Below are 141,816 nucleotides of genomic sequence, written 5' to 3'. Positions count from 1 at the left end.
TTTGTTCCAAAACCGCAGGGCCCCTGAATCATTTATGTGGTGGCCTTAAATACTTTGCAGGCTTTATTTAAAAGCTATATAAATTCTCTCCCTTTTTGTGGCTTTTTTTTTTTTTTGCTTTTTTTTTTTTTTTTTTTTTGCCTGGCACATCCTAAACTGAGGAATATTTCTGTCTCTGTCTACACTGGGCCACTGAAAAAAAAACAGCAAAACATTCCCTCCTCATAAATCACCTGCATGATTTCAAAGAGAGAACAAAGGACATGGCTTGCACAGCAAATATCTGTCCCACTCCATCTTTACCTCATGGGAGACCACAGAAAGCCTCTTGGCCTGCTACCCTACACACTCAATAGTTTTTTTTCCACCATACTGCTGCTTTCCTTTACTTGAGTGGATGCAGTAACCTTAAAGGGATGGTTTTCATTTTATAGGCCAATAGGAGTCTGTACCCACCAACAAGAGATTTAATGAAATGTTCAAACCTTATGGTTTAGGGCTTTCTTCTGTTAGTGAATTTGGATACCTTTGTGCACAGGATGAGGCTTGTGTGACAGCCCCTTACCATTTACTTTAATCTATGTGAAACAATGCTTTAAGGGTGCTGAGAGCTCAGTACGCTGCAGGTAGTAGGTCTGAATGAAGGAGGGATTGAGCAAGGCCATCTGTCTGTGTGTAATTACAGCTTTGGGCCTCAGTTGGATCCCACTCTCCTCAGTCTGAATGCTAGGCAGCCTGGCCAACCTGTAGCCTGGCTGAGAGGTAATGCTGGCTTTGTCCACTTAACTACAGCTTACATGGCTGCAGGTCAGGAGGCAGCTCTCTAGCTCACCTGATATGAGCATGAGGTTTATAATTTAAGACAAGCCAAGTGTCACAACAAGTTGATTTATGTGCCTTTTCCCCATGACAAATTAGTTATTTATGCTTGTTCTCCACCCATGATTTTTTATAATGTATAATCCCACAAACATTTGTGTAGCATTAGGGCCTGGCATGTGAAATGGATATAGCATGCTACTTGTATGCATGTCCTGCCTAACAAATCCACCATCAGTGTGACATAGCTTCGTAGAGTTGAGCATAATCTTATATGCAAGCAGCCTTAGCTGCTATACAGTGACAGTTTTGGTATTAATCATAATCACTTGAACAGCACCACCTTTGACACTACACACTCTGTTGTATTTGCCAATTTGCCAAGTGACACATGTGAAATGTCTATGTATATTTATGTACAGGGTTAAATGTGTATTCATAATTGTATCTTTTTGCATGTGTGTGTGTGTGTGTGTGTGTGTGTGTGTGTGTGTGACATTTGGGATTTGGGCAAGTTGTCAGACTTGCTAATATCAGCAGTGACAGAATTTAAGATGGACAGCTCTGAAGATCAATAACCAGGGAGTGTTGCACTTCACAGTTGGAAGGCAGCTATGTTTCAATTTCAACATTAGGTCACCACAGTCTGGCCCTGTTTTTGTCCAGACTGCAGAGGGTGGAGGAAAGCCCTCTGGCAGATGGTCAGAGAGAGGGGTTTCATCCCTTTCCACCAAACTGCTTAAGTGTCTGTGCTTCTCTAAATGGACATGTGGCATTACTGCATCCCAGGCCATTCATTATACTCTACAACGTGTTTATTTCCACATGACAAAAACTAGCACCCTGAAGCAAAGTAGAAGCAACTGACAAGTTTGATTCTGTACAAAATTTTGTATGGTGTTTTTCTGCAAGTGTCCCATAAGAAAGTGTTTTTAAGTGTTTTACATGAATAGAATTAAACCACATATAAAAATATTTAGCTTGTTTTGTATTTGTAGCTGATGACTGGTTGCTCTGATTCTAATCGGTATAAATGGCATTTAACACCCTTATGAATGATTCACTCCCAATGGTAATTGCTCAATTTACAAGCTTAACTCGGGATCTGAGTTAAACACACAGTCCCATAGTCACGCCTGCTATTATGGAAGTAGAGACTGGGGAGGAGGTGATGACTTGCCCATCACTGGGGGTGATGTCACAGATGTGCTTAAACAACAGCACAGTGGCAGGGCCCCTGAGGTGGATGAGATTGACCCTGAGTCCCTGAAGACTCAGGGCCAACCTCATCTACCAATTGCACGTGTTTTAATGTCATGAAGAAGGTATTTGACCAGGTCCCTTCCTGTGGAAGGTGCCAGTACATCCCGGTACAAGCATAGCAAGTTGGTTCGTATTGTTAGCAATAGGTCTGGCTCATTTCTGGTGGGTGTTTCACTTGAAGGGCTGCCCTTTGTCACTGATTCTATTAATAGTTTTTATAGATATAATATCTAGGTGTAGGCAAATATAGAGGGTCTCCACTTTGGAAGCCTCAGGATTTCATCTATCTTTTTTGCAGATGATGTGGTTCTGCTGTTGTCAAGCAGCAGGTATGAAAATAACCTCCAAGTCTGAGACCATGATTTGCAGCCAGAAAGGAATGGAGTGCCCACTCCAGCTATGGGACAAGTTATTACCCCAAGTGGAAGAGTTGAAGTATCTTTTAGTTTCCTAAGCAGGTGAGGGGAGAGTGGAACGCAAGATTGACAGACAGATTGGGGTGGTGTCTGCAATGACGCAGAAGCTGTACCGATCTGTTGTAGTGAAGAGAGAGTTAAGCATAAAACCGAAGCTGTCAGTTTACCGGTTATCCTATGTCCCTACCCTCACTAAGTCAAGAGCTCTGGGTAGTGACCGAAAGAATGGGATTGCATATACAGGTGGTAGACATGAGTTTCCTTCAGAAGGACTTGGAGCAGAGCCGTTGTTAATCCATATTGAAAGGAGACGATGGTTTGGGCATCTGACTATGATGCTTCCTGGATGCTAGATGAGGTATTCTGGGCATTTCCTTCCAGGAGGAGGCCCCAGGACAGTCCCAGGACTTTCTGGAGTGATTATATCTCTTGGCTGGCTTGGATATGTTTGGTGTCCCTCCCGGATGAGCTGGAGGAAGTTGCTGGGGAGAAGGAAGTCTGGGCTTCTTTGCAGACTGCTGTCCCCGTGACCCAAACCGGGATTAGTGGCAAAAATCAATGACTGCATTGATGGATGGAAGCAAATCAGGACCAGTCACCTTTGCATTGGTAACTCTTATTTGCTTTTCATCTCTAGAAATTCATGGTTTCTGAATACCACTATGCAACTGCTCTCTGTGTACGTCTATGGGAAACATAAAGTCAAAACGCATTCAATACAATTTTATTCATATAACAAACTTTTACACTTGTGTTGAAAAGCACATAAATTTCATAAAGTCGGAAACAGCAAGAGGTCAAGCTGGGTAAAGTTTACCAAGAATAAATATATGGAATCTACCAGCAGCTTTTACCCTGAAGAGACAAAAATGCAAACATAAATACATGTAACAGTATGTGAGGCATTTCTAGGTGAACTGAGAGGCACTATAATAAAAAGAAGGTATGAGTTAATGGAACTATCCATCCATTAGGTGCGACAATGATACTCACTTATTGACTTTCTGCTCTTGCTGCACTGTCAGTGATACACAGGTGCATAGCCTGAAGTCACACGCAGATAAGCACATGCAATCTGACTCTTTTTTCCTTTATTGTCACTCTAGGCAACACACAGAAATCTATCTGCCATACACATAATGTTAGGCAAAGCATGGGTATTCCAATTCCCTCCGATTGCCTAGGTAACCTTCTATTATATTTACTACCAGATCATGTGTTAATCAACAGTACGCTCTCATTGATAGGCACTTTAGTTGAGAAAAGTTTTTCTCTGGTCCCACCCTATTCCCCTTATCTGCAGTTGTTTTGTCTGTGCTTGAATATCATTTAATTTCATTATGTTGTTATTATGTTGCTTCTAGTGTGGACTCAGCTTTAGGCTCCTTTTATTGCAGCTTGCAATTTAATTGAATATCTGCGTGAAGTTTCATGATTTGTGTGCTTAATGTTTAAATATGAAGATAATTATTTGACAGATTATGCTAAATCTGTATCTAATTTTCTGTCATTAGCTACTGACATTAGTTAACTATGCAGACTGATTTGTTTTAAAGTTTGCCCAAAAATGCTCAATGTGGTTTTCAGATCGCAACCGTGTGCAGCACTGTGCATGAATCTTGAATCTTAAAATTGTACATGGACAAAGTTAGTGTAAGCCATTTAATGAGCAGGAGTATTGACATTTTATCATTAAAGAAGTAACCCAGATGGATCAGCTGGTATTAGCTATACCTGGCATTGTTTAACATGAAGTGGTGCTAGATATTATGGTGCAACATGGTTGAGAGAGAAATTGGGCAGTTTTCTAATATGTGGAAATTGTCTGAGCTGTGGAGAGCATGTGCTGCAGACAGATGGATGCTTAAACTGTAATGCCACTGGCCTGCATTGACAGCATTACTATTGATACCGCACATGTTGATGTTAGTATCAATACTTTAAAATAAGGGGATAAAGTGTCTGAATTCCTACCAGGAGCATGCAACACAGTTTCTCTAAAACAGTGCAGTTATGATTAAATAGATATACCATATCAATACTACAAACTAAAATAGTTTATAAAATGATAAAACCAATAATGAAAACCATAAGTGTGTTCTAACATTTATGAATTGTACTTAAGACAATAAGATAGTTACAGTTAACCCAGTGCCCTTCAATCTCAAAACACAAGCCTGGAAATTAATATTCTTATGTGGATTTAAGTGGACCTTTCAAATTAGAAAACAAAACTGAAAATGAAATTTTTAGTTAAGAAAATAAACTGATAAAAATGCAATTGAATATTTTTAGAAAAAATCTTCAATTACCTTTTTTAATCTGAATTTCTACAGAACTAATGCATTCATTTCAGCCTGCAAATTTGCAGATTAGCAGGGAGAAATTAAGGATCTGGATCATTAATCTTTATAAGAAGAAGAGAGTGCAAGGGAACACAGGCCATGATAAGAAGCTTTTCTCCTGGGATGATGCATCACTATCCACAACTTTCCACTTCTTTACTCACTCATTTTGTTTCTACCTCTGACAGAAAGCCAGAGACCATTTTAATCACTATCACTCTATGGCTGGATAATCAACTCTTGTTATCACAGATGTTATAATCAAAGTTTCTCTACAGAAACGTTAGCGACAAAGACAAAGTCTGTCATGCTGGACAGATGACTCAAAGACTGACATGATATAAAACATAACAAGACAGAAAACTCATCTCTCGTCTCATGAGCTGTTTTTGGTCAGCTTCTGGTAGTAGCTTCATATTTAGTATAGAGACACTAGAGTGCTAACAGCTAAGTATGAAACAGGCTACTTAAGTCAGCAAGTGCTCTCACTAGCTCGGTTGAGCCATTTGATGCAGCTGCCAGTATCTCCCATCCTTTCCATCAAAGTATTCATCCCATCATCAAGCTATACTTGATTTTGTGTTTTTTGCCTCAGGTGTTCAGTTTGTGGTTTTCATCTTTAGTGGGATGGATGGATGGATGAATAGATAGTTTTGCTGGAGGGCAAAATTCAGGACACTTTACAAAATTGCAGTACAAGCTAAATGTCAACTAAATACTAGTGTTGACTGCTTTTGTGTGGCAGTTGTTCAGCAAAGTAGGACAGTAATATTTTATTCAACACAGCATGTTATGACATGAATGTAATCTAAGCATATTTTCAATGTCAGGAAAATGACTGCTAAAATTAAAACGCCCACCACTGAAAACCTTTCTGTGGACAAGAAAGGTTGCGTGCAATTTGGCCGATGTATTAGAACTGCATACAAGCACACCCTGAATAAAAATCTGGGAAAACAAACCTGGTGAAATAACTTGTAGACAGTGAAAGACAGCTTAGCCCTCCTAATGGGTGTCCCTGAAGGTTGTGACATTTAAAACCAACGCAAAGACCTACATAAAAAAAAAGAGTCAGTGAAGTCTTATAGATAAAACAGATAAACAGCAGTATACTCTAGGAAGGCTGCTTTGATATTAAGGGAAAAAACTATCTCATGGCAGCTAAGACTTGACACACTGCAGCTCACTCAGTCTTAACAGATGGTAGTAATTATCTTTCCTTGTTAAAGGGCCTCTGAAACATTGTGACCAAAATGAGGGTGCTAATAGCCAACAACCTTAACTGTTTCTGGTGCAGTAACGGGCAACCAGGGAAGTTAGCTCTGGTCCAGTTGTTAAACTCGCTACTATACCTAGTGCTTATCAATTCTGTAAATATATAAACAGCTTGGGCAATAAAGGGAGTAAACCTTCACCATTTGTGTTTATAGTATCTAGCTGAATTACATATCAGATGAACTACACACACAAATATCTATTTTAAGGCATAAAGAAATGATCTTTAATTCACAGTGAAAATGAAGTAGAGCAGGCCTCATTTCCATATACAGCTTACCCAACAGGAAATGTTCTGGTGAATGGTTAATGACGACAAGGCTGGTTTGTTTGTTTCAGCTGGTGAAATGATGGCACATTAGAAGGTCGTTAGAGATATTGGTTGTATTCAGCCTAGGCTGCTGCTGCTGCAGACTAATAAAATGCTTTGGAATGAAGCCATAATGTGTTGAAAAAGGGTAGCCAGAGGCAGGACAGCTGTAATATCTCACACTATTGTTGTATTTTTGGAAGAGCAGCTGTGAAAATAAATCTCGCTGATGGCCGCCTAGCTATTGATTATCCACCACAGTTATCGGTAATGTATTGATCTAGCAATACGGGATATTCTAGACTGAAAAGGATTTGTCTGCAGTGATTTATTCTTTTTTTCCATAGTCATATATTTCTCTTTTAAGTCAATTTTAATAATGGGATAAAAGGTAAAAGGGAAAAAGTATCAGATTCTTACAGTGAAGAACTGAGAAAAAATCTTGAACCCTCTATCTTGTGTGTTCCCTTTAAGTAGATAAATGGAGCACATACAGTAATCATACAGGATTAATAACATGATACAGGATTTTCTTTTGATTGTCTGATCATTTTACGTATTGTAGAAAATATTGACAAATGTTAGCTTCACTAAATTTTTCAGTAAAATGCTCAGACAAAAACAAGCCATTGGGTATACCTTTAGCAATCTCATTTATGCTGATCCACCTTCCTAGTAAATATCCTCGGTTCCCAAAAAACGTACATGGTGAAGAAACTGACTGCATACATACTGCATTAAGCACAAACAAATATTGCCAGCACCATATTGATTTTTCTTCACTCCAGGGGTGATGGAAACAGTCCTTTAGAAAGCGTTGGTTCTAGGTTCATGGTGGGAACCACTTGGCTGCACTGTGCAGTGAAAAGCACAAGCTCAACTTTAGATTTAAAACTTGTCTAAAAGAAAGAGAAATTGTTTGTTCTGTGTTGAATTCTGCTGACCAGCTGTATAGAAGTGATCTCAAATTGCTTTGAGGGATTAGATCCACAATGCAGCAGTTAAAGGTTCATCCTGTCCATGGTCTCTCCATATGGCTCCATAGATGTAGAGTAGGGGAGCACCTCTATAACCTTTATGATGTTTCTCAGGACCCAGAGAGCTGGTTGCATAATAGAATAGAAAAGAATAGAATAATCTTTTAATTTTCCCACAAGGGGAAATTTGGTTGTAAAAGCAGCCAGAAAAACACATATACAAACAAACAGTACATAGGACACAGAACAGAAACATACACAATTTTTCTTACATATTTACACAAGGACCATGGTTACTATAAACAGAGTACTGTACAGTTATTAAATTAAATAAATATAACTACAGATAAGAGGCAAACCAGGTTGCAGTTTGAATCGGTTGATTAACTTATTGCAGTTACAGTGCAGATGTAAACATCTATGTTTGTTGGGAGCAGTTCTGATTGTACAGTCTGACAGCTGCAGGGAGGAAGGACCTGCAGAAACGCTCCCTCATGCATCTAGGATGCAGCAGTGTCTCACTGAAGGAGCTCTGCAGTTCAGCAACATTCCAGGCAGTGCTGAAACCATAAATCAGCCGAGCATGCACAGAATGGGCTAGTGTCATCATGGCCTCGTGGCACAAGGTATCTGCTTGTCATGAAGGATCTCAGAGTCATCTGCAGGACTGTGGTACTCTTAATGTCCCCTCTTGAAAAATCAGTCTGACATGTGATGCAAAACGATTAGAGCCTTTCAATATGTACTGTGTCCTTATTGTGTCAACTGACCTTAAATTATGCTAAAGTCACTCGAGAGGTTTATTTATAAACTATGTTATTCATATTCTATAGGCAAGATCATCATTATCATCATCATTAATGAGCTCACAACGACTCACAACAAGATCACCAATCAACTTCAAATTGCATCAGTTTGGGCAACCACCAATACACAAATCCTGTCTGGAGTGGATTTGATTAGCCCTTCCGAAGGAAAAAGGAAGGACTGAGACATGAGCACTTACACAAAGATGAATTTATGCAAGATTGTTGAAATACAGAAATAATTAAGTAACATCTACTTCTGGGGATCCTGATTCGACATTCACACTGGATATGCAATCGTTAGTGACACCAATTTGTATGATAAAAAAATCTGCATTGTTTGCCTTTTCAAAAAAAACCCCCAAACAAACAAACACATTAAAAAAAACCAAGATTATATGATTGTGTTTGAGTACAAACTAAATACCTTCATTGTTCATCCACTCTAACCTAGGATGGACTGAATTTTTCACACTGCCTCCCTGGAAAATTTGTTGAAAACAAGGAGTAGTATATTTCTCCAGGGTGTTGGGGGGGAGCCAGATCTTAGCTTTAGGATAGCTACAGAAAATGAGGGCCGGGCCTTTGCCAATTCTGCCTCAAGTCTCAGTGAGATTGCCAGCAGATGAAAACTGATTAATAGAAAACCACTGCCAACATTCATGATTCAGATCATCCAGCTTTTCAGCTCTTTTGTTTTAATTGTCTTGCATTGCAGATGCCCAGTAGCAGTCCTCCCTCTGAATTAGAATGAAGCAAAGGAACTGACATAATTCAGAATGCCCTCATTTGCTGACTCTCCTGAAAATTCTTTGAGATCACTTAATTCAAAACCAAAATCAGAGTGTTGAATGAATAATGCAGAACAGGCAGTACATCTAAAATATATCATTAGATGTCAACAGTTCTATTTTTTATTTTTCAAGCATGTGAAAAGAATCGTCTCATTTTCAGTATTTAAAGCTTTTTATGAATATCTGTTTTTTATTTTTGGTATCTCAATGCTGAGACATGTACCTATTCTATAGGTCTCCTTATCTATTGAGCATACTGCAGTGGTGTCAAAATCTAAGCTCTGCTGTTGAAATGTAGCACCTATGGTGCTCAGCAGTGTTGGTCAAGTTACTTGAAAAAGTAATCAGTAACTAATTACTGATTACTTCCCCAAAAAAGTAATCCCATTACTTTACTGATTACTTATTTTCAAAAGTAATTAATTAATTACTTAGTTACTTAGTTACTTTTTAAAAACACGATTTACAACCTGAAGAGGTGATAAAGCGATAGATCTTTCAGCCCAATTCTACTTTTTCTACATAATCCATCATACAAAATGTAATCAAATGGAAAAGTCTCTTTTTTTAACTTGTTTTATCAGTTTTAATCTTTTAACTTTATGCATCAAGCAAAAAATTTAATTATATGCAACATTCTCTGACTTGAATAAATTTGTTTAACATTTAAACCTATTTTCTGCACATTCCAGCACATAAAATAAAATATTTTGTGTGTTTACACTCACTCTTTCAAATAGATGCAAGAAAAAAAACACAGCAGAAAATAAATAAAGTCAAAGACTCAGCGGTCCTGTTGCTCTATTTTCACCTGTAAAGCAGGACTGGGGGTAGGCGGAGGTTTACCCTGGTGCAGGTGTGCCGCGGTCAGTTGAAGAATCCGGGAGTTTCTCTGAGTTTCCCATTACGTCATTGCGCACTCGGTGCTTGCTTGGAAGTTTAGGGGGTTTTTTCGCTGTAAAAAGTTTTCTTCCCACGCACAACGGACGCTAATGTTTTTGTCACTTTTTATGGAATCAAACTCAAAATAAGGTCAGTACTTCCAAGCTTTAAACGCTGCACGCTCATACTCTCTCCCACAATCGATATATGATCCATTGTTGATCTGCACACAGCTGTTGTCACCAACGGCGCACTCGCTTAAGTCACTGTCATGAGACGTTCTCGCAAAAAAATCACGGTTTTAGTAACGCAGTAACGCAGCGTTCCTACGGGAAAGTAACGTAATCTAATTACCGTTTTTGCAATAGTAATCCCTTACTTTACTCGTTACTTGAAAAAAGTAATCAGATTACAGATGGGAAGTAACGCGTAACGCGTTACTGCCCATCTCTGGTGCTCAGAGGGTAAAACAATGTAAAGCATCTAATCGCTGTCATTTTGAGATAGTTGTGTAAACTACCTAAGGCAGGGGCTAAGCTTGGATAGCCTTTAGAATAAATAACCTTCTACGTTGACAGTCCTTTTGCAGTAGCATTTAAATACCAGATTACATAGACACACTGTTTATTGTACTAAGGATATTTCTCCACAGCACCGCTTTATATCTCATACATTAAATAGGGAACTAAGCTTTTTTTTTTAAGTCATGGCATTCATATTTGCCATTATCCCTAATGACTACAATGACACATAAAGGTTGCCAAATAACACCACCATTATTCCTATCACTCCAATCTCCACACTTTATCACCTATGTGTGAATGATATGTCTATAATAATAATAATAAAAGGGTAGATACTGCTGCAATTCCATAACACATGTTACGAACACGTGGCCCTAGAAGCATCTCATGAGCATCTACAGCAAATACACCCAGCAATAAACAAGCCATGCATAAACTGCTTAGCCCTTGGGCCATTTTTTCCCCTGCTAGTTCAGCGTAGCTTGAAAAAACTCATGTAAATCCAAGATTTATTGTGTTTTCGTATTGTCCACTATAGCCTGAGAAACGGTACCTAGCGTGAATTCTTCCAACTGATTTCTTCATTCTCAGCTGACTGCAGGTTTCCTCAGTCTTATAAACAGTACATTTGCATAAGTGGGCTGGTTTCAGTCGTTATGCAAATATACTGTTTATAAGATTGAGGAAACCTGCAGTCAGCTGAGACTGAAGAAGTCACTTGGATGAGTGACGAAACGTTTCTCCCACAAAACGCTACGTCCAGATGAACAGAATCAACTTTTGGAGATTTACTTTCCTGGATGATTGAGAATGCATCAAGACAATATAAAAGGTTTTGTTTTGGTGCACATTTGCAGGGACCATGAGTTAAGTGTTACAGAGCAAAAAACTCCCTGTGTTTAAGGAAGCTTAAAAGCAGTATTGGCACTGTCACTGCACTGCCCATACACAACAGTATACTGCACATCCTGTGTCATGCAGGATGTAATGTGAATATTTGTATGGTGCCATTTCTTAAATATCTTCAGACTGCTGATTCTGACAAGTGAGATCTATGATTGCTTTAAGTTGAAGTGATACAGCGTATTCTTCTACAGAGCAGATATAATATATAGCTGTACTGTTTTTGTGTCTTGCGCATGCATGTATGAAAATATACGTATATGGAGAAATAACACCATCCATCCATCCATCTTCATCCGCTTTATCCGGGGCCGGGTCGCGGGGGCAGCAGCCTAAGCAAAGAGGCTCAGACCTCCCTCTCCCCAGCCACCTCCTCCAGCTTATCCGGGGGAATACCAAGGCGTTCCCAGGCAAGCCGAGAGATATAATCTCTCCAGCGTGTCCTGGGTCTGCCCCGGGGCCTCCTCCTGGTGGGACATGCCTGGAACACCTCACCCAGGAGGCGCCCAGGGGGCATCCTTGTCAGATGCCCGAACCACCTCAGCTGGCTCCTTTCGATGTGGAGCAGCAGATGCTCTACTCTGAGCCCCTCCCGGATGGCCAAACTTCTCACCCTATCTCTAAGGGAGAGGCCAGCCACCCTTCGGAGGAAGCTCATTTCTGCCGCTTGTATCCGCGATCTTGTTCTTTCGGTCACTACCCACAGCTCGTGGCCATAGGTGAGGGTAGGGACGTAGATCGACCGGTAAATTGAGAGCTTCGCTTTTACACTCAGCTCCCTCTTCACCACGACGGACCGGTGCAGCGTCTGCATTACTGCAGTTGCAGCCCCAATCCGTCTGTCGATCTCCGGCTCCCTTCTCCCATCACTCGCGAACAAGACCCCGAGATACTTGAACCCCTCCACTTGGGGCAGGAACTCATCCCCGACCCGGAAATAACACAGTTCTGAAAAAAGAACCATTCATCGATGGACAGTGTCCGTCCTAATAAAGGTGTGCTCCATTATTGTTGGAGCATGTTGGCACATGCATACATTTTTGGTAGCTGTTACGTGTTGCAAAACAGCAGTAACCAAACAGCTTGCTCAGTGACATCGGTGGCTCTAATCTTCTTGCTCACTGTCCTGATTCTAAATTCTAATTCTGTATTCTTTGAGAACTAGTATATTTTATCAAAATCAGACACAAATCCAGGACACTGGAAGCAGTCTGTTATGCTGAAAACCAAAAGAGTGTCTTTAACAGTTGCTGAGCTGTAATTTCTGTCCTGACAACAAAACAGGCCAAACAAAGGAATCCAGATTCTTTGAATGGCATTAGAAAAAGGAGAAAAAACTAGACACATCCATGTGGGCAGCTAGGACAGGACCTACACAGGCAAACAGATGGACCAATTCTTGGACATGCTGTTTTATTATTATTATTATTATTATTATTATTATTATTATTATTATTATTATACATTGTCATGTTCCTCAAATACAAGTTTGCAGTATTGCACCAAATCACAATGACTATCACCTCTAGGAACTTTACAGTGTATTGTAAGTTTTGTATTGTAAGTATTGTAAGAAGACCCACTCCACAGTAAATCTGCAGGACCAGATGGGGTAAGTCTTCAAGGCCTGTGCCCCCCAGCTTTGTGGAGTCTTCCTTACACTCTTCATGATGAGCCTGAGCCTGTAAAGGTCCCAGTGCTGTGGAAGACATCATGTTTTGTTCCTGCACCAAAGATGCCACGTCTCAGTGGGCCTCAGGATTACAGAGCTGTGGCACTGATTTACTGACTGAATGACACTGACCGCATCACGAAGACCCTGAAAAGACTCATCATATTGAGGGTCGTGGATGCCAACAGACTCAATAAACTAATCTGCAAGGCCAGTAATGTTTCGGGGTCAAGCTGGAGCTACAGTGTTAAATAGATGAACTCCCGCATTCAGACAATTACCTAAGCCACTTCCCACCAATAGTCGATGGTGGGAAAGGAAAAACTCCCTTTCAAAAGGAAGAAACCGTTGGTAGAGCCAGGCTCAGTGAGGGGCTGTCATCCACCACAACCATTTGGGGGTTTGGACAAACTTTATTTTCATGTCCCTGAACATGGATTTTTTTCATGTTTTTCAAAGTGTCTACTTCCATTTTAAGCTTTAAAAGCCTCAATGGGTTAGTGGTAATAAGGTGAAATGATTTATGCCAACTAAATCATTTTTACCGCTTATACCAGAGACCACAGTTTGAGATGAAAGTTTAATTTAGGCAATAAAGGCTAGTTGGTCAGATTAAGGCTTCAAAAACTTCTCTTTTAGGTTTCAGTTTCCACTGTCTTCCATAGTGTAAATGCTGAAGACTATTGTGCTTATAAGTGTTCAACTTGTTAACTTTTTTTCTCTTTCCACTGAACTCTTGTGTCTGCTTTTGTAAATTGCCACAAAGTAACAGTCCCCTTTGCCAGTTTTGTTTTCTGTCACAGGGAGGTCATGTTGGATACATGGGAGGCCTTATTTTTTCCACCAATGTTTCTTGTATTGACACGCGGTGCTTTTTCTTCAGCAGAAGCTGCCAAACAGAAGTCCATCTTTTTTAAAGCTTTCTCTATCTCTGCTGCAGAAGGAACTGGTATTGGAGGCGCATCATTTTTTGTCATCCACTTCTTGCTTCAGAAAAAAATGAACTCTTTAAAAAACTATTTGAGAAAACACAACACTCACACACCTTATTGTGTATAGCAGTATTCACAAAGTTTCACTTGTTCCACATTTTGTCATGTTTCGGCTTTATTCCTAAATTGATCTAATTCATTTTTAGTCTTAAGATTCTGCACATAATACCCTAAAATAAAAGTGAAAAGAATTAGATTGAAATTGCTTCAAATTTTGCTTTTTTTATTCTAAAATTAAAAAAGCAAATATCATATCATATATCGTGTAAATTATGACTCAGTACTTTGTTGCAGCATCTTTGGCAGTAACCATAGCCTCAAGTCTTTTTGAGTTTGGTGTTACAAGCATGGCCCACTTATTTTTTTTGGCAGTGTCTCTCATTCTTCTTTCTTCATAGGTGCATGGCCATTTTCAGATCTCTCGAGATGTTCTGTCGAGTTTAAGTATGGTCTCTAGCGGAGCCACTCAAGGACATTCACAGAGTGGTCCCAGGGTCTCTGCTTGTTATCATGGCTGTCTGGTTAGGGTCATTATCCTGGTGAAAGATGAACCTTTGCCCCAGTCCAAGATCCAGAGCAGGAGCAGGTTATTATCAAAGATGTCTCTTTACATTGCTGCATTCATTTTCCCCTCTACCCTGACTAGTCTCCCAATTCCTGCTGCCAAAATACATCCTCACAGCATGATGCTGCCACCACCATGCTTTACCGTAGGGATGGTATTGGCAAGGTGTTAAATGGTGCCTGGATTCCACCATACATAAAATTTGGCATTTAGGCCAAAGAGTTCAGGTTTTTGTTTTGTTTCTTATGGTCTAAGGTGGTGTGTTTTGGCAAATTCTAGGTGGGATGTCATGTGCCTTTTACTGAGGAATTGCTTCCATCTGGCCACTCTATGATACAGACTTGTTTATTAATGTTTGTCCATCTAGAAGGCTCCCCTTTCTCCCACAGAGCAAAACTGGAGCTTTGTGAGAGTGACTTTTGGGTTCTGGGTCACCTCCTTGACTAAGGTCCTTCTACCCCAATAGCTCAGATTTGTCATGAAACTGTCAAAGTGTATATTTTTTGCCACAACCAATTTGGCAGTGACTGAGGATACACTTTCTGGACATGAACTTCATTCAATTTTTTTTTTTATGTGTGTATGTATGTTCCTTAACATGGCATGTATTTAGACCACTTACAGCAAAGACCACAGTTTGAGTCAATCAATTAAAGTTTTGTCATTAGAAATTTGCTTATGCACCTTGTAAAAACGTAATTTCAATTTGAAAATGACAAATTTTCACATTTTTAGTTTAGTATTTTTGATAGCTCAAAATTGATTGTAAGTTTTGCAGGTTTGTAGTATATTAAAATATGTAGTGACACATTAATGTATAAAGTCAGGTTTACTGTATTTAGGGTCTATATCAACAGTTGAATGTCACATAAGTTACTCAAATGTACTCAAGGCAATGGGATTTTAAGCCATTTTATTTAGAACAACTTACAGAATGATGTTTCTTCTATTCTCTAATTTAATGTGTTTGGTCAGGTGCACGTTATTGAAATATATAGGTAAACCAAAATACATGTAAAATATGCGATCGCAATAAAAGTTATACCATATGAGTGTAATATTTGATTAAATAGAATCTTACATACAAATTGTTCATTATATACTTAAAGGGATGGATGGTGTCTCAATGTAGTATTACACTTTTTTATAGATGGTTGACTTGGCATCTAAATGTAAATCCATTTTGGTCTAACAGTGTGATAAAGTACATCAGTCTGCCAACAGATAGCATGTTAGATAATACTGTTGCATGTAAATCCAATATATTATATTTAGTCTTTTTTTTTTTTGTTTAGCAGAAACCTATATATTAGATTTAAAAAGCTGTCTGATAATGGATTTTATCTTCCTACATTCAGATCATCATCTGCAGTGCATCTCTCCTTTTACCCACATCTGTAAATCTTTGGACAAGAAAGGAGCTGGCCCGGTTCATTTACTGAGATTAGCAGTAAACTTTCACTTTGAGAGTCAATAGATATGTGAGAAAATATTTGGCTCTGCAACGTGTTCTACAGTATCATGGCCCAGAGGTTCCATATTGTGAATGATGTTGAGTGTGATAGTCAGCTTGGGGCTGATCTTTTCACATAGGAGTGTACCTACTGCATTAGTTCCAAAACCTACAAACTTTGTGTGTAACAGTTTTCCTGAGACACCTTCCATAAAAAGACTTTCTGACTACGGCATGTCAGAGACAGCAGCTCTGGTCATCTAGATGAAAAGGTAAGCATTTGGGACTCTAGGATTTCAATATTTCTAGGATTTCATTGCAAAATCTGAATTTTTAATTTATTTTTTTTAAATAAAGTTAAACAAGATATCAGTGATCCCTATAGTGTCATCTCTGTCACAAGGATTGAAAGTCAGTTTCTGACTTTGTGTTTGTTTTAGCTGCAGACTGTTTCAAGATGCAATGCTAAAAGTCTCACTGGGTCCGGGGATCCTGATTATACTGTACATCCTTGCCTTGCAAAGAAATTTGACATGGCTTGTGGATGTTGTTATACTAGACATTTAGTAGTTGGTACCAGTGCCAGCAGCATTATACAATTCTCAGTTAGTTTCATACCACTACCACTTTTACATTTGTTGTATCAAACTGTTGTGTAACTATCAGTTCTGATGAGGCTTCTGGCATAGTTGCCAGAACCAACAAAGGAAGAAATAATTTGTTATCAATAATCAACAAGAACACACAAAGTACTCTTCCTTTTAGTACCGTACTTAGAGTGCTTAGAGTCCATACTATTATCATATTCCATCACAAAGGTTCAAAAGTTCAACATTGCATATTAAGGCATCACCCCTGGTCTTACTTATTCTTAGTTGGTGTTGCATAGCAACAGTAGTAATAATTAGGTCTTATTCTGTGACATAGTCTCACATTTATAATTGCCTAGAAGCAAGGAGAGGAAATTTAGCTGCAAGTTTTGAAGTGAATCAGAGGAAGAATTGTTGAGATGGAAGTGGACCAGACAGGTTTGCATAGATTAATGCATTTCTTATGTTATGTTATGTTATGTTATAATTGTGATTTAAATATAGCAAAGTAGTAGTGTGTTTTCATTTATCAATTCAGTTGCTGCAGAAAGACACAAGGTACTAAGCAAGACAAGTTTAAAGATTTCTTGCTTCAGCCACATCTGTTCCTAAGAAAGTTTCTTCACTAGGGCTGTGATGGTTGGACTGCGTGACAGTCCATGTAAGATGTAGAGGAAATTATTTTTAATGGTGTTTCTGATGCTCTCTGGGTTGTGACGTTAATGGTGGGCCTGCCTGCTATCGAACTCGCCTTTTGCTACAAGAGTGAGTGATTCTAGATAACGGCCGAGTGCTATGTGATTTGCAGTACACAACGCTTACACGTACTTGGAGAGCTGTAAAAGTGGGTCACCCAGCCCACTGAGAGTTAGCCTGTACCATTCACTGATGTGGAAATAAGTCTTCTGCAATGGGCCCAGCAAGGCTGCACTACCAAACGCTGCCACAATCAGCACCCAGCTTTAAAGGCTTCTGCACAAACAATCAGTCATTTTCATGTCTTTGTTTTTATGGCAGGGCTGTGCATGCTACTCCAAACTGCGTTGAGCTAAAAATGCCATGTCGGTAATTAATGATTGATTTAATCATGATCAAAGGTATAAATGTTAAGAAGTAACCAAAATCTGTAATTTTGGTTTTAAGACTCAGAATTTGAATCAGAATGTGACTGTTTTCATTGTGATTAATTAGCAATGAAGTTTTTATCACAACATGCACTGCTTGCACATAAATTGTATTTTTTATCTGAGGAACAGCTTTGTGACTTTTTTCTTTGGGGTTTTTTTTGTTGTTGTTGTTTTTTTTTTTTGGAAATGTGAGTGTTTTCATTATATCCTCCCTGTGTTCCAGTGCCTTAGTCATAGATATAAAAGAAAATATTTAGGTTTGCATTCAAGTCAAAAAAATTTTTATATAGAGTTAGCCACATGAAATTGGCTTTCTCTTTTACTGATAAGAAGATAGTTGAAATACCTAACATTTTATTGTTATCAGTCATAAACACTGTGAGAAGAAGTCACATTTAAGGACTGTGTGTCTTTATATAACCCCATCAGATCTGCTGTAATCTATGCAGAGATTTTAATTCCTGCAGCTTTGACATCGGGTCAGAGTTGGATATAATGTAAGGGCGAGTAAAACCCTTGTCAGATTACTGATGGCCAGGAGCCAGCACTGCTCTCAGCAAGCTCTCACTGGCAGGCAGAATGCAGGTTTTAATCGGCATGCACCTCCCAAAGCTGGAGGTTCTCCTCACTGTGTTTGGCTCTCACCTATAGCTTGGCTATTGTAAATCCAGTGTGACAGGCTTATGTAAGGAACTTTCCTACAAGGCTGTGGAAGTGCATGGTTTGGACTGTAAGCAGGATGGGAAAATAAGCATAAGGCTGGTAAAAGCGAAAGAGAAGCAAATAACAAAAATAACTGAACCATAACCCAGCACTGTCACTTTTTACTGATACATTTTCACAGAGTGTTAAAACCTTTCCACCCAGTCTTATCACTTGTCTTAGAAGAAAGCCAAGGATGTGCTCTCTTTTCTAAACTTGAAAGGAGAGTATACAATCTTGCCTCTGCTTGTAGTGTAGAAAATTGGCATACACTGCTTTTTATAACGGCTCCTCCTTGGGGTCCAGCTGGGGGCAGCCAACAGTGAATGGATAGTGGCACATAGAACGCAAAAACAGAAGAACCTGGGGCAAAACAGTCCATACCTATTACTGATAGCTCACCACGTCTTCTTTGGTTATAACATGCCCTGTGGAGTTACCTTTGACAGCTACTTTATAGTGTCTTTTAAAGCTTACTGCAAAGTGTACAGGACTGACTATCATTTCAGATATATGTAGTCCAAATAATCTATGTTGCTCTCGTCCTCTTATATTCACCCCTCCCTGACTTCATTCCAAAATCTTCCACTTCATCGTTCTTCATTCTCTTTCTCCTCATCCTCTGTTTAGTTAGGGGAATATTTGATTGGCAGGTGATATCCTCTCAGGATGGCTCACATTGAGAAAATGTCCTGTCTGCAAGTAGTGTTAATTCTTATGTACAGCTTCAGTGCTGGATGATTACAATAATATGTTACTGAAATCACATTACCTTTTTGTGTAACACAGTATACCACTCCCTAATTCCCTAATTCCATTATATTTATATTTACTTGTGTGACAAAGGTTTTTCTTATTTTTATGTTATTATTATTTATTATTGGAATAAAAGTGTGTTAGTGGTATTTTTATTGCACAAAATTGAGAGAAATTATGATGAAAAAGTGCAAAGTGCATCGAGGACAGAATCAACTATTCTCTGCTGCAAATGCAGTGTTGGCTCTTTGCAAGAATTTGCAGAGATCATGCTAACACAAAACTTATGGAAATCTCTTTAAAACTGAGTAAGTGCAAATCAAAAACAAAGCAACCAAAGGTTGATCTTCAGCAGTATGCAGTGATGAGCAGTGAGACTCGTAGATCTGTAACCTCTCTGTATCATTTTCTGCAGTGAAATTGATGTGAAATACTCCTTGGGCTGGTTTGCAGCTTTGTGGTCAGCTTTATGTTTTTACTTAAATACTAGAAGAAAGATCTTACATGTATCCTCATCCACAGGAAGAAATAACTATTTAGTATACACCGCAACATATGTAATCCTATGCACAATGTGGGATTTATTTCAAGACTCCTGTTGCCTCCAGTCTATTTATTGGTGAATGCCAAGAAAGACAGCAGACATAGAGTGACATTCAGCTGAAGTCATGGGGCCATATCTTTGGAGGATGAATTGATTCATGTTGTTTACAGAAAATTCTGACCCTAAATGTTCCAGATGAACTCGAGACTCATCAGATCAGAAATATTTTTGACAAAAAGTTGAGCATTCAGAGTTGTCTTCCTACCAGCTTGAAGCAGTCTGGTCATTCTCCTCTCTTCTGATCTATGGCATCGTCAAGACATTTTTTCCAAAGAAATGCCACTAACTGCATCTTTTTGCTTTTTCAGACCATTCTCCGCTTGATGGTTGTGCAAGAAAATCCCAGTTGGTCCGCAGTTTCTAAAATACCCAGACCACCTCATCTGACACTAACCATGCCCAACTATGCCACATTCAAATTCACTTAAAGCACCTTTTTTTCCCCTCACTATGATGCTTTGTTTGAACTTCAATAGGTCATCTTGAACATGTCTACATGCTTAAATGTACTGAGTTGCTACTGTGTGATTAAATAGTTGTGTTAACAAGCAGGTGAAGAAGTGTACCTACAAAGAGTCCAGTGAGTGCCTGTACTGACTAGATGCTACTGGTAGTTATTCAATTGACAGAGCTATTAAAATCACAATAAAAACAGCTGATTTGTTATCATAGCTGAAATGACATGTAATAAATAAATAAACATTTGGTATTTGTTTCTTATAAAAAGGTATTTTGTAGTTTGTGTTATGGTCTTAGTGTCTGAAGCTGTTTTTCTTGTATTCCCAGTGTCTGCAAACAAAAAGATTACTTTGCAAATGCTTGCCAACCCAGGATGCCTTCTGTTGTATACTTTGAACTGGCAGAGCCCACACAATTTAGAGGTGAACTGAGCTGGAGTGGTGCTGAAATACAGTGTAGTAGTCTTGTAGTAGAACAGTAGCAGGGGCAAGAAGAGGCAGAATGAATGGGCTGATTCAAGAACTTCACACAGGTATTTCCCCACAGGCACTGAGCTTTACCTCGTTAGTAAAGCCCTCACCTGACTCTCTGCGCTCCACTTGCCTGACTCGCTGATGATATGAGGTATGCTGAAGTAGCCTGGAGACTATGCCACTGCTGGAGGACAGAAACACAATATGCTGCATTGATAAGTACAACATAGAATGAAAATGCATCCACGTATGTTTGCCTATTCACAGGGCAGTGTGATCTATTGTGTTCATATGTGTCTCTATGTTTAATTGAACCTTCCCACCTTTCAGACCTCTGCAAAGGAACCCAGCCCTCTGATTAGCAGTGATGAGTGGCTGGAGAGATAGTGAGACCAGACCCCTCTGTCACTAAGTGAAGGCTTTTATCTAACCCTTCAGGGGATTCTGCCACGTGATGTTGCCTCAGTGCTCCTGTCTTAACTCTCGTGCCCTCATCTCACCCTATTATCTCTATCACCTCCATCTTTGCCTTTTTATTGTTTAACTCTTTCTCTGCTGTGCACACACACACAAACACACTCTCATTATCCATCCACACAGATAGATGTGCAAATGTAGAGACACAGAGTTCCTCCACCTTTGGTTATTTAAATATCTACCTTTTTGTACAGTATCCAAAACCAGTTTTTCTTCTTTTCCTTTTCTTCTTCTCCATGTATAAAGATAAAATCAAACAGTAGGAACGCACAATAATGTTTGCATTATATATAGCATATATAAATAGCCAAACCAGGTATGAAGTCACAGCAGCATATGTGCTCAGGAAGCAGTCCATGGTGATGGGAGTGGCACACACTTTACTGCTTTTCAAGAACTATCAGGAATGACCACACTGCCCTCCAGTGGCTAATCTAAAAATTGCAACTTTAAATCAGAACAATACGAATTCCTGAGTCTGTGATGGGGTGGGGCAATTGATCTGGTTCTAATCTGGCTTAAATTTATTAACAATATTATTTTATGAGACCAATTGTCACTTTGTAAACTATAGATTCAGGGAAATGTTTTTATATATATATATATATATACTGGGTTTTTCTTTAATTAGGCTCAGGCAATAGCGAGATCCTTGTATTTTTCAGCACTGTTACTCATGTACAGATGGATAACAGTGCTGCACTATGCCATCAAATAAGTTTCCAAATGACTGACAGGTGCGTGCCATTTTATCGCATTAATTTGTTCTACCATAGTCAGCTCTGTTTCTCCGGTAATTCAATTTTGTTCAGAGCCTAATTTTCACTAGAAATAGTTATCACCCACCTTAATATTACAGTGAATAATAAATGCATCCTACTATTAAAGTAAGTTAAGTGATGCTTGTATGAGCCAATGTCTCTCCAGATATACCCTTTTGCCCAAATGTCTGCCTAAAAAATAGATGAAAAAAGGAGGTGGCAGCCTGTACGACAAACTCAGTGATATGAAGTCTAAAAACAAATGGGTGACAATAGTTACATTTTATATTGTAAATATTACAATAGATAATGCCATTTGTTGTTTTACTTGATCTAAGTGGAGCATTTAATACAATAGGTCATAAGCTGGTTTTGGTTGATGACACTTCTCTATGTACTGAGAGTGAATACCTTAAAATTCACTCTCAGTATAAAAATCACTCTGGGTGGAAAGAAAACATCCCACACTTGATGGTGACTTCCTAAATTCAGTCCACACTTGTATAGTTTTAAGCATTCCAGGATCCATGTGTGAGGTATTGAGCTATAGGCTGTCTTGTTGTCAATCCAGGTGGTGGGACTACCTTAGTCTACCAGTAGCTGGTGTGTTTCCCCAGTGGCATTTTTGACTGTTCATTTGTGGGATGGACTGAGCTTTGTACCTGTTCATCTTAGCCGCTATGATGCCTAACAGGACCTTCCATGTGGTGCCAAGGGAGATGATTGGTTGGATGGGACTTGTCCCTTCTGGGGATCGTTGTGGATCAGGACTACCCAGCCTTCAATTAGCCAAGAAGGCAAGCCGACAGAGGCAGTGTGATGCTACAGGCCATGTTCTCCTGGGAAAACATCCATGTGGATCTTCCTTGGACATATACCGGTTCATGGAATCGGTATTCTCTGATGGCTGACTTGGCCTCCAAATTGACTAGATCTCAGTCAATCCAATCGAGCATCTGTGGGAAACAAACAGTATTTGTTTTTCTGACTCTGTAATTATATTTTTTGATTATTGTTGTTCATAGTTTTGGTTTTCTTTAGTTCTTAGTGATTGTAGTCTTTCCTCCCTTAGTAGTTATCTTAGCCTGTGTTTAGTCTCTGTCTACTCTATGCTTTTACTGTATCCCATGTTTCATGTCTAGTCACCCTTGTCGCTATGTTCCCTATGTCTCCCCAGTTACTGTGCTAAGCTTGGGTGTCCTGAGTCTGAGTTTCGGTCTGTGTGTTTCCTGTTTTATTTTGATGGTCCTCGTCCTACATCAGTGTATCTAGTTTTGCTTTCCCTCGTCTCATTATTTCTGATTAGTCCCAGCTGTGTTTCCTCCTGGTCCCCATCCCCTCGTGATCCTACCTGTGTATCTTAGTCCTCAGTCTTTCCCCTGTCGTTTCGTACCCTCTCCGTGTTGTGTTTTGTCCCCTTAGTGTTCTAGATTCATTCTAGTTCATGTTTCTTAGTTTCTTGAGTCTAGTTTAATTCTAGTTTCCATGTTCAAGGTTTTGGTTTGTTTTTGTGAGTTTATTTTGTGGAAAGTTCTCCCAGCAATAAAGGCTGTTGCTTTAAGTTAATCCTTCAGTCTCTGAGTCCTGTGTTTGAGTCCTACATTCTGCCTGCCACAGCACACAACATGACAGACACATGTCTATAAGTTTAACTCCATTTTAATGTGTTACATTATGTTAATTTTACATTTTTCATTAAAATTTGGAATCGCATTGTCTTACATGTCTTAGTTTAATTGAAGATCCTTAAAACTGCATACTGTGCATTTAAATACTAAGCTAAATCCAAAAGGTTTCTTGATAGATTAGCATAAAGAATTACAGGTGGGCCACCTGCTTCATGTCAAGATTTTTTTTAAAAAATCCACTCTATTACGGCACCTCATAATTATTGAATGTTAAAACTCTTTAGGGGACTTTTAAAAAAAAAGGAAAAAAAAGGATATGTCCTGTCAGCTAAACAAATTGGCAGTAGCAGTAGCTTTGAAAGTGTTGCTTTCAGATTTCTTTTGCTGTTATAAGTGTACTACTGTACCTAGTATAAAAAAAGTAGATGTTTTTTTAATGCATTTGTTCTGAACAGACATTTTAGTATTGTTAATTAGCTACATCCTTATTCACATAGTCATCTGCTGAGCTTATTTTTTACATCTCTCAAACATTAGGAGATAGGATAAATTTTAACCTCTGAGTGTAACACATGCTCACATGCTGCGAGCTCCCCTAATTTCTTAAAAGTCATTTTACAGAATGCAAATGCCAGAAATAGAAATCAGACAGAGTAAAATTGACTGACAAAAGTTATAGGAAAAAAAATCCTTATGCAATTTGGCATAGACACAGAATCACACTGAGTGTTGTTTATATATGTATTTTTTTAAATGTTTATTTACAGAAGAGAAGTCCTCACAGTTGCTGTGAGTTTCGACATTTTCACATATGGTAACACAGCGGAAATATTTCTACAAACCACAAGTAATACCTATTCTGTGACTGATTCCTTTGAAATAGCAATGCATCTATCACATGGCCAGCATCACCATGACTAACACTGAGTAATCCATCTCTTGTTTTACACACTAAGAAAATTGCACTTCTAGAAATGTAAAGATGACAGACCAGATTTGCTCGTGGCCAAAGATGAAATGCTAATCTATTAAGTGCTCCTACAATTTGCTTCTACATTAGCATATGCGATTAATGACATTTTGCTCGACACGCAATGATTACAAAGGTGTCTGAGTAGCTGCAGAGCATCGCTGGTGGCACATGACTATAGTCTGTGCATACATAATAAAAGAGGCAGAACTGGGTGGGTAAACACAAAACTAGAGATAATGTACCACAAAAAAAGTACAACATTGTGACATCACTGGACAAAGCAGCTCACCACAAAGCACCAGAACGTACAAAGAAAAGCTAGAGATAGAAATGCACTGAGTGATTTGTACAAAACAACGTATCATCTGTGCATAAGATTTTCCTTGATTTAATTCCCAAAAAGACAAAATGAGGCTTTGTTTGACAACACATGACACGTATCTGAATTGAATATGCAGGCATGATCCTTTTATGCAAAGATGGGAGACCTGAGTTGAGAAGAGACTTTTATTTCTATAGAAATCTGTCTGCACTGAGAGGTATAACCTGCCTCAGGAGGGGTTCTCTTTAGCCCTTCTCCCTAGGAAAAAAAATACTTTAGTTTACAGTTTAGCAGATTTAGTCATTTTTTTTCCTTTTTTATGATTTTTGCCTTTAAACTTTTAGAAAATCTTGGTAATTACTCATATTGCCAAATAATAAACAACATTTGAATGGTTTCCTTTAATCCCTCCTCTCATGTGTTGAACTCCTCAGTGCAGGACTAGACAATCCAAGTCACTATAATGAGTAAAAACTCACACTGAGGTAAAATGAATCACAAGTCCCATCCTCTGTGAAAACACTTGGCTAACAAAACAACAGTATTCTTACCTTTAATGTTCTACTTGTTTACAAAATGTGCAGTATCAAGAGACTGATCAGAATCAAATGAAGTTACCAACATGAGGTATAGTGTTTTAATTAACCCTTACAAAAAGAAGACGAAATCAACATAATTATCAAAGTAATTATCTTCTCTACAAAATGAGAGAATGAGTCAATTTTTCTTTAGAAATGTGATTGTTCTAGCCAACAAAAAGGTGTACAAAGAAACCAAGGTTTTATACATATACTCAAAAGAGTGGCTAATAGTGTTAACAGAGCTCCTATTAGGAGAGTATACATCATTTATGCTGCAGGCAGGGTTATGCTAATCGCCATTTCATATCCTCTGTCACCTCCACACACCATAATAATTCACTACTGCATCAAGACTTAATACATAAGTGAAACAACCAGATAGAAGTGAAATATCAGTTGGGGGGGGGGGGGGGGGGGGGGCATTAAACTATGTCTACCTAAGATTTTGGCAACTGCAACGTCATGAAATTAAATTCCTTCATGGTGGATCTGATGGTGTCTTTACTTGATTAACTCCCAAGCACAAACTAACTAATTTTCAATTGTTTTAAATTGTCCATGACAAAAAATGGTGCATTGGTATAGAGAATATATCATCTCTATGGCTACACTTTATGTGCAGTGACAACAGAGTCTGAAAGAACAGCACCTACATTCAGTGCAGTGTTTTGAAAATGAAAATGATAGTTGTGAGCTTCATTAAATCTTTGCTCATAAGATTTTTTTTTGTCATTGTACGTTTTCACTGTGATTTTCTAACATTGCCTTGATTCAGTGATTTCCATCCAAACACAAAGCTTATCCAAACAGAAGTTGCACATTATGAGTGAATTAGTACTTCTTTTCTGAGCATGGCTCATCATGGCTGACTTGGACTGAGAGAGGTATGCTGAAGATATCAAACTGGAATGCTTTTGAGAATGTTTCTGCCAGTATTCAGGACATACATGCCTTTTAAGGATACCTACTTAGAGTAGGCGCTAAGTAGAGATCAGTAACAGTGAATTTCGCGTGTAAAATAAAATTTAAAAAAAGTTGGTGCTTTACTTTAACTTTTATAAAAGGCAAATCTTAAAGCACGAGTCAGAAAGCTGTGGCTGCATTGTTCACTAAACCTTTAAATTGTATATCATAGCAGGTATGCTACTTTACTAGCAAAAGGAAACCTGCTTGGAAATCACTGTTTGGAAAATGGTCACATGTAAAACATGCTTACCAGTTTAGACTTGTGTGCACAATAGTGCAGCAGCAATTTTTTACCATGTGAGCATTTGGTTGATTTGCCTTCTATGGACCACTTAAGTGGGTTAGACAAACCTTAAACTGAGTGCCAGACCTTTTTAATGTGGCATTTTGAAGATGTGTAATAATAATTTCTGTAACTGGCAGTGAATCATCCAGATGCAACAAATATCACTTTCTTTCTTAATTAATTTCCAATCAATGTTTCACACAGGGTTTCCACACATTCATTTCTGTCTGTAAATGACTGCTATTGTATGTGAAAAATAAATAAATAAATGGCAGTCATACTTTGATGTTGGGTAGATAAAGGTCAAGGCAAAAAAAATTTTTGAGAAATTTTGGCAAGGAAAGCATTTTTAGCAGGAACACTGAACACACTGAGCTTTTTTCATTAATGTCAACAAACAACAATTTACATTTCTGCTGCTGAAGTATTTGAGCTCCTTTATCACTGCTAGAAAAACAACCTGAGAGAAGATGAGACATCATAAACAGGGCTTGACTCAATGCTAAGATTATATTTTGAGATAGATGACATTATTATTACTGCTCACAAGCTCTGCGGACCTGCTATTGTTTTAGAGTTGAATCTACAGAAAAAAAAAGAAAAAAAAAAAAAGAAAAGTCCCCCCAGAACAGTATTATCATTTTAAAAACTCTCTTTTTGAAGTGAAGCACCTGATAAAGCCTTTTGAAAATGTAAGTTGTAAAAGGTATGCAAAGACTTGAGCCATCTGTAGCTATGAATTACTTTGTCTGATGAGTAATGAGTGTCGCACGTCCTTGTCATCATGCACTAAGTATCCAGGCCAGAACTCTTATTATACATTAGTGACCTGAAGCAGGCAAGAAAAAAACCCAATTTGATAGCCTGCTTCAAGTATTTTCACAATTTTACCTTATATTTAGGGCAACTTGAATTCAAAAAAGTCATAATCCAACATTTTGTTTATCATTAGAACCCAATAAAAACCCTAACATTGGATTGAATGACCGGATTACAGAAACTGGTAGAACGTTCCTGTATTTGGTTCTACTTTGACTGGAAGTATAGTTCTGAAACCACATGCCACTGGGTGGATGAGTTTCAGATGCATCACATCAAAGCCATAGGGTTATGTATTTTTTTTTTCAGTAGAGCAATGTTGCAGGAAAGGGTAACTTTACACTGACAGACACAATCTATTTGAAATCTGAGAGGAAGCTGCAACGCACTAAAGAGACATAATTTCCAGTTTGAAATAACACATACAGTCACTGCAGGACGATTATTCCTTCAAATATTAAATGCTGTAAAATCAGACAAGTTAAGAATAAGATCTCAAAAGGTGCTAGTTACATAAAACTACTTAAATCACACTGGAAACCGTCCTGAAAATAAATGAGGTAGTGCTGTTGATAAGAAGTAGGGATGCACCAGTCTCTACCCTCCTTGAACCGATGCTGAATCACTGCTTGTAATATGAACGTTTTAATTTTGAAAATGACTGATTGAATATAAAAGGAACAATTTCAAAGATAAAAAAAACCCATTAAAAAATGGATCCCATATAGTGCTGAACAAATTTATTAGATGACCTGTCATAAAAACAAGAAAACAGAAATATTTTAGAAGTCTGTTAAATACACATTGAAAACTAAATATATAATTTTTGTATTTTTATACCCAAATGTCGACCAGCTCACTGAACATCTCTGAGAAATCAGAAATTTATAAAGCATATTATAACATCCAACCACTAAAACTATTTTTTTGTGTTCATGAAGGCTAGATAACTGTAATTTGGCTTTACTATTCTTCAGCTTGTTTTTTTGTATAATAGTAAATTTGAAAATTCATTGCTAACAACAATATTTATAATTTAACATAAGAAATATGATTTCAATTAGAGATTGTACATACTGTCCGTTACAGAAAAAAAAGATTTGGGTAGGTATCAGTACTGTTAGTCAGGTTCAGCAATGGCATAAACCACATTTTTGGCTGACTAATAAATTTGTTAAGCACTGTATATTTTTTCCTTCCTTTCTAGCTGATCTTGTTGATGTCTGTCAAAATCAATGCAAAGAGTTGTGGACATTTCGAGTCAGGCAGAATCAAGTCAAATACACTATATACTTTGAATTGTGGCAAGTATTTCATATTAAAAATACATTTACAGAGGGGAAAAAAGTATCTTGACACAATGGCACAGTATCTTGACAATAGTAGGGACAATGGTGCATCCCCATTTAGGAGCTAAAGAAAGGAGAGTGGACTACAGATGTACAGTTGTAACACCTCCTCTAGTACTCCCATCAACACAAACCAATACCAAAATAAACATCTAAATACTATAATTCCATAAATGACATATAAAAACCAAAAGAAAACATGTTTTACTTTTCAATTGTCCCTGGATTACAAAATCACACCACAGGGATATATGGCATTTTGGAAAAGAATACTTCACGTTCCACATCTGTATACTTCATATGTTTCCAATTGACATTTTTTGTACTTGGACTCAATGTAATATTTAGAAATATACAGAGGTTATAAATGCACCTAGAATAATTAGGCACCTAAGACCCCCACATTCCAGTCATGAAATGTATCTAAATGTGTGTTTACACATGACTGTTTGAATTTTACATGCAATATCGAGGAATTAGCGAGGTTTTTAGCTTTCTGTGTGTTTGTATGTGTGTGTATGTGTGTGTGTGTGTGGCTGTGGACCCTGAGACAGCAGGTGGCTGGAGAGAGGCACAGGTGTTCTGCACTTGCAGAGTGTGAAGATACTCTTTAAGGCTTATTCCTAAGTGCCACACTAAAGTAGCATCCACACTACCAAACCCAGGGAGACCCTGTGCTTCCAATCCATTCATCAGTGATGATAACCTGTCCAAGCACTCACTCACGGAAAATTCCTGGCCTTTTCTCATTCCTGAGTGGAACAGAGCCATTTACGACACAGTGAGAAATACCTTCTCCAATTCATGTCCGTCTGCTTGGTTAAATCTTTTTCCTTCCTATGGATAGGAAAGACCCAGAGGAAACTGTGGTTGCAATGATAGAGAATGCATACCCATATACAGTACTCTACCACTAAAAATATACCGTATATGTTTACTCTATATACACAAGTATGAAACAATGGATTCAAAGTACCTATAAAACTTTGCAAGGAAGAGAAAGAAAGCTAATAATGAGGTGCATAAAAATAATCCTTGGGTTTTTTTTTCCTGGGTACATAAAAGAAAATCCATATGGGGTTGATGCCCTGCATGCAGAGGCTATGGGCACAGATAACTGTGTGCTGCTGAGGTAGAGTGGACAAGTCCGGTGCTGACAAAGGGGGAAGGGGACAGGCCAGGAGAGATGGCTTTCCCTGCTGCAGATGGACAGTGTCTAGAGTCCCCATTTTCCAGACGCTCTGACCTCAGCACAATCTTAGGAGAATGGAAACCATTGGTTAGACCCATTTCCTGATGTGGTGCTGTGTCTGCAGTCAGCTGGTGTCCTGTATCTTCAATTTCCCCATTGTAAGTAGCCACCAGCTTTACTGAGGGAAGATTTGAGGAGCTTTGGGATAGTGACAGTTTTTCTAGATGTTCCTCTTCTTCTTGCGAACTCGGCTGGCTCAAAGAGGAATACTTTTCCTCTGACAATGAGGGTCCCAAGGTGGTGTTAGAATCTGTGTTTTGATAGCCCTCCTCTTCTTTCTCCCTCCCTGTGTCCAAAAGCTCAGAATGAACAATGACTTCTGCCTCAACCTGGTTACTGCACATGGATGTACTCAAATTATCTTCTTCCTGCAATGAAACAGTGTCACTGTTACATGAGATTTTCTTTTTATTAGTTTATCACCCCGAACAAATGAATTCTCTGACAGTTCTTCATTTGTTCATTTACCCACAATGCCTGTGCTAATGTAGGATGTTACTTTTCTTAGCATACCCAGCTAACTAGCTTCATCAGCTAAAAACAAAGTACTTAACTAACTACATTTAATAAACAAATTATTAATGTTGGAATTAACTAGCGCTGAGATTAAATGCAAAAAATATGCTTTTTTCCCCTCTTTTTTATAGCTCAAAGAGGTGAATATGCTGCCCTGGTGATGTGCAACTTGGGACATAGTCTTTGAAAACAATATTTTACTTTATAAAAACAATATTATCTACTGTTTAAAGCCATCCAATGCACATTAAAGTCCTCATTTAGAGACTGGATGCATTAAAAAGTCAATTGTCGCAGCTAAATTTAGCTTAATTAGCCTGATGTTTATGATAGCATCTGGCAGTGAAAATAATGATTTCAGGTGGTAAAATCAATCACCAGTTACAAATTTTGTTAACCTCATTCTGAAATGTATTATTCGTTGATTTAAAAGTTTAATAGGGTGTAAGCATGAAAGATTTAGCAACATGTGATGTGCGGCTGGGTTTACTAAACTGTAAATTAGAAATACAGTTGGAGAAAGTCTTTGAGAGAACAGTTGTTGCCTTATATACAATGTAAGTCATATTTTGTTCAATAAATTACCATGCCATTATCAGTGATTAGCATGTTGAGAGCTCCATTCACGAGTGTTGGAGAATCTTCTATTAGGGTGTCTTTGTATCTTGTGATTCTGTTGGCCCAGTTATGGCTTACAGAGCCGTTCCAGGCAGCCTATAAAATGAACAACATAGTTGAAACACCAGAATCAGTATTTTCCCTCAACAAAATGTGAGAGTTATAAAGAAAAAAAATGAAAAAAGGGGAAAGTTTCTATATATACAACACATAGAGAGAAAATATCCAATGCCCATCTAAAAATAAACTTTCCCCTTGAAGATGTAGACCTTGGGTTCAGGTGCAAGGGCATCACCTTCCCCATTCAATGGATTATCACTTGCCATCAGACTCTGCTCTTCTGGGGCCTCTGCTGGCGGTTGACCAGACTCTTGGCTACCTGCTGGCATCAATGTCTCCAACTCATAGCTGTTGCTGCACTCTGGTATGTTGGAGGGAATGGGGCAGCCTCCTCTCTTATACTGAGGTATCACAGCTGTAGAGTCCAGAACCCCAGATAGCTCCCTATTTAGAGCAAACATTAACACACAGATACATTCTATTTTACGTGTCCTTTTGTTCATAAGCAGTAAAACAAGTAAGCCACTGTATGAGTGCTAAAACTCATACCTGGATTTGCTGTTACGAAAGCTGAAACACATGCAAAGGAGGATGCATATCAGTCCTAGGCACACACCCACTATAATGCCTGTCACTGCATGGATGTCCAGCTCTGTTAAAAATTGAGATAACATGGAAATAGAAAAAAAATCTATTAGTATAAACAACAGGGCTTTTTTGCTCTTCCAGATATACTGACTATAACTTTTGATATTTGATCTGCTACCTGAGATTCATGAATTGTACAAAAATACTATTATTTGTACAACTTGTGCAGGTCTGTTATATAAGGCCTGCTAAAATGCACTGATTTCTTCAGGTAAGTCAAGCTTATAGCAGCAAAGCGATGGGCAACATTTAAGAGCAGACCTTCATTAAAATGAATTTATGCTGCGTGTTTTTGGCAGTTTAGATTAGAAGAGGAGAGGAAACAGATGGCAGGAGTTCTCTTTCCCAGCCGACTAGCTACCTGAGTCCCACTTCCACTGCTATTTGCAAACACTATTAAAGCCCATATGAACAAAAAAAGCATAACTCCTAACTCGTGCTTTAATCCTTAATAGTTCTTGGGGAAGTTAATGGCTCTGTGTTTAAAGAAAAGCAGGGCATTTAATAATTACGAAAGCTAAAACGCTGACTGATGGAATTAAAAAGTATGTAGTGAGACTGCAAGCCTAATCACAAATTGACATGAGAGTAAAGAAAGTACATTCATAGCAAATTCTGTTATGTACACAAAGCAGTAATTGAAAATTAACCCTGGGGTCACTGATGAAGCCACCCTTTGATATCTGACATTTTAATATATTTAAGATGCAGACTAGGAGAAGAGAAATAACAAGCTTATGGAAAGCTAGTCTTTCTCTGCCAGCTGAGACAAATTACTTATTTTAATTAGAAGGACTATGTGCATATACAGGAAGTGTGAGACTATCATTAAGAGTGTATGTGTGCTTGTAACACAGCGAGAAAGATTAGAAAACAAAACAGAGGAAACCAGTAACTTCTGCTTTCCCACAGGACTATATAAAACGACATTAAATCTTTTACAGTACCATGAAAATAATGCATTTTCATGGTTTGCAAAACTGCAGTTTTATATAACCCATATAACCTCTGCTTGACACATACCTTGATGGCTTGTGTGAACTTCCTTTATAGGTGAGTAAGGCCCTGGCCCCACCTCAGTAGATGCCCCCACCTTAAAAAAATATCTAGTGCCACTGGCCAATCCCTGGACCTCTACACTGGTAATACTCCCTGTGAGAGAGAAAACAAATCTTAAAAAAGGCAAAATAATGTGTTCTCTCATAGAGAGAGCAAATATTACTGTAAATATAAAAATAAAATATACATTTAATGCTGTTTATGTGTCGTGAAAAGAAACACCCACCATCCTGGGAGACGTTCTTCCATAAATGCTCTGGCTCACTGAGGTTGCCACTGTACAAAATCCAGTAGCTGATGATGATACCATTAGGCTCCAGTGGAGGGTGCCAGCTCACCAGCACCGACGAGGAGTCCAGCGTAGTCAGCTGCAGCTCCTCGGGAGGTGTGGAAGGCCCTGGAGGGGAAGGGAGGGTCAGGTCAGTAATTAGAGCCCAGAAATGAGGCCTCACAGCTGGAGAATGTATATTGTCATTGTGGGGGATTTGATATTTGTGTGACAACCATCTGTGTCCTCATGTCCCTACCACCTGGGTACAGGAGAGAGGGACGTGCAGGGCAATAGGAGAAAGGACAAGGGGCCCAGGTGATCACACACAGTAGTGGAGAGCATGATGGGGTTACTGGTGTCAATGTTATTATTAAAAGTGGCCCACTCAGCACTTATCACTCACATCTGGGAGAGAAGTTGTTGGCCAGAGTGAGAGCTACTACTACACTTGGGTGTTTTATTAGAGCTGTCAGTCATTATCACCGCCTGCTTATTTCTATGTTTGCAAACCACTAGCCAGCCAACATGCTGATTTTTACATGAATGAGCACACACTCACTTGCATCCACAAGCGCACACCTTCATACCCATAAGCTGCACCATCTGAGGATGAACTGCATACAATTACCTTGCTAGCTGGAGAAGAACATTGACACAATTTAATAAAACTGGCATAATAATCATAAATTAATCCAACAAAAAGCTCAACTTTTATAAAGGGGTGTGTTGGTACAGTCATATGAAAAAAGTGCACTATTTTTCAGTTCTGTGTTTTTGTTTATCAGGACACAGAAAAAAAACCATCTGGTCCTTAGCAGGTTCTAAAATTATTTAAACATGACCTGAAAGATGAACGACAACACGTAACATAATACACCAAGGCAATATCATCATTATGCTATAATGATCGGAGCATATATGCATGCATGTTTGTATGTTCCCCATCTCCTCCAAGATAGGTGGATCAGTCTTGATGAAACTTTGCATAAGCCTTCCCTAGGACATGTTATATACAAATATTTTAAACAAATCCTGCAATCGTACGTATTTGTACATTTGAAGGCTCAATTAAACACTAAATGAAATGTCATAATATATAATAGTATGGCACAATATAACATATCGGCATCAAACAATAATGATCGTAGGGTATGTATGTTTGTTTGTATAGGTTTGCTAGCAGAAGCAGTGTGTGAGGTGCACCCTTGCTGCTAATCAAACACACTTGATTAGCAGCACCTGGTTGCTACTGATGATCAGTCAGCAAGTGTAAGTATAAAAGCAGGGGTTTTAGTAGTTTCCTACTAAGATAGTGCCTTTTGGAATATGTTTAAATCAAAAGGTTAAATCTTGCACATTTTCATTATGTTATTTTCTTTAGATGCAATTTTTTAATTATTATTATTTAGAGGTAATTCTGAATATTTCTTGACTTTTGCTGCTGTAGCAAACAGTAAATAATGTCCAAAAAGGGTAAAAGAAAAATATGAACAGATTTCTGTTTATGCACAGCAAATAATGCACACCATTATATCTATAGAACACCAAACCGAGCATATCTTTACAAAACCTTTGTCAAATGTTAGGCCGTCTGCCAGCTAAAACCTGGCTGAAAAGGGACATCACAGGTCAATCTGCAAATCTACAACAGGATTGCAAAAACATAAGGTGCAGCAAGTTTCTGTTAAAGTCATGACCTCAATCAGATTGAAATGCTGTGGCAAGACCTTAAGCCGTGCATAAATATATTCTCACAAACCTTAAAGAACTGAAGCAACAGTGTAAAGAAGAGTGGGCCAAAATTCCTCCGCAACAATGTGAGAGACTGATTAGTTTAAACAGTAAATAATTACTTCAAGTTACTTGAATTTATTGTTGCTAAAGGTGGTTTTAAACGTTACTGAACCATGGAGTGTACTTAGTTTATCATACACTGCTTCTGCATTTTGGCTGACATCATGTAGTATGTCATGTGTTGTTCATCTGAGGTTGTGTTTAAATCATTTTAAAGGGCTAGATTTTTGTTTTAAATTCTGCTCTCATGTGTAAAACCTTAGAAATGAATGAGAGTGAACTTCGTCTGCCACCTGTTAAAGGGTAGGAAGGAGATTTTATAACTCTATTTTGAGATGAATTTATTACGGAGGGCTTAAAATATACACAATTCCTTTTTTTTATTTGCCCACTTAAAAGAAAGAAAGAAATATTGTAGTTTCCTTGTCATGTACTCTCTATTTCTGCAGGAAACAGGGTCCCACACATCGATATGCATTTAAAAGCACATTTTCTCTTTTGGCTCAGAGTAGTTCTTCATGAGATGTTAAGGTTAAGTGACTTACTCAAGTGGACCGCAAACAATATGAAAGAAAGGATTTTTCATTTCTCTGCTTCACATACATGAAAGAAGACCTGATGGCTGGAGGATTCACTTGAAGTGCATATTTAATATGAGTTCTTGAACCAAATATGTGTCAAGAACCATCTACAGTAGATTTAGTGCTTGTTTTTTTTTCATCAACAGCATACAGAAAACCAACTCTGAAATATCCAGGTTGAAGCTGAAAACTTACGGTCAGTGAGAGTGGACTCTTCCACAGTGCCGCTAAAGGGTCCTACCACATTTGCTCCATTAGACTGCACTGCCAGCTCATAGCGAGTGAAGGGTTTCAGTGCCCCAAGCAAAATCTCTTGTGCAGAGCTGGAATATACAAAGATGAGAGTCCTGAATGGGTAGTAGTATAGGTTATGTCGAAATCACATGGAAAAACACACATGTGCTGTCTTAAATGACAGTGGTCTTCTGCTACAACAGCAGAAGACCACACCAGGTGTCACTCCTGCCTAAGAAGAGGAAACTGAGGATATAATTTGCACAGTCTCACCAAAATTGGACAATAGAAGATTGGACATCTATTGTCTGGTGTGATGAGTTTTTATTTCTGCTGCAACAGAAGATGGTAGGGTCAAAATCTGAAGTAAACAAAAAGATAGTTTGACAATGTCGATAGTTCAGCCTGGCGGAGGCATAATGGCTTCAATCTCATAGTCTACCCGAGTATTGTTGCAGATACTGTTTGTCAATTATTGACCTCAGTGTGCTCATCTTTCGATGGCTACTTCCAGCAGGATAACGTGCCATGCCACAAAGCTCAAATCATTCTGGTCCTGAACATAAGCTCGCTGTACTCAAATGGCCTTCATAGTTACCAACAGACAACCTTTGATATGTGATAGAATGAGAGAGTCTCATCTCACATGTGCACCTGACAAATCTGCAGCAACGATGTGCTGCTATCATGTCAATATAGACGAAAACTTGTAGAAATACATCTAAGAACTTTTAGAATTAAATGTCATATTATTTTTAATATGACATTTAATTATATACTCTGAAGACTGATAATGAAAATACACTGTCTGCTAGTGAATAGAAAACAGTTTCTTTTAAGAAATGAATCCAAGCTGCTCTTAGAAAAGAAAGCAAGCAAACAGGTGTTTTTAAAGCGGTTTTCAAGGGGAGAGGGTTAATCAGTTCAAATACCAAGAGTGTACAAAAAAACACAGGAATCTGTAATTCTTAGGGCCAATTTCATTCTAACAATATTACATCTCTTGAGGTTATACGTTATTTCTAAAGATGTTTATCTGAGTATTAGAGTTCTTATTAAAGTCCTTTTTATAGTTACTAAGACCACTTTTAAATAGGCTTAGTCAAAGTGACTTTATCAGGATTTGCGCCATTCAGGTGCAATATGGCTTACATATTGCAAACATCATTGAATTTCACATGTGTAGCCTGGTATTCTGACCTGGTGTAATAGGAAACCATGGATGCGTTGGTGGTTCCTGCTGGGCTGCAGCGCACTGTGTAGTCGATGATGTGTACATTGTTGAACCGCGGTTTCTCCCATCGCAGCCAGATGGAAGTAGAGCTGTTGGCTGTGGCTTGGATATTGCTCGGGGGCAATGGAGGTGGTGGCCCAGGCGTTGTTGGTGCTTTAACATGGAAGTGAGCTTTACTTTCTTTGATTCTTGGAAAGTGTAATTTTTGTTTTCTTTTTCATCACACCATAGAGGTGATGAAGGTCAAGACATAAATGTGTTGCATTCATTCATTTATTTGTGCATGTACAGATTCAAAAAGAAGGCTTACGTGCATGAGGCTTTTCTGTCTTTCCCTTCCACACTGCAGCTGCTCCATCTGTCTGTTTATTGAATGCCCATAGCCTCACCTCAAACTGTCGGTCAGGGCCTGATACCAATATACAGGAACAGAAGGAGACACAATGATATTCCTATTATGCACAACTAGAGATCTCTAAGGATGGTGCATGCTAACAACAATGGGCATTTGTGGTGGTACCTGTAGCCAAATGCTCTAACGTGAATGATATTTTTCAAAGAAATGTTGAATTTGTTTTTTGCTTTTTACTTTTCATTTTACTTTTCTGCCAAGGACAGGGGTAAATAAAAAACCCAGCAGTCATCTGCCTTGAATCAAACATTCCAAAAACGTACCCAGCCCAGTGAGGAGATGATATCTAGCCTTCTTACGGAGCCTGATGGTGTGTGTCTGTGTTGTCCTTTCCCCATTGGCCGTCTCTTCAGCCTCGACTTCTCGACAGGACAGCTTGTAACCAGAGACCAACGTGTGATTGGGTGAGGGCTGCCATGTGACATTAAGTGTGTTCACACTGGCTCTAACTTTCAGCTCATTAGGAGCAAAGATCACTTGAAAAAACAAAAAATGAAAAAAAAAAGGAATTAATTCCAGATACATGTATTATTTAAATGAACCATCAGACTTTCATGACAGCTATAATTTCATAAGATGCTTATAGTGCTGCTACCTGATATCCCATGAGTACAGTAGGCAGTTCATCTATTCTGTGTTTTATAGTATAGTGTGAAGTTATGTGAGTTCCAAAACCAGGAGAAAGGAGAGTGAAGGGTGTGCCCATGCATGGATCTAATTACTTAGAGTTGTTAATGTTGTGAGACATGTTACAGAGGGATTTTTCAGTCCAATATTATTTTTCAGGCATCTAATATTATCTATCTGGGACTGTTGTTGATGGCTTATTGGTGCGGCTCTCCAACACAGGCCCAGTTTCTTATTTAGCTCCATTGGAAAATTAATTTCCCATCATTGATCTAGATTATTTAGGTGTGATTTACTTGATTTTGGAGCTATTGTCTGTATTGAGATGTCTGTCCTCTCTCTATTATGATGGAATTAAATGGCTCAGCTTGAAAAATTCAGCAGCCTCGGTTCTTTCATGAAATGATGACCAAACTAAAAAAAAACAAAAAACATCCTTGTTGTGAGCAATTTTGTGCAAGAATGGTTTTGTGGTGAACTAAACCTGCCAATGATGTCAGAATGTGCAGAATTAAGCTTGCATCTATCTGTGATGAGAGGCTTGTGACAGTATGACAGGATATAAATATTTAATGGCATCGTCCTTTGCAAAGCTTCAGTGTTAGCTAACACATTGGTAGGTGAGCTAGCACACTAGATATAACTTATATTGTATTTGAAGATGGTGTTAAAAGTAGTTAATATGAAGATATCCTGGCAGTTTGCCCTGAAAATCAACCCATCATTTTGTACTGATAGTGAGCCAGTTCAAATTGCACCAGAACAATCTGGATAAAGAGTTCTACTGGTAAGAGAAGAAATTCAAGATGAACTGTGCCTTCAAGAAGAAAGATGCAGTTTATTGCCTTACTTTAGGGAAGTTTATTTCAGTTTATTTTAATCATGTAGAAAATATTTAACATTTCACTTTAAACTATGTTTGTTAAGCAAACTATTATCTAATGTCTTTCTTACCCATGCTGTCATCGCTATCAATGGGAGGTGTCTTGTGCTGAACCCACTCGGAAGGAACCCCAAAGCCAATGGCAGTTCCAGCAGCTATTCTCAGTAGGTAAGTCTGGCTGGGTTGCAGCCCTCTCAGTGTAAAATGTGTCTCATTCCCCCCCACCTCCATGGAAAACACAGAGTCCGCTGTGGGAACACATACCAATGATGTGAGCCATGAATAGAGCACGACTATTATAGGATTTTTAAGACTGATAAAGATATTTGATGATTAAAAAATATTCTTCTATGAGCAGACTGTTAGACATATAAAATGTAAATGTTCTCTTTATGTTCTATGGAATGTGGGCTCTATTTTTCATAAATATGATTAACATTACTCCTATTAAGTTGTTTTAATAATTATTTGAACTATTCTGCATTTAATAACTTACACACTAAAAATAATTTACATTAATAACATACAAAGAATAAGAGATGCGTCAAAGGTTTTCGCATTTTGTTTTGGCAACTTGCACTGTCATTCAAGAACTGAGTAAATGCAACCTAAAGAAACTTTAATGTATAAATCAATGGAAAATGAAAAGTATTGAGAAACAAAAAGGTATTATATTAAAAGTCATTAAAGTGGCAAACAAGAAAGCAACAGAAATGTAAGAACATTAACCAAAGTGCTATTGGGCAACAGGTGCGACGAGTCAGCTGCTAGTATTTCTTGTTTTCTCTGTGCAGCTTATGTTAGGACACTTACGCTGATCTAAAATGCTGTACTCAATGCGGTAGTGGGTAACAACTCCACGACTCTGCTCTGAGGACAACGGATGCCACTTCACCTTGACGTCTGTGCGGGAAGTGCTAGCTATATACAGCTGAGGAGGGGCACTTGGCACTTCAAGAAGGAAAAAAAGAATCAAGTGAGATTTCTGACACATATAAGAAACCTATGCTATAGATGTGCATGGTTACTGGACAGAAGAAAAACACAAGTTGTCCAATTCATATTTTGTCAAACTTTAAGCATCACAAGATTTTTTTTAATGTTTAATTAAATGTGTACTGAATTTATGTGGCAATGGTATGGAAATTTGAATTGCACTTTGAATAACAGTTGAAAGGAAAATGCTCAATTGAGTTTACATACTACGTCTTTTTCAGTGATACCACTAATAGTCAATCAATCAATCAATCAATCAAAATTTATTTATATAGCACATTTTTAAGACCAAAGTACACCAAAGTGCTTTCCAGTAAAATCGCAGTACAAATAAAATCACAATAAAATATAAATTACAAATATATAAAATATAAGATAAATACATAATCTAAATACAGAGCCAGATGTAAATTACCCTAATTCGCCTTAAATGCCAGATCAAACAAATACGTTTTTAAACGTGATTTAAAAGACTGAATGGAATCTGACGCGTGCAACAATAGTAATGACTCATGAGCGCTTAAATGTCCTGAGTAGTTGCAAGGTTGACAAGCTTATAATATATCTTCTTTGAGTGACTGAAGCAACTCAGGCTGTTCTTACTATACCTTTGCAGCTCTATTTTATCTGTATATCAGTGTGATTACTCACCATCCTCCAGCATCTCTACAGTGATAGGCAGAGACGGGCTGCTAGCACCCATGGGAGAGTAAGCCACCACAAATAATGTGTAGGTAGTATGGGGCAGAAGCTCTCTGAAGAGATATTCAGTGGTGTCATTGTTCATTGCAAATTCATATTCCCCGTTATCAGAGCCTGAAAGTTGAAAACGTTCAAATCAAATGTAAGCATGCTTGCCATGTGGCCTCACATACACAGATTTGTGACACAAAGACAGACCTGCAGTGCTGTGGCAGTGCACCGAGTAGCCAATGATTTGATCTGAGTTGTACTCAGGTTTCTCCCAGCTGAGCAGGGCAGTTGTGCTGGAGTATGGTGTAGCAGAAAGGTGGCGAGGAGGGCTGGGCAGACCTTCCCTCACAATGACCGTCAGCCTGGCAGTCGCACAGGCTGTGCCAAGCCAGTTCTCTGCTATGCACTGGTAGTAGCCTGCATCTTCCAGAGCCAGCTGGTTAATTAGCAGGACTCCGGGGCTTTGGGTCTTTACTCGTCTGAATGACTTTATAGGCTGGCCATTCTTCAACCAGTGCAACACTGGAGGAGGTTCTCCAGAGCTGTTACACAAAAACCTGGCTGTGTTTCCCCGGGAGAGGGACACTGTCTCTGGGCCCTGAAGAATCACTGGGGGGGCTGGAGAATTAGAAGAAAAAGTCTGAGGTCATTCCATGTCAGTTCATGAAGTGGCTACCATCTGAACACCTCAGCTTTGCCTGAAAAAATTGAAAGATACACTTCGTAACCCTTTTAATCCCACCGGCGACAATTGTTGCCGTTTTAACCCCCCTATTACAATTGCACATATTGTGTGTAGTGCATGTAAAGTGCATGTAAAATGCATGCACTTATTTTGCAAGGAAAAATTTGGGATTAAGTGGGTTAATAGGAACTATGGAACATTTCAGGTCCCTACTGTCAAGTATTTCAACAGATGTAGGTAGGCTTGTAGGCATTTTTATAGCCTTGTTTCCTTAAGAGGCTTTCTCTAAAAATGCTCATTTGGATTTGGTACATGTTGTCATACTTGAGGAAAAGCATACTTTAATGAAAATTCATAGAGCCAGAGTACCAGATCTTCACCATGAAAAAACTGGAGGGACCTAGCGCTTGTACTTTTTTCATGATAATGAGATTTTAATGTGGACCCTTAGAAAAAGAAGAGAAAACATCTAATAAAACATTTTTGAGAAAACTAATAACAGTAGGTGCATGGAATTTGCAAGAAGTGCATCTTTCAGTTTTATTATAGACATGTTTTTTAAAGTAACATGAAGCTATCACAACTCTAAGTTTTAGCCTACACCTCCCAATATGCAATGCAGAAGTCTTTTTGCCTCCTTTACTTGCATTGTGAATGACATGTCTTACAAAACAATATACTGCTAATCCTACTACTACTACAACTACTATTAGTAATAATAATAATAATATTAATAATAACTACTTAATTATTGTCAAAAAATGAGAAGAAGCATGAACCAGAGAGTGAAGAACTTCCTGTACCAAAAATCAAACCGAATGTCAGTTTATAGATATTCACCAGCAAGTGAGAAGGCCAGACACATTTATGTTAAATGTTTCAAGCCAAAGTTAAAATTGCTAAGTAAAACACATTTTCAATTTAAAATCAAAATGAGCTTTGCTAGTTTTGGTTTTTAATAGTCCATCTTTAATATAATATATTAATTCATCTAATTTAACAGACACCAGCTAGGCATGCCCATCTTTTTAAAAGAGCTCTTTGACATTAACATTAGCAGTTAGACGAACAATTCCATAACGGAGAGTGTTATATTTATTGAAGATTTAAGAGACTGTGGTTTATGTATGATTCCTTATTTTCTTTCTCCTCCTCCTGATTAATGAACAGAGGTCTATGTGAAAGCCAGTGCTCCTTCAGAAATGCCTTAAATTGAGAACCAACCTTTTGACATTGGTGTCTCCATGAAAAAGCTTTAATCTTAATATAGAGAACATAACACAACTCCTACCGGGTACTTGCAGCTCAGCAGCAGCAATGACAAACTCTCTGGTCCTGGGCTTGTTGGCTCGGCAGACATAAACACCAGCATGGTGACGCCTTGTGTCTCTAATCACCAGGTTTGTTGCAAGGACGACCACATCAGTAGACATGGGCTTTCCGTCTGATCAAAGAAGAAAGCAAGAGAGAACAAAGGAGATCGTGCTGATGGGAGAAAAAGGACACTGGCCTTGAGAAAAATTTAGCTCATTTCGCAGGCTTTCAGTTGCCTGAGAAACAGCACAAAAGACAGAGATGTTGCTTTGAGCATGGAGGGATTTGACCTGTAATCACAAAAACTGACCAACAGGTGGCTCTGTGACTTTTCAGTCTGGGATCACTGAGCTCTCTGCATTGGCACACTCCTAGGCTCTGTGTGAAATCATTCCCTATTCACTATATAGACCCTTATTTACTTTGTCCGCCATTTTGAGGAGGATTTATGGCCACCAACTAAAAAATACGAGGTGAAAAAGAAATGGTCAGTATTTAAGCTCCAACGGCCACGTTGCAAATGATAACCAGAATGACCAATGCATATATAGTCTTCTAAGAATTGATTCTAACAATGATTCTTTGCAAATTCAAATGTTGCTGAGTCACAGGATGTGAAAGGATTTTTTCCCCATTAACATTTCATGTGTGTGTATGGGTGGGTGTGGACAAATGGTGGAGGTGCGAATGAATTGATGTGACAAATCACCTTATGTAAAGCATGACTCAATGCAGGATAAAGCAGTTGACAAGAGACAGCTAATATCAACTTTACACCTGCAGCTACTGCAAATCTGATCCTCACTTGCTGATGTTTGTTCTTTGCGTGTGTTTGGCAGATAAACGGCGAGTGAGGCACTGATAATGACAGACAGATGCAGTAGAGTAGAAAAACAATAGGCTAAGAGGCACAGAGAGAAAAGTGTAAGATAATTTGCCAGTATTACCTTGTCTGCTCCAGGACACCAGTGGTTTCGGCTGGCCTTGAGCCATACACTCCATCACGGCAGGATGTCCAAGCACAACTGAAGCATTCTGAGGTGGTGCCACAATCACAACTCTGTTCAGGGCTTCGGTCGAGCCTATGTCAGCGAAAGAAATGTAAGCTTTGGCATTCTGGACCAGTAAATATCACATTAGACAGTGGTGAACCCATTGATCCTGATCTCGCTCTTCAGGGTTGCTGCCAAGATTTACAGCTCTGTTAGCAATTCAAATACACACTTTTTAAACCAAGTAGCTGTCACAGCAGTTTTGCATCAGTCAGATTTGCATATATACAAATAAAATCATTATCAAGTATTTAGAAAAATTGTGTTCTGTATTTCATTTAAATCCTACCCTGCCTTCAGGCTAAACTGCAGAGAGGTTTGAAGCTGTATTCAGAGAAATTCATACAGCTTGCATTGAAACGTCTTGATGCATTCTCAATCATCCAGGTAAGTAAATCTCCAAAGGTTGATTCTGTTCATCTGGATGTTTCTCCCACTGAAAATGCTACGTCCAGATGAACAGAATCAACCTTTAGAGGCTTGCATTGAAACATTTGAGTCCTCCAGACTCATTAAAATGGTGGATGTAGATATGACCAGAAAGTGTTTGACATTAAGCATTTGGTAGGATGGACACTGGAATGTTATTATTTACATGGAGCAATGTGAACCTTCACTAACAGATTTTGGACATACACCAGAAATCAAGCCTACACAGAATGCTTGACTGAGGGGAGAACATAAGTGATGCTTCTACAAACCAATTTCTGAAAAGGTTGGGCGCAAATCTCATAAACCTGCATTTAATTCCCAAAAGCACATAAAAACATATTGAATGATAAAACAGAGGCAGTTTCTTACTTTATGAAATATATTTGAATAGCTCATTTGCTTTGCAACAGATCGGTAATGCAATTGGGTATAAAAAGAACATCTTGGGAGAGGAAAATTCTCCCAGAACTAAAGATGGCAGACATTCAGCAATCTGCGAAAATCTTTCTATGAATTATGGAACAATTTCAGAATTATGGTTCTCAGGGTAAAATTCTTAAGACTCATGCCTTATTATTTACAGCATATAATATCATCATAAAAAGAATCTGATGAAATATCTAGGACGAGGCAAAAAAGGAATACTGGTTGCCCATGATCTTCGGGCCCTGAGGGGGCATTCCATTAAAAACAGACATGGTTCTGTTATGGCCTCACACCCACATGTTCTAAACTAGAGGAGAGTGACAATCCAGCATCTTATCAATGCTCTGTTCAGAAGCCTGCATGTCTGCTGGCATGATGGTGCATCACTGCCAAAGGAACTGGAAGTTTGCACATGTAGAAAGGCACCATCTGTGCTGGAGGGTGTGGTTTTTATAGCAACATAATCAGACAATAATAAACCACATTCCTCTCCCAGAAGTCCAGTAACTGGTCTCCTCAGTTACCAGATGTTTATGGGCTGTGGTTAAAAGAAGAGGAGATGCTACACAATGATAAAGATGACCCTCTCCCAACTTTTTTGACATGTGTTGCTCTCTTTAAATTCAAAATGAGATTGAAAAAAAAAAAGAAAAAAAAATTATATATATATATTTTTTTTCTTAAATGGTACATACTCTCAGTTTAAGCATTTAATGTGTTTTCTACATTATTATTGAAGTGATGACCTCAATATCAAGCTGTAAAAACTCCATTATGGGTGTTGAACTGTTCTATTCATAGATGTGAAAACAAATTAAGTGATGGCATTAGACCTGACATCTGTTTCATGTAATGAATTGCAATAAGGACTTAAGTAGTCCCCTCCTGCGACAGAAGGCCACAGGAGGAAAGTATCTATGCATCTATGTCATTTTAAATGTGAGCATTCATTCATTTCTACAGCAAATTTTCAAAATGATCCCTACCTACTCAGTAAGGAGAGAAAATTGATTCTGTTCATCTGGACATATCATCTTCAGTTGGTGAAATGTTTCATCACTCATCACAGTGACTTCTTGACTCACTTTTAAGCTGTCTGCAAGTTTCTGTTACCTTATTAACAGTACATTTGACCAAAACTAGCACCACTGACTACGTTTTAGTCAATGGTGCCGTGCCTGACCTTCAGTGGTGCTAGTTTCAGTCATTATGCAAATGTAATAATTTAAAGGTTGGGGAAGCCTGCAGTCAGATGAGACAGAAGAAGTCACTTGGATGAATGAAAAAATCTTTCAAGGACTAAAAACGTTACCTCCAGATGAACAGAATCAACATTATGGGGTAGCCTTCTGACAGTTTTTGCTGTGGAGCATACAAACTTCCCAACAGATTAGCAGTGATTTAAGTTTAAACTTTGTTGTAATTATTCAATAACTTCCAATATGTTTTATCAGATAGGGAGAATGAGCCTTGATCAGCGACTGACATTATGAACAAAACATAGTGCCAGACACTTGGGAGACCAAGACCAATGCCAGGAGCCATATAGAAGTATATTATAGTCTGCAAACGATCACAGCATGAAAGCTTCTTTTTACTGTATATACTGGAAAAAATGTATTGTGAAGGTCAGGCAAAGCAAATGCATGCAATTTCATACACAACATAAGCTTAAAGTGCTTGACATTATACACAAAAGCTTAGTCTTAGACATCAGTTCAGAACAACCATTTTGCTTTGACCCACTGAAGATTAGTTACTGAAAATAATGAAGATAAAGTCAAAAAAACAAAAAAACAAAAAACAAGAATTATAAAACAGTCCCAAGAATAATAAAACAGCATTTATCTTCACATTTAAACATGCTTTTTGATTAGACTGTGCCAGTGCAGTAATGTTCTTTTCAACAAACATCACAGTGTTTTTTTCCCCCAGACTTCCTTGATTAGAGTTGTATAATTCAACAGAATTATACCAGACGCTGTGTTGGAGCGACAGGGTTGTTTTGAACGTCACTTGGAGTTAAGTTGAAAGAGGCATACGGAGCTACTACTGTACATGTCAGATGGATGAGCAGAGGTCAGTTTTTGGCAATGATTTAGCCAAGAACTGAGCTCTTGCCTTAAATCCAAGAATTCTTAATCTTTCAACACATGCGTAATATGCACTTCTAGGCAGATACTAGTTGCTTTCGAATATAGCGTTCCTGCAAGATCTTATTGCCCTACTCAGTGAGTTCAAGTTAGAGTGGCAGGGTGAGGATAAATATGTAATCAGCATGATCAGCTCAGTAAACAAATCTGAAAGCAAGCTACAATTGATTTCAAGTGGGCTGCAGTGCTGTTGCCTGTGTAGCTTTAATATCAGGACAAAATACATAATATGAAGAGCCAAGTTCAGAACATTTTACCTGAATCTAAGAAGTAATTTACTGACTATGCACCCAGCCTAGTTGGTTTGAAAACAGTTATTTGCCTTTTCAGAGTGGTGCAGGTTCTGATGTTGCATTACCTGCAAAGCAGTATCACCCTTCTAACTGGGTAATTCTGCTGAGAATGAGATTCTCACACTGCAAAATAACACTCGGGTCAGCTGGTATTAATGGAAAGTTCTAGAATCTACTTCAAGAGCAAAAGTATTCCAACCTTAGAAGATGTGCCTTGAATTTGAAATCGGTTTTGATCAACACATTTGTGTAAATATGCTGTATCTTCCAAGAAGATCATCAACTCATGCAGTTTCACAATGATGGAAGAGCACCTATCCAGACTACAAGTGAGTAGTTGCCTCCTCTCAGTACCGGGGATTCAAGTAAGACAGAGAAATATATTTACATTCCATTTAGAGAACTTAGAGAACAAGCATTTAAGAAAACATTAATGGTAAATGGCCTGTATTTGAATAGCGCTTTACTTGTCCCTAAGGACCCCAAAGCACAACCAGTCATCCACCCATTCACACACTGGTGATGGCAAGCTACATTGTAGCCACAGCCACCCTGGGGCGCACTGACCACTCCACTCAAAAAATGACCTCAATTATTTCAGAACTACAGCCATTTTATACAATTTTATGCAATTATCCATTTTCAGAGGCTCAAAATAGCTTCGTTGTAAACCGAAAAGATTTTTTTTAAAAGCTTTTCCAGTCAACGACCACCTGAAGATTACGACACATGAACATCACCAAATACTGTGTTTCTTCACTTGAGATGGTCTGCTTGGCCTTTACTGGAGCCACCTTCAGTTACTGCTTATTTGTGGGTCTTTCTGCATTAAGTCTCATATTTAATGACGGAGAAACCCCTGAGTTGCTTTGGCATTATGCTTTGGGTCATTATCCATTGTGAAGCACTGTTCTATCAGTTTGGCTTAATCTGAGCAGAGAGTATAGCCCTGTGCACTTCAGAATTCATCCTACTTCTTCCTTCAGCAGTCACATCATTAATAAACACTAATGACCCAATTCCACTGGCAGCCATGCATCCCCATGCTATAGCATTACCTACCACATATTTGGCAGATCCTGCGGTATGCTTCGGATCATTGGCTGCTCCTTTCCTTCTGCATACTTTTCCTTTCCCATCATTCTGGCACAGGTTATTTTTTTTCTGTCCAACCATAGTTTTGACTCTTTAAGATGTTTTTTTATGGCAAAGTCTAATCTGGCCATTATGTGCTTGAGTGTAATCAGTAGTTTGCACCTTGTTGTGAATCCAGTTTCATATCAACTCATTGTGAAACTGAGTTCTTGTCTGAAAGACCAGAACTGGGCTTTGCATTCCTCCAGATCATTGATTCGGCCTCTCTAAAGTTTTTAGAATCTTTCTGATAGGTTGATTTTGTTTGATTTTACAATAGCGTTCCTCACTTGCACATCTCTCTGGACCTCATATTAGAATTACTGCTTCATTTCTCATGAAATAACAAAGTAACAGGCTACACCTGGCCATGAAATTGCTTGTCGGCATTAATTTTGAGCCTCTGAAAATGGAGGACTCTCTGCAATCAAATAATGATTATGACTCAAGTGAAGCTGTTCTTGTCAAACATATTATAGACTTAACTGTATCTGTGCTGCTTTCAAATTTACTGTGTGCATGTTAAACATGTTGGTAGGCAATCAGTATTGGTTAGGGCTCTCTGATTGGATTGACATATCTTGGCAGATTGGTAATTTTAAAAGTAGATCATGGTTCGAAAATAGGTTGGAAACATCGTGTAAAAAATTAATGCACAGAGCTATATGATGTGCAGTCTCTATTCACTGACATTAGTTGGTTTACTGTATATGTATAGTATCAGCTGTTCCTAGATTTAAAGTGACCACAGTCCTGAAATAATCAGAGTAAAAATATCATTTAGAAATGTATTTTCAACACCAACAGATGCACTGTACTTTCTTGTAATGCATTCCATTACAGTGTAAAGCTGCTGCCATAGAAAGTGCATCACTCGGATGTGTGACCTTCACTCTACAGATTGATGTTGGTGCAGTTTGAAACTAGAAGGCTGTTTGCTAATTCATCTGCTGAAGGTGACAAGTTTCTCTGTGATCACCTTGAGACATCAGCATGATGTACCATTATGATTTCTGAGCCTGTCATGTCAGAAGCCAATCATGTCCCAATATGCATATCCATTTCACACAAGCGTAAGCTGAAGACTTTAAATACATCAAATTGACTTTTGGGCAGAAAAAAGAAATGTAAAAAAATAATTATAATTAATATAATAATTCAAAATGTGCTTTAAAACTCACTACAGCTATAAACTCACATGACATGAAAACTCCTCAAGTGTCATTTTGTTAGCTGTAAATATATCCAATGAATTTTAAGCCAAAACTCATAAGAATGGAAAGATAGGAGTTCTCAGTGGTACCTGCCTGTCAATCCAAACACTATAAAGGACTGCAACAGGCCTTACCTGTGGTGACAGAGAGTCTGGCTTCATGACTGATGTCCTTCCCGGCAGAATTGGATGCAACACAGCGGTAGACACCCTCATCATCCTTGGTCACCTCCAGAATCTGGAGCACCCCATTAGGAAGGGAAATGAATCTGTTGCACACAATAAAAATAGAGACAGAGATGACAGAGAAAGAAGGATTTAGAAGGAATAGCAGAGAGAATGAAAGATAAGGTTATATAAATGGCTTAGTGCCCCATAGGATGAAGCATTCAGGTGATCAGCTTTGTAGGTTGCTGCTCCTGAGTCCCCATAAGACACCATCTTTGTTCAGGAGAAAGTACCTTTGTGTACAACCACTTTAGAGATGAGTCAGACAACACAAAATAACTGCAATTCTAGAACTTTGGGATGTAAGCTTTTCATAGTATCACAAAATACCCCAAATGAAGGCTGTTTTAATGGCTACACTGTAATATGTGTAACATGTGTTTTGCATACAGAATCTCTCTGCACTGTTAATACTTCCCATATTTTATATCATTGCCTCTCCCTCCCCTACAGAGGTCATTACTTCAGACAGGCAAACCAGACCAGTGGAACCCAGGCAATATAAAGCCATCACACCACCTCTTATAGCTGTTATCATAGGCTATTAATCTGACCATAATGTGACCAGCGGTAGTCTGTTCATGAAGGATAAAAGAGCAGGCGAGTGTAAAGGAGATAAGAAGAGGAGACAAGGAGAATAATAAGAGGTACCAGAAAACAAAGGATCCAAAAAGAAAGCGGTAATAAGAGAAAGCATCATTTATAATGAGAAAATTTGGATAGATAAATAACATTAAACACACATATTATGAAAGAGAAAAGCTAGTGATGCTTGAACCATTTTTTGGTTGATTTTAGTTTAACGACATTATTAGAGCCTGAGGTGGAAGAGCCATGTCCCACCAATAAGACCTTATGAGGAGCAAGCTGGTTGTGGGTCAAGCAAGGCTACAGCAGCCATTAACACTTTGCCTGACGTAATAAGGCTGGAAACAAATTCCAGGGTCAGGAGAAATGTCGATATTGTTAAGTGATCCATTAAATGGGAATATATGTGTGAGAAAACTGGGAGAGAGACTGTTCAAGGATGTGGCTATCATGATGTGGCTGTTCCTTTATGATTACCATACCATTCTGCATTTCCATTAAAAACTGAAGCAGCTACATTCAGGGACAAACAAAATTCGCATTCTTGTTTTGAACAAAAGACTGACATGTCTTTAGTAACTAGCAGCAACATCCAAACTCAAAGAATTCAAATGGAGGGCAACATCCAAACACTCTTGTACACAGTTATAGTGAGTAAATCAATATGAAATCATATACAAAATGCAGATCATTGGGAATATTTAACATACAATAAAAAGCCAAAGCAGAACTCCATAGTTACCTTGTTCCCTCAGGAATCGCTACTTCATCTTTTTCCCAGGTAATAACAGGGGTTGGTATTCCTTCAATTTGGCATTCAAAGCGGGCAGCCCCTCCTGTGGGCACTTTTTGTGGAGATGGCTCCAGACGGAACTTCGACAGACCTGCAGGTACAGTAATGATATAGTTCAGAGGGTTATTGATCAAAGCGTCTGCCCACACCTGGTATTACATCTGGCCATGGTCCACAATTTCTCCAGCATATCTTCAGCATACCTAGTGCACTTATCCATGGCTGCAAAACCAGTGCAAGGGATCTACACACTCGATAGCTCACACTTGATAGCTCAAGTCGTAACTTAATACAAACAGTACTAACCTCATCATTTATTCTATTTACAGCTTTGTTCAGACAACCCAGTGAATGTGAATTGTACGTGAATGTCACTTCTGCAGTCTGTATTTAAGACTTCCAGTGTTTGTATTACACCCATTGTAGGGCTTTCAGTGGTGCTGTTTTAATTTTTGTAATTTGATTAAAGACTTGTTGAGGCCGTTTAAATGCCCTTGAATGTCCTGATTAGGAGAAATTTAGGGACTTAATCAGGCTTGGCTCTATTTGTCTGTCCAGGTCGACTCTTGGCAGGACTCCAGTTTTCAGTCTTTATACAATCACAGACACGGGAATGCTTCCCTCTGAATGTAAAGCTGAGCACCAGGGGGCAGCAGTGAGTACCGTCTGAGGGCCTCTAACCTCTGACCCCAACAGGCTGTTGGAAGAGAGAACAAAACAGACTGGCTGTCCCAGCCTCTTAGTTTGTAGCCCTGACTGAGAAGTAGGGGAGTGGGGGTGGATCAAAGGAAAGTGCAGAGAAAGAAGTCGGGGAAGGCAACTCTAAGAGGAGAAAAGTAAGAAACAAAGAAATAAGCACAAGGGACAATAAAAATGCCCAAAACATAAAATGGCTAGAAAATCCAGTGTGTAATTACATTAACCACATAATAGGCTGTAAAAATTTACTGTAATATCATAATAATATCATATGTGTTTCTTTGAATGTTAAATAAGCAGAGGCATCTAATCAGCCAGTCTTTCTGGTTTACATAAAACACTTTCTCCTTGTGGAACTAATTGCCAAACTGGATTTGCACAGCCTCAAAACATGTAAACATCACCCAAAAGTGTCACAAACATAAATGTGTGAATGTGTGAAACAGCAGCTATTAATAAAGTTTTCTGAAATATTCTGAAGATAGACGTCCTACATTTATCCCCTCCACTGCGTATTTAAAAATAGAATTTCTGCTACTTATCACATGAAAGGCAAATGCCAGGCCATCTAATAAATATTAAGAAATTAAATTCAAACCCCAAAATTTCGACATGACAGGTCTATTGTTGTGTTCAGTAGATTCATTAAATTATCTAGGAATAACAAAGGTCTTCGTACAAACCCAAATTAAACTATTTAGTAGACTAGATGGATTTTAGCATTGTAACCTTTCCAGTATCAGTTGAGAAACATAAGTTAACATAAGTCTGCTAACTAAATGTAGAGAAATGACCAAAATCACTAAGCTTAAACCATAGCCATAGCTGCAGCCAATCACATGGTAGGCTCAAGATTTGTAAACTCACACCATCCTGATTTTTTGTACAAGATTTTCTCCAAACCACTGTAAGCTGAGGAGGAGACACTGGACAGGCTATCCAAAATCACCCTAGGCCCTATCACTCCAACTGTTAGTCATGTCAACAAACTGTCCATCTGTGTTTTCCCACTGTGCTGAGGGAACAAAGTTTCTCAATGAGTACACACAGGCTGACAGAGATGCTTGGTCATAGTAGCAAAATGGATTTGATTCATTTCAGAAAATCTCACACTGACTGTTGCGTAGCAAGTCATGGAAGAGCCGTTGATGATTAACCTCTGCCACTTCCAGCCATTACAGCATGATTCTCTCATGTAAACACACACAACCTGTAACACTGCCAGACAGCCTGATAGGATGACACGCTCAATGAGCGTGCGTGGGTGTGTGTACATTTGTAAATTTAAGTGCCGGTGTGCCCTGCTACTTGTTCTCTAATGCCTGCACACGGACAGCTTATGATTACATTTCTGAAGCACTGTATGCAGCCATGTTCACAAGTGTATGTGTGCACAGGAGGGTTTCTGCAGAGCGGTGAACAACAGCTGATAAGCGAATGTGCATTAGCCATTCAACATTAATGCAAGGGGGGGGGGAGACGAGTGTTTAGAGACGACACTTTACTCATGCTGGGATCGAACAATGGCGACTTGCTGGGCTTCTACGTCCATTGTGTCAGAGTATATTCATATTAGCCTTTTTTCCCCAGAGCTCCATGAGTGTCCTGACACCTGTGATGAAATTCCAAGGCAGATCCATCCAGTTACATACAGATCACAGAGTCAGATGCTGCGGAGTTAACACTGAAAGGACTTGTCCTGACACACTGGGAAATTTTTCATTGTAACGTTCCCAGCTAAAGGTGGTATACCAAATCATAGGGTCGAAATATGACCAATTGTTTCCTAGCAACAAAGTCTTTCTATATAAGTAACATTTTCAGGCAAATCCTTGGGCATTGCTCTATGTAAACTTTAACCCCTCAATGTGCGTGGTAAAAATAGAGAAAAAAAATCTCACATTTCTTTGCTCTCTCACTCTCATTTATCTCATCTCAGTACTTGGCTTTTTTTTTTTGTCACTGCTGCTGGTGATTTTACCCCAACTCTGTCTTTGTCCATCCCTCTATCCCTGCCCTACCCTTTGGCCCCAGAGCTATCAGATTGCAGTATTTTCCTCCTCCCCTTGTGAAACCAGATAATTCAACCTGTGACCTGTGTGCTTCCCAACTTTAAATCTGATTACCACAACTCAACAAGCATGCCACCCTTCCTGCTTCAACAGATATTTGCAATAGCTGCTGTAAAACATGTGCATTTCTGTCTGTTTTAACAAATAGGCAGAAATGTCCTTCAACCTCTCTGATAAATGAAGAAGTCTGTGTATTTGTACGTGTGAGTATTCTTTGTCCGTTGCAACAGCTGTCCATCTGATCCACTTCAGACTTGGTGGGTGCATTGAGGGACAATAGTAAGTGCTGTGTTGTGTTTGAAGTCGTTTGGGGCTTTCCTGTTCTGCAACATCATCTATGAAATGGCCATAGATAGGTCACCTGACATGTGATCTCAGAGATGAGATGATGTCAGACTTCTCTTTGACGCTTTTGAAGTTTAGATAGCATTATTTGCTCCAAAGAAAACTCAAATGACGGTGTTATCTACTTTTGCTGATTCTAACATGCCTTTGAAAGCAGGTACTGCACTAGTAGTGACAAAAGGAAGCCCTTTACAGTATTTCTGCAATGACTTTCATTAAGTAGAAGCCTTTCAATGTAGAGTTCTTGTTGTAATGCTAGATGTCTTTGAACTAGTATTTCTTATCGAGCTTTGAAAAGCTATTCTCCACATTCTCTTTCACTGCTCATATTGGCATGGGGTGTCTGCATTAATACCGAGTCGACTTATGATAAGACACCTTTTAAAATCATGCAATTACAGGCAGGAAAAATACTAAATACGAAAAACATTCATAGACATTATCCACAACTGAAGCCTGCAACAAGACATAAAATTGTGTGTGTTTTTTTTCCTTGTCAAGACATCAATTGTTTTTTGAAATGGGTTGCAGAAGCTAGAGTTAGAAAATATTGACATTCCCCGCAGAAGTCTCATAATAAGAAAGGTTAATTGCTCAAATTAAGACAAAAAGCAGCTTTTTTAACCATCATCATAATTTACCTGTGAATGGATTTGAAAAATGTGATTTGCACTCAGTATGCTGCCTCTGTCATTTAAAGAAGACGGAATTAGAGGCTGATTTGTATGTGACATTGATTTGTATGTACAGAGAAGGAAATCTCTTTTACTGTGTCTGCCTTAACAACACACATCATATATTTCGGCAGGAACGCCGAAGCAGCTGGTTTTCTTAATGTTTTTTCACAGATGCAGTCTCAGCTACAGTCAGTTTTTCAGTGTCATTCCTACCAATGTAGGCCCGTACTGTAAGATCTAAGAATATCCACTCAATGTTAGTGCTGAGGCATTTCGGCTTCATCCTCCTTCCCAGTGGTCACATCTATCTCATAGCCTCTCGCAAGTAATTTAATAAAGACACCACACACCTATACACACATGCGTGCAAACTGAAGGTCATTCTTAATGGTCTCAGAAGCCTTTCCTTTCACCATCATCACAAACTCTCTTCAGCCTTGTCTGCCTTCCCACCATTCATCCAACATACCCCCTCCCTTCCCTTTAGTCCTCATTGTCTGTCAAACAAGAGATCCTTATAAATAGGCATGTGACAGCTGACAAAAGAAGGGGCATCCACAGAGGATACTGTCTCATTTTATACAAAGCTAATGGCTAAATAAAGACTACCACTTAGGAGAGTGAGAGAAAGAGGCCTCTTTGGAGGGGCGATTAAAAACTACAGCCTGTACTCTCATTTTTCATACCCCCATATTTCTCTTCTTCCTTTTTTTATTTCCATCCTTTCCCCCTCATTTACTCTGTTGCAGAGTATACCTCATCCCAAGACACTTGTTACTTCCTATCTGAGGCCGAAGAGAAGCAAGTCAATGCCCATCCATGCAAAAGAAATTCCCTTGATAAAACAGAAAAATTCAGTTGCTATTCTTCAATATACATGTGTATCCATGTATTCTACAGCAAGCAGATGCATAAAGGATACCAATATTCTTATTTTGTTTTATTGAATATACTGCAGCATTAAACATGTTGACCATTCAAACACTCGCAGACAAACAACAACACTTGTGTAATCATTTCACCATTTCTCAGGTATAGTCAGAAGTGGTCAGACATGTGCATGCCTTTGTGAGACTGTGCTGTCACATAATTAGGATGATTTTGAAGCTACAATAGGTCATGTTGGTTTAGAATAAAGACTGGAAACAGATGTCACTACAATTCACTAATTAATACTCAGGTAGGAAGTAAATCTTGGCATAAATGAGCAAAATTTCACAAGAGTCTTTTTTTAGCACGCTGCAGTGTGTCATTAAATCAGTCTGAGAAGAAACTCGACTTCTGCATCTTTGCTTGTCTCTGATTTCAGTCTTTAGAATATCTAGGATGTGACAGACACTATGGCTAATATATTTTTTAATCAAAATAGTCTTACTGGTAAGAAAAAGTAAACTATTAACAAACTTTCTACAAAATGTACAGACACAGAGATCACAATTCTCTCACAATGTACCAAATGAAAATTCTGAGTCTTCAGCAAACTTAACTATCTTAACTAACTTGACCATAGCCCTTAAAAGTAACCAGGGATACCTACTTGCTAGGAGCACATTCACAGTCCGGCTCATCAGCGCTCCAAGGCTGCTGCCAGTCACACAGCTGTAAGCCCCCGCCACACCATGGGGAGACTGGCCATCCCTAGACGTTGGCATCAGGAGAACGGATCCATTGACCAAATACTGAAGGTAGTCATTCCCCTCTGGAAGTAGTGGCTGTCCATCCTTTAGCCAGGAGACATTGAAGGGTGTATCACTGGCCCCCAGATTGCAGTCCAGCAAGAGGGGCAAACCTGGTTCCAACACTACATGGCTGGGTCCAGCGCCGCAGCTCAGCTCCACGGAAACCAGCTTTTCTATGCAGAACAAAGGAAGACAAGGTTGTTAACTTTGCTCTGTACTTTTAGTAAACCTCAATGTGTTTTTATTCTAATAAATAAATGGCATTCTTGTATTTTTATTGCTCTGTGAACATCATCACAGCTATGCTATGAACAACATTAACTATACTCACTGATCTGATTAGTTTTACTTTCTAAAAAGGCAAAGTCGTTTTATAGCGTAGTCCCTCACCATAACTTCAAAAGAGTTGATAGCACTGGCAGCACAGATGGAGTAGGGTAGTGCATACCAGAAGTAGGGTGTTTTGGGGACAGAGAGAAGCCCAGAGGAGGAGGGGGAGAAACTCTGCAAATGAAATGGGCGCATAGGGCATGAAGGGATTTGTATGTCAGCAGCAGGACATTAAAGTCAGTGAGAGAGGGGAAGTCCTGGAGTGAGAGGTCAGAGTGAGCAGCTGAATGCTGTATAAACTGTAGTCAAAGGAATGTTAAATGATGATAAATTTTCCATGCAAAACAAATTGTCATGAAACAATGATTTAATGTGAAACACTACATACTTATCAGAGAAAAGCTTCAGATAACGGTGAAAGTAAATAAATATTCTCATAGAACATTTTTTCCCCCTCCATTGTGCATCAGCATGGTTTACTTTATGGCCTTTCTTTATTGCCTCACCCCACCACCTCCAGCACCATCCACTCACCCAACACACCCCCTCATTATAGAGAAAGGAGGGGAGAGGGTAGGCACAAAAACCTGTCCTTTGAAATACTTGTATAAATAACAAGATCAAGACAAAAAAAAAAAAAACAGAAAAGCTATCTAAGGAGAAAAAGAATTAAAGAGACGAAGGTCAAGAGATCTGGAGATGGAAGATTCAAGGAATATCAGCTTTTGCAAGAAATTATAGCACATAATTATCATTTATGAGGTAGACGGAGTGCATTAGAAACATACAGAGAAAACCAAAAAATGCAAGGGTCAATAATGCTGAAACACATTGCTTCCGTGAAGAAGTAGCAAGATGACATTTATGTCTTCAGTAGAGCAATACTGCACAGCATTTAGTGGAGCAAGTGAAACTTCCATAGTAGTATAAGTATCCAAAATGGTCACATTTAAACATGTTTTGTTCTTTTTTTTTAATTGCTTGTTTTTAATAATTGAAAAGAAAAGAGAACATACATATTCACAAACCAACCACAAAAAAGCCTAATAAAATTAAACAGCATTCATCATCTTACTACAGGAGCACCTGTCAGGCTGTATTGGAAGTCAATGAGTTGGAAGCAGGAAAAATGGACAAGCAGAAGGATCTGAGAGATTTCGATAAGGACTAGATTGTGATGGCTAGGTCACTAAGTTGACTGTTGCATACTAGTTTACTAGTAGTTGTTGATCATTAAAAATGTGACAGACATTTTAAGTTTAACGATTTTATTGCTGCATGTAATTACATTTTTCATGTCAAGCCATTGTTCCATCCCTACAGTCAATATCACATAACCCCATGAAGGAAGATGTATATACAGCTCAGAGACAAAGGGACCAAACGCCACAAGTGCATACAGGTCTTTGTCTGGGTGTTAGGTAAAATGTTGGCAAATTAAACATTTTTCCATTTAAAAAAAATAAAGACTTAAGAGTCAGTAACTGACAAATATGACAAATTTGCGAGATGTCATATTTTGAACAATATCAATATATAAAATGAAGAATAAATAAATAAATATCGAAACATCAATTTTGAATCATGGCTATAAATAATTTAATATCCAATGGGTTGCTTGATGAAGTGTCTCCATGACATGATGGTGCTCACCCGTGCTCACTTAGTCTTTTTATCATTGGAAGAGTGTTGTCTGCATGTCTATTTTCTAAACTTTCTAGACTGTAAGCATTTTTATAGTGGTTTTTATGGTTATTTCAGTAACTTGATCGATAATCAGCAGACACTCAGTCACTTGGGAAGAGTAAAAAAAAAATTGCCTGACTGTTAAAGTACACAACATTCCCAAAAATGCATAAATAAAACAAAAATAGCATGCGCACTCTAAACATCAACAAATGTGTGCACTGTGAACACAGTGCCTTAGGCAATGTTAATGCAAAGTTTGATCAAGACTGATCCACTTCTCTATCAGAAGGTGGGGACCATACAAACATAAATACATATACTGTGATCATTACAGTACGATGGCTACTTTTATTTGAGTCATTCTCTTTTGAATGGCAAATGGTAAATGAACTGGTTCTTATATAGTGCTTTCCTACTCTATCTCAGCACTCAAAGCATTTTGCTCAACTTGCCGCGTTCACTGATTCACACCTATTCACACAAGCATTTTTTCTAAGCTCTGTCTATGTAAGTGGTTTCAAACTAGCAAATGAATATATAAATGAATGCTATAAATAAATATTTATGTTTACATTTTTATCCAGACACATGACTTAATGTATGTCTTGATGTAATTTCATATAATTTAAACATCTTCTCTGCAGATCTTATTACCACGCTTTGTGAATTCATCTTAAAAGACTCTCTGTCCCTCACTCACACACAGTCAGGTTTCATTCAGCTTGTCTTTCTCTGCTGTTGGATTAATTAAGTTAATGGGAGATGGAATTTTTCTTTGATTAAATGAGGCCTGAACCCCCACAGACACTTCCTGATGAAGAGGCTGGGTAATGCTGAGAAAGGTTGTTGCACAGCACTCTGATACACACACATCTGCCATTGAGACGACATTAACATGCATGCACAACCATGCACCCAAAACACATGCAGGAACCACATGCAAACAACTCAAAAAGATCAACATATTGTTGTGTGTCGTGCACTCACATGTGTGCAAGTCAGCATGCACAGTCGCAGATCACCTCCGTGGCCCCTTGCTTTCCCTATCCCATTTCAACTAATTAGGTCTCATTAAGTCATTAAAATGTTAGCAACCATTTCCCAGCTCACCGCCAATGGTTTCACTTGGTGCAAGGTGAGGATGTTTCAGATATAGATGTTCAGATATTATCCCACTGGTCCCTAAAAAATGGATTTGAGGTATGATGAGGAATATGCAAGAAAGAAAGGAAATTCATTTTAAAAATGTTTAGCTATCTTTAACATTTTAAAACATTTTGTATCATAAAATTATTTCAATAGCTGCCTAATCTCAAAAGGTAGCTGTAGCAATTGCATAACAAAGAATTAGCATGACCTACTATCCTTTAAAGAAGTAGGCACAGTAAACAGTTATTCTATATTTCAAAAAAATGATATTTCATATGGGAATAAAACAACACAGTTGCACTAGAAACCTCATCATGTCCTAGATATGTGCCCATATGTCATAAACACAGACAAACTAACATGTATTTGCCCCACAACACACTCACACATGTATGCGCTTCTGCTCAGTAACTCAGTAACTGTGTGTGTCTCATGAGGACACAATGTAGTGAGGAGGGGGGGGGGGGGGGGGGGGGGATCTGTGAAGTGGCCATTCTGCCATTTTACTGTACAAGTGGGAGCTGTTGGAAAGAACAGGGTGCACTCTGGGATATAGTAGCGGCTGTGCAGTCTCGCTGAGCTGTAGTGAATGGATTGTGATGGCAACAAGCCAAGATGTTCATAGCTAAATGGAGAGAGGACAACAGTTTGAGAGGGAATGAAACTGAGACAGATAAATGAGACAAACACGGTGAAAAGAAATAGTGATGCAAACTATTGGCCATAAATGATACACTGCCCTTTTGACACCACGCCTGAATTTTGTATGCCTTTTTAATTGCAACAGCAAGATACTGTAATTTGGATAATGTGACATAAAGTGTCACTACGATAAACAGAGAAATTGCTAGGCTAAAGGCTGATTTGTAATCCTGTTAAGAATCAGATGCACAAAGAAGAAAGAAGAGAAACGAGAGACACACTGACAAAGACTATCATTCAGTGAGAGAAAAGAAATAAAAGGCAGAGGAAATGGAGACGTTAGAAGGGCAGTCCACAGTATTTATCCCATTGGCCCATTTCTGTTAATGGATCACCTATTCACAAAATGTTTGGAAGAACAGAAGGAGAAAGCATGAAAGCAACAGGGGGAGGAGAGTGACCCAACACTCCGAATATTTCACTCAGCCCAGCTCACTGTCAACAGAGACTGGACACCCAATGACCCTGAGGCCGCAGCTCAGGTTTCCACAGCTTCTAAATTCAAGCTACACAATACCCAAGGCTGTTCAGGAACTCAGAGATACCAACAAAGAGACTGGAATGAAAATGAACAAAATAATGCTGCGTGTATAATGCTGTCCATATCCAAACACCTGTTATATTACACTTGTCTTTATGGAATAGTAACAAACCCTAAGCTCTATGTACAGGTCTTTGCTTTGGTGTTAAGCCAATAAACAATAACTGTCAGGAAAATTATAATTACATGATTATTAAATAAATAAATAAATATGCATTGTAACATTAATTTATTCATTCTTTTACTTGTAAGATGTGATCAGGCTTAATGTAAACAGATTTTCTGATTTTGTCCAGTCATCCATTCATTTTCTTTTGCTTATCTGGGGCTGCGTATCAGGGGCAGGAGCCTATGCAAGGATTCCCAGGCTTCTCTCTCCCCAACCGCCTCCTCCAGCTTCTACAGCGGAACACAGAGGCAATCCCAGGCCAGTGAGAGATATAATCTCTCCAGCGTGTCCTCGGTTTTCATCTGGAGGGACATCTCCAAAAACACCTCACATAGGAGGCATCTTTGCCAGATGCCCAAACTGGCTCATTTCCATGTGGGGGAGTAGTGGCTCTATGCTGAGCCCTTCTCACTTGGCTGAACTCCTCACCCCATGTCTAAAGGCCAGACAGCCTTTGGAGAAAGCCCATTTCCACCACTTGTATCTGCAAGTGGTGACATCTAGGGATGTAGATGAATGAATGAAATAAACAACAGATGAACTAGAGGCGTACCTCAAAAACAGGAATGGTTTTATATATGGAGGCCACTGACATTTTCCCCTCCTCATTCTTTCTGGGGTTTTTTTGTTTTGTTTTGTTTTTTAACCTAGGGTGCAAAGAAAATGATAAAATCAAAAGAATTCAGTGACATCATGAAAAAATTCCAAGTGAGATTCCTGACATAAAATCTTTGAAGGGACTTCAACACATTTGGGGATCTAAGAACTCATAAACTTAAACCTTAAAGTCACACGGACTAAAAGTCTTTAGTAACCATAGATAGTAACCGTAACCAGCTTTAGAATGAAGTCATTGATCATGTGTCCATATGGACTGAGACACTTGCTGGAGTGCATTTCCAGAGTAGCACTCCTTTCACAATCTGCCGAAATTACTGAAATTATAAAACAGTATTGGTTGGAGCTACTTAGTTTTGCAAAGTCTTTCCCTGAAACTAACCCCGAAAATTTTTTGTTCCACTTCCAACGTGCAACTTCCAAAGCCTTTTTTAATTTTTAATCAGATCGATCAGTATTTTCCCATACTTATGTGCCTGACATTTTAGAATCTGGTATAAAAATCTTCTTAAGATTGCATCTTTCAGTGAACATCTGAATATTTTAAATATCTGCATTTACTGTTTTCAGACACATTCTCAGCCCAATAATAGCTTATTTCAATATAATGGAAAATGAAAAAGTAAAGCTTCTTCTTCATCATCAATCAAACACAACAAAAAATGTTATTTCAATGTTGGTTTTAAAAATAAGTCTAACGTGAAGTTATCAGGAATAAAGACAATATTAGGGCATCACTTAAAATAATAAAACTTTACTATTGATTTTTATTTGGGTAAATTGTCTGGTGTACTAACGTTATATTTTCTCAAATGGTCTTCTTACAGAGACCAATTTTTTCAGAGGCAAGACGTGGATGACAGAGACAAATGATGTGCTTCCAGCACAGGTTCCATCCGAGGCAGGGAGCTTTAAAGAAGATGCTTTCCCATTTGGCGCCTTCCACTGAAGAAAAAGTGGTCAGAAAAAGTCAAAAGAAATGTGTCTGTGAAGGTTCTCAGTCATCCAGGTCATCGTAGTCAAAGGAGCTTGCAAAGAAAAGCGTCTGGACTTCTTTAAGTTGCTTGAAGACGTTTCACCTCTCATCCGAGAAGCTTCTTCAGTTCTAAGGTCAAATGGCGGAGAGTCCCAGATTTAAACCCAGTGGGAGTATTCCCCCAAAGAGGGACAAAAGGACCCCCTGATAGTCCTCTACCTAATCACATGAGCCAAGGTGTGAAAACGGGTGTGGGTCCCAATCAGCCAGGGTTTCGGGTGAGCTTATTGTGAAACCTGGCCCCACCTTATCATGCGATTTCCCGAGGTCAGATGGCCCAGGATGTGAGTGGGCGTTAAGGCGTCTGGGGAGGGAACTCAAAACCGGATTATAGATGGCAGAGAGTTGGTGTCGTAAACCCCCGCCTCTGTTCAACGATGGTCGCTCACAGTGGACATAGATGGTTTCTTTCACTCCTCTTTCAAACCATCTGTCCTCTCTGTCCAAAATGTGAACATTGGCATCCTCGAAAGAGTGAACTTGCAGATGAACTGCTGAGTCTTGTGGAGGTGGCTCTTCTATGTTGTGCCATGCGCTTGAAAAGTGGCTGTTTGGTCTCTCCGATGTAGAGGTCTGGGCATTCCTCGCTGCACTGTACAGCATACACCACATTGTTAAGTCTGTGTTTTGGAGTTTTGTCTTTCCGGTGAACCAGTTTTTGTCTGAGTGTGTTGCTGGGTCTGAAGTAAACTGGGATGTCGTGCTTGGAGAAAACTCTCCGGAGTTTCTCTAATACACCGGCTACATAGGGGATGACAATGTTGTTGCGTCTGTCTTTCTTATCCTCCCTCGCTGGTGTCTGATCTTCTTTTCTGTGCATCTTTGCTGACTTTATGAACGCCCAATTAGGATAACCGCATGTTTTAAGTGCTTCCTTTACATGTGTGTGTTCCTTCTTTTTCCCTTCAGGCTTAGAGGGAACATGTTCTGCCCGGTGGTGTAGGGTCCTGATTACCCCAAGTTTGTGTTCCAGAGGGTGATGGGAGTTAAAGAGGTGGTACTGGTCCGTGTGTGTGGGCTTACGGTAAACTTCAATGTTGAGTTTGCCATTCTCTTCAATGTGCACGGCGCAGTCCAGGAAAGGCAAACAGTTTGTGTCTTTGTGTCTTCCCTGGTGAACTTGATGTTTTTATCCACAGCGTTAATGTGTGCAGTGAAGGATTCCACTTCTTGTGTCTTGATTTTGACCCAGGTGTCGTCTACATATCTCTACCAGTGGCTGGGTACTCTCCCTTTAAAAGAGCCAAGAGCCCTCCTTTCCACTTCCTCCATGTAAAGGTTGGCTACAATAGGTGACACGGGGGAGCCCATGGCACAGCCATGTTTTTGTCTGTAGAAGCCTTCGTTGTATTTGAAATATGTAGTGGTGAGGCAGAGGTCTAACAGTGTGCAGATCTGTTCGGGTGTGAAGTTGGTCCTGTCTTCTAAGGAGCTGTCTTCTTGTAGTTGTTTTCTGACAGTCTCCACTGCCTCCGTGGTGGGTATGCAAGTGAAGAGAGAGACTACATCAAAGGACACCATGGTTTCATCTGGGTCCAGGGTAAGTTTCTGTACCTTGTCGGTGAAGTCGGTGGAGTTCTTGATGTGAAATGTGTCAATAAAAGAAACATCAGCGGAAGGATATCCTCCCATGCATCCAACACCACCTCCCAGTGATGCAAGACTGGGAAGGCCATCCAAACACACAGGGTGTCTGCAGTGAGGGCTCAGCAATGCAGTAATGTGACAACTAATGAAGTCAAGAAAATACCAGAAATCCGTCAGCCGATACCACCACCAAACAAAGAAACTGGAGATATATGCATTTTTTTTTCTCTGCCCGTTCTGTTGGTTTTTGTCTTTTGCCCTTCTCCCCCGTCCCTCTTCTCAGCTGTTTCTCTTTCCCTCTTTCTTTCTCCCCTTCTTTCCCCCAGTCAAGTCTGTCCCGTATTCAGTAAGTGAAAATAAAATAAACAATAAAAGGTGAATCAAATGGACCATTACGGCAAGGCTGGGATGGTCAGTTTGGTAAAGTAAATCCGTTGGGCATCTTTCTTTGCCTTTAGACAACAATTCTGATGGCAAAAGAGCCAAACGGGACAGGCCAAAAAAAAAAAAAAAGAAAAAAAAAAAAAAAGAAACTGGAGAAAGGCAGAAAGGGGAGTATTACCTGTTAACACTGAAAAAAAGCAGACATAAAAAGGTTCTATAGAAAGACAGAGTAAAAGTTAAACCAATACAACAACAAACTGCTCAGGGTACAGCCTTGAGCAGGTCAGTTTTTGGAGCACCAGATATACCTGCTGAAAACCTATACCAACATTTTTCACATCTTCAGTAACAGGACTCAGTGCATTAAATCTGACGGTCTATGTTCTGACTTTGTTACAGTGCACAACGGAGTGCCACAGGGTTCTGTATTAGGTCCCCTTCTATTTATCATTTACGTAAACAATCTTAGTCTACATGTGCCAGATGCAAACTTGCACTTCTATGCTGATGATGCAGTTATTTATAGCTGTGGTTCAACTCTTGTCCAAGCCATTGACTCCTTGCAGAAATCCTTTTTTGCTGTCCAGCACTCATTACTTCAGCATAAACTTGTTCTCAACGCAGACAAAACAAAGCTCATGTTGTTTTCTAAATCAAGGAGACGAGCCCAAACAATCCCATCAGTAACCACTCTTGAAGGTAATAAAATAGAGTTGGTTCACACCTATAAATATCTGGGAATCCTAATTGATGACTCGCTTACCTTCAAACCACATGTAGAGAATCTTGTGAAAAACCTGAAGTTAAAACGGAGATTTTATTTTCAAAATAAGTTGTGTTTCTCTTTTAATACAAAGAAGCGGCTTGTTGCTGCAACATTCTTGCCTGTGCTGGATTATGGTGATATTCTATATATGAATGCTTCTGCTCAATGTCTTTGAATGGTTGATTCTGTGTATCATGCTTCTCTGAGGTTCATCACTAACCGTAAATTTCAGACTCACTACTGTGAGTTATACTCTCAGGTAGGATGGCCTACTTTGGTAAGTCGGAGGAACTCTCATTTATACAGTTTTATATATAAGGCGATACTTGGGTTGCTGCCTTCTTATCTATGTTCCCTGCTTGTAATGAAACATGCTGGTCGGTATTCTCTTCGTCCGCATGGTTACTTGTTGCTTTCTGTTCCATTTGCCTGAACTGAACTTGGTAAAAGAGCTTTTGTCCATTTAGCACCCTCGGCTTGGAACAAACTGCAGAAGGAATGGAAAATGACTGAATTTATTTCATTAAGTGCTTTTAAATCTAAACTACGAATCCTTGAGGCCAAGTCCATAACATGCAACTGTTTCAATTAGATTGATTGTCATTTTAACTGATTTATTTATTTATTTATTTATTTTTTATTTGAATTTTATTGAATTTTATTTTATTTTATTTGTATTCTTTCACTTATTGTTGCATGTGTGTTGTTGTTGCCTGTGTTTGAGTAATTTCTGTAACTGTGAGACACCTGCTGCTGCCTATCTTGGCCAGGTCTCCCTTGAAAAAGAGGTTTTTAATCTCAATGGGATTTTCCTGGTTAAATAAAGGTTAATAAATAAATAATCCCGTCCATAGCATAAGATATAGACATTTGCGCGTTAAATCCTCAGAACTAAGGCCCTACTGTTCCAGCTGTTATCGTCACTAGCATCAAGGGCTCTGCTAAAAAAAAGTTTTAGAAGATTAAAATGCAACTAAGCTCTGCAGTTTCTTGGGAAATACAGTTTATTGTGGTAAGATTATTGGTACTGCCATTATCTGCTGTATTGTATAGTGCAGTTTGGGGTTTAAAATTTGCCTTTCTTAAAAACATGCTTTGTGTCTTTGTAATGTTATGTAATGTAATATTAGCTGACGTCCATCCATGGATGTGCATGAGAAAGAGGCAGACAGGAGCAGCTAGGATTTAGCTTAAATACTTGAAATTATGTTGATTCATCTTAATTTTCCTGTAAACTGTAGTTTGATCTTAGCTAGAATTACTTAGCTTACTTTAATTCTGAAACTGTGTAGAAGTCCATTTCAGGCACTGCCTAACCATTTGTCTCAGACGGAGAGAAACTGAAATTTGTGGCATTTATTAAGAATACTTTCATTGCGTTAGTTGCTCTCAGAAAACCCTTGTTGGTATTTTTATAGAGCCGTTGTGTTTCAGTTAAACGCACCAGACACGACTGAACTGAAAACAAGGGCAAACTTTACATCAGAAGATGTGCGGCTCTGTGACTTTCTTTCACACATTAGTCTGACTTAGAATTATTGTTTTAAAACACCAGTCACACAAACAAAACAATGCACTGAGGCAGCAACATGTTGTTGTTGTTTTCAGTGGAGTCTGGTGGCTTTGATCAAAAGAATTGCTTCAGTTTCTCTTCACAAAATCTGTTCAACAGCAGACCTGAAAACAATTGAAATACACCCTACAGTTAAACATGATTTTGTTAGCCAAAATATATTTTACTGCTGGTCATTCACAGTAGTACACTTAGGACAGTGTTACCAAGTTGTTATGATGCTCTGCTAAGCAATATCACAGGACAAATTCTAACTGAAAGAGACAGAGAGAGCAGATTCAAGCTAGGGCTGCTCAATTAATCGAATTTTAATCACGATTACGATCTGGGCTTTCAACGATCATTAAAAATGACTGAGCCGATTATTAGCCCCTCCCTAATTTATCCGCGACACCTTAAAGGCCGGTCCGTGAAAATATTGTCGGGCATAAACTGGTCCGTGGCGCAAAAAAGGTTGGAGACCGCTGATTAAGAGGACCCGAGGGAAGCTCGGAAAGCTAAGCAGAAGTTATTTGGAGAGTGACTGCCGTTGGTTGAAAAGAGAGTTAAAAAAAAAACAAACTTCAGTGGTGTTGCACACTATTTTATATTATTTTTTTAAAGTCATTGTTAACCCTTTAAAGCCGGTCAGAGCAGCACGCTCCGTTTTGCGTAACTATTTTTAAATCCCTGTAGAACCTGAACCGTGTAAGCTAGCGCAATAATTTGTTTTGCATATGAAACCGGAGGAGTTGTACTTACATCTTATGCCATCAGCTTGTCCTCGGTCACGGTTTCGTTCCACATATAGCTTTGCAAAAATTGCATAAAAAGCGCTTGCAGGAACAAAAACATAATATTCCAGAAACACGCTTTGCCGTTCCTATCAGCTGTTCGTAACACTTCCCACAGTGAAATGATGCACATGCTGTTTTCTTTGCAAATTTGCATCATAGGATTGTTTTTTGTTTTTCCTGCAGTATATAAAAATTGCTGTATCTCCAAAATAAAACTATGAAGACACTCAAAATAAATTTCCTGTGGTGGGAAACTATTTTTTGCAACTTTATTGTATTTAAAGTTTTGAGGGATAAGCCTCTTAAATTTCTCCAAGTAGAAATATATGTAAACAAAACAAAAGCGATTTTCAATTTTTTTTGTAGTTTATTGCACTTTTTTGCAATTTATGTAATTACTATGCACTTAATGCATACATATTATTAAAATATGGGCTATAACAATTGTATTGATGTATAGTGTTATGATATTTTGATACCATAGTAGCATTTACAGGATATTGTTTTATACAGGAAAACTGTTACTCAATAAGGCCCATCTACTAGTTGTTTTTCTCTTTCTCTGTGACCCAAGAATTAATGTGTAGGACTCACAAGCTGGTACCCCAAGGTCGAAAACACCACAGAGATGAGACCACTTCCTTACTCCCATCCTCCCTTTTTTCTTTATCTCCTGGAAAAGGCTCGTTAAAGGCTAGGTGGTTTGTTTCAGAATTCACTGATGAAAGAACTCTGTATTCTATGTCTAGGAGTGTATTTTGCTGGGATGATCATAAATTGTAGCTGAACTGATAAACTACACAAGGGATACTTTGCTCAGAAGGCAGGAAGACGTTTCCTTATTTGGTCTGTACCGGTTTGAACTGGGAAAGCTGACACACGAACCTTTTTTCATCTATATAAACTGCTGTGTATCAAATAAACCTTTGAGTCGATTTGGGAAGACAACCTGAAGCAGTCTGTGTTTCCTTGTTCTCCCAAGCTGCTCCCGACGTCGTAACTAACCCAGCTGAATGGCATACCTGAGTGTTACTTTAAATAATTAGGAGTCTTATAAGGAAAGGACAAACTCTGCTTATCGCTCACGCCACGGAGGAAACCCGGGAAGGCAATTTCCTTCATATAGCAACTTGAAATGCTCCCACAAATGGCACTACAGCATGTAAAAAAAATAATATAAGCTCTGGTGGACTTGGTTCTATAGTAGGTCTTAAAGGGTTAAATAAATATCGTCAAATAATCGTGATCTCAATTTCAGTGAAAATAATCGTGATTATCATTTTTGCCATAATCGAGCAGCCCTAATTCAAGCAAATCAAATGATAATATTCAAATGAATCAGATCATCAACTGTCACTGGTTTGCACCTGTGTCAGGGGAGCAGCAGTTAAAGTTTCCATGGTGATGGCATTCAGTGTGTGCACTGTAACCGACTGTCTCGAAAATGGGCTTGGCACTCACAAAATGCCTTATAAAATCCAAACTGTCTATTGTATCCACCTGCTTTAAAGCTGCTCTATTTAGCTGTGATTTAAAAAAAATGTGCTCAGGTGTGCTATGAAAAAAATAGATTGTTTCTTCTTTTCTCCAAAAGTTATTGCTCAAATTATTACGTAAGTATATGGAAAACTTAAATTGCCCTCCTCCTACTCAAATCTTCTATATCCCAAAATTTACATCTATTGGCTTCCAGAGAAACCACGTCTGAAAGAAAACAATTTTTTCCAATGATTTGTGGGTAAAATTATTGTCATAGAGTATAAATTTTCACCTCACCGACAGGTTAAAGAGAATTTTTCCATTAGAATTTTTCTGCTTCTGCCATTCTGTTTATTAATTAGTCCACCATAAGATACAAAGAATGAGAGTATATGAAACCCACAATTTCAAAATGAAATGAAGGACTAAATTAGTGCCCATAAAGGCGCATGTTAGGAAGTCACTCACTGCTTTCTCACTGAAGATCAGTCACTGTCATCTCAGAGTCCTGTTGCCTAGGTAACTCTCTAAAGTACTTGCCACACTCTTATATGTCAGTCAGCGGCGTCTTTGGCTCTCATTGGTAGTTGCTTCAGTTGCCTGCCTCGAAGTTGAGAGAAGTTTTACCCACTTTTCTTCACCAGACGTTATTTTAGCTTTGAGAGTAAAGTGACACAGAGCAGCTAAATAGGATTTAAGACACGTTTGTGAAGACAGACAACCACAGCACAAAAAACAACGATAGCCACTTTTCTTTGTACCAAACCAGTAGATAATTGATACGATTGGTTAGTGATGTTTATATATAATGTGCAACTGGGTAGTACTTGTGTTGGAAACCCAATACATGGTAATGATTTGTAGGACATTACTGTGCACTGAATAATAAATACAGGCTGAGTGCACTGGGAACCTGGTGTAATAACAATAACACTGAGCAGGCTTCAGTGAGTAGAACTAAGTATGTGTGTTTGTGTGGTAAGCCTGGATGGCTGAACCCAAACCTCAAACCAAGCTGGTTTTCCTTTATATAGTGTTTAGTTTCAGTGGTACCTTATTTTGCCAATTCAATTAACTTCCATCAATAGATACGAGGTACAAACAATACCCCCACCACTTGCTTTGTTTCTGGCGAAAAAATATCCAGCATATGAAGAAATCAATATTTTGAAGCCGCAGCTTGAGAGATCATCTGAGCGGAGAAGCAGCCAGTGATAAACCCTGCAGGGAGACAGACATTCTCAGGTTTCAGTGTGCAAGTAGAAATGCTTGTGTAATAGCAAAAACAGAAAATCTCACTGACAGATGCACTTTAGTGCTGTCTAAATATTTAGGCTTTTATTTTGGTATAGTGTAATTCGAAAAAACTGCTTTGGCTATATTAGGTTTGTACTGTGAGAACAGACTGCATCTGGATCATGGTATACAATCCATTGTCGTTGAGACCGCTGATCTGCTTGTTTCTCGAATTGAAACTATTTATTAGGTAAGCAATTGTACGTATAGAGGGCTCAGTATTTCACTGAACCCATAGTGAGGTCACGAGTCATTCAGCAATGTGAACAGCTGCCGTGTCAAGTGTTAACTGTTCCAGCTGTGTTTCCTCCCAAGACGATACACTAAAGTTCTTCTCACACCCAATCATGGGCACAGATACATGGTCACTTCACTGTTGAAAAGCAGATACAGTGAATTAAAGAATTAAGACAAGCAGACACACAAATCTAACTCAGTAAAGTATATTCTGATGCTCCATAGGGAACTCTGGATTTCTGCTCAGTTTGAATTGTATAATTATTTAACTCAGAGCCAACTATCTAAGTGGAAGACACGTTAAATGGCCTCGGGGCCAATTCAAACCCAGGTTTCTTCATTACTTTAATTGCATATGTGCCACCTGTTAAACCAAGTGAGCTAAACCAGCACCTGGAAGTTGGTATGTTATGTAATGACTAATGAGTTTCTATTCAGTTAATAAGATTAGTTGTTTGTGCTAAAAAACAAACACCAAGCAATGTCCTTCAGAACGTCCTAATCAAAATAAAGACTTTCTTAGTGCTTTTCTCCAATTTTCTTAAAAAAAAAAAACCACATTAAATATAATCAGAAACTTAAAAGCTGATGAGATTTTGTGATTTTTGTTTAAAAAAAATCACAAAACCATCATTTGGCTAAGTAATTAATCACCTAATCATTTCAACTCTAAATGGTTTCAAAACTTCTAAGTTAACACCTCTTTCTCTATTTGTCAACTTCTTTGCACCTCATGCGGTAACTGAGGAGCACTGAAATTTTTATAAAGTGATGAGCTATGAAGCTTAACATGTATACTTTTTAAAAATAGTTTGCTGTGCACATATTCTCACAACCAGTGTAACGACAATTGAAAGGGAAAAGAGACGAACATGGGAGCAGAACAGAGAATAAAGGATAAAGAATGAGAGAGGGGGCGTATCGGTGCAGTCCCTCATGCCTCCTGCTCTATGTACAGTGCTCATTCATCCCATTCTGGCTTCCTCCAATCACAAAGCAGCTTTCTTGCATGTGGGGCCTCCCAGCAGCGTGGGGCCTCCACATGGCTATGTCAAGTGCCAGACCCTCTTGCATGAGTCAACAAAGCAAGCAATAAAACCAACATGGGAGTAACACGGGAGATCCAAGTCGGGATCTATTTATTCACACAGCAGACAGTAAACTTACAGGAGAGGACTTCATGGTAACATCCGTGGTGATGGTATGAAAACAGACTAAATGCAGACAGGAGATGATACACCTGCAAGGTAGTTAAAAAAAACACAACCACGAAAAAACTAACTCTTTCTTTGATGCTTCTTTTTCAAGTGAAGCACATGTTACATTAAAATGCTCATGCACAAGGATCAGGGTTGAGCATCTCACACTATGTCATGATGATGAATGAGACTGTTATGTGGCGCTACCTGGTACACGCACTGAAGAAGGACAGACTGCACTGAGCAAGCGTCACGGATTACGCTCGCACCAGGATTCTCAGCAATGACATCTCCGTCACAGAAGAGATGTGCTGTGATCTTTAAATAATATAGTGCATTTGAATGAGAACTAAAGGGTGTGAATACTCAGTATGAATTCACAAATGACTGTTCAAGAGATTCCTAAATGTATGCTCTCTATTGTGTGATGGCAGAATATATTATTGAGTAATCTAGGAACTAAAGTTCAGCCCTGCTTTGAATTTCTAGTGGAGCTTTTCCCACCGTGGTAGGCACTCAGTATCACTATAACTCTACAGATAAACCAGCATCTTCCCACCTACATGGCCACCTTTAGTGTAACTCCTCCACTCTCATGTGACCAAGCATACAGCCGGGAGGAATGGAAGGAATGTGAATGCAGGTTGGTTAATCAAGTGAGCACAACGCGACCACTGACACTGTCATAAAAATGAGCACAGGAATAAAAAGAAGCTTGCCAGTGTGATAAGTAGAACTACGATCTAGTGGTCATCATTTAGTGTGGCTAAAGGTTCAAGTTTGCACAACACCTTAAGTCACTTACTTTGACCTGAGTAGCTCGTATTCCATTATGTATATCAATTACACTATGAGGTAAACCTCAGTGACCTAGTAAGCTAACAGGATAAAATTACCAGTTCTATATAGCATTGCAGTAAAGTCTCTATAATAACAGGTAGTAGTGTTGCTGGACAACAAATCAGAAAGAGCCTGATTTACTTAGATTTGATTTCCATATGTAACGGAGGTAAAACTCACTGGAAAAGCTTATATAAGAGAAAATTACTTTGAGCTCTTCACAATATATGTTTTACTGTAAGTTGTGAATTTTTTTACATGACTAAATATAATAAAACAAATACTGTATGTTCTACTTCAGATGATGAAAGAAAATATTCTATAACCTAAATGGTTACTATCTAAAATTAGGTTTAACCATATTGTAACGTAAGCCAGAAATGGAAAAAGACAGAGAAACTATGGACACTTAAAGTAAAATCATATAATTTCATCTCACACGTTGATGTCTGTTGCAGGCTCAAGATAGAGAAAGCAAATATTATTTGATCTATAAACTGTTCTTTTATAATACACACATGTATTCTTGGTGAAATTAACACCTCATTAGTTTACAAGGTCTTGTTATTAGATGTTTTAAGAGGTCACGCTATTCATAACTGAGCAAAAGCAAAAACAAAATACATTCTCACAATAACAACCCAACCCAAAAGAGCAAATCATTTGAATGCATAGCAGACAAAATCAAGCTCAAGGCTTCCTCTCCTTTCATGCAAAGATTTCTGTGCTTAAGATTGCTTTTCTGGCAGCATGAATAGGCACACACAGGGCAGCACAAATAAAAAAAATCAACATATTCACTACACAAATATACCCAGCTGAAACCCAGCCCAGGGCATCTTTAAATAATATGCATCCTAATTTAGCATGTGCTCTCTGGGGACGGGATCAGGATGCACACACAAATCGCAGCTGACACACCCACGCTTACACACAAGTGAGCGAAGCAGGCACACCGGGTGCACTTTATGTACCTTTAGCAAACACACACACGCGCAGATACTTAATTTAACGCTAATGTATAATTAGGTAGTCTCAGCAAGCACTGCTGTCCAACATGCTTAGATTTGTACCTCTCAAGAGAACTGCATACATATATTCACAGAAATATTGAAAGAGAAAACCAGAACATTTGTCCTTAAAAGTACTATTTTACATAATTTACAATTAAATCAGAAATTGCAACTTCATGCAATTACATGAAGGCACAACAGTGATGTTTTAAGAAAGATTGTATATACAAGATTGTGTATGCACAGACATTTATAATAATGTTAAAGCTGTTCCACCCATAGCAGTAACAGTGCAGCAAATTGCTAAAGTCCTTCTCCAGATGGCTTGCATCCATCTCCAAAACCAGTGCTTAATATTTTGTAGGTGCCATTATACTGCAGGTTTAACAACTGTCTCTAAGGTGTCCTTACAACAAAACAGAGGTGAATGCACTCTATACATTAAAGATGATGCTAGAGTTTAGGAGAGGCATAGGTGAACATCCCTAGGAGACCTAAAAGTGCAGGTCAGCATCGACTCCATCATAAAACAACCTTGCAGGAAATAAATCATGGGTTTCTTAAAGTTTTATGTTTTTTTGAAGTACGTACGTTAAATCATCCACTTCAGCTAAAGTTGTGATAGAAGTTGGATACAAAAAAACTCCAGATTCAACTCAAAAGTGCGACAAATAGTGCAGTGATAAATAAAAAATGACCTAGAACTGAAGAAAGACCTAGAGATCCTGTGTTTGTGTGTGTCTGACAGCCAAATCTTTGTGAGCTGCTCAACCTAACAGCAAACTCAGGATAATCTTTTAAAGAAATAATGAAACTGTCTCCTTTTTTTAATCTGAGTTGGCAAGAATTTTGTGTGTTGTTTCATGATACCCGGACTGTCATGAAAAATGTCATTCAACTTCATCACAGTCAGTGATGCAACATCTGTGACGGTGATGACTTCCCTGTGCAGGAAATGGAACTTTGTGATTGGAGTTATAATGTGAATTTTATATCTAAAAAAAAAACCCAATCTGTACTCTGCAAACTTCATAACAGACTTCTTACTGTGAAGCTGAAAATCTCTCCCCTTTGTGTAACTTTACATCACCATGACATTTAAGCTAGACAATGGACTTTGCACCACAGTACCCTGTTGCAGTGTGTGAAATAAACTGTTGACTTAAAAAAAAAATCCCTCCCACCACTATTCTTAGCACCGCAAACTCATTTAAGCAATAAGAGTTTTGCAGTAAAATTTCTATCGTGAAAATATTAACTTTGTAACAAGCTGCTGAGATGACTCTGTCTGACCTGAGCATATTGGTGGAAAAAATCTGTTATTTGTTTTGGGGGGGGGGGTTGAAACTGTGAAACTGACAATTCAAATGATTCCTAGAGAAATAAATCCATCCTCTGTTTCAGCATACGAGGTTCTTCTAAAGATTGCTCATTCAGGTAGTCTACAGAGATTTTTGAACTAAGCCAAAAATAAGACATCTACAATGAGGAAGTGCTGGTGGGCTGGCTTGGAGCCTTCAAAGGTATGCCAAGAGCATATCAGAGATGTTTGCTTATTTGTACAGTTTTTCTTACACGACTCCTTACACGGTTGTTTTGGGGGCTCCTTTATGAGCACTAGTAAGGTCAACATTACTACTGTAGCTTTCTATATAAGGTAACATTAGGTTAATACAGGGATGAGAAAGCTGTGGTAACTATAAAATAACCACACACATTAATTACTGCCAGTTTTGGCAAAGTCTAATAAGTGGAGAAGCCTGCAGCTTTTCACTGTAAACTTTAGGTCAGTGGTTCCGTAACCTCAGGGTTCATATTTCTTAGTCAGTCATAAATAACCTAGGCTCTTTTATCTTCTTTGATTGAACTTATTGGTAATAAAAAATCAGGTTGTTTTAAAATAAAACAAAGAGTCTATACAAGCCTCATCAGGTTAAATGTTAACTTTCATGATGGTATAATTAGAAAAACACTGAACAAGTATGACTTGCTTTCAATATTTGCCTCTAAAAATAAGAAAAGCACAGCTTAGGTCTGAAAAGCTGCATCTGAACAAACCACAAGACTTCTGGAAATGTGTTCTTTAGACAGGTGAAACCAAAGTGGAGACCAAAGTTTCACCATAATCAAAATGCTATGTGTGATAAAAACCAAGCACAGTTTATCAACACAAACACCTCATACCATCTGTCAAGCATGGTGCCGGTGATCATTTGAGCTTGTTCTGCAGCCACAGGACCTGGGGGCACCTAACATTCATTGAGTTAACCACAAACTTCTCTGTATACCAAAGTAATATAGAGTTAAATGTGGGACCGTTTGCCCAACAACTATAGCTTGGCCAACTTGTTTGTTGAAAAAAATTACTCTAACCAATCATTTTTTAAATGTATTAATTGACATTATAGGGTGCCGAGCTGTCATAGGAGCTATGCAGTCAGTAGGAATTAACAGCTAAAACTACAGCTCCCCTAGGCTTCAATTTACAGGCTTTACAGCAAGTTTAACTTTATTGTTTAGCTGTCGAGTCAACATTTCTATTGCTTAACTTTGTTTCTACTGCTCTCACAGAATTGTTTTCAGCTGAAGCACATCCTTGGATTTGACAAGAAAGCACTAAAAACCTTGTCAGCACCAAACAGCAGACACGTGGTTTGGTGAACAAAGAGGAACATTTTCTTCTTGAGTGAGTGGAAACTAAAAACTAAACTAAAAGAGACTAAAAGTTGGGCTTACATTCACCAGATGATGCAACTTCAAATGATAAAGTTGCTCCATAAATTGTGTCAAATGAATTAAATCATTAAATTAATCTGACTGGGTAGTTTAATGGGTATGATACAGTACATGATGTAAATACACCTTGTTTTGATTAGCCTTAAGTCTTCTAGATATACACAAAACAGTGCTTCAAAATAAAAGCCCTACAACTTTTTTAAATCTTGGAACTCATTTGAACCAAAACTCATGAGCCACTCACAATCTACTTTGGGTCCAGCAGTTAGGAAACAATTCTCTAGCATACTTCAGCAAAATTTTAGAACATTTCTGGTCAATGTATCCAAATCAGTGATACAGTTTGTACTGTGAATGTACTGTGTCTACCTCTGTGTTTACACATTTGCTTGGTATGTGCTGACTTCTGTCCTGCAGGCACACTGGCTTTCACCCATAAAAATCAGGACAAGCAGTTTAAAGAATAATGGTGATTGATATAAGAAGAGAACATGTAAAAAAAAAAAACAACTTTCCTGCCTAATCAAGGCTTATGCTACTCTGTAACAAGTGCAGGGGACTGATGTAGGATGTCTAACTACATATGACAAAGTGGAGAAGCATTACAAAACTTCCTAGTGCAAAGATTTCCATTTAATAGGACCTGTAAAATGGTAAATTAACTCAAATGTCATTCTTAGTCAGTGCCTAGGCTTCATTATGCCCTTTTCACTGTGTTTATATTCATCAAGTGCTTATAAAAAAGGGTAAATGCATTACAATAGTCAGATTCATTTGCTCATAAAGTCTTTCAGGACTGTGGATGTTGTTTAATTGTGTCTATTAATAACTGTGCAGTATTCTATGACTGTGAACACACAGACACATGGGCAATCTGGCTTCATTCATTTGCTTCTGATGTGTTAAGTGAAGCTGACAGATTTGCCTTTGATCTTTAGAAAGTACAAAACAATTAATTTGTACATGCAGACATGGCCCTTGCCCTCAAGCATACCCCTTTAGCTTCTGTCATTCTATCCATGGCCCAGAATTAACACTAACCTCTATTCAGGAACAACCTCAGGTCCCATAAACACCATCATCCACAACAGTAATGTATACAGTAATGTACTTCCTAAACATAGCAAAATTCACACAGAGGGGAAAATGACGGAGTTGTTTACTTATCTTGATGACAAAAAGTATAATTATTTGGTAATAACACATAATAAGAAACCTTTTAAAGCAGCGGTCCCCAACCTTTTTTGCGCTACGGACCGGTTTATGCCCGACAATATTTTCATGGACCGGCCTTTAAGGTGTCGCGGATAAATACAACAAAATAAAACTAATACCTGTACCGAAAAAAAGAAAATTTATTCATAACACATGTGAAAAGACCGAGGAAAACCGAGTAAACAATAAAAACGATAACAAAATAACGCTGAAAACCGATAAAAACCCTGAAAACCATACATTTCGCACCTGAACCTCAACTCTCGCGGCCCGGTACCAAACGAGTCACGGACCAGTACCGGTCCGAGGCCCGGGGGTTGGGGACCGCTGTTTTAAAGCATGTTGCTATCAGCAGTGCTAATAATTACAATTGTAGGATTTGATGACAAATGTTAAATATCACAATGGATCTTTAAATGTGAGGTTTTTGTTGATGCAATTGATGCAAAAAACTTACAAATGTATGATTTTATTGAAATGTTTGAACTGCCTAATCCCAAAATGTCCAAACTCATAACTTTGCTGATATCACTGTACAAATAAATCAACCTTTTCCCAACTCTTATCATACATAACCTCCACACCAATCAGTATTTACTTGCAAAAGATTTCATCATCTCACTGTGACTGCCCACAAGTGTGGCACTCACTCTCTTGTCAAGAAGATCTCAACAGAAGTTATTCCTTATTCTGTATATTCTGGAATCTTCGAGGCTTGGTAATCTAGCTCTATAGCATTTGTACCCTCTGACCTCTTACTGCTATATCAGATGGAAGTCAAGGAGGCACACCTCTAAGTGGCCTGCTTCTTAAGGCCATCGTGTACATAATTGAAGAATGAGTAATGGAGCTTGTGTGTTGAAACTACAGTATCTCAGAGGTAAGTGATGTCTGCCTGGATACAAGCATGGTTCTCATATACATGCATTCCATTACACTTGACTTTTCACTGCCACACCAATCCACCAAGCACCAAACTGCCTTATTTCTCATCACTGTTGGTAGCAATCACTGCAGGCCATAACATACCACAGCAGCAACAGGAAACCTTTCTGCAACTCCCACCAAAGGATAAACTACACAAGCTGAGACTAAAGTAAAGAAAGAGGCATAGTTTTCATGTAAGTTTACGGTGATATTAATAGCTTGTGTATTAGTGCCACTTTCCAGATGGAACTTTATGGTGGATCAAAATACCCCAACATGGAGACTGAATGCAGCCTCAAAGCATAACAGAGCCTCCACTGTGTTTTGCACAGTGATGATTGTAGACACTTACTGCTACACCTCTCTCCTGACCTCTTCTGTACATATTCATGATGATGACTCGAACCAAAGTTTTTCCTCCCTAACACCTGTTACCAACAATTTTCATATGAGTTCTTCTGTAATTTGGGATGCTTCAGCCTCTTCTCCTTTTTTTCTCTTTCACAGCATCCACAATATGCTGAGACATGCCTATTTTGTGGCAAATAACACTTTCAGAATCACTTTGCTGTTGCAAAAATACAATTTTCTGCCTATCAATCTGTGTTGTCTTTGGCATTTTTATAGATTTGACTAATTGTAAAAAAAAAACTTTCACATGCCACTCTAACCTGCTCCCAAAATGTTTAATCTGTCCACACTGCCACGCACATACATACATGGCAGGAGTTACATACTTTCTCATGTCTGACTAGGAGTTACAGTACCCACTGATTTCCAATCCTCTGCAAGAATTTCAGTTTCAGTCCATGTGTTTATCTTATAATCCAAACTCTCTGATGAACAAGATGGAAACAGATTATGAAATTCTGATATGATGCTCTTCTTGAGCTGAATGTTGCCTCAGTGATTTCATACAGAAATGTTCTGACATGTTAGACAGTCATTAGACAAAAATCAGAAAGTTGGGCTTTGGAATAAAAGGTTTTAAGGAAATCAAATGTTCTATCTTTTTTGTTTCCTGACCACTGGTAAGCATTTTACTTTATAAGAGCCACTCGTGTTCTGCGCTGGTCTTTTGTCATGTAAATCCGGTGACCAGACAGTCTCTCACCGGCTCATCGCCACCACTGTTAGCATTTTCCTCTTCAACCAGCCACAGCAGTTATTAGGAAATAAACTTTTTGCTGTACAGCTATCATATTCATTATGATGCATCCATCTTTAGATTTCTATAGATCATACAGCAATCTATAAATATGTAGAATACTTTTGATGATGTTACACTGTCTTCAAAAACCTCTCCCTCAACTTTTCTGAGCCATGCAGAGGGGGAAACCATAACGTCCCTTGCGCACATCAGTGCACCGTAACAGAAAAAGTCCCCCCCCCCCCAGCAGCAGAACATGAAATAGTGGTGTGCTGCAGGACATAATTCTATTTCTGAACGCACAAGCCCATCACACATGTTGTTATTGTGAGTCCGATTCCCTGGTTTGGATCCCAAACTTCCCACGGTCGCTTCAAAGCCCCTGGCCGCCCTGTGGCAACATTCAACAACACTGTGGCTACTCCTTGGGCAATGTGCTGCAACTTCCCATCGCCAAAGCTTTCCAGCGCGTCCTGAGAGAGATACCAATGAAGTACCCTAACAAAACACCCCTACATCGTGGGGATTAGAGAGGCCAAAATGAGGTGAACACTGAATACGGAGGGGATATTGCACAAACTGTGCAAGGTGCAGATTCACCCAGTAGATCATATCTGTTATCGCAGTCTACTTATGTTCAGAGTAACTGCACTTCAGAGTAATACGAGAGGTCCGCTGGCTCACACATGCACCATACAAGAAAAAAAGAAAAAAAGAAGAAGAAGATTTAAGTGAGCGCTTTACCTTGCTTGGATGGACCACAAAACAGCGAAAGAAGACAGAACAGCCAAATTGTACTCTCCACCGCCATGTACAGCCTTTGATTTCCACCAGTGGGGTAGCAGCTTGAGTCTATACAACAGCTATACCGTTATAGCGACATTCATATGCTGGAATCCGCTATTGTCTCCGCCGGTGCGTAAAGGAGTCTCTGAGAATGTTTAGGGTTCTTTGGTTAACAGTCTCCCTGGTTTTCCTAACAATAAGGTTGCATTAGTCGGGGGAGAGCCGTCGTGTCTCTCGGCGCTTCAACGCCATGTTGCGAACGAATGTTAAGTGTGTGTTGGCTGCGGGTCCTAACACAGCACACACACACACACGTGCGCGCACTTTCACGCACACACACGTTCACCAGACACTGGCTGGCTGGTCGTCGCTGGAGTCCTGAAAAGCTGTCGGTGATTTTAACACACCCTTACTTCGTCCTTTTTTCAGCCCCATGCTTTCCACTAAGACTTTATTGGTCCGGAGCGAATCCGTTGTGAAAAGCACCTGAAACATCAAATCTTTCGAAATACATGTTTATTCCAGGCGTCCTCTCTCTCTCTCTCTCTCTCTCTCTCTCTCTCTCTCTCTCTCTCTCTCTCTCTTTCTGTCTAAAATGATGAATTCGTTAGAGTTATGCCACAGTCTCTGCAAGAGAAACACCAAGTGTGGAGAATGGTCTGGCTAAGTGGTTATCTGTAATGACTGCTAATGCGTTGCCCTGAATGAACCCGATGTCGGAGCCACTTGGGATGTTTATGTGCGCTCATACATCAAAATACACATCAAACGTTAACCTTAATCATGCAACATCTACACTCAGTCATTCATGCACGCAGTATTTCTTCGTTTTTAATTATTTTTCTCCATTTCTTGTGTGTGTGTGTGTGTGTGCGTGTGTGTGTGTGTGTGTGTGTGTGTGTGTGTGTGTGTGTGTGTGTGTGTGTGTGTGTGTGTGCGTGTGCACCTTTGTTACCTACTGAATGAACGCCCGTGTGTGATAAAGCTGGTCAGTGTAAAGAAAAAATGGAGAGCTGGAGAGACAAATGTGCACCCAAAGCAAGTGCAGCCAAGAGGAGGAGGTGAGGAGGAGGAGGGGGCGTTGGTGGTGTGCATCCCAATCAATCAAACAGCTCGCCTCCTGCTCCGGGTACTGGGGGAACCACTGACTTCTGCATGCAAACACATAGCAGGAGCCAGCTGGAGCCCAGCCTTCCCGGAGCAGACAAAGACTCGCCTCGTGCAGCGCGCTCAGCATCACTGACACCAGCAGCATCCGCACATACACTACCATACAGAGAAGCGCTGAAGGAAAAACATAAATAAAAAGCACATGCTTTACCTGTTACATGTGGCTATACAGCAGTCCGAGTTCACGCTATAGCTGCTAATTACACTGTAAAAATCCATAGCGCCACATGTAACATTTGATGTGACATAAACTGCTAAATTGCTTGCTTGAATGAAAAAGAAATACCACCGTGATTCATTGTGGGCTCAGCTTATTCCATAATGTGTGGTTTCAAAGATATAGTTGACTCTCAAACAGGATCTACAATATATATACAAAGGATTCTTTCTATAGAGGAAAGACAAGCAATCATAAAAGGCTGTAATGAAGGACTTCCCTTTGGTAATAATATCTTGCCCAGCCAGATTTCTGCTCTCAGTGTATTCATTTAATACTGATGGGAGATTGATTTGAGCTGATGAAATGAAATGGGATGGATGTATTTCCCAGGTGTCTGATTAAAGCAAATGTCTGGGCCATCGGATTATGTGATTGCACTGGAAAACTAATAGCACCGCTGTGTCCTCTGTGATTGTGGTCAAGCTGCAATTTCCCTGCTTTTCCCTTTTCCTTCCCAGCTGCTCTGAAATGATGAACACAAACTACCAGCTTCTTGCTAATTAAGAGTTTTGGATATGTGCCTCCATCAGTGACACTGTGTATGTGTGCTGAATGTGGACCTCTTATCAAATGAAAGCAGTGTGTGTGTGCTTAGCAAAACATGATTATACAATACACCTGTTTGTTGCATAATTCAACATTCATAAGTCTTACCTGGTGGAAGGGATGATCCCCTTTGCTTTAACCTATGTTTTTGCTTTTTCTTTTTCCTTAAGTTTAACCTGATTCCCTTAAACCACAAAACCAAAAGAACATGCAGCAGCAACAACTGAAACATCATCTGCAACTTGTTACCCCCAACAGACACAGCTGGTCACGCACTCAGACTGAGACTAACTAGTTCAATCACAGAGTAACTACTCTGTGATTGAACGTCATCCTCTCATTAAGTAGTTTTATCTGATGCGAAAATTGTGTGCTCTGGGAATTATTACAGAATGTCGTTCCAGCAGGCACAAGTCAGTTTTCACTATGAAATAAAAGCCAGGATACCAAAAGACAGAGCAGGCCAGCTGCTGATGAAATTATTTACACTTTTGATGCGTTGCCCACTGAGACCAATTAGGACAGTAAATTTGTCTGGCTTAAGTCAACAACAAGAGGTTTGAGTAGTTTATCTTGGCAGTAGAGGTAGGCTGCCTTTGCTGTGTTTCTTCGAAAGCAAATTAGGTTTTTCTACTACAGACAGTGTTGTAATTGGTTGGTGAGGAGCTGAGCAACTGCGCTGAACTCCACAATATGTTCATCTTGTTAACTGCTCTTTTTACATTATTGGAAAACCTTTTTTGTTTTTAATAGGTAGTCCACGCACACTGCCTCCAGGTTGGCATTTTTTTTAATCAAACTACCTCAATGCTGTTTGTTTGGTGGGTTTTTTTTGTAATATTAACATTAGTATTGTAGTCACCATTAAAATAAGGTTCTATATATATGCTTATACTTTATGTATGGTATATTTAGGATTTCTTTTTAATTTGCTTTCTACCAGTATATTAATGTTGCCTGACAAATATACTAAATATATCATCCTAAATGTGTATTAGAGCAAAAGTCAAAATAAAACAATGGGGGCTTTCTCTTTTCTGTCTATGAGCTACAGGCTTATTTATGCAGCCTGCCTCATGATGACAACCTGTTTATTATTTATTAAGAAAAAAATACTGCTCAATTTACCGCTGTTGCATGTCCATTATAGGTACCCATATCCAGTCTGTGTGAACATAAGATAAGTGCATTTTTTACTTTAGGGAAAAAAATACACTTCCTTCAGTGTTTTTCAAAGAAATGTATACTGATATCATCACAAGGTTCATTAGCTACTCTGGAGAGTAGCTAATGTGGTTGTAAACTATTCATATGCCAAGATGATGTATGCACCATTACAAGTAATTATTGTGTGATAAATATGTATTTTGGTCTTTATGAAAATGCATTTATATGACCAAGTAAAAGATTTGGAAACTACTATTTCAGTTATTTCAAATGCTTATTTTATTACTGTCATTTTTTTTTTTTACCAGGGTGAGCTATGCTGTTTTGTGGTTCATTATATACAGCAATCAATAAGACTGTGTAGCAGTCAGTTACCGCCACAATTGCTTTTTTGCTTCTATTATTATTATTATTATTATTATTATTATTATTATTATTATTATTATTATTATTATTATTATTATTATTATTATTATTATTATCATTAGTAGTAGTAGTAGTAGTAGTAGTAGTAGTATTAATTAGGAGTCATTTGATCAAAGAAGTATTTAAAAAGGCCAGAAAATGATCCTGTTTTCTACAGCAAGGCTCTGTTTAGTTTTATTTAACCATGCCAGTATTAAAGAAAGTAGTAAGGAAATGAAAGCAGTTTTAATTAAGTTAGAACAATTATGACAAAAACATTACTTTGCTTCTTTCCCACATTGTTCATGTCCTTGTCTCTAGACCACTATGGCTGGAGTCTTGAGGCTGTGTGGTTTGTGTATTTAAATGCTGAGTACAGTTGCCCCCACAGTGACTGTCTGTCATCGTCTTCAAGGTCAGAAACACTCAGTTCCATCTGACAGCAGAGAGTCTCCTGAATAGGTAAGGAAATACCAGAGAAAGACTGACAGACAGTGCCCCCATCTGGAGTTTCCTGGCAAATGATCACGTCAGTCCCAGACTTTTACTGCATGGTCCATGTCAATAGTACATATATATGTAGTGTTTTTTACATTTCAAAAACTACAGTTGTCTGTGACTTCTCCTGCCTTTTTCTCCGATTAACTTTGCCTTCATATAATTTTTAGATTCAACTAAACCTTTATATTATTTGTACAACTAACGAAATTGTACATGCAAGTATGTCTTCCACTTCAAGTTGGGTTTAATCAACTACAGTGAAATGTTTAGAGAACAAACACTGTATGTTACAGTCCATGGTTCATGTTTGTAAATGAGGTTGCTGTATGACTGCCTTACCACAATGCTATTCCACCTCCTTCCACTGGAGGGGTGCCCTCCACATGCTTGGTCTGGAGGAAAGTGTCTCCATAGAAACTAAGACAACGGTGGCACATGGGCTTAGAGGCTGACTGGGCAAATGGTTTTTCTTTTGGAGGACAATGACACCAGGGTGCACTGGCGCTGAGTTGCAATTGAGAACATCAAGCAGAGATATTGAGTGTCAAACAACAGACACTCATTTTTGCCCAATTTAAAGTGCATTTTCACACCCAGTAATGAAGATAAATAAATGTATTCATGCATTCAGTACGATACAAGATGACTAGTGAGTGTTTGTGCACTATGCTGTGTGTGTGTGTGTGTGTGTGTGTGTGTGTGTGTGTGTGTGTGTGTGTCTGTGTGGTGGTGAAGGCTTATACTTCCACCTTTTAGTTACATTTTTAAATGAAATATTAGCACAAAATTGAAACAAAGTCTAACAGGTTACTTTTTTTTTTCAGAAAATAAAACACACTTTTAAATGAATAACATATAACCTATTATTTACCCATACAAATGTTTGTCATATTTATGGTTTTCTTTTGGTTTAATTACAAATATAGGAAGCAGAGAAGAAATTTTCACTCAACATAAGCATTTATGATAACATGTCATTGGATCCTTCATTTCCTCTTTTATGCTTCTTATCCACGTTTTTCTCTCCTATCTCTGTTATTATCTAGTTAATATCCTGCCTTTTATCTACACCCTAATCAAGTTGATGACAAAACATGACTTCCCCAAAAATTGCCCACTGTGTTGCAACAGTATCCCGCTGGCTAATCTCATGTAGGGAAATCTGACCACCACTCCATAGAGGAAGCAGCCCCTCTCTTAATTAGCTCAAAAGGTAGACAGAATCAAAATCTCAGCTGAAGATTATGGGGGGGGGGGGGGGGGGGGGGGGGGGTTGTTTCTTAAAAAGCTCATCCTAATGACGTGATATTAATGTCATCTTAATGACAGGACTAATAGGATGAGCCTGGGTTAGAATAAAGATGATTGAGGCAGAGTGAGGGATGGAGAGACAAAAACAGATAAAGAAAAAGGAAAACGAGACCACTCACAGTCGACTATACTGTACATTTCTTTGAAAGCCCAGTAGCATGATGGCCTTAGAACCCCCTCGCTAAGCTTGTCTAGACTGAAACTGCTTCAGATTAATATTAATGAAGTGAGAGGACAAAAAATTACAGAGGTGTGGAGAGTGACAGTGTCAGATGAGAGACGTGAGAAGGGACAGCTTATTAGCTTTACATCTTTAGCGGGCTTGATTTGACAAGTGATGGCAGTTGATTACAATTTAGTTTTAATGATATGGTGATATATTGCAGTTCTTTTTTGTTGCAAAGAGAACACTAATTTAGACTCTTATGGCATAAGGCAGATCTGTCTGCTGGCTCTGACAGCTAACACTAATTTGTTTTCATTTACACAGCTACTACAGTTCAAGACATACCCTAAATTAAATTTGGAAATCCAGCGTTGCACTTTCTGTGTCATATAACTGCTTCCTTTAAAGGGTTAGCTGCAACATGGCTGAAAACAGTATATAGGTATCATTTTCTGAAGTAAATTATCCAATAACAACAGTACAACACACTTGTAATAATAACATCACAACAACAAGCTTAAAATTGGATCCTGTATATCTAAAAGAAAATCTTGATTTTTGAATGTTTTCTATTTGATGTCTGCACTTTTTATTTAGTGTTCATTTTTACAACTTATTACACCCATGAACAAGTTATCTGTGGTATTATCCACAGCTTTTACAAAAGACAAGTTACTGTGCGGTAGGAAAACATTAATGTATTATTATATTGTCATTTTCAGAATAAAAGTTGTCATAAACTACACACCAATTATTTTCCTTCCAATTTTGTAAAAATTTCTTGTTATAAAATGACATCAGGAGCACACCAGCATGTGATTGACAGATTATAGCAGTTTCTGTGTCTCTTTCTTACAAATGCAGTCTTATTTTTCTCCTCAGCTGCTCCCATTTAGAGATCGCTACAGCGGATCATCTGCCTTCATCTCACCCTATTCCTAGCATCCTCCTCTGTAACACCAACCCCCTGTCCCTCTTCAGTGCATCTATGAATCTTACTCATTTCATGACTGCAATCATGCCATTTTTTTCAGTATCAGCTAACTTCAGTTGATTTTATGACTTTGGTATTATTGTTTGAATCACTTTAGTGGTTTTGTTGCTTAATTAGGAAATAAATAAAGCCTTTTATAGAGGTACACAAAGACAGTCTTTTGTTCTGTTTTATACTTCTCAAGAATTAAATAAAGACTAAATCTACAACACACTACGGTTAGAATTTATTACTATTACATGAGCCCTGTTTTTGGAAATAACTACCATTACAGTATGCTACCTTGACATATTTTTTATTGTGAAAAAATATTTTCTGGCCCACACTTGCCTAAGAAAAAGCAGACAGAGAAAAATCAAATTGAATTTACTGTACATTGTGTGATCAACTCACCAAGGTTGACTCTGACCCGAGATGCATCATGTCAGATACTTGAAGGACACATTTTTTTCGTCCGCCTCCTTCTTTGTCTGCCTCCGCTGACTGGTTTCCTGTTACTGAATACTGTTGGAGGACACCTTTTCACCTGCCTGAGTCTTGCTGTTGAGTTCAGCGTATCAAACTGAGTCGTCTGTATCAAACAGTGTCGGGGGCAGCCTATACTAAAGATGTGATGACTTCTGAAAATGTCGAGTTGAAAATGAAGTGAACAGACTGAAACATTATCCTGGGGAATTTGCTCATTAAAGTCAAGATTGATCCCGTGGTTTGCATCATAAATACTTCACTATTAAGTAAAATAAACAAATAGATGCAGCCTTGTTGGTGGATCTTTGCATAATATTCATCATTAAAAAAAACAAACGAATTCCCCTCTGAAATCGTCAGCTCTTTAAATGACAGCAACTATGCAAAACTATGATCTTTAATCTTTAATTTTTGTTTGGAATATTAAAGGTTAATGAAGCAACTATGCAAAACAAGTTTGCATAGTTGCTTCATTAACCTTTAATATTCAGAACAAAATTAAAGATTCATGACGAGGAAAGAAATTCAGATTCTTTATGCTTTGTAAGGTCTCCAGGCTTCCTTTAAAACTACGCCCCACAGTAAAACCATGGTTCAACAAGATAATGCCCCACTATGAACAACCTAGTAATGCAGTCCTAGTATATTAATCACAGGTAACATTTAGTGTCGATTAAGTGCTTTTACTTTAACATGCATTACTATGCAAAGGTCATGAGCCACCCCTCATTTATTTATATTTTCTCATCATTTTTAAAATGTGACCTGACACAGGATCTGAGAGAACAGATGGATTATCTGGTCTTTCAGTTGATCCACCGAAGCCTCATCAAAAATGGTTTCAGTGGAAGGTGGCTGTCAACAAGCCATTCTAGAAGAATAAGGAGAAAGGAATGGGACTTACCAAATTACTCAAGTAATGAACTGAAAATCTGACTGTAACTGTGTTAAAGAAGAAAGGTGACCATACCAAATATTGGCGATCAAGCTCGTTACAATTATACACACTCTGCTTTCATATAATGTATGTATGTATGTTTGCACTTTTTCTTTAGACCCGAGTTAGACCACTGTACCTATTTCTCATTTTTCTAACAAAATATAGAAATAGAAATCATTTTAGTGTTTAGGCGAACAACTATCTCAAGCTTCACGCTTAGGTTTAGAAAGGAAAGTGTCCCGAATGGTGGTGTTACACCACGCAGAGTTTGGTAAAGCTGGATTTCTACATTATGAAGGAATTCCCTCTTGTCTTTTTTTTCTTTTCTTAAACAGCGTACAATTATATATATATTTTTAAACATCGCCACTGCTGATGTGATTAGAGGTGTGACCTGATTAGACGTTTCCAGTTCACAATTAATGTCTGCAAGTTGCTTTAGGACAACTGTAAATACTGAGGAGGGTGGTTAACGCCACTTTTGTTTTAGCAGCGTGTTCAGCACCATGGACAGAGAGCCAAACAATGATTGGGTCAACAATACAACGTCAAGGATTAGAGTAATCAGGCCATTGGTCTGAATCAAAGTGACAGCAGATTGAAGCACGGTGATTGGCCGACAGACAGCATAGTTAGGATCGATTCCTGTAGTCATACAGAGCAAAACAAAGTCTTGAAATAGTTTAACAGTTTACCTGTAGATTCCGTTCGATTGGATTTCATCTGTTTAAAGCGAAGGTGAAGCTTCGGTTGTAGAGCACGTTAAAGAGAGGAGCGGCTGCTCTCTGGAGGAGGTAAGCAGATTATGTTTCCTGCCGAATCCGTAATTCCTGGCTCTGCAGTTCAAATACATGTGCACGGAATGTGTGTTGGAACATTTCATTCGATGAAATGCGGCTTGCTTGTTGATCGTCACTGGGTTTGGGGGCAGATTGCCTGATTTATGTTTCTGTTAAACGACTAAAGTGTTATCAGCACCACTGGGACATGACTGGGAGAGCACACACATTAAATCCCCCGGCAGAATGTCGACGGAGACGTGAATTTGTAACATTCTCCTTCCTCTAAAGTACACTGTGTTTATGTGGCAGCGATGTAGAATCCATTCCTTCACCGGACTTCCTCCGTTGCCAGTGACATGCAGTTGAAACGCATGCAAAGTGCTATACACACTATATTAATCTGAAATGTTTTCTAACTTCACAGGCTGAAAAGTCTGAAAGAGGGATTACTCGAAACAGCAAGCTTTACAGTATTTCCCAATGGCCGGTCAGTAAATAAACTGTGACGAACTGAAGTCAAAATTAAAACATTACTCACCCGGATGTATTTAGTGTTATAACTGGTATTGAACTGTTTATTGCAGAGCCAAATTTCCCCCCACTGCCTGGATTCATTCCTCTCAAGCCGTGTTTCTACCAAGACTTTGAGGAGATCCCTGAACAGCATCGCAGCATGTGCAAGAAAATGTACCATCTGTGGATGCGTAAGTGAATAAAACTGAAGTTATATGTTATATGTTATTTTTTTGATTGTCATGATGCAAAGCTGTCATGAAAATGCAACTCCTATACAAACTTCCGAGCTTATGTTTCAAGAGAGAAACTCTTTTTTTCTACCTTGGCTATAACAGAAAAACAGAAAAAAATAATTTTCCTGAAGGCCCCATAAAGTGTCTTATCCTCTGTGATCAGCTGATGATAACAACTATGAAACAGAAGGGCAGTGGTTTACAAGGGTCCTTTAGGTCCAAGAAGATTTTTTATGGGCTGTGGCTGTAATGTCCTGACTGGTTTATTTGTTAATGAGTCACAGCACTGACCAGATGGCCTTGGTTTGAGCAGAGCAGTAACAGTAAAATTGTGTTGAACAATCTTTGCCAGGAGCAGTTTCATCAAAGTTTACTGCACTATAAACATGAAGTACAGTGGTGTTTGCGACATTGCTGTACTCTGAAACTTCCTGCCTGTTCATGAATTCATGTAAGAGAACTGAGGGCAGGAGGAAGGGTGCGAAAGAGCTCAAAAATGATGTATCACTGACACAGGAGTCAGTGTCAGAACTGCTATAAGGAGCAGGGCAATACACCAATACGCAGTAAAAAGTATTAAAGGTGAAACAAGATTGTTAATACTTGCAAACAGTTTTGGTCAAATGAGACAAGTTCAGAAGTGAATTTTGTTAGTTGGGGATTTGGCAAAAGGGCCATATTGTGATAGGGGTAAGATGAGAATCAGTAAGTGTTTTAAGTAAAGATAGGGAGGGATTCACCAGTAAAGACTGTGAATATAAACGGTTAAAAAACATAGTTTAAGTGTGACATTTTCAAGGGAAAACTGTAAAGAATTTATAATTTTCTTTATCATCATTGCATTATATAAGAAAACAGATTAAGAGAATCCAGAGAAGTTTTTGACCACAAGGGACGAGGCTGAGAATCAGTATGGGAAGGCCTGCAGTTCAGATCTGTCACCCACTGAAAAAAATTGGTGCATTGTGAAACAAAAAATACAATAAAGGAGACCACACATTTTTGAGGAGCTGAAATCTGACATCAGGCAAGATAGTGAAAACATGTAGCTATGAAAGCTACAAGGGTTGGTCTCCGCTGCCTCTCTAACTCATTAAAGAGATTGCTGCTAAAAGAAGAGGTGATGCAACACAGTTGTAAACATGACTCTGTCTTGAAATGTGATACAATAAATTTAAAACAAGTTCTAAAATCAGTATTACAAAAACAAAACCAATCAATTAGTTTCAGCATTTGAGATGATTTTTTGTGTATTGCAGAAAGAAATACATGTTTTAAATGATTTACAAACATTATATTCTTTAAATATTTACCTTTTAGGTGCTATTTTTTAAAGAAAATGTTATAGCAGGAAATATGCATCTGTCACACTGAAGAATTTATAATTGCTCTAAATTTCTTTTTGCGTGCGACTTAAAAAAAAAAGAGATAAACATAAGCAGGTATTGAAAGTCCCAATCTGCTCAGATTTTTGCCTTCTGCCATGATGCACACACGGCTTGTTATTTTTGTGCTCGAGTACTTTTTCTTCATTTAATTTGTGAAAATCATTCTAAGCTAACAGGAATTTTGCTGTGCTGTGCATTGGGGAAAGTGTTTTCCAAATAGCTGTCATGTGCCACCTGTGCAGTGCTTCACTTTTTTCTCTTTTTCTTGTAAAGTTTTTCAAAATTTCCCCAAAGACCAACATTTGAAACTGACATAGAGCTCTTGTTTAGTTTAAAAACCAAAACTGGAATGTGAATGCAGAGGCTGAAATGGAGCCAAGTGTTGGTAATAGAAAATGACTTCAGCTAAAAAGTTATTTGTGGCTGTCTCCTCTTTACTTTTCCAAACTGGTCCATAGTTATGCATGTTTATGTATCAGACAGGTGTTTTTTAGGGCTTTTTCTTTTGCATCAATGCTTGATTTGTTGTTGTTGTTGTTGTTGTTGTTGTTGTGTTCTTACAGTTAACAGTGCCACACTTGTTGTGAATCTTTTTGGCTGCTTTGCTTGGATGTTTGGTGGAGGTGGTGTGACAAACTTTGGCATGGCCATCATCTGGGTCCTCATGTTCACTCCTTGCTCATATGTCTGCTGGTTCAGGCCCATCTACAAGGCCTTCAAGTAAGTCAAACATGAAGTAATACAATAATACCAAGCACTGTTTTTAACTATGTTAGTTGGAATGAAGTTGTTGTGTTATGTTTTAGATGTCATAGTATTAAGACCTTTTAAATATTATGTGTTATAGTTTCACACAAAAATAGTTCATGGTTGTTGTTGTTTTTAGCCCAAAATTAAGAGAAGTCTTTGAGATGCAGCTTTAAATGAGAGGTACAGATGTCTTTTCATATAAACAGGAAAAGGACATGAAATTTAACCCCTCTGGGTAAGGACCCAACTCTGACAAGGCAGCTCAAGATCCATCTATGTCACGATTCACAGGGAAAGAAAGAATTTTCCAGTTGTGGATAGCTCCCTGGGTCACTTCAACACACTATTCCATAGAAACAGTTAGCATTTGCAGTACATGAACCTTTCATAAATTGTTTATAAGATGAAAAAATGTATATATACTCTTTCATTTATGAACATGAAAATTGGACATTGTTAAATATGACAGAAAACAAACATAAAACAAACTCACTCTGAGTCTTACATAGATTAAATGCTAACGAAGCTGAATACACATCTAAAATAGTGGTCTGCTCTTGTTTTGTCTTTAAGCTAATTTGTCCTCCATTTTTGTAAAGTGCTGAGTAGCAACAGGGATAAATGTCCCTTCAGGGACAGAAGGACACTCAGAACATTCTCTAACCTTTCGCTGAAGGGTAGTGCAATTTTCATATGCTCTGCTGACATGAATATATTGTCTCATGCGCTGACACACTACATGGCAGCAGCATGTAGTTGCTGACTGGGCTGCCAAGAGAGATGTTGATGTCGAGTAGGGGAAACTGTCTTTGTTTAAAACAGTAGATGATGCAACATGTAGACATACAGTATATAGCACTAAATTTAGCTTCACAGATGTAACTGCTTAATAGTCTTTTTTTTTTTGTATTCTTCACAGGAGTGACAGCTCTTTCAACTTCATGATCTTCTTCTTTGTGTTCATGGCTCAAGTTGGGATTAGTGTCATCCAAAGCATAGGCATCCCAGGATGGGGAGTATGGTAAGACTGGGCAGAAGTGTCAGGCACAACTTCACTTACTTTCAAGGTGCAGAGAAGAGTATAACGTCTGAAGAGAATAAAGCTCCAGCAACACTTCTAATATAAATTAATAACTTTATTTTTTGTTTAACATGTTTTGGGTTGTTGGCTTAATGGTAACCCTAACGAAGGTTACAAACCCAAACATGCCTGTCATACTCAAAGAGCAGACGGGACCCAAACGCAGACTTAGAATGCAGTTCGTGAATTTATTTTCAGCAGGGGTGACCAACCTGGGTCAAGACACCTGAATCAAATGATTAGTTCATTACCAGGCTTCTGGAGACTTTCAAGACATGCTGAGGAGGTAATTTAGCCATTTAAATCAGCTGTGTTGGATCAAGGACACATCTACAACCTGCAGGACACCGGTCCTTTGAGGCCTGGAGTTGGACACCCATGATTTACAGTGATGTGTTACAGTGTCTTTCTGTGGAACCTCCACAGATCCTATGCACAGTATACAAGCCGATGGTCAGATAGATTTCACTGTCTTTAGACTCGATAGCAAAACAGTTCACACTCACACGGAAAAATCCTCTTTGAGGAAAACAGAGAAGACTCCTTGAAAGAAGAGAAACACACAAGGACCCAGCTGATAAACTTACAGAACAGGAGTGAGTATCTACCTCTACTGAAGGAATTTTCTCAGTATTTGAAGAGAGCTGACTGATTACCAGATGAGTAGTAGGTGAGTTGATTACTACAGGTGTGCCAGGCTGGAGGGCGGGGCCTAAGAGGATCACACCTCTGAAAGGTAAGGTGTTGTTACCACACACACACACACACACACACACACACAAACAAACAGAGAGAGAGAGCGCACCAAGGTGGAGAGTGAGAAAGACTGACAGAAGTACCAGGAGGACTGAAGCACTATGACAATGTCGGTCAAACAATATATTGTTTCTGGAGCGTTATCCTCTTCAGAGTCACAGTAAACTATAAACTTATATACTACTACTTATATATGTCATATACTGTATGTCTAATTTGTTTACATTTGACTTACAATGTTCAAATTTGGAAAGGCATATTTTTGTGTTTATTAATCTATTCAGATATTTGTTATGAAAATTACAATTATATTTTGTATAGTTAACTGTTCTGACACTAAAACAATTTAAACTTAATTCTAAAACAATAAATGGTATTACACAAATGCCACAGACAGTTTGGCAGACATTTTTACCAGCATACGTGCATGTTTGATCAATTGCTGTGCAAATAAATCTGAACATTAAAATTGGACATTGTTTAATATGTCAAAAAACAAGCACAAAAATTAAACAAACAGTTAATCCCAACAAGTGTGTTTTAGGTGCATAAATAGTTTAAGTTCAGGTTAGTTGAGATGTATTTTTGAAGACTTTGTTGCTTTCATTAACATGACAGTGATGGACCATCAGATATGGCCCTCGTATAACTTTTATGATAGTCCTGTTATTAGATTTTGAGAGGCTGTTAAAGCAATCCTCAAAATGTCACCTTACTCAAGCTGATGATCACAAATTAATATTATGACAGTCTCCATAAAGTTTATAAATGTCACCATGTGCAATTCCATACCCTCATGCATAAGCTATAAAACTTTTAAACTTTATACTAAAGTATTTAAAGTCTACAAAATCATTGCCATTTGACAGCCTGATGTTCAGTGGTAATATGAGTCAGTCCAATAGCAGATTCCTGTAGCGTTAAGATTCTAAAATTAAATCCTCTTTTTTTCATTGCCGTAATGGTCCTTTCTATCTTTTTCAGTGGTTGGTTGGCTACTATCTCCTTTTTCAGCTATAATATTTTGATCGCACTGATCATGCTGGTCCCTACAATCATGTTCACTGCTGTGGCCTGTCTGTCCTTCATTGCACTCACCAGGGTAAGACTTTTACTGGTGCATTACTTCAAGGGAGGAAAGTAGATAGGTATTTCTTATAAAGGCTAATTCTATTAAATTGAATTTTTCAAAAATTATTTATCTGTAGCTTCAAGGCCATGTTCATTCCAGAAATTTGATTAATTTTATTCATTCCTGCAGAGCAGCACTGTTGGGTTTACCACTAAAATGAGAATCCTTTTAAGTATCTACAGCCCTATACAAATGGTTTAGGTCTACAGAATTAAGGATTAGGAAATAAAGTATCTAATCTATGTCAGCATCAACTTAAGTAATTAAACCTACTTTACTTTTAGTCTATAATTGCTTCTTGATAATGACTTGTTATTCCACTTTGAATGCAGATCCATAATTTCTACCGGGGCAGTGGGGCTAGCATGACTAAAGCTCAGGAGGAATGGTCCACTGGAGCCTGGAAGAACCCTCATGTCCAAGCAGCAGCCCAGCAGGCTGCCATGGGTGCTGCAGCTGGAGCAATGCAGGAGCAGTACTCCAGCCCGCAATACAATGAAAACCAGATGTAGAATTTCAAGACAGAAGGTCAAGGACATGAAGTCACAGCAATGCCAAAGGCTGAACAACCAGGCTGTGAAGATCTTAACGATCTCTATTGACAGGGTTGATTCTTAAAAAGCAACTCTTTCTTACACTATGCAAACAAATAGCTCTTAACATATATAGGAAGCTGGAATTTTGCCTTCCTCTATTAAAGGACATACTAATCATTTGTAGTCTTTTACACGTGTTTCGTATGTGTTTTTACTCTTCAAATGAAAGTAGTTTTCAAGACGTAGTAGCTCCATTCTATGAGTTGGATATTAATATGTCAATCTGCATGTTTTTGTAGCAAGTTTTACAAACGAGGTCAAAAAGGTTATAACCACCTTTGAAGTATTTAAATGAACGTATTATTATACTAATGTACTGTTAGAATGATGAACTATTTAGGAAGTTGCTTCATCTTTTCTTTTTTGACTTAAACCAAAGATCCAGTGTCACTTTGCAACTTTATATTAGATGATGCTACTCTGTAAAATCTAACTAAAACCTCATTAATGCTTCTATGCAGTTCATCGGGGATTGCACTGTAAAATCAAAGGAAGCTGCAGTACTGAATGGTGTATAACTGTTACAGTAAGAAAGAGTATTATTACAAGCCTTCAGGTGGAAATATATTTGGAGGGCCCTCTTTGATGTCCTTGGTGCTTCTTGTTGACATGCTTATTTTCCACCAAAAAGCATCAGATTTACATCACAGGTTTAAATGAGTTGTAATGGTTATTTTACTTTTAGAAAAACAAAAAGCATTAGATATCTGACATGTGTTCTGATCTTCAGTTTGTCTAGAAAAGTCACTGTTTTGTATTGAATGTCAATTTAGGGTGTGCCCATTTGTAAGATGCAAATGTACCATTTGCCAGAGAATCAGCCTCTTGCTGTTTGGCAGGTTGACCACAGAGAGGCGCTGATGGTTTTAGCATGAAATAAAAAGCTCCAACACTTACCAATTACCTTCATTTATCCTTCACAGATTACAGTCTGCACTTATTGTATTGGGTTATTTTGTCATGTGCATGTTTTAGCTGTAAGATTCTTTTTTGTTGTTGTTACATGAATCACACACAAACTTGTATGGCCTGCTGATCAGGCCACATAAGCAGGAGTAGGATACCCCCACAAGCCCAAGAAGTGGAATATGGGATTAAAATATTATTGCTTGAAATCATTCCAGGTACAGTTGCTGGTGAATGGCATGGATTGTCACTCCAAATTCAATGTATTTATTTATTATTTATTTTTTTTAAAGAAGGAAACAAGAGCCCTAGGAAGCTTCACTGTCAGGTATCATGATGAGCAAGCAAACACATATCCATTTTATGGCTTGTAACAAATTATGTTTCCACTGGAAATATATACTATATATACTGGCATGGTGATACTTTACAATACAAAAAGGATTTTCTTTGGCTGAAGTGAAAGACCAAAGTGCACCAAACTTTACTATATAAATGCAGGCTGTTAACTTTGTTCTAAGATTTTCCTTCCACTGATTGCAAATAGTTTTTCATATTATTATTTTGTGCTTTACTGAAGGAGGTTGCTTGGCAAAAACTCTATTTGTTTCCTGTTTGACTGTTTTCTCATATTTGCCCCATTTAATCAAGACGTTGTACTCAATCATTAAAATGTGATTTTAAATCGTTTCCAATACATTACACACAGCAAATGGTACTGCGGCCACCAGTAGCGGTTTTAGATACGGGCGACACGGGCGGTTGCCCGGGGCGGCATCGTGGTGGGGAGCGGCATCACGGGCATCGGCCAAAAAAAAAAAAAAGCTCCCCCGACGTCAGCCAGCGCATATTGGGAATGGCGTACGCACCGATCGGTTTTCTATCGCCCATTTGCGGGGAGTAACGGCGCCCTTCGTTTGCGAAGTGCGCCTGCTGCTTGCGGCGCAGGGAGGAGAGGGCGGGGCGGCGGGGGATTCTCTGACCGGCTGGAGCAGCACCTAACCATCTCGCAAAATAAAACAAAATAAAAACAAAACAACAAACACGAAAACACCAGACATTATGATACAGACTTATAATTGGCACCGATGTTTTTTCGAAATTCTATAGTGAGCACTCGGTGCACCTGCTTGCTGCCGAAGTCAAAGTAAACTTTATTATCATCTCCGCTACATACAGTCCAGTATATAGAGAGACGAGACGACGAGGCTCCAGTTACAGCAGTGCAAGTAAACAAACAATATATATAAGAAGAGTAAGAAAATAAATATACACTTTAGGACTAGGGGTAAAGGGATCAATAACAATTTAATATTTACAGTTTGATGATTTAAAGTCTCACACACAACCCGTCGAAAGGGGGGCTGCTTCCAAATAGAGCACATTTCATTTATAATGCTGTAAATCCAAGCCCATTATGTATTTATGACTTGAATCCTGGGTTGTGTGAAATCTCAGAAATAAACCCTAGAGACGAAGTGAATCTGTGAACTAAGGTGTAGGTCTGTTAGGTTATGTTGTGGTGATCCTCGGGTTGAGAGATGGGTGTTCATACTGGAGTGCAAAATTAAAACCAATGGAAGATGGACAAGAAAAGTTCAAAGCCATCAGGTCCTCAGTTTAGAAAAAAGAGAAAAGAAGAGGAGGAGAAATGAGCAAAAGATGCAGGTAAGCAGATGTGTGATTGGATAATGGCAGGTCATCCTGAAACAATCAGAATCAGAATACTTTATTAATCCCTAAGGAAATTATGTGGGTTACAGTTGCTCCAAGAAGAAATGGTAAAAATAGTAACAGTAACAGACTAAACTCCAAACAATACAATATGTTACAGATTTTAGTATTAATTAGTCATTGTCAATTGTTGATTTGTCCTGTTCTCATTGCATGACGAATTATGATGGCTGTTTGGTATCCGTTTGCATACTATGCATACTCTCTCTCTCTTCATATGTGTGTCTGTGTACAACCGTTTTATGTTAATGTACAGTCTTTAATAAATTTTGTGTGTCTGGGGGCGCCAGAGGGCGTGTTCGCCCAGGGCGCCAACGCCAAACAGGCTAGGACCGCCACTGGCGGCCACATTTAAACACTGTTAAAATGGCAAATTAAAAAGGAACTTACTTTGCCTGTAGATGGCAGCATTGGCCCTCTGTGGTGGACCACCAGTCACACTGACTGTCCACCAGGGGCACTACATGACCTTTGTTTTTCTTTACAATTAAGTATTTATAAAGTCTGATCCAAAAACATGAAAATGCAGAATTGATATTACTTGCCTACATTGAACTTTGGATTTATTTCTGAACTTACATGCAGCAAATGCAATTTCTCCCTAGACAAACTGGTGACCATCCCAGATTCAAAATGCATTTTAAACGGATTTATCTGTGGATGTTGTTGTCCTTTATGGTTTCCCTCTTTTTCCATTTTAAGAGTGATAGAATTACTATGTATATATACAGTGATACAGAAGCCCAAAGGACCCACTGACAGCAACCAGCAAACACTGTAATTGCCATACGCATGGAAATCTCTTGTGACAAGCACTGACAGCAAAGACTTGTGTCTTCAGGTAAACAGGACCGCTTGTCAACTACAGAATATAGTCAGTGATTCATAACAAATCAAGGCTGACGATATGTAGCGCTTTTGTATATTCTGCTTTGCAAATCATACTGCGTGCATCTCAGAATTTCATTTTGCTTACAAAAAAGGAGATCTGACCTAATTGCCAACTGAATAAATAACATAAGTTTATACTGGACATTCAGTTAATGATGCTGAGTAAGAACCACGGGGGTCAAAGTTATCCTGACTTGTAATTCTTATTGTAACAAATTTACTCCAAGATCCTGTACAGGCCGCTGCACTGGCTTGTTTGTGACATTGTGTAGCTAAAACAAAACAAACAAATAAATAATACACTGCTGCACTTTTTTGTCTTCAACTATGTTTCACTGTTTTAAACATTTCTTGGATCCTGGATTAGTGTACATAAACCTCACCATTTTAACAAACATGTGGCATCTTCCTTTATATTTGCTGAAATACGCTCACTGGCCACTCCATTAGATACAACTTGCTAGTACTAGGTTGGATCCTCTCAGGCTTCAGAAGTGCTTTGATTCATCGTGGCATAGATTCAACAAGGTGCTGGAAACATTCCTCAGAGATTATGGTACATATTGACTTGATAGCATCACACAGTTGCTGCAGATTTGTTCCACCACATCCCAATGGTGTTCTGTTGGACTGGTACTAAGCCCAAAAAAAGTCTGCCAAGAAAATATCCCCTACACCATTACACCACCAGCAGGCTAAATCACTGATACAAGGCAGGAAGGGATCCATGCTTTCATGTTGTTTACACCAAATTCAGACCCTATCATCCAATGGGGTGATAGGGTCACAGCTGAAATTGAGAACAGGTAATGTTTTTTCCAATCTTCTATTGTCCAATTTTGGTGAGCCTGTGCACAGTTTCGTGTTCTTAGTTGACAGGAGTGGTGTGGTCTTCAGCTGCTGTCGCCCATCTGCTTCTGCATACCGTGGTTGTAATGAGTGTAATTTCAGTTACTGTTGCCTTCCCATCAGCTTGAAGCATTCTAGCCAGTCTCCTTTTACGTCTTGTATCCTGACAACTGCTGCTCTTTGAATGTTTTTGCTTTTTTCAGAACATTTGCTGTAAACCCTAAAGATAGTTTGTGCGAACATTTCTTTAGATCACCAGTTTCTGAAATACTCAGACTAGTCAGTCTAGCACCAATCAAAATGCAACATTGAAATTCCCTTTAATTATCTTTCTTTGTCATCTGATGTTCAGTTTGAACTTCAGCAGTTTGTCGTGACCATGTCTAAATGCCTAAATGCAATGATTTGCTATCATGTGACTTACTGTCCTAATAAAGTGGCCACTGAGTGCATTACCTCAGCAGGAACAACCTGTAAACACACTGATAATAGATCCATCCTTTAATTCAATGAACAGCTGATAAGAGGACGATTATGATTTATTTAAATATTCATATCTTTGAGTAATAAGTATCTGCTGAATCTGAAATGTGACTCAAACTGATAATGCTTTCTTTCAACTGAAACTGCTTTAAGTCATCTATGAAAGGCAATGCATTAGATTGCAAATGTATTTGGGTTTCACAAGGAAAGATGTGTTGTAGTTCAAACATCATAAAAGTTTAAAACCTAGTTTCGTAATTGGAAAAAGTAAAGAAAACCACAACTGAGTTAATTGCAAAACTAATACCACATTTACACACAAAGTTTACTGTTAAGCACCTCTTCCTTGTCATTAGTCATGCCAACAGTGGAGAACAGAAGGGTTGTGTGAAAGAACAAAGTAAGGTGCATATAAATGGCATAGTATGACAGTGCACAGTGGGTCTTTGTGTTTAATTTCTCAGAGATAGAGTGCCCTTTCATGCTCTTAAATACACTAATACACACACACACTCTCATTCACACACACTACTGACTGGACAAAGTTGTACTGGCATGGGTCTATGCAAACACATAGGCATGCATTTATGCTTGTGTTTCAGACACAGATGTGCACGTGGAATCCAAACACCCAACATTTTTTTTATAACTGTTCCCTGATGTTCATAGACTTAAGCAGAAATTTGGGTAAAATGTGAATGTTCATGCAATGAAAAAGGCGTTCTCGTCTATCTGTGACCTGCAAATACAGCTCATGGCAAGAATTACACAGAAAATGTTCAAATTGAGTTTAACAAATGACCTAAAGAAAGAGTCAGTCAGCGTGTGGGAGTGAGTCGTTTAACTCTGCCCCTGTGAGTGTGCATCTGTAGCCTGCAAATTGGGCAGCTAATGATCATGCTGGCTTAAAATAGAATCAGAAATAAAATGAAGTAAATAATAATTATGCTCGTAATTATTTGAAAAATTTCCATTTGCCTCTCTGTTAAGTGGTTGCTGTTAATGATAGCCCTTAGATCTGGTGACCCAAAAGAAACCACTGGCTTTGTGCGTTGAATGATCTCTTTGCAAGATGCCATTATCACACTAACAGCAACTAAAATCAAACGAGTTCACTGAAATCATCAAAGGTTGCTCTGACTTGAAGTAGGAATCAGCCTTTTATCTTTAATTTAAAACAAAAGCTGAAATTGAAAAGTTGAACGTGGAAATGATGATTGGGATACAGAAAGGTTGTTTATGATTTTCTAGCTTTAATCATAAAAATAGCATAGACTAAAGTAGCATCCTTTGTGTCTAATGTAAACATAACTCACACTAAAGTCTGGTCAAGGCTAGGTTTTTTTTTTTAACATTTAGTTCCCCCCCTTAGCCATACTAAAGGCTATAGATATTTTGTAAACGTCATACTATTCCCTAAAGCAAAGTGACAGGTTGTTCATCTTTTGAAATACAACAGGGGTGTAGTCGCAGCTAGATTTTCTTCTGATAAAAAATAAAATAAACACATTTTTACCTCCCAAAAATATTGGCATCATTTAGAATAAATCCCAAACTAGATCATCTTTACATGTGCATGATGAGAAAAACCAGAGCCAGTTACTAAGGAGGGGTCACCCAGCTGTCTGGAGTGGGGCCATTTCAGTCATCTACAGCGAGGAAGTGCTGCTGCCACCAGGCTGTGAAATCACCGATCTGATGATGGGAGTCGCCCCCTTGACAATGCAGGGAACAGTGACGGTGGACATTGGAGAATGAGTCTGGTGAAATATGGGCCTGTCATAAAGCAGAAAGGCTGAGCAGAGCGGTGCAGGGCCGTCGCTCTCCGTGGCTGACTTCATCATTGACACTCCCTGTGGAGCCAGTAGATGGGTGGGTTTTTTTGCTGGGAGATTGGGGGGACCTGATTGAGGCTGGAAGCCTATCATCCCTATGCAACATCTCCCTATTTGTTCCAAATGCTTAGGACCTTAAACCCAAATATCAAAACTTCAATTTCTGCCTTTCAAGGAAAAAAAACATAATGAAAATTTATTGCCCTGTTGTTGTAACCATGAAGTCTCCCAGGGATGCTGGAGAAACTGTCCATTTGCATACCCCTTAAAATTGATGAGTGAGGAAATTGAGGGAACTAAGTTGTAAGAAAGACTGCTTATGTTTGCAGCAGACACCAAAGACAAGCCAGATGTTTCATTGATGATGCAGGCAGTATTTAAACTGTCAGCCAGTACACTCGAGTGTGTCTTGTGCCTATGACACAAGCTTCTTCATTGTCTCATATAATGCCCAACGCTTTCAATGTGGTGTATTAACACAAGAAGTGAAATGTTTGTTAACTCAGATATATATGGTGGAGTCAGCTCTGTGTGCAGGATGAGCTATTATCAAAACAAATGAGCCAGCAACTGCAGCTGCATGTAAATCAGAGCAGTTTTTCCCTTACTATTCAAAAGTGTTGAGCCATTCACTATCTCCCAGCCAGTGGTTTCTCACCTGCCTCTTTTCCTGCTTTACAAAGCCAGCCTTTCCTCGTACCTTTCCCATCCAGCAATGTGTTTATCCCTACGGAAATGAAGATTTCTTCACATCTTTATTCATTTAATTAGGTTGCAAAGCAGGACTAGAGCCAGAAGATGAATTACCTGTGGCCTTGATATTTTGCCACAGAATCTCTACACAGTAGGCTCTGCAGAAATTAGACCTCAAGTCTGGAGGTGGGCTTTTTGGCAATGTCGACTCACAGACTAGCCTCTATTCTCTGTTTTCACTAAATTCAATTAACCCTGCATAAGCCAGCTGTATTGAAGAATGGAGGTCTAAAGTCATGCATTTTACCTATGTATCATTTTAAGGCAGCTGGTCAAATTAGGGTGGAGTAATCTGACTTGTTCAAGATTGGAATGTAGTGTGTAGGGCCAAGAAAGTGATTTAATAATCGTCTACAAACTGTATATTTATGTTATGCGTTGCATTCCATCGAAACTTAAACCCCCGAACATTCAGCATCCAGATTGTGATGGCCAACCACACTAAAACTAAAAGTCTGATTGAGCACAAATAGCAAATGTAATCTAAGCACAAAGCAGTCTGTGGTGATATGACTTTGATATGAACTGATGTGCACAATGGCTGTGGCCAAAATGGGATAGGTAGGTTAGGCAAATTAGTGAAGCTATGTTGTCATCTTGTCAACACTCAGTGTCACTGTACAGTGTCACTGTAAACCTATAATTATGCACTGCATGAGCAAGATAAATGTCAGCTCAACTACACTATCTGGTTAAGAGGGAAGGAAAAGTGGAAAAAGAGGATGGAAGACTAAACAAGCAATGTGGGGTAAATGAGGAAAAATGTAACAGCAGTTTTCAGCTTTTCACCTCTACCACTTCCTGTTTGATTATATTGCGATCACCACTTAACAAAGATGCCAATGGCTGTTGGAAAAAGATAAAATAGTCTCCGTAGGAGATGGTCAGAAATATTTCATCACAACCTCTACAATCTGGCAGTATTCATCACAGATTGACTCCTCTTGATGCAGTCAGTACAAATGTAATGTCCCACTTATACTCTTGCTTTACTGTTTATACCGCAAATTGAACCAATGTACACTAACGATATAAAGCCCTCATTTTGGTTTTTTTGGGGGTTTTTTTTGCCTGTCCCGTTTGGCTCTTTTGCCATCAGAATTGTTGTCTAAAGGCAAAGAAAGATGCCCAACGGATTTACTTTACCAAATTGACCATCCCAGCCTTGCCGTAATGGTCCATTTGATTCACCTTTTATTGTTTATTTTATTTTCACTTACTGAATACGGGACAGACTTGACTGGGGGAAAGAAGGGGAGAAAGAAAGAGGGAAAGAGAAACAGCTGAGAAGAGGGACGGGGGAGAAGGGCAAAAAACATAAACCAACAGAACGGGCAGAAAAAAAAAGAGAAAAAAAAATGCATATATCAATCACCTGGTTCACCTGCTGAGAAAGAAGAGAACAAGAGTAATAGAATAAACAACATCACAATGATATATGGGAATATGACAGTAAATACTAAATATTAAACATTATTGTGCAGCACATAAGATCAACAGAACACAGTGTGCTTTGAGGTAGGAGCCAAAAAGGGTGTAGTTTGTGGGTGTGATCACCCGTGTGTACACCTGTGAGCATGGACGCGCTTGTTTTTTTTTTTTGTTTTTTTTTAAAAGGTTCCTTCATGTAATGATCTGCTAGAGGGTGTGGGGGGGGGGGGGGGCCACAGCCCGTCCTCCAGGGCATGAAGCAGGTATGGAGGAGATCAAAACTCCAGACATCCAGAGGCCCCCAGAACACAAGAGACCAAGGAAGACCAACAGAGGGGCAGCTGCGCCACTGTCCCAGAAAGAGCTGAGGAGAGTCCCAGATGAGGGCTCACTCAGCAGCCGCGGAGCAGAAGCCAGGGGGAGTTGCAGTGACGCGCCCGTGAGCTCCGCTGGCAGCCAGCCGTGCCTGAGTGACCGAGCCCCAGGCCGAGAGGCCGGGGGCACCCCACCTCCGAAGTGGCCCGAGCGAGCCCCAGGCTCCAGGCCCCGATAAGCGGCCGCCAAGGAGTGAGCCGGTGTGTACCTGGACGCCCATCCCCAGACACAAAGAACCACCAACGCACCGATGTCTGAGGGAGTCCGCCACTGGCAGGGGAAGTGGTGGTAGGGGGAGATAGGCCTCCAAACCTTGGAGGGCCTGAGATGTCCCCAGAGAGGTGGCGCCTGACACCCAACCTGACATATAGACACAGACATACAGGCACACACATATACAAACATCCATTCCCACCCTCATGCTCTCATATGCACTTACTCCACACTCAACCAACGTGGAGACAGACATAAAGAGACGCTGTACACACGATCACACTCCCCAAGCGTACTCTACGAACTGGGTCTAGGTACCCTTGCCCCTGGAGGGGGGAACTGCACCCAGACCCAGGTGGTGTTACCCTTTTCCCTGCGGTGGGGGGAGGCAGACCGCCCCGACTCCGCAGCAGCAGGGAGGCCCCACACTCCAGACCGCAGTCGGACGGCCAACTCCTCCTCCTAGCCCCCCCGCTCCAGCAGGTCGCAGAGAATGGGGGTGAGAGAAGACTCCAAACCTCCCTCCACCCACTCATTGTAGTGTTGATGCATGTGTGTTCTAAGGTGCATTTAAAACCCAGGAGGGCATGGAGCTACCTGCCAGAGAGCAGCAGGTAAGCCCTCATTTTGTAACGATCGACAGCTTCAAAATCCTGGAAAAGGTGTTTCCGAGTGCTTTTAATCTTACGTCCATGAATTCTAGTTCTGCAGGGGTTTTGTGTATTCAATGACGTCTGCTACTATGCTGGAAGATCTAATCAGTTCTGCTTCACTTCACTCGATCTGTTTCCTCAATTAGGTTGCAAGCTTGCAGCTGCTTTACATAGGTTTTCTGGTAAAGTAAATGTGGCTTGTTGTAAGGGGAAATATTTGTTTGGGGGGGAGGGTGTTAGCGCGCTCTCTCTAGATCTTCTGCTTAGTGACTATCAGACATAACATTTTGCTGCTCAAAGCAGAGTATTTACATATATAATGAATTTGCTCTCATCGTGTTGCAGCTTGATCTGTGTGAGTTCTACAGAATTGCTCCCATTTTTCAGGATACCATCTTGCCACCTGATCTTTTAATCAGGTGCTAGCATGCTTGCAGAATTCATGCAGTGAACAAGAATATATAAACAGCATCCAGCAGAAGGTAAAAGATGCCTGTTACATTAGATAATGTGTTATTAATGAAGCGCTTTTAAAATCTTTTATGCTGTTTGAATTTCCATTGGAAGGAGACTCTAGAGCAGAATATTTAATGCCACACACGCTATCTTACCATAGGCACCTTGGATCAAGAAGAGCAAAATACTTCTCATCCCGTCTGGTGATAAGTATGATCTGATTTCACAATCACTGTATAATCTAACAGGCCTATCTGACCATTTTACCAACACCTCCTCCTGCTACATGGTGCTAATTGGGCCAATTTGTCCCTCCACTCGTCTCCTGTTCTAGTTTCTTATAGCCCTGTGTGCCTTGGCACTTTGTGCACTGTGTACCTTCTATATCTCAGCGATACCATGTGTGTCAGCTGGGTTTTCTCTGATACACTCCTTGGGGTATTTTTATGTGCTCCACTCAAAATCTCACACTGTTCACTTGGGTAACATCCTGTAGCATAGTTCTGATAATCGTAATTGCATATTTGTTTCTTGCAAGAAAAGGTCCTAAATCATTCATGTGAATGCAACTTAACAACTTTGACAGCCACTACAAATCCTGCTATAGGAAATGTGCTGCAATATATTCCTCTCATTAACAATAACACACGAAAAACATGAAACCAGCACTGTAAAAGAGCCTCATGGTGGATATTTTGTATTACTGCCTATACCCCACTGAGGAATATATGACTTCATCTAAGCTTCTAGAATTGCAGCTGCATTAAAATATGTAAATGCAAACACAGAGGAATACTTATGGAAAAACAGATATGCAACAGAAAGAGTTCTCAACAGAAAAAACAAATTCCAGTCTTTCTGGAAAGACCTCTAACAATATAATGCATCATTTGGCTTCTCTTGCTCATTAGAAGTTATTCATAAGTTTTTCTCCAACAAAAATACACAAAACACTAACATAAACACAGTTAAAGTTGAGGTCATGCCACCACATACTGCAATATTTTCACAAAAAAGCGTAGAGCTAACATGAGGTGCCTTTGTGTGAACAGCCTGAATAAACAGCCGTACAAGGAGGAAGTCCCATCACAGAGGTCAGGGTTTTGTTAGGACAAACCCAATAAGAGTGTGAGAAGTGCGTGTCAAAACAACAGGATAATGGATTCTAATTCCTCTGTGAGACAGGAAATCCGTCTACAAGGGACATCTGTGTTTTCCAAATACCGTATTTCACAAGTGAAACTCACCACACGGAGTTATCAGCTTATTACTTTAACTGCACACTGACATGTAATCTGAGACTGTAACACTATAATATTATCTTTGCAAAGATTGTCATAACTGTTATTCTGTTTCTTGTCACAAAAGAACTAATTCAGTTTTATTTTAAACCTTTGGTAAGGGGAAAAAGATTTTATCCCACTGTCCATTAATGTTTGTAGCTTTGAATAGCAACACATGCCCTTTCTCAGTGAATAAAGTCTATCCATTTCTCATCAAGGTAGATTTTCAAATATACTTTTTTTTAAGCACAAAAGCGATTTTAAATTCATGCTGGCTTAGAAATTAGGTTATATCACAGCATTATTGTTATGTTCCACCTACAGTATTTATTCTTTTCAGGAAAAAGACTTTGTTCTCTTTTGTGATTTTGCAGATGCTTTAGAGTCCTCTCCTGTCCTTACAATGCGTATCCTCATTTATTTATTTTTTGATCTAGCCTATTTTTTAAAAACTATTTTTTAAAACTGTCTTGATTTTTTTTTCTGTCACAGCAGTGTGATACACCTAGTAATCATCATTAGTCTATATTACCGTCCGTTCTGTCCAAGTCATTGTTACTATATTTGCTACATCACATGTTAATCTGAGTTGAAGAATTAGAGACAAAAAAAATAGGTTAAAAACTGTTAAAATTGAAAGTTTAGTAGAGATCTAAATTATGTATTTGTCAGATGATTTGAGAGAAGAGTAAAGGAAGCCATCTATGTCCAATGTAAATAACCCTCATCGAACAAAGGTGCTGGCCTACAGCAATAACTCAGCCACCTATAAGACAATCTTCAGATCCCTTCCCATGTGGTCTTAATAACTCACAGGATGGGAGGGTGGAGCAATGTCTCACAAAGGATTCACACATTGGCTCCTGACTGTAGTGACTCTTTCCTTACTTCCCACCTTGGCTCATGTGACCCTTCATGACTAGACTGCAACAAGGTAGGCCAACAACTCTCAAAGGGGTTAAATACCTGCTACTCTCTGATGAGAGGTGAAAAAAAGAAAAACGAAACTGAAGTCCAGTTGCCTTCATTTCAGGCACTTAAGAATACCATGACCAAGATAAGTGAGAACAGTAAAAGGATGGTGGTTCAGTGTTAAATAATGCCATCTCACACTATAAATTGGGTGTGTTAAAAGATGTTGGTTGTCTGAGGAGGAAGAAATGATGTATCACGTTTAACCATATTTAGACATGAAAGGACACCTTCGGGACTTCTTCAGTCTCAGCTGACTGCAGCTTTCCCCAACCTTATAAACAGTACATTTGGATAATGACTGAAACCAGCCCACTGAAGGAACAATTGGCTGGGAGGTCAGTTCCTTAATCTTAATTATGCAAATTCTCATGACCATTGATCAACAACCACTGTCCAAAACCCACTGATCAAAGCCCACTGATCAATGGCCATGAGTACCATTCACAGAGAGTTGGGGAATGGCTGCAATCACAGCATTGTAAGATGGCAAAAGATGAACCCTTAGGCCCCCTCCTCGATTCAGAGATGGTCTTTCCCTTTTCACGTAAATGGCCTCCTTGACTCCGCGCTCAAACCAGCGTTCCTCCCTGTACAGGATGTGTACATCCTCATCATTGAAAGAGTGTCGACTGGCCTGTAGGTGTAAATAGACTGCAGAGTCCTGGCCTGACGAGGTAGCTCTTCTGCGTTGTGCCATCCGCTTCGCCAAAGGTTGTTTGGTTTCCCCGATGTATAAATCCTGGCAGTCCTCCTGGCACTTGACAGTGTACACTATGTTACTCTGTTTGTGTCGGGGGACCCGATCCTTGGGGTGGACCAATTTTTGGCACAGCGTGTTTTGGGGTTTAAAAGCCACAGAGACCTGGTGTTTAGAAAAAATGCGTCTCAACTGCTCCGATACTCCTGACACATACGGGATCACTACAGGTTTTTGCTTGGGCAGCAGTTGTCCTTCTCTCCTGGATCGGCTGGAGCTTTCTTTAGGTGCCTTTCCAGCTTTGACAAATGTCCAGATGGGATAACCACATTTACTCAGGGCCTTCTTGATGTGCTGTTCTTCTTCTTCCCTGGCCGCTGTGTCAGTGGGGATAATGTTCGCTCTGAGTTGTAGCATCCTGATGACTCCCAGTTTATGCTCCAGTGGATGATGAGAGTCAGACCTTAAATACTGATCCGTATGCGTAGGTTTACGGTACACGTCAGCTTTTAGATGTCCCCCATTACTGATGGAAATCTCACAGTCTAAGAAGGCTACCTGCCACTTTTCATATCCTCCCTGGTGAATTTGATGTGTTGGTCCACCGAGTTAATGTGATCCGTGAAATGTGGTACATCCTGAGATTTGATTTTCACCCAGGTGTCATCCACATATCTGAATCAATGGCTTGGTGGTGTTCCAGGGTAGGATAGCAAAGCTCTCTTTTCCAGTTCTTCCATGTACAAATTGGCCAAGATGGGTGAAATTGGGGAGCCCATGGCACACCCATGTTTCTGCCTGTAGAACTGAGCCTTGTATGTAAAGTAGGTGGAATGAAGACACAGTTCCAAAAGCAAACACACTTGTGAAAACTCTTTGTGATCCCGTATGTGTCAGGAGTATTGGAAGAGCTGAGACACTTTTTCTCTGAACTCTGCAACTCCCTGGCTCGCAAACCCCAAAACACGCTGTCCCAAAAATTGGTCCACCCCAAGAATCCGGTCCCCCGACACAAACAGAGGAATATAGTGTTAAGTGCAAAGAGAATTCCCATGATTTATAGACTCTGGCTAAGTCGATGGCACAACACAGAAGAGCTTACTCGTCAGACCAGGACTCCGCAGTCTATTTACACTTACAGGCCAATGGCCACACTTTTAATGATGAGGATGCACACATCTTGGACAATCACACCATCTTACATCTCGCTGTGATTGCAGCCATTCCCCAACTCTCTGTGAATGTTACTCATGACCATTGATCAATTGTCATTGATCAGTGTTTGTTGATCAATTTGCATATTATTGATCAAGAAACTGACTTCACAGTCCGTTGTTCGTCAGTGTACTAGTTTTAGTCATTATGCAAATATACTGTTTATAAGTTTGGGGAAACTGGATTCAGCTGAGACTGAAGAAGTCATTTGGATAAGTGATGAAACATTTCTTCCGCTCAAAACACTACGAGCCGACAGTTTGTTTTTTGATTACGTGACTGATTCATTTGGTGTCACCATGCAGCTACATTCATTATTTGTTTTTTGTCAGTATCTTATATGGAGGGTGTATTTTTCTTTACTTGTAAAGGTCAGATTTGCATCCAAGCCAGAATTATGCCTGACAAAATAACATGCAGTACTTGGGAAAATGCCTTTGTGCATTAAACATATCACAGCTAATCTCTTACGAAGGAGGTGAATTCAGTAGCTTGTTACACTTGTCATAGAGCATTTCCCTTAGATCAGGTGACACATGCTACATGTGAGCTCACATGCAAACCTGCTGCATGAAGCACAGTCAACTATTGCTGTAAGAGCAGTGCATATAATCAACCTTATGTGCACACAGCAAACATGTAAATGTTTTTATTATACAAGACATTTTTGACAGGTGTTCACTGTTAGAAAAATACGGCACAGCCTCAAAACAGGTTAAAAATGCTGCATGTTAACCTACAGATAAGCTACTGCTCCACCGAATGTCAGAGTCACAAGTTGTTGGATTTTTCTTGGTAAGTGTACAGTACGATAATGATCTACAGACTGGATTAAAGAACTAAGCTTTTATAGAACAATATGAAAGACCTGCACAGAAAGGGGAAAAATTTGGATATGAAAAGCTTGAAAACACACACACACAAAAATAACAGTAAAAATCACATTTTGGTGCTTTGTCATTTGGCCAACACTTACATAATAGAAACCAGATTCTTCCCCCCCCCCCCCCCCCCCCCCCCCAAAAAAAATATAAACTTAAATATTAAAGTAACATGTAAGATGTTCTAGTTATGAAACCCAAGTTCAGCCACTACTTATGACTGAAATACTGTGTGCAAAACCCATTTAATCTTTTTACATTATGTATTTATCTCTCTATATAAGTACTGCTATTGTTAGTGGCATGGTCTGTAAGTCTGTGCTTAAATCCAATTATATCATTACATGCATGCACGGGCAACCATGCATGCATGTAATCCAGCATTATTGTTTGTAATTTTATCTCACTGCATATCCTCACATTTCACTCTCTCTACACTATATCTATGCTTTATTAACTTACTGCTTACAGAACATTTGCTACTGTTGCTGCTTCACAATAAAAAATGCACCTCTGGCGAAACATGGGGCAACTTCTATTGTAGTGTGCACGCGCACAAATATGCAAAAATAAGCAAGTTTTCTCTTAGGTACAATCAAGTACAATCAATCATCGAAATTGCATCAGCAAGAGAAAAAATAAATTATGTTCTTTTTGGCTTTTTTGATAGTAGATCAGTTGTAAATATTGGTTTGCCTCATCGTAGCACATGGCTGAATGTAGAAAATCTAACCATGGTTTGCTAATGGTATTACTGACTTCAGTGAAAAAAATATGAGTTTGTTTGTCTTTATTGTAAACAAATCTAATCTTTAGATAGTATAGATAGTATACACACAGCATTTATTGTCAAATCAACCAGGACCGAGATCCAGAAGGACTAAAGCTATTTTTCTAAAGTCATAATTTGGAGTGCGTGCTCAATGACATTGCCAGTTGATTTATGGTTTTTACCTGTGTGTTGTAACAGATTGGTAGGCAGCCATTGTAAACCACTGCAGGGATATCATTTCAAAACAACAGCTCATGAGTTGGAGAGGTAGGTAGTGACAGCTTTCTGGCACTCTGCATTATCATATTAAGGCATAGCAGTAGTTTGTCTTTTTTCCAACAACATATACTAGTTGAATAATTCAGATTATCAAGAAAGGAAAAAATATAGGTATTCACTGAATTCACAATTACAGTAACAGATCAAAATGGATATAACAAAATAATATCTATTATTAAAAACATGCATCTCTGGAATATTTGTATACACATTCTTCACATGGTAATGATGACCTATGTATCATCTGACCAGTGCTGTTGATTGAAGAAGAGATCACAAGATAGTGTAAGCATAGTGCTTGTGAATCTTATTTGTTATTTCTGCCAGCTGAGCTTCCTGTTACTGTTAAACTGAAATAAGAAAGGAGAAAAGAGGACATAACTGAAATATCTGAGGTTTTGGAGGAAAACTATGTCTGCTACTGACAGTCTGTCTTTTTTGCTGACTTCAAATTTGATGTTGCCAAATGAAAATATGACCTGCTGTCTTCCTCTTGCTGTTAACACAACATTAAACAGGATGTGCCCAGAGAGTCACAGGATTCCAGCCTGATCCACAGAGGCAGTGAAGAGAGAGAAAGAGAAAAAACTAACACATTATAGTTCTTCTGAGTCACTGGGCATCTCTGTCTGCCCCCACACTGCATGGATGAATGCACCTGGGAAGACTTTGTCCCCTAATTTTATTTGTTGGATTCCAGCTGAACCCTGACTTGTCTGGAACACTCATTTCAGCATGGGCACCATTTCATGCTTTTTATAATTCAAACAAAGCCACTCTGCGGGGGTGGCACAGCATAGATGTTTGTGTGGATATACACAAACATAAACACCTCTTTGAAAGTCAGTGATGTGTCCTAGCATGTAACCAAGCCAGACTGGTACCGTGGCAATATGAGATATGTAAGTGGGTGGGCAATATTATAGAACAGATTACAGGGATGCGAACTGTTGGTTCATTATTGGGATACTGACATGCGATATGCATTATGCAGCAGTGCATACTTGTACTACTACCTCAGCGCAATCTGATTGCTGGTGGAACCTATGCTTTTTTTGTCTGCCTGGGATCCCAAAGCAGTGCAAAAAGCAGAGACAAACGGCAACAATGAACAAACAAGAAATGGATTCCATTCACATTTCAATGGAATAGCGATCAGGGTCACTCTAATGTGGCAGCCTTCCAGTGTCTGATCAAGACCTGTAAGACAAACATATAAGAAACAACATCTGTGTTACATTCTTGGGACGGGAAATTTGGAGATGCTCTGTCACCACCATTACTTTCCTTTTTGCTGTATCTTTCTCACACTCATTAATGCATACATATTTAGGACCTTCATGAATGATTAGTTGTGTTGACATGAGGATTTCACAGTGTTGAGACAGTTGTAAATGTACTCTACCTTTAAGTTTTGTCTGTAGTTCTTTGAGGTGATGGGAGGTTTGAAATGACTGTTGTTGTGAACTGAAGTGAATTGTTCTGAATTAGAATAATAGCTTTATGAAAGGGGATATGTGTCAGCTATCCAGCTAGCTTAATAAAGTAAATGCTATTTGAAAAGATTTTTAAGGTATAAACTCTGTGCAACAAATTAAGATTGTGAGGTTCAAACCTGCTATCACAATAATATTATCTAAATGACTGTTTTCTGTTTTCTTTCTGCCGTCTGGGGGTTGTTTGCATCTGCAGCTTGAAGTAAAATTGGCAGACAGTGTGAGTCGTGGTCAGATGCAAAACTCACAAAATGCTGATTTTCAGTTTACTTTAAACAATCTAATTTAAACCTTTTACTGCTCCGTTTATATAAACTGAATAAAAAAAACTGCATGACTTATGACTGTCTTTTGAGACAGAGACTGGTGGTCCATCATCTACTTTGGTTTGTGATAGAGTAGCTGAGGTACAATGAGGCTTTATTTCACCTACTTCTAATGTTATTCTAAAAGCTGATTAGCTTCGAGGATAAGCTTCCATGTACTCAGCCAAATACTACACTGACTTGGTCTTTTAAATGTAGCTTGTAACTTCATGTGCCCAATATAGTTGTATGTAGTCCTTGGCTGTAGAACAAGGTGTACTGCTTTTAAGTAAGCTGAAGAAGAGAAATAAGTGCCAGAGCCCTAGCATGAGGAGAGCCCTCAAAAACTGTCATTTTCAGCAAGATTTACATTTTTTGTCATCATCACAAAAACTGTAATTCAGTGGTTAAATTTAAAGTTTGACAGGCAACTTTAGCTTTACTAAGTTTCATTATGCTGCTTCAATGCTGCACAAACTACACTAGCACTTATTGAAGCTTAGTACCATTCTGCTAATAAAACATGATTAAAATGAGCACTTTAGTTTTATTACAATAACCCTTTCTTAGTGTAGTGCTACAAAATATACTTACATAAATCATGTCATTTGGATTAAAATGTAACTATAGACATCTCTTTTATGTGATCACAGATAAAGTGATGATAAAGAAAAAGATAGAAAAAGTGCAGATAAGGACACTTGATATGTTAATATCTATGACAGCAGGAGTTTTAGCACCTGACTGCAGCATACAAATCTTTTATTGGTATCAGCAGTTAAAAAAACTATTATACTATAGTTTGCTATTATATCCAGTTTTTATTAGTGTGAATATGCTTTGGCAAACATATTTTAAGGTTTTGTTTCACTGCACCAATGTAACAAAGGGAGATTCGTTGGAGCACTCAAACCTCTTTATATAAAGTCTTTTCAAGAGGATATGATAGTAATTCAGAGTGCAATGATACACTTCCTAATAGCACTATTAACAAGTTCAACACCCCTACATCTCCCTTTGAGGGAGAATATCAAAGTTTCAGAGGCTCTTAATCTTAATGGGAGAATGAGAGCATAATTCATTAAATCATCAAATATTTCAACCACGAACCCATTAAGTCCACTAAGTACTTCAAAACACTGTGCAGCTCTTCAGATAGTTGCATTCAGCCGCCACCTTATCATATGATTTAATGCAACTCAGTGGTGGGAAAGTGACACAAACCCTGATTTAAAGTTTTCACTTCAGTTTCCATTTAACAAAAGCATTTTCTTTCCAGGGAAATGTCTTTAAATTGGGAGAGCATTACAAATGCAATAACTAACCTCGCAGTGAATTAATGTCGTACATTTTGTCTTACTTACTGTGCTATCTTGCAGTTTTTCGTTGTAACAAACCGTCCTGTGTAGTGAATGTTACACCTAACCACATTGTTGGTAAAGTCTGACTCCAGCACCAAGAACTTGGGATTAACCTGGAGCTGGAGATTAAACAAAGAGGGAAGATTACAATTTACCATAAACACAAATCATTGCAAACACTGGCTGCAAACAATGGCGCTGGTATAGATGAGAATAAAATATTCTTAAATGCATTATGAATAACTCTCAACTGAATGTATAGATCTTTTTGTGTGGACATTGGAGCAATATTGATTAAATAAAATATGCATGAACAACAGACAATATGATAGATGGGAAACCAGTGGCACTGAACCATAAGGTGCTGCAACCTGAAAAACTCCAGATAACAAGAAACCTAAAAACTTCATGACCTGGATCAATTTGTTTTGGTGGCCTTGACCCTTTCTCACTCTATGAAATGTACTCCTGTGCTGCTTGCTAACTTGCCATGCCCATGGACGTCTGAGTCTCACTTGACTCTTACCTTTAGTATATAGTTTCCTGGTTGGATGTCAGTGATATCTATCCACTGGCAGTCAATATCAGCATTGTAAGTATCGTAGCAGCCTGGGCTCAGACCCTGAAGAAACAGAGGCAAAAAGAGAGGTTGTAAGGAATACTGATCTATGCCAAAAACAGCTGTAATGGTCAAAAAGTGAATACGATTGGATTATCTAATAAACATGAACAGAGCATAGAAGTTTATTGCTAATGTAACATCAACAAGCTAAATTTCATCAGGGACCATTTTTTACTAATACATCAATTGTCAGATTTATGTATTGGTGAAACACTGATATGTTTATTTCATTTTTACAAGTGGACTAGTCACAAAATGCATACCTACAGGGGATGGATATTGGCATGGTTCCTGATAACTATGATGTGAACCACCAAAGAATAATTGCCATTATATCCACTTCTGATTTTGTTTCTTGGATTACCTGAGTGTGAGCAGTGCAGGCATATCGCTTCAGGTGACCAAAGTCACACGTGGTGTCCTCCAGGCAGAAGCTAGCCTTGTGTCCCTCCGCCACTTTACGACCAGTACTGACCTCAAGTAAATCATAATGGCTGAACTCATCCATACTATGGTAATGTCTGTCAGAATGAGCAAACACACAATCAAAGTGGGCATCAGAAAGTTCAAACCAATGCTAATATTAGCAGTTATACAGTGTATCTCCATGGTAAAGTGTCATAGGAGAAATTACAATTAGTCTATTAATGCCGTTATGCTGCTATTGTACTTGCTTTGCCTTCTTTGCTTAATTTTAGGTAATTCAAATTTAAACTTCTAAGACAAAAACTGAATTGATGTACTGTCTATTCAGCCCGGTGACCTCAGCTGTTAACATTTTGTAACTGACGTTGCACCTTGACTGAACACATCATAAATCATCAAAGGGTAATGATACTAATTAATGACAACAATAAAGCATTGCTGAAGCAAGGTATTAGCACCCTAATGATGTATGAATGTTACTAATTAGCTTGTACAAATCGGCAAGATCAGAGGTGTTTGCATGTGTGTGTGGGTGTGAGTTGGTGTTTACGCTTTTTTTTTTTGTTTGAGCATGGTTATTTTTAAGCGTGCATGCACATATCAATGTGTGTCATTTGTGTGTCACAGTATGAACACATTGCTATGCCTCTGTGTTCGTGTGTTTGCACAGCTTTAGCAGCTTAGGAAAGCCTGGATGCACATGACCACTGATCATCTCAACTGAACCGGAACATCAACCGAGTGGCTCTTAGTGTATGACTCTGTCAATGAGCCGGTCCATTTGAAATCATCTGCAATATTAACTGCTATGTGGCTTGATCATCTTCCAAATGTCAAAGTGACCCAGGATGCTATTCGCTTTTTACAAGCATGCTGTGCACATAATTGTGGTGCAAGCAGGCATGTGCATATTTGCATTGAAAGGTGACAACATAATTTGATGTTGATGAGGAAACCCTACTTCTGGGTCACTATTTTGATGGATTTTTGCAAAACACTTGCAAGAACTGAGTTATTAAAACATAAAAAATAGAAATACGCATTCTTTGCCAAATTCGTTTCACTTTTTTTTTTGGGGGGGGGGGGGGGGGGGTTGCCTCTCTTTATGTTCCTACATATACAAGTTTAAAGCATTTTCTTTAACTTGAGTTTACATGGTTCTGTTTTCAAGGACAATAAATTACAAAGAAAATACCTGCACCAGCACTGGAACACAGTGATAAGTTTAAGGAGTAGTTGATGGGTTTCTTTACATGATGTTATTCGTTATACAGATACAGTGTTATAGCAGCAAGATTTATATTCTAAGCAGCTACAGTTATAAAACTATTAATTAATGTATAGATGTAGTCTAATATGGAGAATGTAGGGGAAAACTAAATTCAAATAATAAAAAAGCCTATGCCAATTTAAAAAAAAAACAAACAATCAATACATTATGCATTACAGGAAACACTTAAATTAGTAGTTGTAATATTTTTTTTTATATCATTGCTAAGTTCCTCCATTGCTTCGTCGTGGTGGAGACTGTAGCTATAGCGGGTGAGGTAAGCACTGGATCCGTTACTCTCAGACACTCAGACTATATAAATATTGCCCTTTTGCCTTACTTCATAGCCTGTGTTTCAACACAGCAACAGCTTTTACTGGAACAGTCATTAAAGATTGAAGGATGGCTTGGAAGGAAAAGTGGGTACTTTCCACTGATGGAGCAAGTGACCATTCAACGACTCATTTGTTCCATAGAAGAGCCAACCAATTAGGGAATGATTTCAGGTAGAAACCTGTCTGTTGTTATCTAAGGCTAAACACTGTCTTCATTCTAACTCAGGCCATAAATTACTATTTTGTCTCTTTTGGCGTACAAATATCGATGACTGTGGCTGTTTATATCCTGTTTTTTTATTGGGGGGTAAATGGGTACGCACGCAATTTGTGTGAGTGCATACATTCACATTTGTGTATAAAACAAGGAGGGAACTTGAAGGCCTGGAATGCTGAAACACAGCATTTGTTTGTGTTCCTGGAACTGGCATTCATTTCAGTGGCAGTCTTGAGATGATTATCTTCAGCAAGTGTGTGTATGTGTTTGTGAAATAGAAAGAAAGGGTGCAGGAAGCAAAGCTGGATGACGAGATGCCTGGAAGGGTCCCTCTCCTCTTTTGATTTTTGGATCCCCTTATTGACTATGTCAACTATAGGGAATGTAGTGTTGGAAGGACATATAGGGGATTTAACAAGAATAGCTTGTATTGGTAATGTACAAAACATTCCAATCCTTCTTAGTTGTGAGTCATTTTCCACTCGTCTAGCAACAAACAAGACTTTGAGGGTTCCTCAGATCAGAGCGAGGGTTATAAAACACAGGAATTACAGTAGGTTCTTTGAGAACTATTTAGCAGTGGCCTGCCATTTGCCTTCCAAAATGTGGAGGACCAGGATATGAAGACATACATCAAAGCACCTGCATAAATAGTGGCTGTAATCTTTGACCAAAAAGGTCACATAGCTTAATACAGTTGTAACATATGAGAGTGAGATAAATAGAGCACAGGCTGAAGAATTCTATTAGTAACTAGTGAAAAATGAGTCAAACAGTTTTAATGAACTTCTGATTCTTTCACCACTGGAATAAAAACATGATCTATCTGGATTTCTTTGTTCTCATTCGTGTAAAAAAAAGATACAGAATTTCAACATTTTACAACAATTGATGCTCAGAGAGAGCTCCTTTTTTCATACCTGTGTGCAAAAAATAGGAGTGGATGAAATGAAAGGCAAAACTGTCAACTGTCACTTGATTTGACAAAAATGTAGGGCAGGAAAGTTTATTGTAAGAATCTGGGCTAGAGATTTTCTTCCCCTAAAGAGGCTTCTTTATAACCAAACACTCTGTCCCAGTAACCCATATCTGTGCTATCATACTTTAGCAGAAATTTGATCTGGTGTCATAGATTGACAGGAAAATTTGATTGATTTGTCATTCTGATCACACAGTCAGCGGAATGATTGCCTTGGCTTTCTGCCTCTTGGGAACCACTGTGTAAATGTAGACTGATGTCAAGCAGCAACAACACTGCCAATCTCCTAACGGCCAGTCAACATTCCTCTAAGATGAGAAAAGTAAGGAGAGCCTTGATCCTGTGTCAGCAAGCAGACTTGTTGAAATGGAGATTTAAAAAAAAAAAAAGCCTTCATTTAATATAATATAAGAAAAGAATAATATGTCTCAAATCACCCCTTCATTACTTCTCATAAATATTTGATCTTAGTCAGCTTAATTTATATATATACACTAAATAAACTCCAGCTTGTCCAGAATGCAGCAGCCAGCTGGACATGACTTCTATTTTAGCTTCTTAGTTACTGGTTAACTTTAGACTTGATTTGAAGATTTAATTGGCAGACTTTGAGGCACATTCTAGACATTCTAGACTAGACTTGCACTAAAGTATAGTAAAGATCATCTAACACCTTTTTTGCCAGGTGGCAGCCTGGGGTCCTCAGCCAAGGCCCTGTTAGTATGTCCAGAATCTCATCTGAGAACCTAAGGAGGCTATCAGCCTTATGTTGTTAGGGGACCTAGTCTCTAGAGCAGTCTTCATGAGGCGATCAGATTAGCGAGTTCCCTAATATCTCTTAAAGACATATTTCTATATAAGTTCTATGTACTGAGAAAGACAGTGAAAGTTCTGTTTGTCAAATTGGTCAAACCAACACAGCTCTATTCCATTATTTTTTGTGTAATGTGGCTTGGCTCTGGACTCCACAGGTTACCAACCTCAGATTACTGAAAGTGAAACAGGACTTTTTTAGTCAACCAGCTCAAGGTCTGTCCTTATTTGTGAAGTGATCATATAGGCTACAACACAGAGTTTTCATGATAGTGTGACACCCAAGACAGCTGACCTCACATCGCACTGAAAAACTGAAAAAGAATCGTTTAGGTGTCCCAGTTGGATATGCAGTCCTATACCCATTCATGTGGCCATATGGCAATAAAGCTTTTTATACTGCCATTCACACAGTAGTTAAATACTGTTGCTTATGTTTTATTCCTTAGTGCAAAAACACAGCTTGCTTGGGTGTGATGAATATTCTTGCTTTGGTGGATTCAGTGTAATTAACCATTCGTATTTGATACTTCTCCGACTCTACATTTTTAGCAACTAATCCTTGTAAGGATTTCTTATTATTCTTAATGGTATGTACCTGTCTCTCATGCACAAAGAACAAAAAATGTTCTCTTAATTGAAGTTGAAATAATTAAAACTGACAATTTTAAGAAAACAATGAGGACATATTTTAAATATATTGTTTAAAATAAATGCATTCATTCAACTGAATCTGGAAATCTGCTTTGCACTATTGTACATTATTAAGCACTTACTGATGACAGCTGTGCCACTCCCAGGTATGACGTGGCCTGTTCGGCATGAAGTCAGCAGTTCCCTTGTTCTTCACTCGCTGTGGAAATCGTAGCAGGACCCTCACATCATAGTCAGTGGTCTCAGAGGTATAGGCAGAGCTAAATTGTGCACATATACATGAAGACAAAAATGAGGGGAAGTGTTGGATGCAGGCACGTCTGTTTCTCATAACTAAGACAAGGAAAAAAGAGCCCAACTGAAAATCTTCGAGGCAGGAGCATAGTTACTAAATAATTCATTCTCCAGATTAAAACCATCTCTCCAAACACACTGTTTCAACATGGGCAGTGGGGGGAAAAAACGCAACCTATACACAATTAACTTTTTGTGCGAAAAAGGAGACACAACCTCGAGTTCACAATACCACTGAAAATCTAAGCCATTCATCTTGTGACTGTTGTTGACATTGGAGTGTATGGCAAATTACAACAGCCCATCTGTGGGTGATTGCTGCAGACTCAAGCAGGATATGAAAGGGCTTTGAGGGATGGCTGTGCTTGTGATGGGAAGAGAGCAAATAGAGGAGCCACAGGGACAACACACTTCCATCATTTCAATGGTGTCCTTAGTGCAGAGGCAGTCAAAGGGCCCAGGCCTGAGGCTCAGGGGATGCTTTTCACCAACACTGAGAAATGAAAGTAAGGACAGCCTCTATCCACTCTTTTAAAGGGACCAGGATTTAGCTCATGTAAGTTGTGCTGTTAGTCAACTTTTTTCATTATTTATTTCAGAAATTATTGCACGGAATGGATATAATCCTGAAGGCTGAGTTCAAATAATGGATGGTTCACTCGCCGGTTAATGCTGCCCAAAGGTGAAGCAGCTCATAAAAACATGCTAGTCTTTCATAAAACTTTACATTTTGTTGTTAATGCATAAACCAAAGTGTGTAACCTGGACAGGACTCTAGCCTATGAAAAGTGCTACACAATTTAGTGTTCCCATTTACTGTTTTTGCAAACAGGCTCAATGCTGCCCTTAACCCCTTAATGCCCAGTGTATCATATTCGATACATACAGATTTGTTTTTGTTTTTTATACACTTCTACATAAGAGTGACCCCCCCCCCCGCAACCCCCCTGAAGAAACTAAATAAATTCCACAATAAAAGGGTATTGTGGAATTTATTTAGTAGAAAATGCAATACAAATTACAAACCATATATGGAAATTAAAATGTGATTCATTTAAAAAAAAAAAATCAATAAACTCGATTTTCAAAGAAATTACAATATTTGGTAATTATTTCATGGTTTGAACATTAAAAGGTTAAGCTTTTTAAAATAAGAATTTGTCACAAGCACAAAAACTAAAGAAATATACGAATAAACAAACATAGGATGTCTTTACCTGGACAGACATTTCTCCTCAGCAGCACAGCGAAGAGAGTACATGTGGGCTCTCTGAATATACGTCGAAGCCTGGACATAGTTGGGATCAGGGACCAGGTCAGGCAAACCTGAAATAACATATAGAGTTTTCAGCCTCTGTTGTCATTCACCAAGTTATCCAGTATCACACAATGGTGCTACAAAAGAAGTTCTAACATTTGGAAACAAAAAATATTTTTACACATATAATTTGAATGCTGTAGTAATGAATTCGCTGTAGTTCAAGCAGACAAATGCATTTAAAAAAAATCCAAATTCCAAGTTCACCTAGTTTTCAAAGTTTTTTGTTTTTTTTTTGTTTTTTTAAGAGAAAGGTAAATGGAGTGGTGTTGATGGAAGAGATAATGGGCAAAATTTCAGCAACATGGCCCACAGATCAAGAGTGGGTTACACTATAGACCCAGTGACCACTAATTACTGTGCATTCCAGATTATTATCATGGCTTTCTAATGAGATACTTTCGCTGTGAGGGGCCTCTTTGACAGAGGTGAATTAGGGGTCAAAGAGCACAAGAGTTACATCTGAATCCATTATCTACAAAATCCCCCAAACAAAAAAGAAGTATACAGCCTCACCCCGATTATATGTACTTATAGTGTCAGTCTTATTAAATATAAAGTATCATTTATTTAAAAGGTGGAAAAAAAAATATACCTTGCTCGCCTACTTGCTTGGCTAATATAATGTGATCTTCCAAAATACAAATTTTGACATGAACATGTCACTTCAGCTTAACCTTAAATGTAACAAACAGACAAGTCATACCTGCTGGGGACAAGGATAAATTTGGAAATGTCTGAGAGTATTACAGAAGGGCTGATTGCAATTCAGCCCAGGTTTTTCACTATTTTTGTTTCTCAAAACAAGTGACAAAGATTAAGAGATGTAGCAAAGTAAACAGTGATACATAGAGAAAGCCAGACAGAGCGAGAGAATGTAATGTATGTGCCAGGGCAAAACAACAATGATCTCACACCAACTTCTGTTTTTAAAGTGGGTCACTGACCACATCTGTTAGAAAAACTGAAAGAAAAAAAAGCAGGCCTGACTTGCCAGCAATGGTCTGTGACATGGCTTATCACCTCTCTCTGTTTGGTTCGCAAAGGCCAGGCACATTTAAATGTGAGCTTGTTCAAACAACTGAAAGTCAAACCTTCTGACCTCTAAACCTGGAAATCACCAAATCAAGTGCAATCTTTAATTCATGTTGTAGTGCGAGTGCAATGGGGGTAAAAAACAAACAAACAAACAAACAAACATATCTTTTGATTTAGGACCCACAATGATGTGTTTAGTTGTAGCATGTTGTGGAAAATACACAGAAATGTCCTGGCATCTAACATCCAGGTGAGTCTTCCCCCCCAACTTGCAAGTTTAAATAAGGACTTTCCCTTTGAGGAGGCTGTGTAAATATCCCATCTGACATCTCTCTCTGAAGAACACATACAAGACAGGGGAAGACTTCCTGCGCCAGACCATGTAAACACTGTAAACCAGTGTGAAACACAGAGGTTTTCCAACAGAACTCTCAACTCCAAATATTTTCTCCTCACCCTAGGAAGGCTTTGTTCTCTGCCCCCTAATCTTTTGAGATGTGAAAGTGGGTCTCTTTCAGAAGGATAAAGTGTATTGAGACGCCAAAGCTGATCGGCTCTCAACAGCATGTGACAAAGCCGCACATTACACTCTAAGTGGGGCACAGAGAAAAGAAACTGAATCTTGCCAAGCTTTTTATACCATCGAATATAGGATAATAAAAGACATGAGGTCTCCCTTTCTAGATACTCCCATGTTGAGCTAGAGCTGTTACTGCAAAAAGATTGGAATACTTAAAATTCAGTGTTCTCATTTGAATATGTAGAATCATAATCACAACATCTGACCCACATGGTTAACTCTAAACTCAAATATTCCTTTATTAGTTTATTTATATTTTCCACTTCTTCTTGCAATATGGCATCTATGATGCATCTTTGATGTTTATTAAACATTTTAGTTTTGGTGGTCAGTGAGCATGTTACAGATTAACTTTAGTGAGATGTTGAAATCTTTTCTTTGTATGCGAGAAAATAGTGGTGAATGTAATGAATGCAATAACTGCAGCACTGTACAAGTTACTGTATAATTATTCTCACTCCTGACTGTAGGAGGCTTTGCTGGTGAATATGAGAATATGAATATTGAGCTATAAGGGTAAAGCTGGGTTAGATTTCTTTGCCAGAAAACTTCACTGAAGATTACATAGTATTCACAAAAACACTGTAAAGGAGTAGCTTCCAAAACTAGAGGCACACAAAGCCTACACAGACAAAATCACATTTGTGGCAATATAAAGTAAATGGCCTTGGTTGATCACCTTTATTTTGCAAATACGTCTCTGTTTTAATCATAATTTGATAAACTTATTATATGCTGAGGATGGCAGAGACATGAGTTAAGCCTTTCCTCTTTCTAGGCCTGGGTTGTGGCTCATGTAAAGTGCCTCATAGCCAGTGTGGGTCAAGAAATATAACAAACTTGTTAAACTGTTCTAATTTTGCACATATGGTTCTAGGGCAACATATTGTAGTATGTCACATCCTATTGGCTGCATATTATCTGGCATTCAAGCTGGTGGTTGTGCACTACAATCACTGTTAACACCTGAGAAACAACTGCAGCTATTTGTACGTTCATGTTTTTGTTGCCAGTGATGACATTTACCATGTTGCCCACCTCCGCTTAACCTAAGACCTCTATGTGCTTGGTATTTTACCTTTGAACTGATTTTAGTAGAAATTATTTGTAATGAGAATTTTTGTTATTGCAACTGATACAGATTATACTTGGTGTGTATTCTGTGCTTCACAGTGTCTGATACAATACACAATTGAATTTAAAAATGACAGTGTAAATACACTTCTCTTCTTACATCACCTTTAACACAACTTTACTATAGATCAGAGTAGTTATTATGATACTGTACCAGTTTAATGCCTTGCCGTGACGCAGTGCAATAAAAATGTCAGCTTTTCAACAGCTCCCAGTGACTGAATCTTTATCACAATGATTACTGAGGGCACTAAGGCATCTGCACACATGTTGGCTTTTTGTGCCTTGGAAATGGCTCCCAGCTCTAGAGTATTTAATGAATGAGTCTTGTAAGGCGTACAGCACACTAGAGAGACTGCTGTGCAGTATGGCAGATTATTGAGTAAAACAAAACGATAAACCTGCATTAACAGCCTGAGAATCTCATTGGAGGCCCTCATCTCCTCCCTATTCAAACCAGACACAGCTTCTGGCATGCAGAATATAGACACACATGTTGTTTGCATTGAACTAAGTCATTTCAAAATCTACATAGTGCTGAAAATAAACTTTTACCTACTGAGAACAATACTGTAATAATTTATGAAAATGAGTGTTATTAATTGCTAATAGTTTAAAAGAAATCATAACCTATGGCAAATAAACATTTCAAAGACAGTTCACTGCATGCTTTGACCCTCCTCATACTTCCCCCGAGGACTCTTACTAAATATTTATTTGATTTCCTGTAGCTGAAGCAATGGACCCCATGTGTTACAGGGACTTTCCACACTCTCCCTTCCCCTAAGGGAGTGGTGAAGTACTGTATCACCCTCCCTTGTTTCCCCTCAACTGCCATCAAACCCAGGAGGTAGCCACCAACACCCCGTCACCAGCCCCCTCCTATGAGGTCACCACCATCATTACTAAACTCCACACGAACATGAACCAGTGCACTTTGTAGAAGCACAGCACACCCCCACACAAAACACAGGGTTTCTTGTGTCTGCTCTCTGTACATTGGCAGGCTTTGCTCGGCACCTGGTTTCAATAACCATACAAGTGGGAAAAGATGAACCTTGTGTCGACTTTTCTTTGTTTGTAAACTGAAAGATGTTGAATTTTAAACAGCTGTTTCATTCCGATTACTTCAGATTTCTGATAAACATGGAAGAAGATGACTGGAAAAACTTTACGGTGTACTTGAAAGGGTGGTGGCCTTTCTATTATTCTCGGTCTTGCATATTTTGCATTCATATCTAGAGCAACAAGAGAGATCAGATGGCCAGCTTTTCATTTTTTGCCTCACAGACTGAAATACCTTGGGTGAATGCCTAGAACTGAACATGTGCCCTGTTTGAACTGAAAATGTCAAATATAATAAGTGCTTCAAGATTTCCGTGAAAACCAAACACAATCTTGGATCTAAAGCCATTTCACTTGTGTCACAGCCTAGTTTAATATTATTAAGATGTAGCTAAATGCGCTAACCAAAGTGGTCAATGAAAGATACACTGTGTTAGTTTATCAATGCCAAAATAAACCATACTTTACCTCTCTGATTTGGTCGGTACACACTAACACCATTCGAATTAGGGTTTTCAACGGCAGAATTTAGAGAATTTCTGCCTGAGGGAACGGATTGTACGAAGGGAGGCTGGGGTCTTCCAAATGGAGGAAACTGCTCATATTGGGGGCTCCTGACTGGCGGTTGATTAGCAGGTCCTGATCTGTCTACTATCACAGGAGGGGCCTGGTTGGCATCAGGGGCAGGAATGGCAGGAGCAGATTCCTCATTGAAGAGACTGTGAGTGTATCTGTGGTCCAGACCATCAGCAAATGGCAGCTGGGGAGCACGTGCAGGCACCACAGGATTGGATGCGTAGCCATATGACTGGTAGTAATGATAGCCATCATCAGTAAAGTCAGACGGAGAGCCTGGGAGCACAGGGGCCAAACCACCTCCATATATACCTCCAGTATACCCTCGTCCAGTGCCATATCCTGTTCCACCATACGCTCCACCAATAACAGGCTGAAAGGGGGGCTCGTAGCTCCTGACTGGTACATCCCCGAAACTGGGGTCATAAGGCACTGGTTGGAAAGGAGGCTGTTGAGGCAACGGGTACTGTGGGTAGGCTGGTATGTTATATGAAGATGAAGAAAAGGAAGAGGATGATGATACTGAGGAAGAGCCTGTAGATGGCCGGAAGCGACTGCTAGAGGATCCCTGGAATTGGCTACTTCCAGTGCTACCTGTGGTTTGTCTCCAATTATCAGGCACTTGTCCAAAGCCAAAAGGATGCCTTGCCTGTCCACGGACAGTTTCAGAGGATCCTCTTGAAGGAGCCTGTCTGCGGACATTGCCTCCTTGAGGTCTGCGTGAAGAGCGTGGACGAGAATCTGCCACAACCACCCTCGGACCTCTGTCCTGGGTCCCTTCTCCAGCAGGAATGTATTCAGCTCCACTGTTCAGTAGGCTAAAAACCTGGCCATTGTTCTCCCACTGAATCACCTGCCTCCACGGGGTGGAAGAGCTGTCCTGCCCTTCACCCTGGCTCTGTCCCTGAGTCTGTGTGGCAACCTGAGCCTGCCCTGAACTCAACGGGATGAATGCCAAACATGCCACAAAAATAGAAAACATACTGGCTCCAACGACAGCACACCTCCCAGAAAACCAGACAAAAAAACAACAACCTAAAAGCAACAAAAACAAACTAACAAAAAAATACCTTCCAAGTCCACCAGAAAATCAAACTTAAACCACCTGCAGTTCTGTCAATAAAACATGTGTTTCCTCTTCCCGTAGGTAGCGCTTTGGTGCAAGTGTTGAGAAAGATGCAGAGTTGAAAAGCCTGTGGTTGAGTGCATCTGCAGTTCTTCACTGCCAGCAGCAGAGGAGGTTGAATGTGCATTCAGGAGCAATGACACCCAGGAGAGTGAAAATGGGGTTCAGCAGACCCACTATTGGTGTTACCCTCTGCTAGTGCTATGAGAATATGCCCTGACTTCTCGTGTGTCTTCTAGTTCGCCTGTCAGTAGACTGAGCATTGCTCTCTGCCTTCAAAAAAGAAAAGCCTGTGCACTGCACGACTGCAAGCTTCTATTTGCCTGATTGCTTACAACGGGTTGTGAAAAAAAACCTCAAACTTTTTTTTTCTTTTTTTTAAGGGGAGGTCCTGCATGGCCCTAGTGCTAGTGATATTCCTTACATGAGCTCCCCCAGAGTCAATATTATTATCTTCAAAGGAATTCAGACATAGTAAAACATCTTTCTTTTATCCTTGCGTGAATTCTTATAAGCCGATATAGACAGTGTGACCTTGACTACTCCAGAGGCTTGTTAAATTGACACTCTTTTTTTAAAACTTTTGAAATTACAGCACCCTTGTGCAGATGGTTAATTACCTAATTGGTTACAGGAGTTGTCACAAAACCACTGATGCAAGCCACACAATAAATATCCTCTGGTAGCATAAAGCACTTCTTAACTTTGAAAGGCATTTTGAGTGGACTTTGCAGAGTGAACACAGAGTGAATATAAATGGGATATGCTCAATGTAATATAAGCTATTCTCAAATATGAATGAAATAATATCATCCTTCAACACAGTTCTCTCTTTATATGGTGAATTTTAGAAAATGTGTTTTGTATGCCCCACCCAAAGAAATATCAAACTACGGTCAATTACAACAGTGTTCAAAACCCTCCTCCCATCAAAAACAAACAGTCCTCCCTTCTCCACCCCTCATTCCCTTTTTTACTTGTAGTTGAATGCACAAAAGACATGCTGAGAGTATATTCCATGTTCCCGAGCAAGACAGAACTGCGTGAATACTTCTAAATCAGTCGTGCACTCTGAGGCCCTCATTTATACAATGTTCAGTGAGAAAAGTCATTAGTAAACACATTCACTTGGGATTTGAAACTGTTTGGTTGCTGCTTGCCTTGATAGAGTGCACGCAGAAAGAATCAGATTTCTCCGTTATCAAAGTCAGCAGTTTGTATTTTCCTTGGCATGTCTCACCGGGGCAAATGGCCACAACGTGCCACAGACCAAAGAAAGGACAACATTCTTCAAGAGCTGTAGTGGTAAACATTTACCATGGCTCTCTTAAAAAGGATAGAGAAAACAACCTGAAGCTGATTTCAGTGTGGCATGTAAATGTAGTACAAGGAAAAGCATCATTAGATGTGTGAGTTTGTGTGAATTTTTGCTGTGACACTTTATGAGGTGATTTAAAGTGGCATAAAAAAATTCCTTTAGGAAGGACAATGTCCAATACTTCATACCCACATTGCCCCACTTTGTTGAGTACTTATTAAAGCTGAGATTCTTTTTTTCTTTTTCTTTTTTTAGAGCAACCTTGTTTTTATGACTTGCATGCTCCTAGACTTCTTTTTTGGCTAGTTAAGCTTGAGGGTTTTTCTTTTCCTAATTACAGATTGATCCCAGAGGATTTTCCTGGGAGTCAGAAATTGCTGCTTAAAAGAGGAAGACCAATAGAGAGCCCCGGTGCCTTGAAATCTTGTCACTGAGACATTCCTTAGGGATTAAGCTAAGTTGTGAGGCAAGGTTGGCTGTTTTTGTGACTACTGTGTGCATCTGCTGTCTGCTGGAAACACCATGTACCCTGTGAAGTACGGTGAAAGAACACATTGATCTCAGTGGCTATACAGCACAGGAGGAAAACCCAGGGAGTAGGTATCCTGCTGAGAGCAACCTTTAGTTGCACTGAATCAGAGCTAGGCATCCTTTTATATACTTAGAACTTTATCCTATGAAACAGTGTACAGTATGTAGACAGTACATACCGACGTTACTGAGTGTTATTAGTCTAGAATTATATTGAATGGAATGTTTAGTTTAACTCTTTACAAACACTTTTAAATCAGGCGAGATTTCTTTTCTTTTCTTTTTTCAAAAGAGCTGTCTCTTTTCCATAGGGATGCTTTTTCTGCAGTGTAGATTTCAAGTTAATTTTGACAACTGACACAAGATCACATAAGCAAATCACAATATAATGAAAAAACCCTCTCTTTCTTAGAAGAAAAAAGTTTGCTGCTGACAGTTGGCATAAGACCTGGGTTTCGCAATATGCATATATATATATATATATATATATATATATATATATATATATATATATTGATCCTTCCCTTATTTCCAAAATGAAAGACACTGTCTGTTACACAACTAAAAGATAGATGAAAACCATGCAGAAAAAAGACAAAAGTTATATTGGCTGTCAGTGTAGAACATCTACCTTCTTGCACATACCCACAATGCCCTGTATTTGTGTGATGTAAAATGGAACAACGCAGCAATAGTTCAGCAAACATGGTTTTATGAAGTGAGACTTGTGTTACGGCTAAATTTGTGTATTCAATGTCAAACATGAAAACCCCACTTCCTGAAGTCGGCTAAGAATTTGACACATTCAGCATTTTGTTGTCCTACAGCTTTCCTTCCCCATCTGTAATCTGCTTGAGAAACATAAAAGATTGCTGTGGCGGCATTTTTTGTGGAACATTTCCAGCTCTTTGGCAAATGATTTTTGGGTCATGTTGGGGAGTTTTTTTGTTTTGTTTTTTTAAATTTAATCCGAACATTAAAGAATACAGAGCCTTTGTTGTTGAGGAGCATTGATTTGATCTGTAACGTAGGTGTTAAAATAGGTCAGTGAAATTGTTTCAACATTCCTGCAATAACAAAAGGGTTTATTATTTCAGTTAAAACAGGCCTGCAAGTACAGTACACCAAACAATAAGTTCATTTATAGCTTTACATTAAAAAAAATCTAGTTTGTACTTGAGACTCGCAGCAATCCACAACCACAAATTGCAACTGTTTGACACTGTAATAACTGTTGACTCTTGAGGAACACATCAGATCCCCTTCGCTTTTATCTTTATTCACAGCATCTCCAATATTAAGTAATTGTTTCCATTCACAACTTCCTCTTCACTACGGCAGGGATTCAACAGCTGAGGTAGGCGATTGCACGCACATTTGGTAATACCTTTGGAGCAGTCAGCCTTTGAAGTACCCACCTGCTTTCCATTAATTTCATTTTCATTCAAGGAGAGTTATCAGGCACCTGCACTCTGTTCTTGGCTCAATATCAGATACTAGGAGACAGAAACAATGAAAATACCTTCAATCACAGGATCACTTAAATTTGTTTTTCTTTCCTTGCTCAACATTAAAATGAACTTGTGATCCTGCTGTTAAAAAGACTCATATTGATTGACTGTTTCAATCTTAAATGTGCTGTAACAAGGTGCTATTTTTTGTGGAAAACACTTCTGTTTTATAGTGCCATTAGAACTGGGGTAGTTTTCTAAATGTGTTCACACAACAGCAGCGCTCAGTTATGAGGTCCTAAATGCATGTTGTGAGTTTTTGTACTCCAAAGTGCAACACCATAAGGTACAGTTAAAGCTAATAAGCGAGCAGCTAGAAGCTCAGAGTCTTTTTAAACAATCCCTGTATCTTTAAAAAATATTAAAGCAAAACAGATCTTTTTTTATTTTCTCTGTCAATCTGGAACTAGTGAAGACTTCATATAGTAATCTTAATTTTATATAAAATTGTGACTCACCGCCCCTATGAAGATTTAAAATGCTGAGATAAATCCTAGTTGGATTTATGAGCACATGTTGAAAAACCTCTTTTCTAATTACTTCACATAGACCTAAAGATCTGTTAGTGACCATCTCCCAATCCCCAGTCACAATTTTAAAAAATTTACATTCCCTGACTGGTTATCAGTGGTAACTAATGGTAACTAGAGGTTTCTGGCAGTTGCTGCAATGCTAAAGATCAGTTCATGTAGACCTAGACACCGGTCAGTGTATCATATACTACATATATCATATATAATTTTAGTATATAAAAGGAGCACCTATTACTTTGAAGGCAAACATATTATTTTCAGTGCTAACACACACGTTTACTTTGAAAAATAGTGTCTTTAGTTTTTGGTTTGTTTGACACTTTTTCAAGCTCCATCACAGCTCGGAAAGTAGATGGTGAGTTTTCTCAGACAGATCCACTTTTTCCATGGAAGCTACAGTCGACAGCAGCAATCTGCTAGTGATCAAAACAATCAAATCAAATGTCATCGTCCAGTAGTCCACTCACTAACTGGTTAGGGAATACACATTGGAATTCATATAGCAACAGTGCATACGCACAAATCAGTGTGTAAATTGTGTGTACGAACATGTACAAATGAGTGATTTATCAATATGAATTTGTTTGTACTTGCAAGCATCTCTCTTGCAACATTGTGACTACTTTTACACTTCACCTGGAGGTAAATGTGTTTTCTTATATAAAGAAATGGGGCCATGGTAGAATGCTGATAGTATGTAGACACTATTTAGATAAGAGCCTGTTGATTCAGAATGATTTTGTATTCTTAAAACACGCATGGTGGTAAGAACAAAATATGCCAGTTGTTCCATACTTTTGTGTAGGGTAAGAATCAAACTGTGGCTGAGGTTAAGGGAACAAAGAGCTGTATGAGGTCATTTGTACTTGTTTAATGTCAACAAATTACTAAAGAAAGAAATCCTCAAAAATAAGCAATTAAGCAAAGCACATATATACAGTCGCTGGCGCATACAGCCTTACCAAGATAATACAATAAATAGATGGAGAGTCTCCACATGAAGATTCAAACTCTTTAGTGATCCTCTCATAAATAAGCCTGAGTCATGAGCACTCTGACTTCCTTTGCTACCGTACAAATGTCTGGAAGGAGATAGATGTTTTCACTCTTCACACATTGTATGTGAGCTCACTGGGGTATTAATCTGCTCATCTGCTCTGTCTGTTTAGGTGTGAGTTCATGACCTGTAACCCTCGTTTCAGATGCAGAGTCTAATTTGAGCTCGGATCCCCTGTGACAGTGGCCTTTTGCACACACCGCTCAACCTCGAGGGAAGGACACAGAGGCAACACACAATCTAAATCAGAGATTATAATGCAAACAGCCCTGTGGGGCTCACTAATGACTAAGGTGAGCCTGAGATGCAGCTCCAACTCTGGTTTAGAATATCAATTAGGTCTCTCAGGGACGTGGAGATGGAAGGAAGTGACTGGCATAGTAAGCGCCTAGCGCTTGTCTGTGGGCACCACTAGCACACGCTCTGCACCACAACGACTGCCAGGAGATATTGAGCAAAAAGGAAAAGAGGGAAAACAAAGTCGAGAATTGTAAGGTGGTGTGGTTGGGGGAAAGTGATGCAAGAGGGCGAATTCCATTGTCATGCGTTTTCCAAAGAAAGAGGAGCTTGTAAATTTGTTCGAGCAGCCTATTCAATTAGCTCCAGACATCCACAGCTGGTCCCCAGGGAATCATCTCCACAGATGTGTTGTGTGGTGTTGTCTCCACACCCCAGAGAAGCACCCTTCTTCAGCTCTCTCCCTTTCTCCCTCTCCTTCTCTCAACTCTTTCCTCCCCTCTTTGTTACATACTCCTGACAACAACAAGGTACTGGTAATCAGATGCTGGCTGAGTTGGTATATACAGAGCACAGAGCACAGACAACAGGCTGAATCTGAAATCATCTCACACCGCCGGTTGATATTGTTCAAGGACAAAGAGTCATCCCAGGCCCTCCTCTCTCTAGACACAAAAGCAGGCATACTCAAACACACCCATATTCAGAGTAATGTACAAAAATAATGGAAAACCCAGCGTTTACTATATATATATATATATATATATATATATATATATATATATATATATATATATATATATATATTATATATATATATTGATTTAGTAAATGCATGGATAAATGCATTTTCACATCACTGTTTAATAGATTAGAGTTAAATAATATTTAAATCTTGCCATGTTTCCTACATCGACCTACTTTATTTTACATTTTTTATGATAGAACACATAAAACAGAAGAGATAGACTTTTACCTGTAATATTATAGATTAAGAGTAAAAATGGTAAAAATGTTAGCTTTTCTGGTCAACTGATACTATCCCGTACACAACAATGTGTTGTGTGAATGTTTAACATGAAATATAAATGGGTATGGAAAATTGCCGTATTGTGTTCTATCAAACGACTTTGTTGAACAGAAAAAAGTAATTCAAGATAAAAATTCAGCTTATTACTTCTTCCTGCCCGAAGTGTATTTTTATCTGAATAAAGTTTTATTTTTGCATCAGTACAGTGTCTCCGCTACCTTCTCTCTTTCCCCCTTTCTCTCTTCCACTCCTACCTCACCCAGACAGAGTGATTGATCTGATACGCCATTGAGTCAGATTACATTATGCAGTTCTCACTGATAAGAGAATAGCGAAACAACTATTTTCTTTCCCCTTATCTCCTCCAAGAGGCTGTGTTTCTAAAAGGAGAACTAGCCTCCCTGGCCAGATATCATTATTCATTTTGATCCAAGGCTTTCAGTACATTGATTACATTTTATAGGCACACAAATTTCACATGAGTGGTCAGCACTAAGGCCATTGCTCTCTTTGCTCACCCTGAAGAATATAATCCAAAACATCACTACAACTCAGTTTATGCGATTGCTCAAAAAATGTGAAGCATCCTAATCATTGCGGTCAGGTGCTGAATGTGGAGCTTCTTCCTCACATTCCACCTTTAAGACCTTGTCTTGCTTAAATAACTGCCTAGGACACTGGGTGTGGGAATTTGAGCTTCAATGCACCTCTCACCCTTTGGGAAGCACATGAATTCTTCTCCTGCCACTCCCCAGAAGGGCTCAAGACATCTTGTGCCTATTATTCTGAATTCATAACAGCAGGGAGTTCAGTTTTTCCACAAGGAAAACTGAGAGTAAACTACTGTATACAGTAAAATTACCACACAATATAAAACGAATTTCAGATTGATTTAAAACAGAAAATAATAACATGTGGAATCAATCTTAAACTAATAGATGCAGAATAGTCCCAGAAGAATAACACAATATCTCTGTTACATACGAGTTCAATGTTTAAGTATTTTTTAAACTTCTATTTATCCTGGGAGGGTTATGCAATAGCATCCTGCCTCACAGTCACATGTAGTCATATCTAAACACCACTCAGTTCTCCACAGTCCTCTTCGGCTTCGGGGGTTAGGTTTCTTGCTTGAGAACACAGAAGTTGCAGCAGGGGTGTGTTTCTCATGTAATAAGTATTTCACAAAGCATTTCACACTGCCTTGGTCCAGTGGAATGGCAGTGTATTTCTGTAATGCATGCTGCTGTGTGGGGTCAGCGCCAAAGTGCTTCAGACGAAGGAAGAGAGCGAGAGTGCTGTGCAAACCCACTGCAGAGGCCAAGCCAATAAAATGACTGGAATATTTGCTCTGGGATGCCTGATTTAGTGTTCTGGCATTTTGGATTAAGATGGGCAGGTTAAAACACTTCCCAGGCATTTCCCGATGATTACATTGTAGGCAGATAAATGTTGGCTGCCAGACAGACCCAATCACACGACCTGATAGAGGCAAAGACGTGAGGTCATGCTCTCTCCTCTGTCTCACATTGTATTGGATCCCAAGAAAAACGCCCATGAATTCATTTTCTGTAACTGACACTGGCCATGGCTGTTCGAAATACTTGCAGACTTAGATGGTACAGTCTAAGCAGTGTCAGACACAGTACAATGTGAATTATAAAGAAGTATATAATTGACTTTCTTAATGCTCTCTGGTTTTGCATGACAGTAAAATAGGTCTTGTCAAAACCTCCAGTATGAAACACGGCGCTTTAGATAAAAGCGTATTGATGGATAAACGGGATGTCAATAACCTGGCTGCTCTCATGATCAATGTCCAATGATCGTTTCCTGTTTCTACCGATTAGTGGTAGGGTCAGACATACCTCAGCATCAACTTTTCCTTGCAACCTCATCTAAACTAAAAAGGACATCAACAAATGACTGCCCCCTTGTGGGTCTCCTTATGGGCAAATTCATGCCATGACCCCATTAACCCTTTTACAATTTCCTCAGACAGAGTAATATTCTTTATAACATCGAATTCAAGCATTTTTAAATGCTTAAATGATTAAATTTTAAAAAAAAGAATTACAGTTACCTTAATCGTCTTATAATCCTGTTGAGAATTTGTTTATCCTATTTATGTCATCTGTAGTCAACGATAGGAAAATCCGCTTTGTTATCATGAAAATAATCAGAAGTAACTGATAGAACAACAACATTCTTCTCACTTTAAAACCTTGCCAGTCGATATATATATTATAAATTGCAGCACATATTTATGGACAATAAGCTCACGTTTCTTTTGTCGATGAAAGATAAGCACATAGCTGAAATAGGGTTATAGTATGCTGCTTTAATGTGGTTCCGCTGGAGGTGAGAGTGACAGTACACAGTGAGGATTTTTAGTGGCGTTGAACCTTCTGATTTTATGTGTTAGCTACTAAATGTAGTTTACAGTTTACTACTGTATGTAAACACCTCAGCATGGAGATGGTGTGCTACTTTAGCACCTCTCAACACCTTTATGGCTAAAGTTTTATTGTGTATGAGCTTCCCTTGGCAGGCATAATAGCCCTGGAATGCTGACTTGGGATTTGCTTTGCCAGACCTTTCCTCTCGTGTTAACCATTTTGAGTCCAGATCTCAAATACAAAGCAGTTTCAGTTTTAAATGTATTCTTTGTTAACATGAACCGCTCCTGTGATTTTAGATCTTTGATGTTTTGAAATGTGAATTTTAAAGCCAAAGATAGTCACAATGATAAATGTTTTTATAGGCTATGAGCAGGGACAGGACTTCAATTCAAAATGTGCCCATAGCTTTGATGAGTCCACTTATATGCTATAGTTGGGCAAAATCAAGATACTTTGTAGGCAGCAAGAATACTTATATTTACCAAGAAACAAATGACAGGAATGGCTTATTATTCTTGTCATGGTGCACTTCTTCCGTCTTTATCAAGGTGCAACCTCCCACCCTTGTTTTCCAATGCTTTACCATTTACCTTTTTCGTGCCCAAGCGGCTGGATTCTCCTCTTCTTGAGAGATAAGCAGATGGCCCTTTCTTCACTAGGGGAATGGGGGCATAAAAATGCAGGATTTGTCCTCTGTATTACACAAAAAAATGTGAAAAAATAAATAAAAAAATAAACAGGACTCTGGCTTCTTGTCCTGCAGCTGAAAATGTCACCCTGGCCCTGCAATAAATCACATGGGGTTGTGATGTGTTTACTTATTAGAGTGAGGTGCATCGTTGTCATCCACAGTCTTGCACGCCCCCCAAAACACACTTCCATTTCTGCTTATTGCTCTCTCGCTCTTATGCGTCACCTTTTCTGTCTTCCTGTATTCCTTGTGTATTAATCCCTTCATACATATGATCCACAATATTTATTTACATTACACACACATCCTGCAATTCTGTCTAAAAACTGTATTATAAGATTAAAATGCTTTCAAATACAAGACGCCAAAATCACTAATTCTTTGCCTACAACGTTCCAATGAGAATTCACTGTCATTAAGAATGATAGTGCTGTCTCTGTTTAAGTGTTTTAACATACTTGCACCAGACGTCATAACCAATTCACAGTAGAGAGAGAGAATTAAGCAGACTCGCTTCATCCAACGATAAAAGCTCCTGTCACTGGAACACAAAACAAAATGGGTAGTAATAAGCAAGAAGTTACATTTCCATGAAAGCAAAATCTTTTAAAACTCCTCTTTGTTTCACAGAATAATCTTCGAAGTTACATAACACCATAAATGGCAAACAGAGTTTTCTCAGTCTCTCATTAGCCTTAGTGCAACGGTTGTCCCACAAAGCATCACGTAACATAACAGCTAATGCTTTCTCCTGCTGAGCTGTCTTTAAACAAGGCATCTAGCCTTCTGTTGAATCACTGCAGGTGCTCAGTGGTCAATATTCCTTTGATGAATGCAAGATGTGACAATTCACTTCGTTGCAAATTTTTTTCCATGGTGAGAAAATACAAAAGATTGCACTGTTTGCGCGACTTCTGTTTACTCCAAGGAGGTTTCCAGGGGTTGCAGTAGGGCAACGAAAAGAAGCACGTCATGAAACTGGCAGGAGTTTGATAAGAGCAACTGTAAGCAATTACAGTTCAGCAGCTCAACAGAGAATTGGAGGCTGTAACCTACTGTTAGGACAGAGCCATCGCTAAATCCATGGTGACGGGCAAAGCTGCCTGATCTGTGATTTGCTATTACTCACTTTTAAGTCTGAATTTTTCTGCAGTACCTCAAAACACCAGGGACCTCCTTTAGATTTGGTAAGAAACCATTAGTTGTATCAGTATTTTTAGTTTTTGTACTTTTTCTAAAATGTGGTTGAATATACACCATTGTCCCTCTCCATTTTAATAAGCTTCTTGCACATGGCTCCATCTCATTTCATCTTAGATTAGTTATGGCTGTTGTTGCTAAAAGATATTGCAATAATGGGTGAATGTGACACACACACACACACACACACACACACACATATACATACATACACGCACACACACACACATATATATATACACACATATATATATATACACATATATATATATATATATGTATGTGTGTGTATATGTGTACACAGACAGACAGACAGACAGACAGACAGACAGATAGATAGATAGATAGATAGATAGATAGATAGATAGATAGATAGATAGATAGATAGATAGATAGATAGATAGATAGATAGATAGATAGATAGATAGATAGATAGATAGATAGATAGATAGATAGACAGACAGACAGACAGACAGACAGACAGACATACATATTCCCTCTTGCCGGTTCACAGTTTTCATATAGTAAGATGTTTGCAAAGAAACCAGGTTTTTTTTGCAAATAAAGCTTATATCCATGGAGAAGGTCATTCTCATTTTCATTGGGTTGTAAAAAAAAAAGGAGGGGCTATAAAAGCTTTTAATGCCTTATTTGTCTGTAACAGGTACATCTGCAAAACAGTTATTGATGTCACAATGGAGAAAGAGAGGAAGGATAGCGAAACAGGAGAAAGTTGGTAATTTGGTGATTCACTTTTAAATGAAGATAGACAGAGGTAGGGGGCTGTAATCTATCCCATTGGTCAAGAACAGATTAGCAGTCCATCAACAAATCATAGGAAGAACACATCACACTTGCATCCATACCTACAGTTTGAATCACCAGTTACCTAACAAGCACTTTTTTTAAACTGCAAGAGGAAACTGGAGCACCTGGAGGAAACCCATGTAGAGACAGTGAGAGTGTTCACAGTCCAAAATGCACCCAGCACCTGTACGACCCTGCTGAAAACCTGAACCTTTTACTTAAATCAAAATGACCTGATGGGAAATTAAAATAATAAATGGCCTTTAACCTTTGAAGACCACATGGTTACTATATGGTTACAGTTGCCATTTAGGTCACTCACTGAGTCCTTTAACAACAATTTACAGTCTCTCTGCTTGCTGAAGGTTTGTTTTAAGCAGGTTTTAAAGACTGAGTGAACTCGTGAAATAATAGGATATTTAACTCAGTGAAGCGCAAAAGCTTCAATATGTGCAATTAAAGCAAGGCAACACTCATTTTTCAATGCAGTCATGCCTATCAAATTGATCACGCCTTTTTCAATTTTGCACATATTTCATAATTCTTGCCTTTTTCCACACATATAAAACAGATGGTTCAGCAGTTTCTATTTGTGTACCTTTCCTGTCTTGTGCTTGGTGTTTTTAGATTATGATGTAGTGTTGCCAGCAGATGAGCGATTGGAGAAGTGGAGCAGGGACCTCAGCGCTGCTCAGTGGTTACACTGTGTGTAAGCAAGACACCACAAATGCCCAGCACACACAAACCTGTCTTTTAGATGATACTTTGTCAAGAGCAAGGGCCAATGAATGCAGAAGGTAGACAAATTACACATCACTGCTGACAAAGGGGCAGGAGAGAAGGAGAACAGCAATGTGGTTCCCTGAACCTGGATTTGTCTGCTGTGACTAATGATACTGGTCGATAAGGGATCATACATGTCATCAGTGTTCAAATGCCTTCTATTCAGTCCCTGAAAGGACTGTTAGTTTTCCTTTTGCCCCTGGTCCTTTCCCCTGGGTGGTCATTAGTGGTGGTTAAAAATCTCTCCACCTATCCACCAGTAGATGGCGTGGGCGATCTGACTGTTTTGCCAGAGGTAGTGGCTAAAGATGGAGGTTCTCTGCCTTCTCTGTCTTCATAATGGTGTTGCTGAGTTACATAAGAGTGCAGTATCTCTCAGCAGGCTCTCCATAAGAAATTATGCGTTAGATCTCAACCCAAACTCCCTGCTTTTATTTCTTTTTGTTCCTGGGCAGAGCTCTGAGCAGAGAGCCACCAAAATGCATTTTTCCCTCCCTTGCAGAGTGATAGAGAAATTCTGCTTTGATCACTGACCTAATTAATGAAGCAATTGATGAATGTAAATACCAGATTAGTTATGCAAATGATCACAGTACAGAAAAAAAGCAGGAAAATACATTGCCCCCATTAGAAAGTTCTGAGGGTGCAGAAATTATGAATGCATGAGGCAACATCTTGTTCATGGTAAAGTTAAAAAATACTGATAAACAAAAATAAAGCTGAGATTGTGGCAAAAAGGTTTTAGGGTCGCAGCAATTTAAGTGATGATGCATGATGAGAGCCTGGGTGCACTCTTCCTATTCTAAGCATAAATCAACTTTATTAGGACAATCTCAGGCATTTTCAGCCCTGTATTGGGCAGGTTTATAGTTTAGATTGGCACTTATGACAGGTAGGATCTATTTGGTATTGCTGACATCAGTCTAACTATGAGTGAAGATCGCTGCACACTAATTACTATATTTATACACATTTGACTGACATTTAATTAATTATATGACCGACCGCCCAAACAACTCTGTGATCAGCCACAATACTAAAACTACTGACAGATAATGTATATGACACTGATCACCGGGTTACCTCAGGTCCTGGCATTTATCTTAATTATGTTACACAGCATAACACCCTAACCTTACTGTAGACCTATAGACCAAGACCCCAATTCTATCAGCACCTTTTGACAGCAACATCCCTCCATTTAATGATAGGTAATACAGATTCCCATATAAGCAAGTCAGATCCATGGAGACCTCAACCTGCAACCCACAACATCTAAATGATTCACTGCCAAAACTCTATGGCCACTCACCATATGACACCCCAAGAAACCCTTGTCCGTGCACTAATGAGTTGGAGCTGTTTTGGCAGCACAACGAGGATACTGTGGCTGACTGCTGTGTATGAGACAGAAAAGACAACAGCAGGAATAATACCCTTAGGTGATAATGGTGTAGACATGTATCAAGTAAAGCATATCTATAAGTATATTATAAAAAGGTTATTCATCTAGAGCTTTATCAACAGATGCCCTTTGCCTTAGAGAGGTTGATACTAAGCTCAGTGTTTATTTGTT

General features: G+C 38.9%; 3 protein-coding genes and 1 pseudogene across 3 annotated transcripts; 2 read left to right on the top strand and 2 right to left on the bottom strand.

Annotated features, from left to right (window-relative positions):
- Positions 1-28,245: 28,245 nt before the first annotated feature.
- igdcc4 (immunoglobulin superfamily, DCC subclass, member 4) lies at positions 28,246-81,063 on the bottom strand. The gene is made up of 20 exons (XM_086270314.1): positions 80,687-81,063; positions 56,389-56,703; positions 51,008-51,149; positions 49,585-49,718; positions 43,694-43,828; positions 42,724-42,876; positions 40,955-41,365; positions 40,706-40,870; positions 39,872-40,009; positions 39,130-39,306; positions 37,812-38,024; positions 37,447-37,545; positions 37,103-37,289; positions 35,864-35,991; positions 33,249-33,419; positions 32,987-33,115; positions 31,865-31,967; positions 31,579-31,759; positions 31,223-31,351; positions 28,246-30,489 (listed from the first exon to the last, which is right to left on the bottom strand). The coding sequence occupies exons 1-20, from the start codon at positions 80,751-80,753 to the stop codon at positions 29,971-29,973; spliced, it is 3,696 nt and encodes a 1,231-aa protein (XP_086126440.1). The 5' UTR covers positions 80,754-81,063; the 3' UTR covers positions 28,246-29,970.
- On the top strand, positions 61,970-66,588 carry LOC147338731 (uncharacterized; annotated as a pseudogene).
- An 8,151-nt stretch (positions 81,064-89,214) lies between the features above and the next one.
- scamp5b (secretory carrier membrane protein 5b) lies at positions 89,215-96,746 on the top strand. Its single transcript, XM_086270182.1, has 7 exons — positions 89,215-89,410; positions 89,823-89,885; positions 89,983-90,102; positions 92,099-92,255; positions 93,205-93,306; positions 95,107-95,224; positions 95,587-96,746. Exons 2-7 carry the CDS (start codon positions 89,879-89,881, stop codon positions 95,764-95,766), a joined length of 684 nt encoding a protein of 227 aa, XP_086126308.1. The 5' UTR covers positions 89,215-89,410; positions 89,823-89,878; the 3' UTR covers positions 95,767-96,746.
- Positions 96,747-111,617: 14,871 nt separating this feature from the next.
- Positions 111,618-128,468, bottom strand: loxl1 (lysyl oxidase-like 1). Its single transcript, XM_086270061.1, has 7 exons — positions 126,907-128,468; positions 122,521-122,629; positions 121,132-121,269; positions 116,680-116,836; positions 116,220-116,315; positions 115,697-115,812; positions 111,618-113,731 (listed from the first exon to the last, which is right to left on the bottom strand). Exons 1-7 carry the CDS (start codon positions 127,994-127,996, stop codon positions 113,725-113,727), a joined length of 1,713 nt encoding a protein of 570 aa, XP_086126187.1. The 5' UTR covers positions 127,997-128,468; the 3' UTR covers positions 111,618-113,724.
- Positions 128,469-141,816: the final 13,348 nt, after the last annotated feature.

This window comes from Aulonocara sp. 'chitande type north' Nkhata Bay, linkage group LG1 (assembly GCF_057382095.1).
Source record: "Aulonocara sp. 'chitande type north' Nkhata Bay isolate Kocher_YH1m ecotype deep benthic linkage group LG1, A_spYH_male_GT1.1, whole genome shotgun sequence".
NCBI classification, from domain to species: Eukaryota; Metazoa; Chordata; class Actinopteri; order Cichliformes; family Cichlidae; genus Aulonocara; species Aulonocara sp. 'chitande type north' Nkhata Bay.
The sequence above is the reverse complement of the archived record's forward strand: the minus strand, read 5'-3'. Positions and strand labels throughout refer to the sequence as shown.

Bases quoted from the DNA above. Each gene is read 5' to 3' on its own strand.
- scamp5b (XM_086270182.1), top strand. The intron at 90,103-92,098 runs GTAAGTGAATAA...GTGTTCTTACAG, and splicing joins AATGTACCATCTGTGGATGC to TTAACAGTGCCACACTTGTT. The intron at 92,256-93,204 runs GTAAGTCAAACA...TATTCTTCACAG, and splicing joins CCCATCTACAAGGCCTTCAA to GAGTGACAGCTCTTTCAACT.
- igdcc4 (XM_086270314.1), bottom strand. From the start codon at position 80,753: ATGGCGGTGGAGAGTACAATTTGGCTGTTCTGTCTTCTTTCGCTGTTT. The intron at 40,871-40,954 runs GTCTGTCTTTGT...TTCAACTTTCAG, and splicing joins GCACTGCCACAGCACTGCAG to GCTCTGATAACGGGGAATAT. The intron at 35,992-37,102 runs GTCAGAATACCA...TGTATATTCCAG, and splicing joins ATGGTTTCCTATTACACCAG to CTCTGCACAAGAGATTTTGC.
- loxl1 (XM_086270061.1), bottom strand. From the start codon at position 127,996: ATGTTTTCTATTTTTGTGGCATGTTTGGCATTCATCCCGTTGAGTTCA. The intron at 116,316-116,679 runs GTAATCCAAGAA...CTGTTTCTTCAG, and splicing joins CCTGCACTGCTCACACTCAG to GGTCTGAGCCCAGGCTGCTA. The intron at 115,813-116,219 runs GTAAGAGTCAAG...TTTAATCTCCAG, and splicing joins CAGGAAACTATATACTAAAG to CTCCAGGTTAATCCCAAGTT.